The sequence below is a fragment of the Urocitellus parryii genome, chromosome 1 (genome assembly GCF_045843805.1).
Source record: "Urocitellus parryii isolate mUroPar1 chromosome 1, mUroPar1.hap1, whole genome shotgun sequence".
Lineage (NCBI taxonomy): Eukaryota > Metazoa > Chordata > Mammalia > Rodentia > Sciuridae > Urocitellus > Urocitellus parryii.
The window spans coordinates 96,466,489-96,610,667 of NC_135531.1; the positions used below are offsets into that span (position 1 = coordinate 96,466,489).

The 144,179-nt window shown below is 40.6% G+C and overlaps 1 protein-coding gene, 1 non-coding gene and 2 pseudogenes across 2 annotated transcripts; 3 read left to right on the forward strand and 1 right to left on the reverse strand.

Annotated features, from left to right (window-relative positions):
- The first annotated feature begins 45,905 nt into the window (after nt 1-45,905).
- Nucleotides 45,906-96,700, forward strand: Ndfip1 (Nedd4 family interacting protein 1). The gene is made up of 8 exons (XM_026384391.2): nt 45,906-46,159; nt 68,630-68,717; nt 75,030-75,160; nt 79,294-79,381; nt 80,311-80,435; nt 84,708-84,774; nt 88,028-88,133; nt 95,716-96,700. The coding sequence occupies exons 1-7, from the start codon at nt 46,097-46,099 to the stop codon at nt 88,129-88,131; spliced, it is 666 nt and encodes a 221-aa protein (XP_026240176.1). The 5' UTR covers nt 45,906-46,096; the 3' UTR covers nt 88,132-88,133; nt 95,716-96,700.
- On the reverse strand, nt 84,498-84,570 carry Trnaa-ugc (transfer RNA alanine (anticodon UGC)). The gene has a single exon. It is a non-coding gene; the product is annotated as a tRNA-Ala (tRNA).
- On the forward strand, nt 91,752-92,083 carry LOC113179670 (10 kDa heat shock protein, mitochondrial pseudogene; annotated as a pseudogene).
- Nucleotides 96,701-143,115: 46,415 nt separating the features above from the next.
- On the forward strand, nt 143,116-143,310 carry LOC113179638 (H/ACA ribonucleoprotein complex subunit 3 pseudogene; annotated as a pseudogene).
- Nucleotides 143,311-144,179: the final 869 nt, after the last annotated feature.

The window sequence follows — 144,179 nt, forward strand, 5'->3', positions numbered from 1 at the left end:
GCCTGGTGAATTATTCATAATCCAATATTGATTTTAAACCCTCCCCCTTTTTGATACCGGGAATTGAACCCAACTGAATTGAACCCAATTTAAAAAGTATGCTTTTGGGGTGCTTTACCACTGAGCTACATCCCCAGCATTGCATCCCTTTTATTTTTAATTTTGAGACATAGTCTCCTAAAATTCTCAGACCAGACTAGCCTCAAAGTTGCTATCCTCCTGCCTCAGCCTTCCAAGTTTCTGGGATGACAGATGTGCACCACTGCACCCAAAAGTTTTGCTTGTTCCTGAACATGTGTCAATGGAATCATACAAGATCACGTTTGTGTGACTTGTCTCTTTTGCTTCTTATGATGTTTTTAAGATTCATCCATGTTGAGGGCTGGGGTTGTGGCTCAGTGGTAGAGCACTTGCCTAGCATCCACAGGGTTTGATTTGCAGCACCGCGTATAAATAAATAAATAGAATGAAGGTCCATCAACAACTAAAATATATACATTTTAAGGGAAAAAAAAAAAGATTCATCCATGTTGGTTATAATATTTCAACCCTTTTTATTGCTCAGAAGTATTCCACCATTTGGCTATACCTCAATTTGTTTGCATATGTGAGTCTTAGAGGGTTGTTTTTGGCTAATATAAACAAAGCTGCTATAAACATGTTTTTATTTATTGTGAGTAAATATCTAGGAATGGAATTACCGGGTAATACCATGGGGTTTGTTAACTTTATTTTAAAAACCTTTCAAATGACCCAAATGATCAGCCAGCTTTGGGGATTTGTGAGATAGTAAAAGAGCAACGTTGGCAATGCCAGAGATGATTTTTGGCTCACTATTTGGCTGTGCAAGTGTCAGAGACAAGTTCTCTCACTAGGACGGTACCTTCTGCTCTTTCCCTCCCCAGCTGAGCTGAGGACTCCAATTCCGCTCTCTTGCTAGCCTATTCTTAGCAGAGAAGAGAGTTCCCAAAGATTCCCATGAGTCTCTTGGGTTATGTTATCTGAGTAGGCCAGGAATCAGTGGGGAGGCAAGAAGGACCCAAAGAGGCTGCCAACCTGAGGAAGGCTTGCTCTAACCTTGGTGTTATGGTTGAGTGTAAAGTGCTCCCCAAAAGCTCACACATGAGACAGTGCAAGAAGGTTCAGAGAAGTGATTGGGTTAGGAGAGCCTTAACCCAATCAGTGAATTAATCACCTGATGGAATTAATAGAGTGGTAACTGAAGGCAGGTGGGGTGTGGCTGGAGGAGGCGGGGCATTGGGGGCGTGGCTTTGGAATATATATTTTGTATCTGGAGAGTGGTGTCTCTCTTTCTGCTCTCTGATCACCATGTGAGCTGCTTCCCTCTGCCACACTCTTCCACCATGATGCGCTGCCTCATCTCAAGTCCGGAGGAATGGAGCCCGCTGTCTATATAACCTCTGAAACCGTGAGCCCTCAATTAAACTTTCTTTCTCTAAAGTTGCTCTGACTGGGTCTTTTAGTCACAGCAGTAAAAACACTGACCAAAACACTTGGTATTGGTTAGTAGGATGAAGGAGGCCAACCCTGCAGTCAGTGGGTAGGGTGGAGGTCAGCCCTTTTCCCCTGGGCCATAGAAACCCTACTATGGGTTGGGCCCTAGGTATTCCATGGGTAAGGGCACAGGGGTCAAGGCCCACTTCAGTCTCAGGACATGGCAGTCGGAGTCGAGTTCTGTGTAGAGAGTGGAAGGAAAAAACTGACAGAATACAACCATTTTGTTCCATAGGTTATGTTGGCTGTTGACTTAGGAATAAACTTTTTTTTTTCTTTTTGAAATGGTTTTTCCTTTTTGGCATTAATAGAATCCACAGTAGGAGCAAAGACGTTGAGAAGTGAAGTGATCCTCTAATTTAGTGTTTCCCAAAGAGAAACAAAGTGCTTTGTGTGCACTGTACTCAGCTTGGTTTCAGGGGTCATGTGGATGAATATGATCAAAAATATTATGTTTTAGTGCACAGTAGAAAAAATGCAATAAGTATGTGATTTCCTGGAAACATTGTTTAGCAAGAAGCCAAGTTAAAAAGGTAATACAATTTTCAGAAAATAATTGTATAATATACAGGAGCACTGCAGGTATAGTTCGGAGGTAGAGCACTTGCCTAGCATGTGTGAGCCTCTGATTTCTATCCCAAGCACCAAAAAAAAAAAAAAAAAAGAAAAGAAAAGAAAAAGAAAAAGTATGAAGGTGGCTGGGTGCAGTGGTGCATAATCCCAGAGGCTCAGGAGACTGAGAAAGGAGACTCACAAGTTTGAGGCCAGCCTGGGCAACTTAGTAAGATCCTGTCTCAAAATAAAAATTAAAAAGGGCTTGGTATATAGTTCAGTGGTAAAACACCCCTGAGTTCTATCCCCAGTATAAATAAAATAAAAATAATAAAAATAGAAACAGGCTGGAGATGTTGCTCAGGGGTAGAATGCCCTGGGGTTCAATCCCTAGTATTCCTTAAAATAAATAAATAAATGACTGGGGTTTTACACAACTGCTTCAGTCAAACCATACATTTAACTGAAGAGAAAACTAAGCCCCAGGGCTGGGGATATGGCTCAAGTGGTAGCGCGCTCGCCTGGCATGCGTGCGGCCTGGGTTTGATCCTTAGCACCACATACAAACAAAGATGTTGTGTCTGCCAAATACTAAAAAAATAAATAAATATTAAAAAAAAAAAAAGAAAACTAAGCCCTGAAATGCAAGTGACTTGTTCAAAGTCAAACCTCATCAAAGATAAGAACCAGATTCCTAAATTTACCTGGTTCCTGGTCCAGGACTTATTCCAGTCTGTTTCTTCACTCTTGTAAAAGGCGGAGAGTTCTCAACAGTCATACAGCCTAGACCCCAGATTCAAAGTCAACAGCATTCACAGAAAGAGCCTACAGTTCACTCAGACTAAATCACAAAGTCAGAAAGAGTCCATAGTAGGTATGAGCTGGGCTGTGCCATCAAAACATCTCAGCGAACTTTGGTGCAGCTCAATTGCTGCAGAAACATCTCAGTGCCAGACACCGAGTCCAGGATGTTTGAAGTTTGTGTGTCCAGGTTGTCTGCTTTCTGGGGTGCATGGTTTTTGCTAAATGCAAGAAAAGCTGAGTTAATAAGGAAGTAGGGGCTGGGATGTAGCTCAGTTGTACAGTAATTGTCTAGCATGTATAAAGCCCTGGGTTTGATTCCCCCCCCCCCAGCACAGCAGCAATAATAATAATAATAATAATAATAATAACAACAACAACAACAATTAAAAGAAGATGAAGAGAAGGAACTGTTTCTAGAATATGAACCTCCAACATCTTGCTAGTTCTCATCATATAAAGCTAGAAGGAGCTGGGTAGGGTGGTGCATGCCAGTAATTTCAGGGGCTTGGGAGGCTGAGGCAGGAGGATAGCAAGTTCAAAGCCAGCCTCAGCAATTTAGTGAGGTCCCAAGTAACTCAGCAAGATCCTGTCTCTAAATAAAAAAACAAAATAGGGCTGGGGGGCGGGGCTGGGTTGTGGCTCATCTACTGGTAGAATGCTCACCTAGCATGTCGCCTAGCATAGTTCCATCCTCAGCACCACATAAAAATAAATAAAATAAAGATATTGTGTTCAACTACAACTAAAAAATAAATATATAAAAAACCCCAATAGGACTGGGGATGTGGCTCAGTGGTTGAGTGCCCCTGAGTTCAATCCCCAGTATTAAAAAAAAAAAAAAAAAAAACTGGGAGGGAGAAGAGGACAGAAGCAGAATTGCAGCAGGTTTCCTCACTCCTAGTTCCCCTCCCTCCAGAAGATTACAAATGGCCTCTCTGCCAAAGCTGCAGACCTGTGCAGGAGTGCCCATGTGGGCCATCTAATCCTGCACAGACTTTTCAAGGCCACAAACAGGGCCATGATTATTCACAGAAATTGCTTCAGACAGCTGGAAACAGGTAAGAGCATAGCTTCTTGGATGACTGTCATCTTTGAATCTTCACAAATCCACCAGGGAGTGGAGGCAGTAACTCTGTCAGAATGTAAGCATTTGCTGATCCCCACAGCACTGAGAGTGTGAAGGGCAGGGATTGGAAATACAAACATGGACTTGAACCTCTTCAGCAGGAAAATATATCCAACAGGGAGTTGTCTTCCTCTGCCCCCTGTAACTCTTTCTCTTCCCTGAGCGGGATCAGTGCTTCTCTTGCTGAGGCAGTCCCAACCTCCACAGTCTGGGAGCCATTCATTTTTCCACTGTGTTTTACCATCAGGACATTTGGCTAGTGTGTGACTGGCTGAACGTTGCCTCAAAGGAAGTCTCCAGGATCTGAGCATGGGGCCCCAATCTAACCTCAAAGAAGACATAGTAGCTATGCCACGTGTAAATATCCCCCATCAAATTTACAAGATTTCAGCATTGAAGAAGACAGCACCTTATTTATCCTGGGCCCAAACCAAAGTCTATGAATGAATACCTCCTCCTGTCCCCACACTGGTGACTGAGAATGGGACCCCAAAAAATGGGAGGGGGGCGTCCCAGGGATTGAACTCAGGAGTACTCAATCACTAAGCCACATTCCCAGCCCTATTTTGTATTTTATTTAGAGTTACTTAGCGCCTTGCTTTTGCTGAGGCTGGCTTTGAACTCGTGATCCTCCCGCCTCAGCCTTCTGAGCCACTGGGATTATAGGCATCTGTGTCATGTCCAGCTCTGAGAATTTAATAGTAGGTAAGTTAAACAAGTCACTACAGTTCCAAAGCCTCTCCGGTCTGTTGTGGCCTCAAAATGAAGAGTCACTCGTTTAGCAAAGCACCATGATGTGTTTTTAGAAGATGCCAGCTTAGGCTCAGGAACTTGACTTGGGTGTTGGCTAAAAGCTGGATACCTCTGCGTTAGAAAGTAACAAGGAATCTGGGGATGCATGCTGGGAGATCCAGAGAAGGAGCCTAGGAGAACACAAGGCAGCATCCCGAGTCTGAGGACTAAGGATAGAAGCCAGTGAGAAGTTATTCTGTAGGTGGAACCTAAATTGGTCTTATGAGCTGTGGGGTGTTCCCCATCTGTCACCCCCAGACCTTTAGTAAAATCTGCTGTAAAATCTGGTGGGGATGGGAGTTATACATGAAGTTGACGGGGCTGCACAGGAGGGAGACAGGTGATGTAGGCAAGGGAGCCTCTGCAGCAGAGGGACCCTCAGAGTGGGGCCTGAGCTGGAGCACAGGCCACAAACTTGCCTCTCAGGATCAGAAGGGAGTCTGTAAAAATAAAGTGGGAGTAGGAAGGAGTGAGGTGAGGGAGAGGGAGCTCACACTAAACTGGGGTCATTTTGTAAGGGCGTTCTGAGCTCTTGGGACTGCCAGCCTTCCCCAACCACAGACAGCTAACTGGGAACCAGGGAACCTGCTTGTCTGCATCCTGTGACCCCATCCTTAGGCATTGCTGATTAGTCCAGGGAGGGGGACCTCTGGCTCAGGCCAATCCATCTCTTCCATTAGGGTTTTGGTGTTGGAGTGGAGAAATCTTGAGGTCAGGCTGTCTCCCATGACGGAAAAATAAAACTCACAGGCTGAAAGGAAAGTGAGAAAGCAAGAGACGGGTAAATGAGAAATAATGGACGGAGACCAGGCAGAGATCCACACGAAAGTTTATTTGTCAAAGCTGACAAACAAAGACCATCTCTCTATAGAGAGGAGAGAGGCCCTAGATGTTGGGGTGTTCAGCTTTTGTGGGGTGGGGGTTTGGAGCTGTAGGTATGGCACCATGGGGCTTTCCCTCCCTGAGCAAAGGGATCCTGTCCTTCTGGGATGGGCTTAGGGTTATGGTGCCATGGGATAGGTCATTAATGGGGGTAAGAGGAAGTACAGGAAAGCGAGAAACTTATCTCATAAAATGACGGTTAACATTAAGATGGCTGCTGGAATGTTAAATCAACACCCTCAACAGGCTCTATCAGAACCACGATGTTTTGTGAGGAGGGCCACCACAGGAGAAGGAAGGAAGCTGGAATTAGAAGAGACCATGACAAAGTTCCAGTGACTTCAGGCCTCAGAGCTGCAGCTGCCTTGGTCCCTAGAGCAGCAAAAACAAGCTGAAGCTTGGTCTCTGCCATTTGGATCTAAGACACTGAGTAGCTACTGAGTGCCTCCTCCTCACCCTCTTTATTGGGGGGGGGGTGCCCCACTGGACGGAAGTGGGGAGCAGAGACAAGCCTCTGTCCTAAAATCAGAGCTCCTCAGTCCCTTCCCCCTTTCCATACTTACCATGATCCCCAAGTTAATTTTTTTTTTTTTTTAATGGTGCTGGGGATTGAACCCAGGGCCTTGTGCATGTGAGGCAAGCACTCAACCAACTGAGCTATATCCCCAGCCCCCGAATTAAATTTTTTAATTATTTGTTACCTGTTTACTTTCATCTCCCCTTTATCTCCAGGAAAATGTAAAGTTCTGTTGTGGCTTGTTTAACCTGGCATCCCCAGTGCCCACGACATAATGCGTGCTCATGAGTCATCAAATGAATAAATGAATGTTCAAAGAAGCCGACTGGAAATCAGGCCACTGCAGACCCAGACCCCCTGCGAGTCTCAGTTGCTGCAGAAACATCTCAGCGCCAGACACTGAGTCTGGGATATTTGAAGTTTGTGTGTCTAAGCTGTCTGCCCATTGGGGCGTGTGGGTGTGCTGAGTGCAAGGCTGGATGCACAATCAGTGCTTCATAAACCACAGATAAAGAGCCAGACGCCCGTGTGGCAAATTGGCTGCTGGGAGAAGTTCAATGCAGATCACAAAGGTTTCAGAAAGGACCAGGGAACTGAAAGGCAGCTGAAATTAGAAAATGTAGGCATTCAAAGCTGCCCCGAGGTCAGAGGGGCTGGGCTAAAGGGCTGGGGAGGCCGGGCAGGAAATGGGCACGGAGGTCCTGCAGTTCAGGGCTGACATAATTGGACAGAAATCGGCAGCCAGTTGCTATGGCAACAGCCAATCCAAGGGGCTGCTCGTGTGGCCAGGAGTCAAGGTTTCTAAAGAAGGGGCTAAAAATGCTGCCTTTGTTCCTACTTTGAGCGGGTGTGGGGGTGATGCAGCATGGGGACAGAGCCAACAACTGCTGGCTACTGTGGCCGGGAGGAGCCACGTGAGGGCCCTTGGGACTGGCTGGGGCTGGAGATGGGGAAGCTAAATATGTCATTCCATGTGGCTATTTGTGCCTCCCCATATGCAGCAGTGGCCAGTAGCTTGGGTTTCAGAGTCTGGGCTTCCAGGGCTCAGATCACAGCAGGGCCTCCTAGCAACTGTGCGACCTGAGGAACGATCAAGCCTCAGTTTCCTCACCTGCAATGAGAGATTACTAATATATATATATATATATATATATATATATTTTTTTTTTTTTTTTTTTTTTGCAGGACAGTTGTAAGGATTTAGGGAAGTGATGCTTATTATACATTCACTCAATGAGTGGTAGATGCGATTGTCATTACTTTGACAAAGGACAGCAGATTTCCTAAAAGGCTCTTGGCTTCTGGGGAGTGAAACCCTGGTTTGGCTTCTTTTATGTTACCAAAAAGCCTATCAACAGAGACTTGAAAACTCCAAGAGGTGACTAGTTAGAATAACAAAGTGGTATTTAGAAAGAACATCTTCTCAAGGCAGTCTTGAGAACTTGAGTGATCAGAGACTCCTGTGCCTTTGTTCTTCTGCCCAATTTGTGAGCCTGGATAGGATTCAGAGATGAGGCCATCCCTCCCCTCTCCTTCCACAGTGGGAGAGGGAATACAGAGGATAAGACCCTGAAGTGAATGCTTCCTCAGACTTTCAAGGGAGGAAGTGAGGAGAGGGTGGATGGCCAGAGGAGGGAACTTTGCTCAGTGACCAGATCAGGCCAGGCCAGAGGCAGACAGGGCAAGGGCACAGCTGTGGACTGACCACCCCTTCCCTTCCCAGCCAATGGTACTAGGAGATGCAGACATCCCCATTTGGACTCTGGTGCAGTCCTCTGTTGCTATGGTAACTTGGTGGGCTCACTGGAGGTGGGGAGAAGGCAGCAACAGCAGCATGGAAATCAGCATGGGAGGCAGTAGCTGTGCCCTTTTGCAGCAGTCGAGGCATTTCTGACGGGGTGGGAACAGAGGGAGATGTAGCCTTTGCCATCTCAGGAAGGCCCTGGGGCTCGGATCTACACCTGCCTCACAGTGTGAGGAACCAGGCTCCTACGTGGAGAAGCAGCTCCTTTGGGACCCTTACCTTGGAATATTTCCTCAGACAACATGTTCACCTGGGGGTGTCCTCTTCATTGTCCTCATTGATTCTTTCGTTTATTCATCAACAGGTGTGGAGAGCGATTGGGGAAGAGCAAGCCCAAGACCAGAGCAGTCTCGTGATTTTAAGAAAAAGAAAAAAAGGTGTATTAGGCAGGTGTGGTGGTGTACACCTGTGATCCCAGCTACCCTGGAGCCGGAGGCAGGAGGATCACAAGTTCAACAGGGCCAGCCTGGGCAACTGGGCAAGAGCCTACCTTGAAATAAAAGAAAAAGGGATGGAACTTGTTAAATGGTTCAACGAAATGAAGCAACAGGAATTTAGGAACTGTTCTCTGGACAGTTGAATGGGAAGTGATGTGGGAGATGGTAGAGAGCTCTTGGGAGACAGGTGGTAACCCAGCAAGTTGCCATAGGACAGGCTTGGGAAGTTCATCCACCACTTCAATCCAGTTTAATGGCTGAGGAGTTTTCCAGAAGAGTGTTACCAAACATTTGTTGTAATGTTTCCTGTGGGGGACAATGCCATAATCCCTTTCCTTTACCCTTAAGCCTCAATTAAATCATTGGTATTTGAACAATAAAGAATGGGATAGTGACTATGGTGAGCATAGAGAGAGAGAACGAAGAAGCCAACAGCAGATTCAAGAGTAGGAAGTAGCCAGGTCACAGTGTTGCATGCCTGTAATCTCAGCTACTTGGGAGGCTGAGGCAGGAGGATCATGAATTTTAGACCAGCCTCAGCAATTTATCGAGGCCCTAAGCATCTTTGCCAGAGCTTGTCTCAAAATAAAAAATAAAAAGGGCTGAGAATGTGACTCAGTGGTTAAGCATTCCTGGGTTCAATTCCCAGTACCCCCCCACCAAAAAAAAGTGAGAAATAGAGGCAGAAAGTGACCAGGAATACATCAGCAACCCTGGAATCCACAGTTATCATGGGGAATGAGCTGGCCTTGCTGACAGCTGTAAAATGTGGAAAGAAGCCCATTTATTTGGATGTGGAAGGAAAGGGTAGTTCATGAAGGCTGGAGGACTTGGGAAAATCAGACCATGGCTTTTTTTAAATTACATCACAAATCAAGAAGCAAAGCTCATTTCAGAAACAGGCTCAGTCTGAGTCAGTGCAATTCAGCATTAGCAGTTTGCTCAAATAGGGACAATGGGGGCTCCTGACATCTGAGGTGGAGCAAACATTCATTTTTGCACAGCACTGCTTCTCCTCAAACCCCTGGTCTCTGCCATGTGCAAGCAAGGCTTTATCCAAACACAGATGGGGTGGGGAGTGGCAGGGGGGCCAGCCAGGAGGAGGCCCAACCAAGGAGGAGCCTTCTCTCTGCACAAGTCCTCTGTGTGTTCTTCTCTGCCTCTATCCCTAATGATAGCAAAGATGGCACTTATTGCTTAGGGTTTGCATTAACCAGGAGATCTGCAGGTCTTTTTTTGCTTGTGAACATTAATATCAGTTCTTGAGCACAATCTCCAAAGGCAAACAAAATCACAGTCCTATATAACTTACTATGCACCTGCCTAATGGAGACTCCGAAGCTGTCCTTGTGGAGGGTAATTTAAGATCATCTCTTAAAAATTTAAATGAGCATACCCTACACCTCAGAAATTCCTCTTCTCATCTGACCACAATGGCACACACCTGTAATCCCGCCACTCAGGAGGCTGATGAGGCAGGAGAACAAAGGTTTGAAGCCAGCCTAGGCAACTTAGCCAGGCCCTGTCTCAAATGAAATTTTTGAAAAAGGGCTGGGAATTTTTGAAAAGATAGTTCAGTGGTAGAGCACACCTCAGTTCAATGCCCAGTACCAAAAAACAACAACAAAAAACTCCTGTATTTTATAGAAATTATTTTACTTCTATGTCTTTTTTAAATATATTTTTAGTTGTAGATGGACACATTGTCTTTATTTTATTTGTTTAAATTTTTATATAGTGCCAAGATTGAACCCAGTGCCTCATGCATGCTAGGCAAGTGCTCTACTATTGAGCTATAACCCCAGCCCCCTCAATGTTGTTTTTATACACAGCATAGTATGTAATAACAAAAAATTAGAAACAACTCAAATATTCATTAAGAGGAAAATCCTTCAACTAAAGAACATATATAAAATAGAATATTAATGTATAGTTACAAAGAACTTATGTAGATCTACATACATTGAATGAAAAAGGCAAATCAATGTCATTGAAAAAAGTAACTTGTAGCCAGATGTGGTAGCACATGCCTGTAACCCCAGAGACTTGGGAAGCTGAGGCAAGAAGATCAAAAGTTTGAAGATAGTCTAGGCAATGTAGCAAGACCCTGTCTCAAAAAAAAAAAAAAATGGGCTTGGGATGTTGCTGAGTGGTAGAGCACCCAAGTTTAAACCCTAGTAACAGAGGGTGGGGTAGGGAGAAAGTTGTAGAATACAGAATATGGTTTCAGGTGGGACAGGTGTGGTGGTGCACATCTCTAAACCCAGCTACTTGGGAGACTGAGGCAGGAGAATTGGAAGTTTGAAGCCAGACTGGGCAATTTAGTGAGACCTTGTTTCAAAAGAAAACAATAATAAGAGCTGGTGATATAGCTCAGTGGTAGAGTGCCTCTGGATTCAATCCCCAGTACCAAAAATTTAAGGAAAAAAAAATTTTTTTTTAAATGAGCAAGTGTCCCTGAGTGATGTATAGAAGGCTAGAGCTGATTGACCCCAGATTTGCCCGCTATACAGATGATGCACTTGTGGGTCAGCCTGAGTAGATGTGGACCCTTCTCTGTAGCCCCAAGTCAGTTTCAGTTTAGCTGGAACCAAATCCCCCATGTCCTTTAAGAGTCCCAAGCACACAGCCCTGTCATGGTACATAACAGGCACGTATGATGAAGCCGAGCCTCAAGATAAACTGTTGAGTGAAAAAAGGTGGGGGAGAAAAGCCAGATACAGGAAATGTGAATAGAATTCCACTATTTGAATGAAAATATAAATATAGGCCTGTGTATGCACAGACTATTTCTAGAAACTAGTAACTGCCACTACTTCTGGAGAAGACCACAGGGTGGCAAGGATCCTTTGTTATAGGCATTCTATACCTTTAGAATTTCAACATGTTTTGCTACCTAATTTAAAACAGGTAAATTATTTTTCCTATTTTGTTATTTTAAAAATAAGTAACTTTAAAAATTAAATACATGTGTCCACCAAGGAGAAACTATCAGAAAGGGCCCTTAAAATTGTAGAGACATGGTTGGTGAAAGGCCCCGATGACTTGGGGACAATGGAACACTGCTAGGATGATATTGATATCTGAAGCTGCTTTGTTAGGTAGTGACTCAGTTTCCCCTAATGCACTTGGAATGCCCATTTGGTGACCCAGAACTCATACTTAAGATGTGAACCAACATCTCTGCAGGTATCTCATCTTTGTTTCCTTTCAGGACTTTTAGGATAATGGAACACTAATTTATTATTATTTTGCTCTGCAGTTATTTCATACCACAGGACTGACATTTCCAAAATGTAGCTGAGAAAGCTTCCTGGTGTTGACTGCTCAGAAAACAGAATATTATAAACCCATCCACTCCAATTCCTTTGTGGATGAGTCAGGACTTAAATAAATATACATGAATAAATAAATACATCATGCTGTGTAGCAAGTGGAGCCCATCCTAATGTAGAATTCCATTTTAAATATTGCAACCCAGCCTCTTTCTTAAGAGAGTATATGTGTATGTGCGCGCGCGCGCGCACACACACACACACACACACACATTTTCACAAGTAAGTACTCTTCTATGGTACTAAAAACAATGAGAACCCTCTTGAAAGGTTTTTAGTGAAGGAGTGCCCCACTGAGATTTGCATTATTAAAAGGTCTCTCTGCCTGCAGTGTGGGAAATAGAAGAAATCTTTCTGAGGCTAGAGTGAGTAAGAAGAAGGGGGAGGCTGCCACAGAGGTCCTGGCTAGACATGGTGGTGGTGATGATAAACAGGGTGGGTTTGGTGGATAATAAATATGCTTTGAGCTGGGCATGGTGACACATGCCTTTAATCCCAGAAGCTCAGGAGGCTGAGGCAGGAGGATCACTAATTCAAAGCCAATTTCAGCAAAAGCAAGACACTGGGCAACTCAGTGAGACCCTGTCTCTAAAAAAAATACAACATAGGGCTGGGGATGTGGCTTAGTGGTTGAGTGCCCCTGAATTCAATCCCCGGTACTAAAAAAGAAAAAAGAAAAATGAAAAAACATGTGTTTTGACATTTTAAAATGCGTTACTTGTGGACTTACTGTGACCTCCCTCTGCCCTGAGTCAGCCCTGTGCAGTTCCTCCCTGTGAACTGGTCCAGGCAGAGATGACAGGTTCTCCTTAGTAATAGAGGAGGAAAAAGAAGAAGAGGATCATGTTCAGGTTGCCACAGCTTCTGCAAGTGGCATGAAGTGACAAAGAAACTTAAACCTTTGCTGGAGCCCTACCCTGCTCTGGATTGCAGACCTCTAATGTGTCAGGGACAAAGGAGCTTGTTGGAAATGATATGTAGGTGAAGGCAGAGTGAGGCAGAATTTCAGACAGAGAGGTAGGACTATCTCCTTTCCCCTTGCATTTATTTCAAACCAAATTCAGCTTTCTTCTTCTGAAGCCTCTGGTTGCCCAATAATAAGCTCTGTAAAGCTGCAGAGCCAGAGACCAGTGGCATCCTAGCCCAAGTAAGAAGGGGGTACTTGGCTCCTAGTTCTTCTTTTTTTATTTTTTTGGTACCAGGAATTGAACCTAGGGCACTTAACCACTGAGCCACATCCCCAGTCTGTTTTTATTTTTTATTCTGAGACAGAGTCTTGCTGAGTTGCTTAGGGCCTCACTAAGTTGCTGAGTCTGGCTTTGAACTCGCCATCCTCCTGCCTCAGCCTCCTGAGCTGCTGGGATGACAAGCATATGCCACTAGGCCTGTCTGGCTCCTATTTCTTGATTTCATGACTACCATCTGTCATGATGAACCTGGGACTTATCACTTCACCTCTTTAGGTCTCAGTTTCTGCATCTGTAAAATGGAGATTAACATCCCTCTTAAAAAATTTAATATGAAAAATATATCACATGTTGACCCTCTTATCACATGGAAAGCAACAATCCCATAAAGCAGTGATTTTTTAGGCAGTGCTGAGTGCCCTGTGGTGAGAGAGGAGAGTGCGTAGGTGGGATGCTAGATCCCTCAATTCCCTGCTTCGACAAGAACAGCTCCGCTCTTTAATAGATTGAATTCTGAGTAAGATTTCATGTGAACAAATGGTTCTGCTGCTGAAACAGTCTGGAAAACTTTGTTACAGAGCATTTCTCACTGGGCAATTCAGCTATCTGATCCTAACCCACGGATGGCACACAGATCAACGGTCACATCCTGTGCCTGTGAGAGACATCACTAATCCATCACAGGCTGCACCTTAATAATCTCAGCATTATTAGCAACACAATACTTCCAGTAGCTAGATCGACAGTGGGCATGTGAGATAAAACCAATTTTCTACTCTTTTGATTTTCATTGTAGGTTGACCTTGAGCATTCAGGAGAATTGAGGACAATAGCAGATTTAAACCTTCATTTGGATAAACGAAATTTGTTTGAAGTCTGAATTCACAAACTTGTCTTATTTAACCTGTATGTATTAGAAAATGATATTGGTTCTTTTTGGTCAGTTACAGACTGTCCTTCGTCCTAATGTGCCCTGCCCTGCTCCCATTTGACATATGCAAATCGTTCTCATCCTTCAAATGCCAACTTGAGCACCATCTCGTTTACTGCTTCCAAGAAGCTGAATTTTTTTCTCTGAATTCACAGCATTTTATCTGCTTTGCCCATGGCATTTAATAACTTCTATTATTGTGGGGTTTTGTTTGTTGTTTGTTTTCTATAAATGCTTTATATTTTGGAAGGGTAGCAAAATGTACTACCCCAAAATATACCACTCTGACATAAGGATTATTTGGGGCTGAAGGTAACTGAGAAGTAGACACAAGAAAAGCTCTCTGCCCTCCCCTATTTACCTAAAAGCAGGACATAAATTTGTAAAGATGTTCCTAGTCCCTCTCTACTAGGAAGGACAGAAGCTCATCACCAGAAAGCTCTAGACTCTTAGCCCAGAAAGACCCTAGAGGAATCTACTTAACAAACTTTATTAACTAGCCCTTCCCTTCCTTTATTTCCCTCAAAATTGACCTCCCTTCATTATGGGTGGGGGTAGGGGCAGGTACTCAGAATTGCACCCAGGGGCACTTCATCACTGAGCTACATCCCCAGACATCTTTATGTTTTATTTCAATACAGGATCTCACTAAGTTGCTGAAGCTGGTGTGGAATTTGTGACCCTCCTGCCTCAGCCTCCAAAGTCACTGGGATCACAGGCGTATGCTACTATGCCTGACATATCCTTTCAATTTGCTGCCCAAGAAACTCAAATCCTTTCCCTTTCCCTTGTTACTTTACCAAAAATGTATTATTACGTTTTTGTTAACGTGCTCTATAAACCAGCTTCTTCTTCTTTTTTTTTTTTTTTTTTTGGTACCATGGATTGAACCCAGGGACGCTTAACCACTGAGCCAATCCCCAGCCCATTTTATTTTTTATTTTGAGACAGAGTCTCTTGCTGAGTTGCGTAGGGCTTGCCCAGTAGCTGAGGCTGGCTTTGAACTTGCAATCCTCCTCCTTAGCCTCTCCAGTCACTGGTATTACAGGCATGCACCAGTGTACCTGGCAAATCCCAGGTTTTTAACCCCTCTCCACCTCTTTGAGGCCCTCATCACCAAGTGCTCCCATGGGTATGCACATGTTATTAAACTTGTATTTATTTTTCTCTTTTAGTCTTTTTAAATTTTTTAAAGTTGTTGATGGACCTTTATTTTATTCATTTATTTGTATGCAGTGCTGAGGATCAAACCTAGTTCCTCATACATGCTAGGCAGGCACTCTGCCACTGAACCATAACCGCAGTCCTTAATCTGTTTTTTTTTCAGGGGTCCTAGACAGTGACCCCAGGAGGGTGAAGAGAAGACTCTTTTCCTCTCCTACATTTCTATCTGCCCAGAGAAGACATGATATCCAATATATTTGATTGCTCCAAAGTAGCCCAGTAGTTTCGTAGTAAATATTTGCTGAAAGAATGAATCAACATAATCAAATGTACAAATGCAGAAGGCTATTTCATTTTGTTAAGCTACAAACCTAAGGGCACTCAGCTCTGTTGGTTTTATTGACTAATTAAAAGGGGTTGTTAATATGTAAGTTCTAGGAGAGCAGGTGATCTTTGATTTTCTGATGCCTAGAACAATCCCTGGCATATGCAAGGCCCTCAATTTTATTTATCTGTTTGTTTATCATGCAATATTGGGGATTGAACCCAGGACCTTGTGCATGTTAGGCAAATACTATAGCTCTGAGCTATATCCCCAGCCATTTTTATTTTATTTTGAGACAGGTTATGGCTAAATTGCCCAGGCTTGCCTCAACTTGAGAATCTCCTCCCTCAACTTCTCAAGTTGCTGGGGTTACAGGCCTATGCCACCACACCCAGCAGCCTGGTGATTTCTATGAAAACCTGCACATGTTACGTTTTTCTAGTTAAGGGTTAGGGATGAGGTAAGATAAAATAAAGATAGGTAGAAAGGAGACAAAAGAAAAGGAAAAAAAAAAGACTGGCTATAAATCTAAAAGCCCCACAATCAGACTCAATTCCGAGGCCTGCTTTTCTTCCAGGCCCATCAATCTCAAAATTTTTGAAGAATCCTCGAATCTTAGTTACTGTAAGTTCACTCATTTATGAAAGTTGCCTAATTTAGATTAAAGCTCACATGCACTATTTGCCTACACAATGTATTTTCAGATTAGATAAAACAAAGGAGATATATTTTAAGAAACATGTAATATTGACACAACCCAAACATTATCTAGATGGAGGAGACAATGTCAACATGAGATCATGGAGAGGAGCAGACCATCCTAATGTTTGGTGATCCATGATCAAAGAACTAAGTTCACCAGACTAACAACACGCCCACATCCCTTCTCATGCCCACTCCTCCCAAAATTTCCTTTAAAAGAAGAGCCCAAGGATTGGGGTCGTAGCTCAGTGGCAGAGTGCTTGCCTAGCACATTTGAGGCACTGGCTTAGATCCTCAGCATCATATAAAAATAAATAAATAAAATGAAGGTAGTGTGACTATCTAAACTCAAAAAAAAAAAAAAAAAAGCCCAAGACCCAGAAAATGCTTCTTACTCTCAAGATAGCTTATATCTGCTGAGAATTCGCAGCTAACTTTACCTGTCATTCTTTAATAAAGCTTATCCTCTTTGCTAAAACCTGATATGTCCTTAAATAATTCTCTCTTTCTCTCTCTCCCTCTCTCTCTCTTTTTTTTCCTGGTACTGGGGACTGAACCCAGCGGTCTTAAACCCCTGAGCCACATCCCCAGCCCTTTTTTATATTTTTATTTAGAGACAGGGTCTCACTGAGTTGCTTAGGGCCTCCCTAAGTTGCTGAGGCTGATTTTAAACTCTGTTCCTCCTGCTTCAGCCTCCCAAGCTGCTGGGATTACAGGTGTGTGCCACTACACTTGACTCTTAAATTCTTTTCTATGGCCCATCAAGAGTCTGGAAGGTTGGAGTCGGTGTTTTCTCCTGTCTCTGGAGAGACCTCCTCCAACCCCCTTATGTTGATAGGGAGGGTGCAGGGATGTGATTTTGATCCCTAACTGGGAATTTACTTAGTTTTGCCTTGTGAAAACTTGAGTAGATATGGTCCTTTAAAGGCGAAAATATTCTGCATACTTTTTCTACTTACATCTGTTATCAAAATAACTCCTGAGGGCTGGGGATATAGCTCAGTTGGTAGAGTGCTTGCCTCACATGCACAAGGCTCTGAGTTCATGACCCAGCACCATGGAAAAAACAAAACAAAAAAATCTCCTACATTTCTGTTATTTATGCTACATTTGACAAATGAAGATGTCTGTCTTCTAGGGTCATCCTGTCAGGGGAGGGGTTGGGAGAGTTTTAATTCCTCTTTGTATGAGGAATAGTTTGAAACTTTGCTATCAAGCAGGATTGTTTGTTAATATGATACTTCTGCACTTGCTGTTGGGAGAAATCCACAGTTAGAGTATGTGATAACATTTTCAACCTCCAGGACAAATATTGACATCAGAGAGGTGGCTTTTGAACACTTGAGATTTGAAATCCACTGATATGTAATAGGTGCTTGAGCAAATATTAAATTCTTGCATTTGATCATTCAACAAACACTTATTTAATGCCTACCCATTGCCTGAGGTTACCAAAATTAAATTAGGTTCTAAGAACATTACTGGTATTTTCTCTCAAAGACAAGTTGACTAATCAACGTTGGCATGCTACTATTTTCTTATCTGGTCTAGTACTACCAAATGGCTCAATTAAGACAATAAAATTGAAGAGGGCTTGATCTTCCTTCATCATTTATAATCACAGGGGTTCAGTTCCCTGCTTAAAAGGCCTGGGTAGAAATTTTATTGGGCCCTTTGCCTTTTCATACTAGTATATAACCATTAACTAGTTAATCCAAATAGGCCCTCGGGGAGGCCTGGCAGAGCCATTATCTCTGACAAGCTGGAAGACAGGTGGCTTGCTCAGGGCCGCTGAGCTAGATCAGAGCTGGTTTGCAATGAACTAGAGTCCAGCCCTTCTGTGCCAGGATTGGTCAATTGCCTTCTCCCACTCACTTAAACATCTGTCTTTATTTTTTCTGATGTTAAAAGGAGCCCCATTATGCCACCTTATAGCCTTGCTCACTGGTGATCTCATTCCCACTATCTTTTCTTCTCAGACACCCTGCCCCCCCACCCCAAGAAGTCCTCTAGTAGAAGTTCTGGCCCTGTGAAGCAAGGTTCAATGGCCTTATATTTTAGAAAGTATCCCAGATTTCACACGGACCTCAGCAAGTAAGACTTTGGAGTCATGCAAATCTTGGGTTCTTAGCTTCATTGTTTAGTAATCATGTGACTTTAAGCAAATCACTTAATCTTTCTCAAACCTCAGTTTCCTTCCCTGTAAAATGGGGGTGTTAATAATACTTACCTATGGCATTATTGCAACAGTTAAGTGATTTAATATCTGTAATTGCTTGGCACAATGCGGGGACATAATAATCACTTAATGTATACCAGCTATCAAATTATTTTTACAAATTGCTTCCAGAAGGAAAAACAAGAGACTTCTAAACCAGTTACATTTGGTTTTTGCAATAAACTCACCTTAGAAATCTGTAGACACAGAATGTTGATCAGTTTCTCAAACTAAGATGGGCCCGTATAAATTCATGTTGTCTAACTTGAGGTGTGTGTATATACTCTTTTCTCCATATAAGAAAGGAGAATGCCTTTTAGGATCTATTTACCTGAATATAAAAAATGGAAAAGAAAGCTGACATACTTTGGAGAAGTGTATTTATTACCTTTGGGAGGCTGAGCTCAAGTGCAACTGAGCAACTAATATTTTGACATTTATCTGTTTTCCCGATGCTTTATGGGCTCCATATAAAACCAGTCTAATGACCTTCTCTCTGAACCTGAACAATTTGCTGATGGAGCTGCAGATTTCTATGGGCCTTGTGTGTGTGTGGCTTTAATTTCATTTCTAGAATAAAGGAAGTACAAAGACATTAACTCTGAGTCCATCAAAGACAGAACTCTATAATTGCAATTTGGCAGCAAATGTGCTTCTGCTGTGTGCACTATGAAAGCCAAAGATGATTAATCCTGCATATTTATCTGAGCCCAAAAGGAGACACACAATAATGACAACTGCATTAGGCAGGACAGTTCTTTTATTTGATTACTGCAGACTGGAACTACTAGGATGTGTACATGTAGCAGCATTACCCAGATCTTAGTCAAGAAATTTAGACCTGCAGGTCCACTATATGTACCTACAGAGCATTTGAAATGTGACTAATGTAAATTGAAACATGCTATAAGACACATACTGAATTTTTAAAGATCATTATTGTTTTTCAGTGCTAGGGGACAAAATCCAGGTCCTTGAACATACTAGGAAAGCACTCTACCACTGAACTACATCTTCAGCCCTGCACAATGCATTTTAAAGACAGTATGCAAAAAAGAATATAAACTATCTTGTTTTTGTATTGATTTCATGTTAAAGTAAAGATATTTTGGATGTGGTGGGAATATTTAAATATATCATTAAAATTAATCTCACCAGTTTCTTTGTATTTCTTTAATGTGTTTGTCAGAAAATTTAAAATGACATCTGCAGCTTGCTCTGTATTTCTTTTTGACAGAGCTGAGTGATTTCTCATTTTCAGGTGACTGCTTTTGTCCTGATCCCAGGGTTGATCGGTCTTCTGGTTGCCATGGTGCAGGTATCTGACCGGAGAATGGACAGTGACTCAAGCCTGTCAATCAGATGCTTCCCTGGGAATTTGCACCTGAAATTGGTGGTTGAATCTGCAATGTCAAACTGCAGCGCTTCAGGTTGTTGTAGTTTTCTGCCCCACGGCTCAGAAAAGCAGATGGAGCTGATCTGCAATGAGAAAGGTAAAAACGGAGCACATGTATGAGTTTAGAGAGGTTGAGATGGAAGTTGGGGTATTTAAGTCTGTGGTGCTATATGTATTTGATCCAGCTAAATTCTCTTCCTTCAATTTCGTGACCCTTTGTGGATCCTTGTTATAAATGTCAAGTTTTTTCCCCTTTCTTATAGCATGTCTCAGTTTAGATTAAGCACATTTCAAATGCTCCATAGGTACATATAGTGAACCTGCAGGTCTAAATTTTTTGACTAAGATCTGGTTAATGCTGCTACATGTACATGTCGTAGTGGTTCCAGTCTCAAACTACCCAAAGAGTCTGAGTAATTCGTATTTCAAATCTCCTTGTCTTTATCACCTCAGATCTAAACAAGAATAGATTTTCTATGAAGTTCCTGAAACTTAAACCTCAAGGCCTCTCACTTGCAAAGACCTCTTTCAAAGCTCCATTTTGTATTTATAATTTTGCATTCTTTTTCTTAAAGAGGGTCACCCAAATTGTATAGTTCTAGGACACACAAAATGTGGATTTCCTTGCCTCTGAATTCCTTTGGAGATAACAGGGAAATAACATTAAATGCATAGTCATTTTAAAGCCTTGATGAGCCTTCCTCTGTCTGTAATGTTTTGCCCCCAGATCTTTGCACAGTTGATACTTTCTTAGGAATACACACACACACACACACACACACACACACACACTTGCTTATTTAAATAAACAAATTAAATTTAAATTGTCTATTTGTTTACTTATATATATAATGTTTCTATTTTAAGACAGGGCCTCTCTAAATTGCTTAGGACCTCTCTAAATTGCTGAGGCAGTCTTTGAACTCATGATCCTCCTGCCTCAGCCTTCCCAGTTGCTGGATTAAAGGCATGCACCACTATACCCAGCTTCTATCTGTCTTATTCAATTCAGTAGTCCCATCTAGAACAATGTCTGGTACACTATAGGTACTCAAGAAACATTTGTTAGGATTATATTTACAAATATTTTTATATGTTGGGCATAATTCTCTAAGACCCTGATGAATAAATAGAGTTCAAGTTCCCAAGGTACTATGATAGCCTGTACTCTGACAAAATTTCAATTCCTAGTTGGAACTCATCTATAAACATTTATTAATCTCTCTCTGAATTCAAGTATTGGAATAAGTGTTTGCCAAACATTGAAATTGTGACCAGGGATATAACTCAATGGTAGTGTACATGCTTAGCATTTGAGAGGCCCTGGGTTCAATCCTTAGCAACAAAAACTGAAACTGAAACCAAACACATAACCATTATTACAAGTGAATCCTCCTAGCAACATCTTTTTTTTTTTTTTTTTTTAAAGAGAAAGCGAGAGGGGGGGGACAGAGAGAGAGAATTTTAATATTTATTTTTTCTTAGTTCTCGGCAGACACAACATCTTTCTTTGTATGTGGTACTGAGGATCAAACCCGGGGCCGCATGCACGCTAGGCGAGCGCGCTCCCGCTTGAGCCACATCCCCAGCCCCAACAGCAACATCTTAAGGCAGTGTTTCCATTTGGGTCTGTGTTCAGCTGCATGGAATTGAGTCCTAGCATAATAGCTTGACCCACTAAGGATTTATTTTTGTCAGGTAGCAAGAAGTCTAGGGTCTTGGATTTGTAAACGCTCTTATGAAGCCATCAAAGACCTGGTTTCTTCTGTGTTTCTGCTCTGTCATTCTTAGTGTGGAGATCTTATATTCTCAGTTGCTAAGACACTACTGTGACTCTAGGTGTCATTTCCTTTCTTTAGACAGGAACAGGGAAAAGAGTGGAGGGTAAAGAGTATCAGCTGAATAGCTCCCTTCTGTTCAGGGATGCAGCTGTTTTCCTGGAAGTCTATTATATAAGAATATGGCTATAGTTCCTTGATCCAACTGGGCCATATGGTCACTCCTAGCTGCAAAGAAGTCTGGGAGGTGATTATTTTTAAATAGACATATTGCTGCCCTGCATGGAATCCAAGTTCTTTTGGTACAAAGAAAGGGAAGATAGATATTGCATGTGGAAATAGTTGTGTTGGCCACGAGGAGGTTTTGTTTTTACATCCAGGGTTCTGCACTTGATTTTAGCCAAAAGGCTGAAAAGTGATACATACAGGGTTCTGAAGAATGACCAAGACTGTCAGTACCCTAGGAATACCATGTGTTCAGGGCAGATAGAAATATGAAAAATTCTGAAGGTTGTATAAGATTTAGGCAATTGAATAGAGGGGAAAACATTATAGTTTATAGAGGAGGGACTCAGATTACAAGTGGTTAAGTGTTTTCCTTAAGGTATAGCATTTTTGAAGATGAAGGGATGAAAAATACAGAAAAAACTGTAATTCAAACCCAGGATTGTCTAATTCCAAAGCCCATATTCCTAAGCATTGGGTTTTGGTGGGTCTTAAATATAGTTAGATGGTAATTTTGGGGGGATCAAATGAGTCATCCTTTCCTCATAGCTTTTCACAGTGATTACATTTACCACCGCATTTACTGTGTGAGATTTTCTTCATATTCATACATTAACTCATCTTGAAAATGGCTTTGTATTTTTTATAAGTATCATGCCTAATCATTGTATAAACAAAAACAAAACAAATACAAGCCATATGGAAATTAACTAGGAAAAAAAATAAGTAAAAATCCTAATAGTATCACCTCTAGGGGGAAAAAAACCACAAAGTTAATATTTTGGTAAACATCTTTTCAAATATCTCTTTATACATAAACACATAGATACATGTTTAACTATAGAGGTGAGAGAATACCATATACAGGGTTTTTTTGCCGCAGTCCAGCTGCAGCAAAATGGGGGGGGGTGACGAATAACTTCTGTACTTTGATACAGCAGGAGTAGGAGCCCTTTATTGTAGGACAACAGAGCTATTTATACATTTTGCACAGCTTATCTTAATTAGCATAAACTAGATACATCAGTCAACCAATAAGGAATCTCCACACTTAATGGCTCGCTTTTTGTTACTTTTCAAACCACTCCCTCTGGCATTTTGCCAGGCACCATCCAGACTTGTTTACGAACTCTAACATTCCCCTGGCAAAATACCAGGTGTTATTTTGACTTGTTTACAGACTCTAACATTTTTTAAAGACATAAGCTGTCCTAGCCAATCACCCCAACAACACTGAGGAGTAGGTATTGTTATCTTCATTTTATGGGCTTGGAATGGTTTGGTGACAGGCCCCAGGATACACAGCTAACAGAGGGGTCAAATGAGGCTAGTTTCCACTTGATCTGAACTGACCACCCCAATTCCCCTGCAGAATTAGTGAAGATTTCTTTCCTTAGAGAATTTTTTAAAACACAGGTATTAAGATGGCCCGCCTATTAAGGCATCTTGGAAATAGAAAAGCAGTAAACTCAGCAGCTGTAGTGGAATACCCATCATGAATAAAATAAAGCATCTTCAGGGTTGCACGTCTTCTGGGAAATATTGTGAGTCTGAAGCTTCTGTGTGAAGCAATGCTGCATTGATTTTTCCCAGGACAAGGCCACTTGGCCCCCTCATATGATGAGTCTTCAAGGACTGTCAGTGGTCACTCCTCAGGATACTTGCAAGAGTTCTGCATTCTAGTGCATTACAAATGACTTTGTTCAAATGGCCCCCGCCCTACCCCAGCTCTGCTGATGGTTTGCTTTATAGTTGATTTGCTAGATATTGAGGATTGAGCTGACTGATCTTCAGAGAGGCAGGATTTTGAACAAATGAAAAAAATAGGATCCCTTCTCCCATATTGATGAGTAGCATTTCAAATGGGTCAAGGGGCCCACTGAAGTTTTGAAAAGAGGTTTTACTATTAATAAGACACTAATTAAATAAATTATGGTGCATCCATATTTTGGAAAATCATGTGAATGAATGAATGAGGTGGATCAGGAAGGAATGCCAAAACCTATTATTTAGTAAGAAGAGAAAATGCCAAGGTACAGAACAAATTGTAGAGCATGTTTCTCCCTTCCCCTCCTTTTTGGTACATTTAAAAAAATATATGTATGGTCTGTCAAAGGACAAAATTACAACAATTTATTTTGATCTTAATTGCTTTATTTTTATTCTAGAATAGTGTAGCACTTCATTATATTACATATAATAGAATAAGTGTTCCCACCAGCTGAGCAGTGGAGGTTGGTTTTGTAGACAAGAAAGCCTGAAAGGCAGTAACTGAGAACACAGGACACACTGGTCATTTCAGTTACTTTTCCTTATAAGGAAAAAAAAATGAGAAACAACTGGTTGGTTAACAATTGAGAAATAACTGATTGGTTAACATCAGGTTACTTCAGGTTACCTTTGTGTGTGTGTGTGTGTGTGTGTGTGTGTGTGTGTGTGTGTGTAAGGATTAAGGCAGAGGAAATTTCATTATTATGCCAGTTGAAGTGAGCCTATTTAGGAAATTTGGTGGTTTTCTCTCATTTGTCCTGGTTTCTTGAAAGGCTGGCCAGCTGATTTAGTTCAGTGATGAGGAATCTAAAAAGAATGACTATTTTTTTTTTGGTGGTCCTAGGGATTGAACCCAGGGCCTGGCTCATACTAGGCAAGTTCTCTACCACTAAGCTATATCCCATTCCTGGGTGACTTCATTTGGACTGATCTGTTGGAGCTCAGTAAAAGAGACTGATCCAAAACTCCTATAAGTTTTATTTAATAATACATATACTTTTCTAGAACAATCCATAAAAAACTATTAATAATTAATATTATTACTATAGGAAGGGCAAGAATAGAAGATATCAGTTGTTATTTTTCATGCTTTAAATTTTAACTGTATTTATTATTTCTGTGATGTCAAAATTATCTGGCACTGACAGGAATAATCTGAGCAATGAGAATGTAGCCATTAATTATTTTCTTCTTTGTAATTATCCATGCTTAAAAAACATTAAATATCAGGGCTGGGGTTGTGGCTCAGTGGTAGGGTGCTATCCTAGCATGTGTGAGGCTCTGGGTTCGATCCTCAGCACCATATAAAAATAAATAAATAAAAGTATTGTGTCCAACTACAACTAAAAAAAATATTAAAAATCCCACTAAATATCATTTGTTATCTTATTTTAATTTTGGGAGGGGCATTGCTAAGCACATGCTAAGCATATGCTCTACCACTGAGTTACATTCCCAGGCTTTTTATTTTTTTATTTTGAGACAAGGTCTTGTTAAGTTGCTGAAGCTGGCCTGAAACTTTCGATCCTTTTGCCTTAGCGTCCAGAGCTGCTGGGATTACAGGCAGGTGGCACCACACCTGACTTAAAATTTGCTTTTTAAAGATAATTTTGGAAAGATTTTTTTTTTCCTTACAGAAACAAGGAGACCTTTCATCTTACAGACTTTTGGTGTTAGGAGAAATTTATAAAACTGCACTATACATACAGGGTTCTGAATGATACAAAGGCTCTGAGCAATAGCACAACCAAATCCAGTTCAGGAAACAGATTTATCTTTTCTTTTTCCATTATTATAATAAATCAGGTAGGACTGTCAACTACTGCAGTTAAGTTCCATTGGTGGCAGCTGCCTGGAGTGGCTGTGTAAAGAACCCAGAGGCCATCTTGCGCTTAGCTATGATGGGTGAGCCAGGCTGCCATGGGCCTGATGGTGAGGATGGAGTGAGTCGATTTCTCCAGTCTGCAGAGCAAGCTTTCTGTGGGTGGGAGTCACCAAGGGACACGGTCTCCCCAGGCAATTACAGCCTCTCCCACCCCAGCATGCTGCCACATCACACTGTGCTTTCCACTCCGTTCCAGCTTCCCAGAGGGGAAGCAAAGTCTGATGGAAGCAGGAAAGAACAGGAAACCTAACAGTGTGTGAAATTGGCAGTGAACACCGTGGTACCAGAGTCACAGTTCCATCAGACTAGAAGCTAAAAACAGGGAAAAACTGAGTACCAACTAATGGATACCTTTCAGATGGTATCGCTACCACTGGTCACCTGTAGTGTCCTCCTGTGTCACCAACAGGAAGACAGTGGATCAAGGGGCCCATTGAATTTATAATCCTACTGCCTCCATGTTAGGCCAAGCTGGCTTGGTCATTTAACCTAGGCATCTCAAGATGTTTTGAGGTTCCAGGGAAGGTACTTCTTGGGTGGGGGGGGGTAACATCTGAAGTGATTACCAAGGGTTACAAAGAAGCCAGCACAGCAGATCCCCAAATAACACTTCCAGTGGGGGTGGGTCTTTGGAACACTGTGGGATTCTTCAGGCACTTGGCGACCAACTATATCTTCTCTGACCTGATGTGTCCACCAAGGCTGAACTAACTAAGGGAAAAGAGGCCTTTTCCAGTAAAGAGTTTTTGGAACCTGCGGGCAGTTTGTCTTCAGTGTGTCTGCCGGAGTACAAGGCTGCCTGGTAGGAAAGGTGCTTCTTGCGCCAAGCCTAATGCTATCTGCACTGACTAAGCAGACGGGTTGCCAGAAATGGTGGCATTGACCTGTCTGCTTATTCTCTTTCTCCTTGGAGCTGAAAACAGCTGCAATTACATGGTCCCGAGGGGTCAGGGAGCCTTGGGTGGAGGGCGGGATCCTTCATGGCCACCTTTGAACAGGTAAATCATTTGGATTCAGTATTAAAGTGCATGTTTTCCTTGCTCTCCCCTGCTCTCTTGCTTCTTAGTACAAATTTCAAAGTATGAAGAAATTACTCTTCTTCCAAAATTGGCAGATGAGGTAGAATGACTGACAGGAGCGTTAGGTTTTCTATTGTTGATGCTACGCCCCTCCCTTCCCCATACTGATAAATACACGGGTAAATTGAGACTTTGGAATATGCCCCTGCCCTTTTTTCTTTCTGAGATAGAAGTCTCGTTATGCTAGCCTCTAATTCCCAGACTCAAGTGATCCTCTTGCTTTAGCCTCCTGAGTACTGGGATTACAGGGGCACAGCCTCAGAACTCGATGTGGCTGGGGGTTGGGAGGAGTAAACAGTAGGGGAAGAGGAAAAGATAAAGGTTAGAAAATCTGATTTTGAACCTGAACATATACTTCTTTCCTTCCCCTTCTTCCTCTCCCTCTCCCACTTCCCTCCTCCCCCCCTCTTCCCTTCCCCCTCTTTTCCTCTCTCCCTATCTCCCTCCCCCTCGCTCATACTCCCCGCTTCCTGTCCCCCTCTCCCTCTCCCATACTCCCCCTCTCCCTGTCCCCCTCCCCTTCTCCCATACTCCCCCTCTCCCTTTCCCCCTCCCCTATAATCTCCCTTTCCCCCTCTCTCCCTCTTCCCTCCTCCTCCTCCTCCTCCTCCTTCTTTTTGATACTGGGTATTGAACCCACACTTCACCACTGAGCTACATCCCCAATCCTTTTTTTGATGAAGAGGGTACTAGGGAATGAACTCAGGGGCACTCAACAACTGAACCACATCCCTAGCCTTATTTTGAATTTTATTTAGAGACAGGGTCTCACTGAGTTGCTTAGCACTTTGCTTTTGCTGAGGCTGGCTTTGAACTCACGATCCTCTTGCCTCAGCCTCTAGAATTGCTGGGATTACAGGTGTGTGCCACTGTGTGGTCCTTCATTCTTTTTTTAGTGAGTACAGTATATTTATGGTGCACCACCCACCTTATCACAAACAACAGACAGTCTTTGTTTTCAAGAACTCAAGAGTCCAATGAATCAGTCATAACTTTCCTATGTTCATAATGAGTATACCACCAGTGAAACTCCACATCAGGTACAATCCCAGGAATGGGAAGGTATACTATGTATGATATGTCAAAATACATTCTACTGTCAAGTATAACTAAAAAGAACAAATAAAAAATTTTAAAAATGTAATTTGAAGGAGTAAACTCTGAAATAACAATAAAGCTAGTATAGTAAATTTTTTAAAGTACTAGGTCTAATGAGGAAATCAAGTTCTTTAAAAACTGTATGTCCGGGCTGGGGATGTGGCTCAAGCGGTAGCGCACTCGCCTGGCATGCGTGCGGCCCGGGTTCGGTTCTCAGCACCACATACAAACAAAGATGTTGTGTCCGCCAATAACTAAAAAATAAATATTAAAATTCTCTCTCTCTCCCTCTCTCTTTAAAAAAAATAAATAAATAAAATAAAAACTGTCTGTCCTATGTTTTGCTTCTTTGGTTTTTATTGAACCTTATCTGTAGCAATCTTGTCAATGGCAGAATTCATAGGAAAAACCCATCAAGTGTTTATGCCAATTTAAACATTAAACCTCGGGCTGCGGATGTGGCTCAAGAGGTAGTGCGCTTGCCTGGCATGCCTGCGGCCCAGGTTCGATCCTCAGCACCACACACCACACATAGATGTTGTGTCCGCCAAAAACTAAAAAATAAATATTAAAATTCTTTCTCTCTCTCTCAAAAAAAAAAGTCTTAAAAAAAACATTAAACCTCAAAAGTATATAAACAGATGAATGGAGTTACTTTAGCACCACTGCCAATGTTGGGGCTCAGAATGCACTTGGACATGCTGAGCTGGAAAAATAGTCTCAGATCCCTGCCTTTCAATTTTTTCTTTCTTTCTTTCTTTTTTTTGGATATCAATATTGCTATTTATTGAGTACTTCTTTTTTCTTTTTACAGTACTGGGGATTGAACCCAGGGCCTGGCACATGCTAGGCGAGCACTCTACCAATGGCTCCAACCCAGTACTTTATTTTATTCTATTTTGAGATAGGATGTCTATCTTGCCTTTTTTTTTTTTTTTTTTTTTTGGTACCGGGATTGAACTCAGGGCACTCAACCACTGAGTCACATCCCCAGCCCTATTTTATATTTTATTTAGAGACAGGGTCTTGCTGAGTTGCTTAGGACCTTACTAAATTGCAGAGGCTAGCTTTGAACTCTTGATCTTCCTGCCTTCAGCCACTGTGGAGGCTTGCATTCTATTTTGAGACAGGGTCTTGCTAAATTGTCAAGGCCGGCCTTGAATTTTCAATCCTCCTGCCTCAGCCTCCTTAGTACTTGTGATTATGGGCTTGCATTTCCATGCCCAGGTTTTCAATTATCTTTGACTCCTTTTCTCTCTTGAAGTATAGAAAAGGGCTTTCTCTGAATTTCCCTTATCTACCAAAAGATGGGATCTGCCAAGGAGTACGATTTTCTCCAACTCTTCTTACTGAAATTTCATTAATCAAGGAAGATTAAATTCATATCACAGAGGAAGAGACTTAAAGTCAAACATTACACCTAGAACCCAGAGGAACTTTGTCTCAGCCCATTATCTGTCCACTAGGCTCATTCATTTCTCCTAAATATTTTTAAAATATTGCTATTTATTGAGTACTTCTTTTTTCTTTTTACAGTACTGGGGATTGAACCCAGGGCCTGGCACATGCTAGGCAAGCACTCTACCAATGAGCTCCAACTCAGTATATATACATATATATATATTTTACTTGTAGATGGACACAATATCTTTATTTAATTTTATGTGGTGCTAAGGATTGAACTCAGTGCCTCACACGTGCAAGGCAAGTGCTCTACTACTGAGCCACAATCCCAGCCCTCTCCTAAAAATCTTTTAGTACCCCTCTAAAATACTTACCCCACATTTGCCTTTCTCTTTTCCACTGTAGAGAGGGTATTTAAGATTCAACATCTAACTTTTTTCCTCCCTTCCTCCCTCTTCTCCTCTTCCTCCTCCTCCTCCCCCTCCTTTTTGTGGTGCTGGGATTGAATCCAGGACTCACACAGCATGTGTCCTACCACTGAGCCATACCCCTAGCTAACCCCGCCTTTGAGTTTTATATTTTGCATGGCTCTCATGCACATGCGCATGTTAATAAATTTGTATACCTTTTTTTTTCCTTTTAATCTATCTTCTGTGAGGTTATTTCATCAGGCTCAATCACAGAACTTTCAGAGGGAAAATTTAAACTTCCCTTCACCTTCATTATCACTGGATCCTTTTGAATGCCCACCTAGTCATAACCCTCACCAGATTGCTGTTTTCTTAAGTAATTTCTTCATTTAATTTTCGTATTGGTGATTTGAATAGCATAGACTAAAGGATTAAAGAACTTACAAATGCAATTGCATTTGGCTTTAAAGAGACAAGGCTGTGAGCAAATAAACTTCTTAATCATTTTGAAGAGCTGGTTCTTACATAAGGATATAACTGGTATTTGCATAAAGTATATAACTACATGCAAAAGTTAATGCTTTTGTTTATTTGTTTTGGGTGGTCCTGGGGATATAAAGGCAAGTGTTCTACCACTGACCTACATCCTCAGCTCTGATAAAGTTCCTTTTGAAACAAAGTATATAGTACACTCAAGAACTTATATACAAACTTTGTAGCAGCATTATTCATAATAGCAAAAAGTGGAAATGACCAAAATGTCCAGCAACTGATGAATGGATACACAAAGTGTGGCATATCCATACAAGGGAATATTTGACAATAAAAGGAAATTAAGTGTAGATACATGCAATGAAATTATGGAACCATTTTGAAAACATTATGCTGAGTAAATGAAGCCAGTCACAAAAGGTCACATATTGTATGATTCCATTTACATGAAATGTGCATAACAGGAAAATCCATAGAGACAGAGAATTGACTAGTGGTGGCCAGGGGCTGGCAGAGAGGAGTGGGGAGGGACCGCTAGGTGAGTAGATAGAGGTGATGGCTGGAAAACATAACATAGTATGCTTTAAAATGGTTAATTTCATGCCATATGAATTTTACTCCAATAAAAAAATACTATGGATGAACTTTGAAAATATGCTCAGTGAAAGAATCCAGATACAAAAAGACCACATAGTCTCTCTCTATAACAGGCAAATCTATAGAGGCAGAAAGGAGTTTTATGGTTGCCTCCAGCTAGAAGGGTCAGGAGGAAATGGAGAATGATTGTTTATTGGTACAGACTGTCTTGTGAGGTCATGGAAATGTTCTGTTAAAGAGCAAATTTCAGGGACTGGGAATGTGGCTCAAGTGGTAGCGCGCTCGCCTGGCATGGGTGAGGCCCGGGTTCGATCCTCAGCACCACATACAAACAAAGATGTTGTGTCCGCCAAGAAGTAAAAAATAAATATTGAAATTCTCTCTCTTAAAGAAAATTTTTAAAAAAAAAGCAAATTTCAAAAAATTTGGTTTCAAAGGTCATGTGAGTTTGTGCACGTGTGTGTGTGTGTGTGTGTGTGTGTGTGTGTGTGTGTTGCTGGGAATCAAATTCAGGGTTGTACAAATGCTAGGCAAGGGCCCTACCACTGAGTTACATTCCCAGCCCTAGTTTCAAAGATCAAATTGTTTTTATTAGTGATTCATAAACAGGGCAGCATTTAAAGATACAGAGGAGCTCTGATGAGCTAGGAAGAGTTGGCGAGTTTTACTAGTAGAGTAATATAGAGGAGCTGGCACCGTGGCCCTCACTCTAATCCCAGCGATTTAGAAGCCTGAGGCAGGAAGATTGCAAGTTTATGGCCAGCCTCAGCAATTTAGCGAGGCTCTAAACAATTTACTGAGACCCTGTCTCAAAATAAAAAATAAAAAGGGATGGGGATGTGGCTCAGTGATAGAGCACCCCTGGATTCAATTCCCAGCACTATTAAAAAAATGAGGTGGAGGAAAGCAATGAGGGAATAGAGAAAACACCCCCCCCCAAAGACCCCCCCAAACCATGCTTGCTTTCATGTGCTTATTACATTAAATTGAGGACTTTTGGGGAAGAGGAGTACAGGCTTTCTCTGCCTAAAGATACATCCTCCAAAAGGAACTCAGGTGCCATGAATCCCCTTCCCAGGAATCTCATCAACCAGGAAAGACTAACTCAATCACAGGAGAGAGACTGGTGGTTGACTCCATATCCATCATCCTCTGTGGGCTGCTCTGAGACAACTTTAATTACCTGAGAGATTTTTCTGCAGAACAAGACAACTGTTACTCACCATGCTTCCCTCTCCTCACCATCCCATAATTTTTGTCACCATCCCCATACATGAACATAAATAAACTCTAACCATCTGACCTTCTTTAAAAGTCTCACGTTTTGGGGAAAATATATATACACATACATACATATATATATGAAATTAGATTTTTTTTTCTCCTGTTAATTTGTCTCATTCCATTTAATTTGTAGACCAAAGAACCTAGAAGGCTGGGGGTATAACTCAGTGGTAGAGTGTGTAATTTGCACAAAGCTCTGGGTTTAATCCCCAGCACAAAATAAATAAACAAAAACCTAGAAAGGTAGAAGGATGCTTCCCCACCCCCCTACAGCAGGAACAATGAACAACTGGGTTTGTTTCAAGAATATTTTCCTTATAGTAGTGTGAAAAAAAATCTGTTGGCTCAATGGGATTTGGTAATCATCTCTCTCCTGCGTTTTTGGAAGGTCAGATTTCACAAATAAACAATTCAGGTTTGGGTTTGGTGACAAGAAACATAAATGATACCATGTTGCACCTGCTGTCTTTTCTATCAAGGTTCTAAAATTGATTGTAGTAAATGTTGCACAATGGAGAATATATTGAAAGCCATCAAATCAAACATTTTAAATGGGTGAATTATATGGTGTGGAAATTCTGTCAATAAAGCTGTAATAATAGAAAGAATATGAAAACATGCTGAGAGCCACAGCCGAGTCTGTATGGCCCCTGGCATTTTGCCAACAGTATTGATTGACAGGCAAGGCGTTAATATCCGCCTCTGCCGCTACTTTTGAGTTCTAGCGCTAATTTTGAGTTCTCGCGCTATTTTTAGTTCTCACGGGGATTCCCCGGGAGTTCCCATTGGTTGGCGAAGGGCAGGAGGAGGGTTTTCCCGGGGAGATATTTCCGGCTGGGGGTTGCTGGAGGAGCCTCGTGGCTTTTCGGGAGGATTCCCCAGGAGCGTGTGTGAGGTTTTTTCTTGCAGTAGAAAAAATAAAATTTGTTCCTGCTTTAGTGGCTCGTGATTTGTGCCCAGCCAGACTGCGGCATTTGGTGGCCCGTACGGGGATGTCTGAAGCTTGGGGGTAAGTGAATTTGCTCGCTCCTGAAGGAGAGAAAAAAAAATGGGTGACCATTTCAAAAAACAATGTGTTCTTGTTGTGATTTATTTTGTTTTTATTTCAAGTTGCCTGTTCTTAGAACTTTCTCAGGCAAACTGGGGAAAATGGTTGACTCAAGGTTTGAATTTGTTCGCCTCTGAGGAAGACAAATTGTTAGAGAAAGGAGGCACCCCAGTAAGACCAAGAACAGCTAGGGCATATGTTGATACAATACAAAAATGTAGCCCATGGCTTTTTACAGACGAGTTATTAAGTCTATCAATGGGACCATCATGGTATCCTGTAGAAGGATTTTTCTTCAACAAGAAAGAGATGGCTAGTTCTGTTTACTACATTTGTCTAAGATCTTGGTTTTTACAGACATCTGATTAATTACCAAGCTAAAGTGTTAAAATATCAACCACTAAATATAAAATCAAGTACTCTTTACTTATTAAGTTCCATAAGGTAATATATTTAAACATTATGTGTGTTTTCATAAATTGGTAAATGGGAAAAAAAAAAGGTTTAATATTGCTTGTTCTGTGTCTTTGCTAAAACAATACTAAGAGTTAAGATTCTATCATGTGTAATTTATATACAGAGAGTATAAGAAGTTTCAGTTGGGTTTCAATTACAGTATAATAGTACCTTAGAAAACATGAAAATATTTCATCTTATTAAAGTGGAGTAATTTGTCTAAATCAGAAATTTTATAAGGGTTGTTTTAGAATGTGAATTTATAAAAAGGGTTAATGGTTAAAAAAGAGATAAAAAGATTCAAGATGTGGAAATATATTTTAATATAAAAGGTTAAAGGAAAAAGAAATGTTTCTAGATGAGATAATCTCTGTGTGGTAAAGTAAAAAGTTGTAAAATGCCATTTAAAAAGATTTTGAGGAAACTAGACTTACTTTAAAAGCTTAAGAAAGGAAGAAAGAAGAAAAAAAGGTATTTGTACATGGCAGATTGAGACAAAGCTTCTTAATGGAGTAAAAAAAAAGAGCCTTTGGTTGAAGGGCAGCCATGTAAACTAACATTTAGCGATTTAAACAGAATATAAGCCTCATTTAAAAGAGTAAAGCTGTAGGTGGTGAAAAAGTACATTTAAAAGTACAGTATACATGATAAATGAAAGGCTTTAAAAGGTTAAATTGAAGGTGGTCGAGATACCTTCTTGGCGGAAAAAAAGATTGCTTTGCTCATCAAACTATTAAAACGTACTTATTAAAGCAAAAAGAGGGAATTGGAAAGGGGTATATATCCCCCAAAGATAAACTTAAAATAACCCTTTTTACTCTAAACTTTCTAAATTTGGATTCATCAGGACTTAGTGCTGCGGAAAGACATATGTATCCGAAAAATGTACATAAACCTAAGGTACTTTGGAAAGATATTCTAACAGGACAATGGAAAGGTCCCGACCCAGTTATTGTCTGGAGTCGGGGTTCCGTTTGTGTGTTCCCACAGGGAGAACAGCAGCCAATTTGGATTCCAGAGAGGTTAACCAAAACAATTTCTACAGAAAAAGAAGATGATTTGACTGAAATCCATAACAGCTGATATCCAGAGCTCCAGCTTGGCTATTCTTACATCTGCGACAGTGATTAACCACGGTGCCTTTTTTCAATATCTATTTTATTATTGCATTTTTCCCACATCATAAAGTTCTATTTTATTTTTTGAGCTCATACAAACCTAGGTTAATGTTTTTCTGATCAGTTTTGTTTTTTGACTGTGTTTTATTTTTTGACTGTGGAGTTTTTAAACATTGCAATGGAGATTTCACCTAGGTAAAGCTACAAGGCCTTTATTATTGTCTTATATGTTGTATGTTATGTGCGCACACTTCTGTTTTGTGTTGTATGTCTGTATGTGTGTATGTCCATATATCTTATATGAGGAGCGCTCATGAATAAATGGATCCGAATTTTTTTTTTTTTATTCACGTGATTTTAATGGTTTAATTTAGATTGGGTAAACAGCTGTTGAAAATTGTTTTAATATGTGAACAAATAAGGAGGTTAACAGATCTGTTTGTTTGCTTTCACCTTTCCTTCTCATTATATTTAATAATTCTGTTCAGGATAATGTAAATTGTTCAAAAAATTGTTTTCTTAATGCCTGTTGGAATGTTACATAATTTTTTTCCTAGCATCATTGCCAGAATTCCTATCTTCATCCCAGTGCCGGTGAAGACAAAGATAAAACCAAACTACAGCTTCTTCGGTAGCTATCAACAAACTGTATAAACTGATGCATCAGTGAATAATAACTCAACAAGTAATGCTCAATCAAGGAGTAGATTTACTTTGGGAGGAAATGGACATATTGACAGATTCCTCTACTTTGAACTGCTTGCACAACTTGCCTGGACTATGTATCACTTGTATGCATTGTGAACTATCTGTTGGTGCAGCGAATTGTGGTAATGCTGGCATCTTTGCTGATGGTGTCACCGGTGGTACAATTTTTCAAAGGAGCCATCAATTGGCTTAGTGTCGTGGCATTTATTATATCCTCCTCCCTTCAGCTAGTGATGGTCTAAAATTTGGGGGCCAACAGAGGTGAGGCAAAGAACCTCACCCCCCCATTGGCACCAAGGACAAGTTTGGGGGCCAACAGAGGTGAGGCAAAGAACCTCACCCCCCCCCACTGGTGCAAAGGCCTATCCACAAGTATGGCTGTATGCTGGACCGGTAGTCAGTGACGGGTATGATCCGATTGCAGTGGTACCAACCTAAGACAGGAGGCTGACGCCTAGAGGTCAGTTCATCCAATGACGGGTAAGGACCATATGTTGAATTGGACTACCTAACAGGCACGGTCCCTAAGCCACATTACTTGTTGTTTATTTAAACAGAAGGGGGGAGATGCTGAGAGCCACAGCCGAGTCTGTATGGCCCCTGGCATTTTGCCAACAGTATTGATTGACAGGCAAGGCGTTAATATCCGCCTCTGCCGCTACTTTTGAGTTCTAGCGCTAATTTTGAGTTCTCGCGCTATTTTTAGTTCTCACGGGGATTCCCCGGGAGTTCCCATTGGTTGGCGAAGGGCAGGAGGAGGGTTTTCCCGGGGAGATATTTCCGGCTGGGGGTTGCTGGAGGAGCCTCGTGGCTTTTCGGGAGGATTCCCCAGGAGCGTGTGTGAGGTTTTTTCTTGCAGTAGAAAAAATAAAATTTGTTCCTGCTTTAGTGGCTCGTGATTTGTGCCCAGCCAGACTGCGGCAAAAACATTAAAGTTTTTAAAAAATTGAACTGGCCAGGCATGGTGGTGCAAGCCTGCAATCCCAGCAGCTCGAGAGACTGAGGCAGGAGGATGGTGAGTTCAAAGCCAACCTCAGCAATTTAGCCAGGCCCTATGCAATCCAGAGAGACTCTGCCTCTAAATATTTTGAAAAGGGCTGGGGATGTGTCTCAATAGTTATGTGCTCCTGGGTTCAATCCCCAATACCAAATAAATACATAAATTGAAACTGGGCTGGGGGTGAAGTGCTTACCTAGCATGTGCAAGGCCCTGGGTTTGATCTGCAGCACCATCACCACCACAACCAAAAAAATGTGTGTATATGCATAAAAAAAAAACATCTGGACATAAAAAAATCTTGGAAATATTAAAAGTGTTTATATTTTAATAGTGGAATTTCAGGTTGGTTTTATTTTCTTTTTCATTACAACCAGCTGTGTTTTCTAATTTTTCTACAATCAGTATTGGTTACTTGGAGGCCTACTGCTAGCTCCTGTGGAGACTGCACAGAATAGGAATGGGTGTCTCTCTTGCTAAGGGTGCAGCACTATACCAGGGGAAATGTCTGGCCATTGGGGTGCCAGCTGGAATTCTTCCACTTGCCCCTTCAGGTGGATACCTTTGTACCAGAACAATATGCACAGTGTTCATGATGACCCCAAAGCTTGTGTAATAAGTATTTAGAATGGAATAAGATAAAAATAAAGAAAAATCAAAAATAGTATAAATAAATAAAAATAAATTTTGAAACAATGATAGAAAAGTGCATGGCTCCCCCTCATTCCCCAGTATTGGGGATTGAACCCAGGATTGTTCTACCTCTGAATTACATTTCCAGCCCTTTTTCATTCTTTTGATTTTGAATCAGAGTCTTGCCCTGTTGCCCAGGTGGCCTTGAGCTTAGGGTCATATTGCCTTAGCTTCCCAGGTGGGATTACATGTGTGCAGCACCGTCCCTAGCCATGAGATAGCCTTTTATTATTATTATTAATTTTACTTTTTACACACATGGAGCACAACTTTTCATTTCTCTGGTTGTACATGAGGTAGAGTCCCACCATTTGTGCAGTCTTACCCATCTATAGGGGTAATAATGTCCATCTCATTCTATCATCTTCTCCCCCCATTTTGAGGTTCTGCTCCATTCAAAGTTCCTCCATTCTTCCCTTGCCCCCCGACCCATTATGGATCAGTATCCACTTATCAGAGAAAACATTTGGCCTTTGTTTTTGGGGGATTGGCTTACATCGCTTAGCATGATATTCTCCACCTCTGTCGTTGACCTGTAAATGTCATAATTTCATTCTTCTTGAAGGCTGAGTAGTATTTTATTGTGTATAATATCGCAGTTTCTTTATCCATTCATAATATGGCCTTTTAAAGCATCCACTCTGCCAGATGTGGTAGTGCATGCCTGTAATCCCAGTGACTCAGAAGGCTGATACAGGAGGATCACAAGTTTGAGGCCAGCCTCAGCAATTTAGCAAGAACCTGTCTCAAAATAAAAAAATAAGAAAATGTCTAGGGATGTAGCTCAGTGGTAGAGCACCCCTGAGTAGTAGTCCTCACTACCAAAACAAAAACAGAAACATCCATTCAGGGGTAGGTTACTCTCCTTTTTTGACTCTGTTGGGTCATATCAGGACACTGAGCTCATTCTTCCTCCCTTTTCTTCCCTATTTACTCATTCTACCCAAATATGATCAAAGCCTATGGGGCTGGGCTAAAATTGCCCTCCCCTATGGCTTCTTTTGTAGCCGCTTCAGCACATAGGGCCATATTTTTCCTTTCCTGAATTTCTGTTGGTGGTTGGGTTGATTGTAGTTTACCTGCCCACTCCAGATGACTGGCAGTGGCCACTCAGAGCACAGTGATGAGCAGGTTCTTGTCTGCATCTGACCTCATCGAGAGCATCATGATTGATTACTGATGTCTGTTGCGAGTGTGGGAACTAGGAATCACTTGCATTTTCCCTGCCAGGATTGTGCATTGACATTTCATGTACCCACCCTCACTTGAGTGAGATGACAAGACGTCTTATATGGCTTGTTCATTTTTTGGTTTGGTTGTTTGTTTTTGTCAACCAAGCAAGAAGCACTGATCATGTTCTTCTTAATGATATATATTATTCCTTTCACGTTCCTTCATATTCTGGCATAAGCTAGGCATAGAAGTACTCAATAAATATTGTAAAAATGCCATACAAAAAATTATAAACTGTAGGATGGCCTTGTGAAAATAGTACTTTCTAGAGCATGATGGTTTCCAGAAATAGAAAATATCCCCAAAGGGACCTCTGGTTTATAGTCAGGGTAACAAAAATGGTAAGGAGTGGACGCAGTGGTAATAGGCATATTTTTACCTTTTGTGTGTAAACTGCTTATCTTCAAACTATACTCCCTGTATGTGGGCAGCAAGTGGAGGCGTTTTTTTTTTTTAAACAGAGAAAGCTGCCTGTGGTGTAAGAATTAAATATCTGTTAGAAGAGTGAATGCGTGAATAAAAGAACTGAAAACATTTCTAACAGGACAAGGTTCCACAGAAATCAAGTAGCTTGATTTCTACTTGGCTCTGGCAAGTAGCCAGCAGACCAGTCTTTGTATGAAGACCAACTCCAAGCTGATGTGGTGACCGAATCCATTGCCAGATCATCCCAGACGGAGCAAAAAGCTTTCCCTGTCTGCCCAACTCTGTTGGCTTGCCCAAAACTCGATTTTATCTGGCATAAACCCAGTCTCATGCCTGCTTTCTGAAGTGGTTCTAATCTCAGCACAGCACACAAAATGTTACCCTTAAACAGCCTGGGACAGGAAGTCTCCCAGGGTTGTTTGGCTGGAAAGCCTGGAGGTATCCACTAGTGAAGTCCCTCCCAACCACCAAGATTTTGAAGAGGCAGGAAATGTGAGCAGAGTGTGTGCTAGGTTCTGGTATTTGCAGATTACAAAGCACTTTTACATACATTGTCCCATTTAGAAGCTCTTCAGGAGGTGTAAGAGGAGGCCAGAGACTCACACCTCTCCTCCTCCTTGAAGTCATCCTGCTTTAGAGAAAGCCATTTTTGCCAAAGTTCCTAGAAAAAGTCTTTTCTCCCTGGCAGGAGACATTCTTCTCCCTTCCACAGGAAGGTAACCCAGTCTCCAGGTAGAGGAAAGCAAGCTCCCTGGAGTGGGAAGGAGAACACACACATAAGACTGTGTCTTGCATCTTTTTTTTTTTTTTTTTTTTTAAAGTACTGGGGATTGAACCCAAGGGAATTCTACCCCCTAGCTATATTCCCAGGCCCCCTTTTTTACATTTGATTTCTGAGACAGGGTCTTGCTAAATTGCTGAGGATGGTCTTGAACTTGCAATCCTCTTGTCTCAGTCTCCGGAGTCTGCTGGGGTTACAGGTGTGTGCTACCACGCCTGGCGCAAAGGCTATGTTTTGGAAGGAGTGACATTTTTAGGTTACAAGCCTCTTCTGGGAAAGCTGGAGACCCACATATTTTTAGATATGTTTCCTGACGCTGGTGAGGAATTCAAAAGATAACCAAGCACCAGGCAGGTCCTGAGGGGAGGGGATTAAGGGGAAGAGTTGCCTATTTTGATTTTACTCCAAGTTACCAATCTGATACAGAGAAAACACACCACCATTTTTTTTTTTTTAATCATAGCTTGGTTGTACCAACACACCTGAGGATGGTACAAATCCCCAAATCATGACACACTGGGGCACAGACTCACAGAGAACAGGAGGCCATGGTGATCTATGTTAACCCAAAGCCAGTTCTTCGCTGTGTGATCATGAGCTTAACCTCTCTGAGCTCGGTTTCCTCATCAACAAAATTAAATCTCAAGCTAAATGATTTATGAATTTCTTTTAGTCCTAATCTCTCTTTCTTTTACACACGTACACACATACACACAGTAATTAGCCTCCATATTACTTGTTCCCTCATCTATAAAATGAGATATTGACTCTACCTCTTGTGTGTATTGTGAGTGTTGAAAAAGATAATAAATTTAAATTGCCTGGCAGCCTGTGGTGTAAAGAAAGTGCGCCTTGCACATGTTGTTTTTAAAGCAGTGTTCTTGGGGCCAGCGACATCACCTTTGGTTAGGACATTGGACAATTAGAAATATGTCATAAACTTTATGGTGGAATAAAGGAGGAATTTGGCATCAAAAGGAGCGTGTCCTTATCTGTGGGCTTTGTTATTAAAGACGCGGGATGAAGGATAGTCCCTCCCGTTAAAAAAGAAGTCCTGGGGCTGGGGTTGTGGCTCAACGGTTGAAAGCTCGCCTAGCATGTTCGAGACCCTGGGTTTGATGCTCAGCACCACATAGAAATAAATAAATAAATAAAATAAAAGGTATTGTGTTCAACTACAACTAAAAAATAAATACTATATATATATTAAAATATATATATATATTTTAATACATATATATATTTAAAAAAAAGTCCTGAATAATTTGGCCAGGATTTCAATCTTCCTTTAAAACTATGGTCTTGTCCCCTGGCTCTAGGGTAATCTTATTTAGACTGGAGATCTGCTTTTACATGTTGCCTGAGACCTGCTCTAAGTCACCTGGGCAGAGTTGGCTACAGACCTGTGTGAACCAACCTGCATGCCCACAGGCTCTGCTGTTTCCACCAGCCAGCACCAGCTTCTTCCAGTGGGAGCCCCTGCAGGTGACTTCTCTTGTGTGTCATAATTAGCACATATTGCTTCTCCCTTGCCACACCCCAGACAGTACAGAGCTCCAAGTTTAGCATTTCCCTTGTGTAATTTTGTTTCTTATGATGCTCCCTAAACAGTGAAAAAAACTATCACCTTGGGAAATGCGAGAAGCCCTTGATTCACCTCATGGATGAGCTGGAGGGTTGGAGGAGTTGAGCATTTTCCCTACTCCTCTTTACTTTATTCAAAGAGCTTAGTTAACTGATTGGAACATTGCATCCAAAGATGAGGCTGAGAGACTTGATTTCCTTGTGGATGGACATTTTTTGCTGTTCCTCATTTCTTGGCCACCCATAGCACCTTGGAGGGAAGGGAAAAACAATTTCCCCTTCACTCTTCTAAATTTTTGGCTAAGCACCTGTCACAAAAGACAGATTAACAAGAGAAAAACAAACAGAAACTTGCTGACATATAATTCATATATGGTTAGACACCGAGGGAAATCAGTAACTCTCAAAGAGGTAGTTTAGGACTTGGGCTTAACTACCATCTTCAGCTGTAGAAAGAGAGGATTAGGGAGATAAATTATGGAAAGGGAACCAGAAAAAGTAAAGTCAGCATGCAGATGTGTGTGTGTGTAGGTGTGTGTGTGTGTGTGTGTGTGTGTGTGTTATTGAAGATAGAATCCATTATGGCTCTACCTCTGAGCTCCATCCCCACCCAGCTCCTCCCACTTATTAAAAAATTTGAGGCGTGGTGGTCTTTTTTGATCTCCCTTCACAGTGGTGCTAACTAATATTTGTTGAATGAATGAATCAGTTGGATTCTAGTGGCAGAAAGGTAAGTCAAAGAATTCAGAGTTCCATGTTGGATTTCTATTTGATTTCTTTCATGTTTTTTTTCCCCCAGAAACCATTTATCTACCTGTATTTTAGGATCTTTTATTCATTCTTACTCTCCTCTCTTATCCCCTTCCCTTTCCAATAGATCTTCTACATTACTCTCTGGCTTAAACTTCCTTCTCAAACTCTTAGCAAATAATTTCCTTTGTCTTGCTACTAAGCCAGGGGTTGGCAAACTATGGGGGCGGGGGTGGGCAGATGTACCTCATGGCCTAATTTTGTGTGGCCTAAGAGTTAAGAAGGGTTTTACATTTTTATATAGTTGAAAAAAAATGGAAAGAATAACATTTCATAATTTGTGAAAATCATGTGGCATTCACATTTCAATGTCCCTAAGATAAAATTTCCCTGAAACACATCTGTCTTCGTCCATTTTGTGCTGCTGTGACAGAATAATAGAGTCTGGGTAACTTATATAGAAGAGAAATTTATCACAGTTCTGGAGGCTGAAAAGTCCTATATTAAGGTGCCGGCATCCTCTCTTCTTGCTGCGTCATTCCATGGCAGAATAGAGAGGGCAAGAGAGGACAAGCAAGCAAGAGTGGGCAATTTTCTTTTATAACAACTTGCTCTTGCAATAACTAACTGGCTCCTGAGATAACGTTAATCCATTCATGACTTAATCACCTCTTATTCGGCTCCACCTTCCAACTCTGTTGCTTTGGGAATGAAGTTTGGGTGAACAATTCCACAGCAACAGCCTTGCCCAATTTGTTTGCTGTTGTCTGTGACTGTGTTTGTGAGACAATGGCAATGCCGAGTAGCTGTGACAACTTACAGCCTAAAATATTTACTATCTAACCCTCTCTGTGAACTTTTGGTATAGCTTTTATACAAGCAGTACTCACAACTTGGTAGACCTTCTCATCTTCCCATCAAAATAAAACCTTTTTCTAATATTAAATCCTCTCTTCCCAATCCTTACCTGATTACCCCACCTGACATGTCATTCTCTCCATATCTCTCAGTATTTGTTAATATAGCTCAACACAGCTGCAGTTGACTTGCTTTTTGCAAACACAAAACCAAGCACCTCATCCATGTAGGCAAGAACTCTGCAATTGCTATATTCCAGCTCCAACCCACAATTTTTGTTTTTTGGTTTTGTTTTGTAATTTTTATACTAGGGATTGAAACCAGAGTGCTTTACCACTGAACTACATCCCCAGTGCGCGCGCGCGCGCGCGCGCACACACACACACACACACACACACACACACACACACAGTACATCCTGCTTTTTGAGACAGGTCTTGCTTAGTTGCTTAGGGTCTCTCTTAGTTATTGATACTGTCCTCAAACTTATGATCCTCCTGTCCCAGCCTCTGGAATCACTGGGATTTTAGGCATGTGCCACTGCTCCAAGCTCCCATATGCAATTATTATATTTCAAGATATCTTGAATACCTGATTACTATTTTCTCTATTTCATTGTGAAGACCCAAAGGGTGGGAGTGGCCCTTCCATGTCCTCTATTTCTTTCTAAGAACAGAGCAGTTCTCACATTTTGGAGTCAGGCAGATTTGCATTTCCACCACTCCCTAGCTGAGCAAGTGTTGTCAATTTCCTCAATCACTTTATCTGCAAATGGTTTGTTATGAGGATTATGGAGATGGTGATAGAGTACAAGCCCCAGGAGGTGTTCCACACAGCAGTAATTATCAGTGGAAAAGTTTTTTTATTGGTAATATGAAGAAATTACCTATTGCTCTTAATGAAGCTCCTGGTAGTGCAATGAGAATTGAAAGAAGTGGTTAAGTGAGTAGAAATGAAACTGCATGGTTCCACTGGAGCCCTGTAAAGATTAGCTGGAAAAGTTCAAGGGCTCAGATGAGAAGTTACACTAGTGAGGCTTTGAACAAATTGAACAAACACTTCTTGTTTAATACTGAACTGAGCATTGCCTAGGTCAAGCCTTGTGTGGATGTGAAAGAAAGAAGGCCACATCTATTCTGGAGATTTTTATCTAAACTTGCAGAAAAAAAGCAATACAGACATGGGCTGTGCTCTTACTTGTCCATAATGTTTCCTCTCTCTCAGGATGGATGATTCAGAATCAGCAATTCACTTAAAAATACTGCACATGGAAAGTATTACTGTTATTCTGTGGGGAAATAAGTTTCTAAGTGCAGCAATCTGAAATTAATAACTTTCTCTGTGGAAACTCTCTTGACAACATCTAGAGATGAAGCCAGGGTGCAATTTTTACAGCCTTGGATTATCTTCTCTGTCTGCTTCGAATGTACCAGGCATGGATCCCGGGTATAAGAAATTCAGTTTTCCCCTTCATTTTACAGTTTGCTTGCCAACTGGAGGCCTTATGCAGTGGTGATTTAATTTCTCAATTCTCCAGTTTTTCCACCCATTGAATCAAGGCAAAAAAATATCAACTTATTTATTATTACAAACTTTGGGGAATTCACAGGAAAAAGACGGGGAGAGCACACCCAAGGTCTTTATTGTTACTGCAAAAGATTTTAATTTGAGGACATCAGAAAAGGAGCAGGAAAGGGAAATTGGAAGTTAGAAATCAACTTTCTTTTTGCTTTTGGGAGAAAATATTCCCATGAGAAAGCCTATTATTTATACTGTGGTAAAGACTTGGGTCCACATGCAAGAAGTTTATAGATACTGAGGAAGAAAGTAATTTAGGAAAGAAATAGATGGAAGGGCAGCAATTCTTTTTCCAGAAAAAGCCACAGCACTGCAGACAAGCATAAAGATGGCAGTTGTTGCTCCAATAGCCATATGTAGCAAGACAGACATATTCTTTTTTATCCCTTCTTGTATATAAATTTAGACAATCTGGACAAAGAAGCCTGGATTTCTATTTTCTACTGATGATTTTTTTTTTAATTTCAAGTTAGACTTTCCCCCCTTATATAAGACCAGGGGAAAAACATTATCTTTGTTCAATTCACTGTACCTCATTACATTTAAATGTTGTTTCTCTGAGTTAAAAATACAAAAATAAAAAAGGAGTGAGGAGCCTCTGAAATAAGGAGACCTTACCATTTAGCATGTTTTTGAATTTGTTACTCTCCCAGTGTACACACACACACACACACACACACACACACACACACATATACATGTAAGGCTAACACTTGGAAATAGGGACAAATAGGTAGGAGTGTGGATGCTAACAGTAACTTCGAAGTAAGGAAGGTAAGTGTCTAGAACTTTTAATAATGTGATTTGCTGCTACATAAACCTCAGGGCCATCCAAATCACAGTTATGTTTTATGTGATTAACTAAACTTGAAAATTAGAAGTTAAGATAATCATATTAATATCAACTCTAGACTTGCAACTTGGAAAGGCAATCAAGAAGAAATGGGAAGTGCAACAAGCTTCAAAGACTGAGGGTGGTTTTTGTTTTTGATATTCCCCTCTGTGTTGGACATGTGGTTAGAAGCAATTCCAGATGGCTGGATGTGATAAGAGGAAACAGACCCTGAATGCCTGCATAACTGTAGTGTACTAGATGTTGTAGACCATTAAAGACTGGAAAGAAAAATATTCTTTCTTCACAAAGCTTATAATTTAGTTGCTTGATTATGGCTAAGAGAGCTGGCTTAATGGGCTTGCATTCCAACTTTATCCTTTACTAGCTCTGTGTCACTGGGTAAAATATTTAATCTCTTCAGGCATAATTTCTTCATCTGTGCACCACTGATAATTTATCTCCTATTTGGCAGCTATGCCAGACTCCTTTCAGTTCTCCCACGATGCAAGCTCTCTCCTTACTGGCCTTGCACATGTTCCTGTTCCTTGGAAAACTCCTAGCGAGGCTAAATCCTTCAAGTTCTGACTTTCATGTTCTGAGATCTTTGTTTCAGAAAATATGATTTCTGTATCCACAGGTAAAGGACTGCATTGACATTAGGCTGCCCTTATAAGTAACCCACTCTCAAGTAGGGTTTAGGATCAGCAAACTTTTTCTGTAAAAGCAGATGGTAAGTATTTTAGGATTTGCAGGGCTATACCAATCAAAAGAGAGCTGCAGTGTTCCAATAAAACTTTATTTATGGACAGAGACATTTTAATATCATGTACTTTTCATCAGGGTCACAAAGACTTGATTTGGCGGCCGCCCTGTGGCTGGCTGCCCCCGGACCTAAGAGGATAAGCACCGGGAGTGGATAAGAAATGCTGCTGCTCGATACCGGGCACCGGACCACCGCTGTGTAAGACGGTCAGCCTCGGCTGGGGCCAACGGCCTCTAGGACCGGGCTGTGGCCTCTTCGCCCCCGGTGGCGATGAGGCAGCGGCGGCGCAGGGCGAGGCCCGGCCGGGCAGGGCGGCGCGAGTCGGGGGCGGGGCGGCGGCGCCGCGTCGTCGTCTTGGTCCCCGCCTCCTCCCCAGGGGCCGCGGCGGAGCCTTGGCGGCGGCGGCGCTCACAACCTGAGAGGAGCGTCTCTGCGGGAGCGGCGACCATCGAGACCCACACGAGGCGCGTCCCCCTCGGCCTCGCAGCGCTCCCAGGCCGCAGCGCCCGCGCCCTTTCAGCTCGCTTGCTTGCCTTCCTTCCCTGCGGCCGGCTGCGCCATGGCGTTGGCGTTGGCGGCGCTGGCGGCGGTGGAGCCGGCCTGCGGCAGCCGATACCAGCAGGTGAGCAGCACCCGAGTCCAGCTCCAGATCCTGGACCCCAGACCCCGGATCCGGGATCCCGGTCCGGCCCTACCCGCCGGTTGCTTCAGGCCTTTCCCGGCCATGGTCTACTCGACGCCGGGGCTTGGCAGGCCGCGCTGGGCCTGGGGCGGGTCCGCGGGCCCTGGTCTCGGTTCGAGGCCGCCGCGGGCCGGGGCGGAACCTGGCGGTGAAAAACCCGACGCCTGTCTTGTTGCCCGCATTTTCCCTGGCGGGCGGATCTCAGAGTCAGAACTCGGGACTTTGAGGAGGTATCGATCTGGGGACATTTTCCCCCTTTTCACCTTTTGGTTTGATGTCATTGGAAAAAAAAAAAGAAAGAAAGGGGTGGGGGAAGAAGTGAAGTGGAAAGGGAAACGGGGTGAAAAGAAAGATAAAATCGCTGGTGCTGCCGCCGACTGCTCCCCACAGCGAGATGCGATTACTCAGGGTTTCAGAGCCTCGTCTGTTGGTCGAAACCCATCCCCCTCGCCTCGGTTTTAAGACAAAAGTGAAAAACGCAGCGAGAGACAGCCCCGCAGTTTGCAGTAGATTTGGCAGAGGCGATGCTTTACTGGGGTGATGCGCCCAAGGTAGAGCTACAGTGGAGCCACAGGGCGTGTGCCTGGGTGTATTTTAAACGCTTGGAAGTGACGTTTAAAGAAATTTAATAGCATAGCTAGGGAGGACGTGTATAAGAGATGATTGGATTATTATCTCGCGGGTGTGATTTGTAAATTGAGGCCCCAGGGAAAAGAGCTGCTAGTCTTACACACGGTCTGCATTGGCTTTCCCTCGGAAATTTAGAGACCTTCTACGAGGTATGAATCTAACACCTCGTAATTTTGGGAATTGAGCCAGGTAGTGACTGATGTTGATTGGAACCCCAAATAATTCCTCGTGTTTTGTCTCGGTTCAAACGCTTTCGGTTACAATTCGCATACGATGTTCTGGTTTTATGAAATAGAAGCTTCTGTCTTAGATGATTTGCAATTTTATGTTTTAGAACTAAGGAAAGCAGGCATGATTAAAACGTGTAGATTAACATTGGTGCAGCCAGTTACTGTTCTGTTTTGCTGTCTTCAGCCCAGTGTTGTAATCCGCCTCCCCCAATCCCCCCCCCCGCCCCTCCCACCTCGCTGCCGCCTTCCGTCCCCGCCTCCAGCTCGGACTCCTGAAATGACTGGTTAAGAATTTAGCCTCTTGGTTCCATAAACACACCCCAGATTGTGGCAGTGCAGTCTAATTCTCGTATCTCTTAACAGCCTGGGGTGTAGCACATGTTTTTCTGTATGACCTTGGACAAGACTCTGAGATCTTACCTGCTTTAATAAAATTCGAATCACAGATGTCACTTAACTGTCACGAAGGTGTTTGCAAATCACTTGTACCATGTAGGGTCATCTGATTCATTTTTTTTTTTCATCCTGTCTTGGCTAAGGCAAACAAGCAAAAGAGCTGTTTTCTTTGTACTGCCATCTTCTGATCTATTGGTTAATGCTGAAGTACTGCTAGAATAGAGAATTTGTTGGAGTGTCACAATTATGGATTCTGTGGTGAAGTATTTAATAGCTTTCAATTCTGCAGAATTGAGCTATGTCAGGGGTAGGCTACCTTTATTTCATTCTTTTGAAAATAATTATTTTCAAGAAATAATCTTTAAAAAAAATGAAAACATAATCTAGAAAATTTATAAAAAATGAAAGCCAAAAATACCTCCCCAAACACTAATCTATCACTCACAGATAACCAGAGCTATTACTTTACTGTGTATTTTTGTGGACTTATAGTCATGTAAATATACATAAGTATAGATCAGAATACATGTGTACAGATAAGGAAAGCTAATATTGATTTACTCTGCACCAATCAGAGCACTAAGTGGTTTACATCCATTTTTTCATTTAATTCTTACAAAATCCTTATGAGTCAGGGGTTGTTCTCATTGGATAGATAAAAAAGTCTCAGAGAGGCTCAGTAACTTTTTCAAGGTCACAAAGCTGCTAAATTATGATTACAAGAATAAACACATACCTACTTAAAACACAGGGCTTGTTGGGTGTGGCAGTGCATGCCTATAATCTCAGTCTATAATCCTGCTAACTGGAAGACTGAGACTGGAGGATAGGCCAGTTTAAGCAATTTAGGAAGACTCTGTCTCAAAAAAGAGAAAGGGGCTAGTTGTGGTGGTGCTTGCCTGTAATCCCAGTGATGCGAGAGGTTGAGTCAGGATGATTGAAAGTTTGAGGCCTGCCTCAGTAACTTTTGACACCCTGTCTCAAAATAAAAACTAGAGCTTACCGGGGATGTAGCTCAGCAGTAAAGCATCCCAGGGTTCAATCCCAGTATCATAAAATAAATATATAAAACTAAAAAACAAAACAGACTATGATTCAATGATAGGCACAGGAATTAGCAGATAATTGTATACATGTGTACTCTTTTATATTCATACGTATATATACAAGCACGTCCTCTTATGTTAATGTTTAATTCTGTCCACTTCTGATAGTATTTGTGCTCATTTTTGCATGTGTCCATGTTTATCATGTTTTCAGGCATATACATTTATAAATTTGCATGTGTGTACAAAGAATATATTAAAATGGGTTCATATTTTAGTACTATTTGGTAATGTGCCTTTTCACATAATTGCATAGTATGAATACATTCCTGCATCAAAATTTTTTTTTTTTTTTCGTACTGGGAATTTAACCCAGAAGCACTTAACCACTGAGCCACATCCCTAGCCCTTTTCTATATTTTATGTAGAGACCAGGTCTCACTGAGTTGCTTAGGGCCTTGCTAAATTGCTCAGGCTGGCTTTGAACTCTTGATCCTCCTGTCTCAGTCTTTTGAGCTGTTGGGATTACAGGTTTGCACCATTGTGTCTGGCTGTATTAAATGTTTTTAATGTCTGCATGACATGTAATTATATGCTGACCATAATGTAATCAATTGCCCATTGGTAGCCACTGAGAATTTATAAATTTTTTCATCCACTGAAGCTTCCATACATATATCTTCAACTATTTCCTATGTAAATTTCTAGGTGTCATGATGCTTGATCAAAGAATATACATACTTAAAAAGGCTTTTGAATTATAGAATGTTGGTGAATTGTCCCAGCAACTTGATAGGAACATGCCCTGGGTTGTCACAGAGGTGTTCTCACTTCTATTTGATTGGGTTAATCAAAATGAGGTGGTCTCAAGCAAAGTAAATGTAACAGGAAATGATGTGATATTCGTAATCGCAAACTGTTTTATTTGCCTTTATGGTGTTTGTTTGTTTGCAGGGCTGGGAATCAAATTCTGGTCTCACACAAGCTAGGCAAGTATTCTACCATTGAGCTACACTGCCAGCCCCTTTATGGTTGTTTTAGGATCAGTCTTTTTTTCCCCCCCCCTTGATACTGGGGATTGAATCCAGCGCTTTACATATGGTAGGCAGGCACTCTTCCACTGAGCTACATCCTCAGACCTCCTTTGTCTTTTTTTTTTTTAAATCAGTATTTTAATATGTGCACAACTGGAATTTAGCATAGTGACAGACCATAAAGAAACGCTCGGCTTATAGGTTTCCTGTGACATAATTTATTTTATTTTTTTTCCTTTTTACATTTTGAAACTGCAGCTATGCGTCCAACCATGTGAATGCATTATTTTGAAAAGTTCTAAGTAGACCCATACATAGTGTTGAGAAACTTGCTGTATGTAGCTTTCTGAGATCGTTAACTCCTGTTCATCTATTCCAAACCCTCTGCTTTACAGTAGTAGGTCTTTGCTTATGACGTGAATTTTACTCTTCATGCCACATGTTTTGAGAATCCAGTGGGTGATGATGATACTGTCATATAGGTTCAAAAATAAACTGCAGAATGTTCGATTTCGTACTTAACTCTTGGCCTACTAGTGAACGTGTGCATTGAGAGCATCACCGGTAAGTTTATATTGTAGTCTGATAAGAATGTAGAGCAGCTTCGGGAATGACACCTTTTGAGGTAAGTTCTCTTAAGATTTTGGAGGAACAGTTTGATAGGTCAGGAAATGAGTCATACATGTGCACATACACACATATTTTTTGGCACCTGAGATTGAATTCAGGGGCAATTAACCACTGAGCCACATCCCCAGCCCCTTTTTAAATATTTTATTTAGAGATAGGGTCTTGCTGAGTTGCTTAGGGCCTTTCTCAGTTGCTGAGGCTGGTTTTGAGCTCATGATCCTCTTGCTTCAGCTTTCCAAGCTTCTGGGATTGTAGGCATCCACCACTGTACCCAGGGAGTCTCATATTTTAACAGGTTGAATCATTTGCATTAAAGTATTAGATGAAGTCATGATCTTGGAGGATGGACTGAATAGTGCCCATGTGATTTGTTTTATTTTTTATTTTTTTATTTTTATAAGTCATAACTGTATCATGGAATACCCTATACAATGTTTTATCAAGATTTTTAAGGTTACTTCTATATAAGTGGCCTACAGTTGTCAGTGATCAAAGAAAACTTTTTCAAAAAACTTTTGTAAAATATTTTTTGCAAAAGATTGAGAAGATGAATAAATTGTTTCTTTGAAAACTTTAAAAAATTGTGGTAAAATACATACAAAATACACTGTTAACTTATTATTCTTGATGCTGCTATTGATTGAACCCAGGGCCTCATACATGCTCAGCACGTGCTCTACCCTGAACCATAAGTATATAGTTCAGTGGCATAAAGTACCTTCACATTTGTGCAACCAGTCTCTATCTTTACAAAACTGAAAATCTGTACTCATTAAACAATAACTTTCCATTATTCCTGCCCTAGCTCCTTTCAACTACCATTCTACTCTAGGTATCTCTTATAAATACAATCAATATTTGTACTTTTGTTGAGTGGCTTATTTCATTTACCATAATGTCTTAAAGTTTCATCCATATTGCAGCAGGTGTCAGAATTTCTTCTTTAAAGCTGAATGATTTCCTGTTGTATGTGTATACTAAATTTGCTTTTATCTAGATATCTGTTGATGGACCAGGGTTTACCTTCACCTTTTGGCTGTTATGCATAATGCTGCTATGAACATGGGTGTACTCTGAGTTTAAGCTTTTAATTCTTTTGAGTTTATACCCAGTAGTGCAATTCCTGGGTGATATGATAATTCTATTTTAAATTTTTTGAGGAATTGCCATACTGTTTTTCATAGTGCTGCACCATTTTACATTCCCATCGATATAGTGCACAAGGGTTGCAGTTTCTGCATATCCTTGGCAACTCTTGTTCCTGTTCTGTTTTTTTTTTTTTTTGATAGTGATCATTTAATGGGTGTGAAGTAATATCTCCTTGCAGTACTGATTTCCCTTTTCCTAATGATTAGTGATGTTGAACATGTTTTCATTGCATTGACCGTTGTATATCTTCTCTGAAGAAATGTCTATTCAAGTCCTTAGCTCAGTTTTGAATTGGGTTTTTGTTTTGTTAAGTTGTAGGGATAGAGTTATTTCTTAATGATATTTATATTTTCAACTTTTTACTATCAGGATTTCAGACATACAAAAATAGATTAGGGGGAGGGGAATAGAAAAGACAGTAGAATTAATTGATCATAACTTTTCTAGCCTTGTATTTGTAAATACGACTACATCATGTACAATCACAAGAGTGGGATCCTAAATAGAATAAGTTATATTCTGTTATGTATATTCTGCCAAAATACATTCTAGTGTCATGTGTAAGTAAAAATAAAAAGAAGTTAAAAAACAAAGTGTAGTAAACATTATGAACCCATCACCCCAAGATCAGTAATTATCATGACAGTCAATCTTGTTTCATTTATGCTGTTCCTTGTATTTTGAAGCAAATCCTAGAAATAATATCATTTTATTTGTAAATATTTCTGGGTTAACTATCTAAAAATAACAAATGGTATGTTACTTAAAGCAGATATTACCACTGATGAATGTATCATGAAAGCTCTTTTGTAATGTTAGGGATATGGAAGCAGGATTTGTCAATGTCAGGAGCTGCAGATCTGTAACTGTTGTTTGTATTTGATTTGACTCACTCTTGGTAAACCTTGTTCCTCATGTTGTTTTGTAGCAGTGGTGGATTCTTATCGATCCATCTTTATTTTCTTGCCTGATCTCACTGATGACTCTTTGTTAGAGGAAATTTGTTTGGCTTACTCATTTTGTCTGTCCCTTGGAAACAGGGCAGGATTTCCTGCTTTGGGCTGAAACCAAGATCCAAGTGAGCTGCTCTAGGGAATCCTGCTCTTAAGGATGTGCCACCCACTTATTCTCTACATAACTCCAAATTACTTTATCCTAGACATCAATTATAGTACATTATAGTAAATTATATTATTTAAAAATCCTATCATGAGGATGACTTTGAATTTTTTATGGAAAAAAAAGGGCTTGAAGAGATTCAAGTTACATCCTCTGATTTATTTGTTCTTAAGGCTTCAAAATAAATACTTTGGTTCCTTAATTTATTTTTATGTTACTTTTGAATAAGTACAACTGATTAGCAGAACCATATTCTTGTAATGGTGAACAGTGCCCATTTAGATAAAGATTCTTATCTTACAGATTTATGTTGAAAATCATGTTGATAGTCCTTTTTTCTCAAGTTACTGTTGCCGGTAATCTAAGCAGTTGGTAAACATCATATTAAATTTATTGGGCTTTACGTACTTTCCATTTGTAATTGCTTGGAGGGACTGGCTAGGTGGAAGTATAGTATGTATTGTTAACTTTACCAAGTGTAGTAATACAAAGCCAAGTATTGTCAGACACCACTTAACACATAATGCTGTTACAATTAGGCTCTTATTGTTCTGAATAACATAGTTTATATTAAAAGTCCCAAGTTTAATAATATTTGTAATGAAGCATTATCTTAGTGCTTATAGCAGTTCCCTTCATATGTAATTTTAATAGTAATATTAATTTCTTATCTCCCTTGGCAATTTAGCATATTCTTTTGACAATTTTTCTACTTTGCCTTTAATGTATGAGAATGATTAAGTAGTAGTTACCATAAGTAGAGGCTTGAATGCAATTTGGAGGTGATTCTGAAGATTGGACAGTTTATGAATAGAAATAGAAGTGTTTAGGGACGCCTCTAATTCCAGTGGCTCAGGAGGCTGAGGCAGAAGGATTGTGGGTTCAAAGCCAGCTTCAGCATCTTGGTAAAGGTGCTAAGCAACTCAGTGAGACCCAGTCTCTAAATAGAATACAAAAAGGTCTGGGGACGTGGCTCAGTGGTTGAGTGCCCCTGAGTTTAATCCCTGATACCCACCCCCCCCCAAAAAAAAAGAAGTGTTCAGAGATTGGCTTTTCTTTAATAATGATTTTACTTAACATTCAGTGTTTAAATGTGACATTTAAATTTAAACATGTCACCAGAGTGGGTTATGATTTTAATCCAGCTACTTGGAAGAATGAGGCAGGAGGATTGTAAGTTTGAACCCAGCCTGTAATCAAAATAGAAAATTTTTAAAAAGGGCTGGGGATGTAGCTTGGAGGTAGGTCTCCCTGTGTTCAATCCCAAGTACTGCAAATAATAGTAATAATAAAAGTAAGAAATTAAAATTTTCAATTTATACAATAATACATAGATAAATTCAAGTGCTAGATTCAAGCAGTAAATTTCTAAAGGAAAATTTGATTTTCCTTTTTCTTTCAGTCCCTCTCCAGAAGTATTAACTTCTCAAGTTTGGTATGTATTCTTTAGACTTTCTTACCTTTCCTTTGTTGTTGAAAAATTTTTATTTTTTTATTCATGTGTACGCGTGCAAATGTGAGCGTGTATGCACACATGTTGGATATTGGACCCAAGGCTTTGGGGTGCTAAACATTCATTTTACCATTGAGTTACACACCTACCCCTTTTTCTTTTGTTTTTGTTTTTCTTTCTTTTTTTTTTTTTTTTTTTTTGGTGGCACTGAGACTTGAACCTGGGGCCTCACACATACTCTTGACACTGAACTGCAACATCCTTAGTCCTTTCATTTAATTTTGAGACAAAGTCTTGCGAAGTTGCTGAGGTTGTTCTTTGAACATTGTGATTTTCCTGCATTAGCTTCCTGAATACCTGGAATTACAGCTGTGCATTATCACGTGCAGTTCTAGTTAGTATTTTTTTTCTTTTTTAGTTGTAGATGGACACAATAACTTTATTTGATTTTTTAATTTTTATGTGGGGCTGAGGATCGAACCCAGTGCCTCAAGCATGCTAGGCAAGTGTTCTACCACTGAGCTATAACTGCAGCCCCTCCATTTCATACTTTTAAATGTGCTTTTTAGAACATTTTTATGTTTATGGAAACACTAAGAAGACAATACTCAGTTTCCATATACCCACACCTACTTTCTTCTGTTAATATTTTACATTAGTATGATAAAACTTTCATAATTAATGATAAAATATTGATAACACTATTTGCAGTACCAGGGGTTGAACCCAGGGGCCATCTACCATTGAACTACATTCCCTTCCCCCCACCCTTTTTTACTTTTTATTTTGAAACAAAGTGGCACCAAGTTGCACAGGCTACCCTTGAATTTGTAGTCCTTCTGTCTCAGCCCTGTGAGATGCTGGGATCACAGATGTGCACCACTGTGCCTAGCTCAGATTTTCTAAGTTTTGTTCCCCCCACCCCAGGATCCCCTCTCATATACTACATTACATGTAGTCCTCATGATTCTTGTCTGTGGTAGCCCAACTTCCCTTGTTTTTGATAATCTAGACAGTTTAAATTAGTACAGGTTAGATATTTGTAGAGTATTCCTAAATTTAGATTCTTTTAATGTTTTTCTTAGTGTTAGACTTGAGTTGTGGATTTTGATGAGTAAGATCACAGAGGTAAAGTGCCATTCTCATTACATTCTATCAAGAATACCTGCTGTTATTGTTTAGATTTTAGGTGTCCCCCAAAAGCTCATGTGTGAGACAGTGCAAGAAGGTTTAAAGGTGAAATGATTGGATTGTGAGAACCTTAACTCAATCAGTGAATTAATTCCTTGACAAGGATTAACTGAGTGGTGAATGCAGGATGGGAGGGTGTAGCTGGAGGTGAGTCACATTGGGGGTGCTTTTGGAGTATATATTTGGTGAGCTGAGCTTAGTCTGTCTCTGCTTGCTGATCATCCTATGAGCCCTTTCTTTCCACCACACTCTTCTGCCATGATGTTTTGCCTCATCTTGAGTCCTGAAGAATGGAGCTAGTGGAGCTAGCTTTCTGTGGACTGAGAACTCTGAAACCATGAGCCCCAAGTAAACTTTTCCTTCTCTAAAATTATCCTTGTCAGTCTTTTAGTCTCAGCAGCAAAATGCTGACTAAAACACATGTTATCAATATGACTTATTGCTGTCGTAATGTTTGGCAGGTTTCTTTCTCATAAAAATACTCTTTTACCCTCTTCCCATACTATACTGTTTGTGAGGAAGTCAGTATGCAACATCCCATACATAAGGAGTGGGGACTTAACACAAAAGGCAGGGTTTTGCATAAATAATGCAGAATTTATCTGTATGAGATGTCTTTTCTCTATTAATTTCTAAGTTTTGGTTTATATCTGAATAGATTTATAAAAATTTATATCTGTATGTACTCAGATACTTATAATTAATTATTTGGGGTCATAATTCAATAGCAATTTATTTTGTCACTAAAATTATTCCAGCTTTGGCTAGTGGGAACTCTTGAGGTAGTGCCTGTGCCCCCTTGACCATCATTGTGCTTTTGTTTCTTTCTTTTTTTTTTTCTTTTTAACGCACTCATTTGCTTTTTGGTACCAGACTCATCATATGTATTTCCTCAATTCCTAGAATTGGGCATTTCTCCAGGGAAAATTCCTTTTATTGGAGAATAATACTACAAGCCATGTCTACATTCATTTCTACTGGGCTGTTGTTCTTCCAGGCCTTGTAAGCTGACAAAGCAAGGAAATATATGTGTATATATTACCCTGTGGTTATATCCATCTATAAATATTTTTTTGCTTTTTTATTGTTAAAAAAATTAAGTATGTTAAGTATGCACACTACCATTTAACTATACCCCCAGCCCTATAAATATTTCTGTATGTTACTATCTGTCTATATGAAGCTAAACATAAGTTCATACTAATATCTCTACTCTATTCATTACCACATGAATCAATCTAGCCTATTTCCCTTATCTGTAAACTCCCTTTCCAACAGTGATAAATTTGGCTCCCCCCATCTGGCATTCATTTACTTAATTCTTCAGTTCTGATATGCAGGTAGAGTATCATTAGACTTGTTAACCCATGCCTGTGTGGGAAACAGTCTTATTCACTAGAGGACAGGATATATATTTGGTTGCAGACTGCTCATTTCCAGAGTTACTTTGGTCAGCACCTTTCTCCTATACTCTTTTTAAAAAAATTCTAGTTTGTTATATATGACAGCAGAATGCATTACAATCCACATTACACATATAGAGCACAATTTTTCATATCTTTGGTTGTATACAAAGTATATTCACACCATTTGTGTCTTCATACATGTACTTAGGGTAATGATGTCTATCTTATTCCACTGTCATTTCTACTCCCATACCCTCTCCCTTCCCCTTCACCCTACCTTTTCCCCATACTCTTTTTTTTTAAGATGTTGATGGATCTTTATTTTATTTATGTATTAAATTCGGTGCTGAGAATCGAACCCAGGGCCTCACACATGCTAGGCAAGTGTTCTACCACTGAGCCACAACTCCAGCCCCTCTCCCATACTCTTGATTAGATTCTTCCATACATTTATATAGTTTTCTCACATTCTGCATACTATCCTGGGTCTTCCTGGTCACCTAAATGAATTTATAACATTTGCATACATTAAATTCACTCTCCTGCAAAGTTCTATAAGTTTTGACTTTATCCTTATTTTCCCCTGCTTTTTAACCAAACAATACATCTTAAGGAAAACAGTATGCTTTTCTTTTTTTTTTTTTTTTTTTTTTTGGTACTGTGGATTGAACTCAGGGGCACTGAACCACTGAGCCACATCCCCAGACCTATTTTGTGTTTTATTTAGAGACAGGGTCTCACCAAGTTGCTAAAACATTTTAGGAATTTTAGTGTGATCAAAATAACATTTTTTCTTTAATTAAGCCACAAAGACTATTTGAACACAATATGCTAATTGTTATAGGTTAAATACTGAATGTTATAGTATTCTATAACATTGCTGAGGCTGGTTTTGAACTTATGGACCTCATGCACCACTGATTACAGGCATTTTTTGGGGATATATATATATATACATTTATATATACTTATATATTTATATGTAATATATATGTATATAATTTATATATTTTTTTCACAAAACTTTTTTACTTTGCCCTTACCTTTTTTATTTTTTATTTTTTTTGTGGTGCCAGGGATTGAACCAAGGACTTCATGCCTACTAGCACTATACCACTTAGCTACATCCCCAGCCCTACCCTTCTGAAATTTTGATGAAATTTTGTGGACTAGGGAATGAGCAATAGTAGTCTTAGTATTTTGAAGCTTTGGTTTTAGGCACTGTATGTTATAGGATTCAGACTTTTGTATTTTTGCCTTAATAAGCAATTCTTCCTTTTTTCCTTCTCTTTCCCTTCTTTTGCTTCCTTTTCACCTTCTTCTTCCTCTTCCCTATCCATATCTTTTTCCCTTTTGGTGCTGGGCTTTGAACCCAGGACATTGTACCTGCTAATAAGCACATGCTCTACCAGGGAGCTACACTCCTAGCTCCTTTTCCCCCTTAAGTTTCCATTTGCCTGTGTGGTTGTTTGCTCCTCATTGCTTTTGTCTCCCTGGTTGGTCTTTTATGAACCCTTTGTGTTAGAAGCTTTCTGTGGTAATCCTTTTTTTTTTTTTTTTTAAAGGTCTTTTTTTTTATCCTTTTTTTTTTTTTTAAGAGAGAGTGAGAGAGGAGAGAGAGAGAGAGAGAGAGAGAGAGAGAGAGAGAGAGAATTTTTTTAATATTTTTTTATTTTTTTAGTTCTCGGCGGACACAACATCTTTGTTGGTATGTGGTGCTGAGGATGGAACCCGGGCCGCACGCATGCCAGGCGAGCGCGCTACCGCTTGAGCCACATCCCCAGCCCATGTGGTAATCCTTTGACTGCACCGTTAACAGAGTGCTCCACCAGGAAAGCAGTTTGGAAGCTCAGTATGTTTGATGGAGCTTCTCACTGTGGCCTGTACCTTATATAGTGTGACCCTCTAGGCTGTTCTTTGTGTCATTGTCTTTGGGTCTTTTCTCATGGATTGGTCAGTTTCCTCAAGAATAGGTCTGGCTGCTAGGAGTTTGGGAGTGACTAGAAAAAGAAGGCAGGGAGCTCTCAACATTTAGTGTAGAAATCTCTCACTCTTTTCCGTATGTTATCCTTTCCCTTAAACTCCAGTGTCTTAGGTCAAGAGCTCTCAGCTTTACAGTCTCCTGAGAATAAATCTGTATTCTTCTAATGGAAATCCTGAGAGCTGTATATGTTTAATTGCTCCTCCAAACTTCCTGTTTTTAAAGCCCATTTTCACTCCTACTTAACTGCTGCCACAGATTTCTGACCTTATTTGGGTGCAAACAGGCTGTTTTTCTGCTTTCTTGTTCTAGGATTCTGCTTTCTTGGGTCTTATGAGTCAATTACCACTTGTCATCCAACTTTTGGCTTTCAGGATTTTATTGCTTCCTCTCCTCTTGCTTATCTTTGTAGATATTTGCCTTTAAATGAACAACATTTTACTAATGTCTACATTTAAGAGGGCTTTGGAAGGATTAGTGGCAAATGTGTGTGTTTAACCTTTATTATTATTAGTGGCAAATGTGTGTGCAACTACTTCTTTGTCTTTTTTTATTCACTAAACTGTAGGGTTGATGAGGTAAAAAACATCAGCCACATTCACCTTGGCCAAACCAACATCAGTCAAGGCCTGGCACTTTTTTTTTTTTTTTGCCTCGATAATCTTTATTCAATTACTGTAGCAACTTCTGAACTGGTCTCTAGCTCCATATTTTTTTTCCTTTTTAAATTTTTTTCTATGTACTTATACAGTAGAGTTAAATTAATCTAGTAATAAGCATGGAAAAATGAAATGTTATTTGATAATAGGGGTTGTGGAAATGTCTGCATCCATTTCTTTGCTCTTAGTGTTCTTGCCAGAGAAGAGGACCTCATGTGCAGTGTATTAAGGTTCCACTTTTTCCACATAGGCAGCAACATCCTTATAGTCTTTTTTATTTGAGCTGTCTTGTGAAATGCTATGAACCCAATACGTAAATGAACCTTGAAAACACTGTACTAAGAGAAAGAAGTCACTAGTAAAAAAGACCATATGCTGTACTCTTCCATTTATATAACATTTTCAAAAAATGCAAAAATCCATAGAGAAAGATCAGATGTTGCCAAGTTCTGACAAAGTGGAATAGAAAGAAAGCATCTAACTGCTAAGATCTGAGTTTCTTTGAGGGTCATCCCAGTTCTTTTTTTTTTTATTTTGAATTTTTTTTTTTTTTTAAATTTTGAAACAGAGTCTTGCTAAATTGCTGAAGCTGGCCTCAAACTTCTGATCCTCCTGCCTGAGCTTTCCTAGTCACTGGGATTACAGATATTTGTAATTACAACACTCAGTTGGGGTGATAAAAAATGTTTTGAGAGCTGGGTGCTATGGCCCACACCTATAATCTCAGTTTCTGAGGAGCCTGAGGTGGAAGAATTGAGATTCCTATGCAACATAGTGAGACCCTGATAAAAAAGAAAAAAGTTTTAAAATTAGACAACTGTAATAACTGTACAACCTTGTGGATACAACAAAAATTACTAAACTGAACCGTACATGCTTTTTTCTGTTGTTTATTTATTGGAACCAGAGATTGAACCCAGATCCTCCCACATAGTAGGCAAGTACTCTTTACTACTGAGCTACATGCCCTTTCTATTTTACTTTGAGACAAGATCTCCCTAAATCACCCAGGCTGGCTTTAAAATTGTGATCTGCCTCAGCCTCCTGAGTAGCTGGGATTATAAGCATGCAACACCAAATCTGGCTAACTTTATGCTTCTCTTTTGGTGGTATTGAGGATAAACCCAGGGGCACTTTACCACTGAGCTATATTCCCAGCCTGTTTTATTTTTTATTTTGAGCCAGGGTCTCACTAAGTTGTTTGGGACCTCACTAAATTGCTAAACTTAAATTTCCTGCCTCAGCCTCCCAAATTGCTGGAATTACAGGCACATGCCACTACACCAGGCCCAGTTAACTTTACACTTTTAAAAGATTATTTCAGGGGGCTGGGGTTGTAGCTCAGTGGTAGAACACACGCCTCACATGTGTGAGGTACTGGGTTCAATCCTCTGCACCACATAAACCACATGCAACTAAAAAAAATATTAAAAAACAAAAGAATATTTCAGGGTTGGGGATGTAGCTAAGTGGTAGAATACTTTCATGGTATGTGAATTTTATGCCCCCCCAAAACAGGTAAGAGTATTTCTTAATTTTGAAAAAGGAAAACTATATTATATAAATTTTACTTAAAACAAAATCCAAAATTAACTACTCCAAATTATGATATCTTGCTAAGTTAATGACTATGCCCCTCAACAAAAAGGAAAGGATTTTGATCCCATTAACATCCCAGTGGCTAAGGCAGAAGGATAACAAGTTCAAGGGCAGCCTGTCTCAAAATAAAAGATAAAAAGGGCTGTGGATGTAGCTCAGTGAGCACCCTGGGTTCAATTCCCGTACTAGGGGGAAAAAATACACTGAATTTAGACAATCCCTAATAGTATCACTCATGTTAGAAAGAAAAGATAAATACAAATTTTCTTAATGCCAAAATGAAAATAATTAAATATTAAAATTCACCCAAACAGAGGAAAATCAAGTAATTAGAATGATTTTAAAATCAACACAACATATGCAAAAACAATATTGCAGTAAATCCTCTTAGAAAACCTATTAGTTTGTAAAGCTTTCTATTTAAAGATTTTTGTGGTTGTCACTGTTAATATAAATACAACTGATGAACACTTGGTTTGGCAGGAGAGAAAATATTCTCAGTATTTATATAAATCCTTAGAGATGAGAAAGCAAATCCTGTGAACTATGATCATCATTCTGATTGTCTTCCTTAACTTTCTATTCCTTATTTTAGGTTCAAATTAACAAGAAAGAAAAGAAGGTAACAACATAGTAGGCATGCATCTCCTCCAACCTCAACTTTCCTTAGCCAAGGGATTTGGAGAAATGACTCCATATCCATGAAAATAATAAATTAGCCAACTATGGCTATGGTATTAGCACTGTGAGATGTTTGAGCAGCATTAGAAATTTGTTAACCTGCCAACCTTTGGGATCTGTACCTTACATCCAAATATCTCTACCACTGATAGCTCTACCAAAATACCTTCAAGGAAATGGTCCCCATTGTTTCCTGGCACCCAGCTTCAGTAAAACCTGCAATCAAGAGTCTTCCAGGTTAATGGTTTGACCTCAGTGGGTCATGATTTTACAAAAACTGAGGAAATAAAGAGACACTTGCCCGAATGTTTTAAATAGGAAATAGCAGATCTCACTGCCACTGAACATAGCATCTTTTAATAGCATTCAAGCTAATAACCAGACTGTGTCCTTGAGTCCATCCTTTTCTAATTGGTTCCATTAAAAAAAAAAAAATCAGGCTTACTTCAGACTTCAAGGGCTACCTGGAAAAAAAAAAAATTAAAAGTCCTAAAGCAAGAAAGGTTGAAATGGAGACTCGTCACTGGTTTGTTCCTCTGAATTTGACAAGATAGCAGAAACTGTACATCTATTAACTACTCCAAATTATGATATCTTGCTAAGTTAATGACTATGCCCCTCAATAAAAAGGATTTTTGCATTTTTTGAAAATGTTATATAAATGGAAGAGTACAGCATATGGTCTTTTTTACTAGTGACTTCTTTCTCTTAGTACAGTGTTTTCAAGGTTCATTTATGTACTGGGTTCATAGCATGTATTAGTAGTTTGTACTTTTTTGGGCTAAAAAAATGAAATATACCACATATTATTTATCCTTTGACGTTTTGGCTACTATGAATAATGCTGCTATAAATTTTCATGTGCAAGATTTTGTGTGAACATGTTTTCATTTCTCTTGAGTGTGTGTGTATGTGTGTGTGTGTGTGTGTGTACCTAGGAGTAGATTTGCTGGGTCTTATTGTAACTCTGTTTTAACTTTTTTGAGAAACTGCCAAACTTTTCTATAGCAGCTGCACTATTTACATCTCACCAGTAGTGTATTAAGGTTCCACTTTTTCCACATAGGCAGCAACATCCTTATAGTCTTTTTTATTTGAGCTGTCTTGTGAAATGATAAGGTTTTGACTTGAATTTCCCTGATTACTTAATGATTTTGAGCATTTTGTGTCTATTGACCATTTGTGTATTCTCTTTGGAGAAATATCCATTCTGATTCTTTGTCCATTTTTAAATAGGGTTGCCTTTTTATTGCTGAGTGTAACTTACTTTGTCAAAATAAAATAAAATATAATCCCCTAATTTATAGCAATTTAGTAGAAAACGGGCTGGAACTCAGTGGTAGAGCACTTGCTGGGCACATGCAAGGCCCTGGGTTTCATCCAGAGTGGGGAAAAGCATTTAACAGAGAACTGTTTTTGAATGGGAAGAATTTGGGGATGTTGGGGTGACACAATTTATAGTTACATTATATGCAATAAAGAATTTATAGTCTTCACAAACATTATGGTTCTTTTTGAATAACAGTAAAATTGCATACTCAGTTGTTTATCTAAAGGAATGTGCTTGTTACTTCCTGGTAATTATACCGTCTCCTTTGGTAGGATTTAGAGTATACAGAAATAGTGGGTTGGTAATGAAAGGTTTAAAAATTACATTTTAAGGTGAAAGTTTTACAAATTGTAGAATTTAAAATGGTAATTAACTTTTAAAACTAGAGTTTAGGCATTGACCCAGGTTTTTATGAGATTTATTTAAGTTGGCAACTTAAAGAAGGGACTTGAAATTGCAAGAATTATTTATTTACTTATTTTGTAGTACTGAGGATTGAAGTGTTGTACCACTAAGCCATTAGGGATTGATCATTGATAGCTGAGTGAACTGCAGAGAGGCGGGACTTCAACTGAAGGAAATAGTTCAGTGGTAGTGTAGTCTGGAAGGTTTATCTTTTCCTTGTACCACCCATCCCCCTTCCTGGTCGACATGACCTCAGCAGCTTTTCTCTGCCTCACCCTTCTGCTGTGCTATTTCTGTCTTGGAGCCAGCCAACCATGGACTGAACCTGTGAAACCATGAGCCAAAAGAAATGTTTTCTCCTCTAAGTTGTTCTTGTCAGATGTTTTGGTCACAGCAATGAAAAACTGACTAACATGTGTTAGTACCTATCTTGGAGCATATTATTTATGGGATTGTTTGTTTGATTTTCAGTAGTGGGATTTGAACCCAGGGCCCTGCACATGCAAAGCAGGTACTCTACCACCAAGCTCCATCCCCAGCTCTTTTTATTTTATTTTTTATTTTGAGACAGAGTCTTCTCATGTTGCCCAGGCTGGCCTCAAACTTGAGATTTTCCTGCCTCAGCCTACTGAGTTGCTGGGATTACAGGTATGCACTGCTGTGCCCAGCTTTTATTTAGTAGGGTTTTTTTTTGTTGTTTTCCCATTCTTAGTAAATATAGAGAATTGAAGAATGACTTTTTAGTGCCTATAGGTACTGACATTTGATGCAGTTATAAATTGTTGCCCCTTATTGAGCACTAATCCTAGGCTTGGCTCTGCTGTTGCTCAAAAACAGCTTGTTTCTAAACGGAAGATTATCTTTAAAACTTCTTAGGAGAGGGTGGTAGTGAAACCTTCTTGCTGGGGTGGGAACTCAAGTACAAATTAAAGCCTGTGGTATAAATGTCTTTAAACTTGTTAAATTCAGATTTATTTCTTTGAGAACTAGAACTACACACTGGAGATTTTTTCCTTTTGAGAAAGGATCTCACTATATTAATCAAAATTGCCTGTATCTCTTGGGCTCAAATGATTCTCTAGCCTCAGCCTCCTGAGTTGTTGAGAATACAGGCATGTACCACTGTACCCTGGCTCTTGGGGGGTCTTTAAAAGGTCATATTTATTTATAATAGTAGTAGTAGTTGGATGCAGAGGAAATGAGAAGGGTGAGAATCCTTTATTTTATTTGCAGGCTTAATCTTGAGTAGCATTTGTTGGTAAATAAATATTTTTTTTAAATTTAGAGTAAAGCTGGGCATGGTAGTGCATCCTATAATCCCAGAGACTGTGGCTGAGGCAAGAGCATCCCAAGTTCAAGGCCAACCTGGGCAACTTAATGAGACTTCCTCTTAAAATAAAAATAAAAAGGGTTGAGAATGAAGCTCAGTGTTAGAGTGCACCTGGGTTCAACCTCAGTACTGTTTGGGTTTGGGTATGTGGGGTGGGATTTGAAGGTGATAAGGCCAAGAGGTACAATTATAGATTATGATATATCTAAAGTGGGAACATAGAAAAGAAAGTAAAGTAATAATGTAGAGTGCAGTAAAATGAAAGGCCACCTGAATTTTAAGATGATTATTGTTCTTATTTCAGTGGTAGAGATAAAGGTAGTTACAGACAATTTTGTATCAGTATTTTCTATTATGTGTAAGCAGTTGAATAATTCTGTTTGGAAAAAGAAGTGCCATAATCATAGTACAGGGGCTGAGGTTTAGCTTAGTGGTAAAGCTAAGTGTTTGGCTTAGTGCCTAGCATGCTCTAGGCCATGGATCAATTTCAAGCCCCAGAACCACAATAAATAATTAATGAAATTAATTAATTAATTAAAAGTAGAGTTAAGTAAAATTGGTCAAATTTTAACAAAAATATGATGAAAAGAATCCAGTCCCCAACAGCTAGTATCACAGTTACCCCGTAGCACTTTGCACTAACAGAAATTCCTATTGCTTTTAGACCTGCCTCTTAGAGGATCACCTACAATTCAACTTCTGTGACAGTTAAGATGGACTGGGGTAGGCTCCTACTGATCTAATTGATATGAGACTGTGAGCCTTTCCAACTGCAACCCCAAGTGACAATGATATACTTATTCTCAGAGCTCTGAAGAGAGGCTGAAGAGATCGTTGACCTCTGGAAGTGTTCCCAGACACAGAAAAAGAAAATCTTAAATAAATTTTTGAGTTGTGTTTAGGTGGTGTACACATGTAATTCCAATTGCTTGAGAGGCTGAGGCATGTGGATGGTAAGTTCAAGGCCAACCTCAGCAAATTAGCAAGACTGTTTCAAAAATTAAAAAGGGCTCGGGGTATAGCTTAGAGCTAGAGTGGCCTTGGGTTCAATCTCCAGTAGCATTAAAAAAAAAAAAAGGAACCAGGTAAATAATTCATTGCTCGATCTAGTTTTACTATACACATTCCCTCTTTTTTATTAGTGAGTACCTGACCTGGTTCCCAAAGTGTAAAAATGTGTATGTTTAAGATTTTAGGGGATGGGTGCTGTGGTGCACTTCTCATCCCAGTAGCTCAGGAAGCTGAGGCATGAGGATCCTGAGTTCAAAGCCAGCCTCAGCAAAAGTGAGACCCCTAAGTAACTCAGCAAGACCCTATCTCTAAATAAAATACAAAATAGGGCTGGGGATGTGGCTCAGTGGTTGAGTGCCCCTGAATTAAATTTCTGATACAAAAACAAACCAATTTTATTGTCCAGCAAGTTATCATTGAACATAATAGGGATCACTAAGTATCTTTTTTAAAAAGGTGATTGCTCCTCCCCCCTACACATTATAGTTTTATTTTTAAAAATAGCACCAACATTATAGAAGTAAGCCAGAGTGGGAAGGTGAGGTGAGATCTTGGGATCACCCCAGTGGTATAGAGCCTCTGCTATACCATAGAGTCATAATGTTTTATTTTTTGTGCTGGGGATTATTGAACCCAGGGGTGCTCTTCCACTGGGTTACATCTACGCCAGTCCCCCCACCCCCCTGCCCCCAGTCCTTTTAACTTTTTATTTTGAGATAGGCTCTCACTAAAGTGTTGAGGGTCTTGCCAAAGTTGCTAAAGCTGGCCTTGAACTTGGAATCCTTCTCCCTCAGTCTCCCAAGTCATTGGAATTACAGGCATGTGCTACTGTACCCAGCTTGTTTTTCCTTTTTAAAAGATGGAAATATTATTACATGATTTTAAAGTAATGATTTTTAATGGAGCAATCTTTCTTTTTTCCTCACCAAAGAGAAAATTGGGGTTTCTGAGAATGTTGGAATTCCTTCGATCTGTTATCTGTTACTGTGATGGCCAATGATCAAATTTCACATTACCAGGTTGCTAGGAGACTGGCAGCATATCTTATAGACACAGGCATGTAAAACCTCTTTAGTCTTTGAACATCTGTATTTCTTAGAATTGGCATGTTTCCTTTCTGAAACCTAAATTATACAGAGGAAATATGATTACTTTTTCCAAGATCAGGAAATATAAAACAGGTCAGAAATCAGACAGTCTTAAATAAGGGACATTCCTGGCTGCCTTACAGTAAGGTAACATTTTTGGAAAGCTGTTTTTGCTTCTGTTCTTGTGGCTGGTACTTTTGTTGCTGAGTTTTGTGACCTTCCCTTGGCACAAGAGTGGTTATTGGGGGAGCTGAGAATTCCCTTTCAAGGGCTTCAGATTATATTAAAGTCACTAATACAGATAAATCATGGTTCAGGAACTTAATCAAATAATCATTGATTTGGCATCCCAAGAATGTTTGACTTTCCTATAGCTATTTTGCCCTTACACTTTCATTTATAAGAAAAAATTATCTTAGGTTATAACACAATTATTTGGGGAGTGCCTTTGATTTAGATTACTAGGACTCAAAAAATATGCCCAGATGATATATGCTGAGGAGAACAAAGTTGAATGCTTTGCAGTAGTAATTGGAAAAGTTTGTTGGGAATCTGGTTTTTAATAGCATGGGACGTAGAGATTGAGATGGCTAATTGGAATTTAATGGATTAGGGAGCTCTGCTTCATGTTATGACACCTTAGGTCTTGTTCTGTCTCAGTCTGTGATAGAGTTAGTAACAGTATTGATTCGAGGTGGTGTGTGTTTTGTAAGTATCTCAGTTGACTCTATACATTATGATACTGAAGCCAGGGCCAGACCCCTAAATTGGTTACATCAATGAATATTTGTTAGTACTTTACAGATTGGCTCCCAGTTCCAGCAAATTCATCTTTTAAATAAATATGGGCTGCAAATCACACTGGAAAATTAAGAGAAGTCTTTTTTCTATGATGGTAACTTGGGTAGACACCAGCAACAGCAGGCAGATACTTTCAGTATGTTATTTAAAATAACTGAAGAAGAACTGGGGGATTTACTTAGTGGTAGAACATGTGCTTGGCATGCCCAAGGCCCAGAGTTCGATCCCCAACACTAAAAATATAAATAACATTAAAATAGCGTACCAGAAGATTTGGCTATTAAGAAAGTTGCTGAGATGGAGAAAAGGGAGATGTCTAAACAGAGGTTAGGATTTTGTGTTTTTGTAACTATCTCAGTTATTTAAGATTTGATTTCTATGTGTAAACCGAATAAAATGATAATTGTTGGTTTTCCTTGATTTGTGTTTGTCGTAACAAATTATTTTTGTAACTATAAAATTATATAAGTGATAAATGTTCATCAGAAAAATAGAACATACATATAAACAACAAAAAGGAAAAAATGCTATACTTCCATTGCTTAGAGATAATAGTGTTGAATTGTAGATGTCCAGCATTCTAGATATTCTTTGCATTATGAATCGGTCTTCTGTGTGTGTGTGTGTGTAGCACTGAGGATTGAACCCAGGGCCTTGCACATATTAAGCAAGCACTCTTAAGCTACACCTACAGACCTTTAACATTTCTTTTTAAATTTTTTTATTTTGAGACAGTGTCTCACTGAGTTGCCCAAACTGGCCTCAAACTTGAGATTCCCCTGCCTCAGCCTTTCAAAGCTGAGATTACAGGCATGCACCACATACCCAATTTATATCTGTCTTTTAAAAAATAAATTATTTGATATACCCTCTTTGGTAAATTTAGCTTTTTTCTTTTTTTTTTTTTTTCATGCAACGGTTTGAATATCTGTCTTAGTTGTCAAATCTTTATTTTTCATGACTGCCTAATAGTCCTTTGTGAAAAGTGCTATAGTAAATTCTCTAAGATTGGAATTTAGATTGCTTCAAATTTTTTGCTGCAATAATGTTTTTATCTAACATTTTCTCTTTGATTAATTCCATAAAACAATTTCCTGGGAGTAGAATATATTTTTTAAAGGATCTTCACATTTTAAGGCTTTGAAACATACCACCAGCTTTCCAGAAAGGCTATTCCCATCTTCAGGTTCTCTTTTCTCTAATTATTTTTATATGTGCATTAATATCTGAAATTTTTATAGTTGCAGAATGAAGAAGAGCCTGGGGAACCTGAACAGGCTGCAGGTGATGCTCCACCGCCTTATAGCAGCATCTCTGCAGAGAGTGCAGGTAGGTAATGGGGCAAGGTGGTTACTGAATTCTTAAATAAAATACACTTAGACCTTGTCTAGTATATGTTTATTGCTATTTGCCTTTGCATCAGCTTTTCTTAAGTTATCCTTGGCTTTATTTTTAGTTTGTAGTCAAAGATGAAAAAAATTCACTTTACTAAACTGAAAAACAGATAAAAGCCCATTTCATTGTGGCTTTTGTGTAGAGCTTAATTTTATTCCAGCTGACTCTTAAAATTTAAAAAAGTAGAAAATGAGGAACTGGGTGATCACTTTCAGTTTTAGGATTGAATTCTTCATTAGCTGTTTTGCCCTTTGTGATCCTGGTACTTATAGCCAGTAATACCAGTGATACAGTAATATACTGTATTAAATGTATTTTATGCTAGTAAATACTTAATGAAGAAAACTAGAAATCTTCCAACCCTTTCATTCCAATTTGTTTCTCATAGCTTAAACTTTCTTTGCTTAGTCTTCTCATGCCAGATTATCTGTTATGTATGTGTGGACAAGTTGGGGAAGGAGAAAGAAAATGTCAGTAATTGACGTCTTTTGGTAACTAGTTTCTGAATACCAGTTCTGCTCTAATTTCTCAAAGTTGACCAGTTTTGATAGAAACTCTTCCATATTCTCTAAAACAGAACTATGGTAGAGTGGCATACACATGACCCATGTGCCATGACTGAACTCAGCCTGCTTCCAAGATAAATACTATAGGTGAATTGAGACATCATTCAACCTGCAGAGCTCAGACACAGCCTCATTTCAATACAGCAGTTTAGACAGTTATTGTCAGTTGATACAAGATTGATAATCTCTGTGTCTCTGAGGTTGCCGTTATAGTTACAAGAAACAGGTCAGTCAGTATTTCTCTATTTTGTCTTCAGTCTCTGAACTCTTTGTAGTTCTATTGCCTTGTACTAGTTATGATTCTTTCATTTGTAAATACCTGGAAACCAATCCTGCTAATATAAGGTTTTGGAAAATTTCTAGATTATCTTCTAGAACCAAGTTAAGCCTGGAACATCAAGACTTGGAAAAGAAATCATAATGCCGTCATCCTTTTTTCTCTCTAGACCATAAATTCTGGTCTTCCATTAAATGCACCCAGTAAAAATCACAGCTCATTAAATTAATAAGAATTTTTTATTAATGATAAAAGTCCGTTATGTTTAGCTAGCCCAAATCATCAGAATGTGATTTTTTTTTTTTTTCCTGAATAGTATCTGAGTTTCTGTCTTCTGTGTTGTAAAACTTTAGATCATTTTAGACAGAACTCTCTCAAACACTTCTCGGTCTTACTTACATCTTATATTCTTTGTTTAAATTTTTCTGTATGGTTTAGGGATTACAGTTAGAAACAGTCTCTGGTAGATGTCCTAGTATTGTGATGGCTTCATTGAGGTTTTTTTTTTTTTTTTTATAGAGGGAGATTCATTATATAAAATAGTGGGGTTCATTGTAAGATATTCATACAGGTACTTCATTGAGATTTATAGAACTTTGTGATTAAAGAATAGGTTCTCCATATTTGTCTCCCCCCCCCCCCATTGTTAGATGATATGCCTTGTTGCCACCAGCTTGAGGTCCTTTCACCTCTTTCTCATGTGTTTGTTTATCTGACTGTGGGCCTGAACAGTAAATATCAAAGCTTCTTAAGACTGGGTATAAAGTCAAGGTAGACTGTTTCTGGAATACAGGCCTGATGAACTCTCTCTTAAATATATAGTCTTTGGGGTTTGTGGTATTTCATCTTAATACTTGGGCCTTGAAGCTAAGCATGGTAGTGCACACCTGTAATCCTAGCAACTCAGTGCGCTGAGGCAGGAGGACCACAAGTTTTGAGGCCAGCCTCAGTAACTTATCAAGGCCCTAAACAACTTAGTGAGACCTTGTCTCAAAATTTAAATAAAATAAAGGACTGGAGATGTGGCTCAGTGATAAAGTGCCCCTGGGTTCATCCCAACTACCAAAAAAGAGAGGGGTGTGGTAGGGAGGGAGTGAGCTAGCTTAATATTCAGGCCTTGAAAATAAAGAGAAAGAAGGAAGCAGGGAGGGAGGAACTTACTTCGTACATCTCTAGATCTTTTTAGTTCCTATTAAATGAAGTGTCAAGAAAATGTGTTTATTTGTAGATTGTGAATTATACAAGAATATCAATTTTTTTAATGATTTTTGAGCAAGAGTTTTCCTTTTTGAAAAAAGGAGACCTTTAACATAGCCTTTCTCTCCTTGTTGAAGGGGCCTTTCTTTTTTTGAGATGAATGTTGACTATTTATACCTATTAGTCCATTTATGAAAAAAATGATTAAAGACTGGAGAGCATATGTACTTGTTGATGGGGGGAAAATCACAAGTCATTATTAGGTATACTCACTTAATCTATTGTTACTTTATTTTGTAGTATATAGATTGGAGTATTTAATAAGTATTAGACAATGTTTGTTTTGAATATACTAAGTAAACATGGAAAGATTGCCATTAAGCTTTTCATAAAAACTTAACATTATAGGAGATACCCATATTGATGGATTACAATTTTTTAAAAAAAAAATTTGAAATAGAGAAATAAAAATGTTCTTTAAGTGGGCTGGGGCTATAGCTTAGTGGTAGATCACTTGCCTACCACGTGTGAGGCACAGGTTGATCCTTAGCACCACATATAAATAAATAAAAGATTTAAAAAAATGTTCTTTGAGGGCTGGGATTGTGGCTCAGGAAGAGCGCTTGCCTAGCATGCGTGAGGCACTGGGTTTGATCCTTAGCCCCACATAATAAAATAAAGGTATTGTGTCCACCTACAACTAAAAAATAAATGTTTAAAAAATGTTATTTGATTGTTTTCATTTCAGGTAGTAAGTAGGTATCAGTTGTATTAATGTATTCAAAATGACTATGCCAGGGGCTGGGATTGTGACTTAGTGGCAGAGCGCTTGTCTTGCATGTATGAGCCACTGGGTTCAATCCTCAGCACCATGTAAAAACAAATAAATAAAATAAAGGTATTGTGTCCATTTATAATTTTAAAAAATATTTTTTAAAAAATGACATTTAAAAAAAATGACTATGCCAGCAGATTAATTTGTAATGTCTTCATATAACTAGGTTAAAAGAAAAATAAATTATACATGGAGTATTTATAATAAATGATGTACATACATGTGTTTTTTATATTTTGTTATGTGTGTATATACATGAATAGTTATTTTAATGTGGAAAAGTGAGCTTTTTTTTTAAGTAAACTCTTTAAACTGGATTACATGGCAGTTTCAATTTAATTTTCATGACCTTTTTTTTGGTACTGGGTATTAAGCCCAGGGTACTGAGCTATATCCCTAATCTTTTCTGTTTCTTATTTTGAGACAGGGTCTTGTTAGGTTGCTGAGGTTGGCCTTGAACTTGTTATCCTCCTGCCTCAGCCTCCCTAGTTGCTGGGATTACAGACATGTGCCACCACAACCAGCCTACATTTTCTTTTAAAAGTTTTATTATTTTGCTTTTCACATTAAGATCTGTATTCCATCTGCAGTTGATTTTTCTATATAATATAAAGTAATGTGCAAGATTAATTTTGTTCTAGTTTGGACATCTATTTGGCTCCAGCACTGTTATTGAAAAGACCATCTTTCTCCACTCTTCTGTATTACCATTATTCTAATTCAGGTGACCATATTTGTGTAGATCTCTTTATGCCTCACTATTGTGTTCTTTGATTTATTTATCCTTGTGTACCCTGCTGTTTTATAAATTTGATGTCTGATTATGGGTCCTTCAGCTTTAAAATTTTTTTTAATTTTTTTAAATTTTTGTGTTACTGGGGGATTGAACCCAGGGTCTTGTGCATGCTTAGCAAGTGTTCTGAGCCACAGTGTCAGCCCTTTGCACCCATTAAATTATTATAATTATTATTTTTTAATGCCAACTCCTTTAATGTTTTACTTTAGAGATGGGGTTTGCTAAGTTGACCAGACCAGCCTTGATCTTGATGATCCTCTTGCCTCAGCCTCCAGAGTAGCTTGGCTTACAGGTTTGAGCCACTGTACTGGGTTCCTTCAGTTTTTTAGCTTTTCATAATTGCTTTGCCTATTCTTGACCTTTTATATTTCCATGTATATATATTTTTTAAATTTTTATTTATTTATTTATTTTTTGGGGGGGTAGGTACAATATCTTTATTTTTTTTATGTGATATTGGGGATCGAACCCAGTGCTCCACGCATGCCAGGCGAGCATGCTACTGCTTGAGCCACATCCCCAGCCTCCATTTATATTTTAGAATCAGGTTGTCAGTTTCCATAAAATGGACAAAACAAAAGCTCTGCTAGAATTTTAGTTCATATTACACTGTATTTGTGGGTCAGTTTGAAGAGAATTAACATTTTTATATATAATGTTGTCTTCGAGTTTATGAACATGATTTATTTATTAAGGCCTTTAACTTCTTTCCATATTTTGTAGGTTTCATTGTAGAAGGTCCTGCACACTTTTTATTCCATTTCTTTTTAGGTGTTTGATATCTATTGGTGCTATTGTAAATGATCCTTTATGATTTCATTTTCCATTTGTTGCTGGTATATACAAATATGATTCATGGTTTTTTAAATTTTTTTTTATTTTTTAAAGAGAGAGTGAGAGAGGAGAGACAGAGAGAGAGAAATTTTAATATTTATTTTTTAGTTCTCGGCGGACACAACATCTTTGTTGGTATGTGGTGCTGAGGATCGAACCCGGGCCGCACGCATGCCAGGCAAGCGCGCTACCGCTGAGCCACATCTCCAGCCCATGATTCATGGTTTATATTAACTGTATATCCAGAGACTTTGCTCAATTCTCATATTTTAATAGTTTATAGATAATTTTGGATATTCTACATATGCAGTAATGTCATCTGTAATTGACAGGTTTGTTTTTTTTTTTTTTAAATCTTTTTTTTTTTTTCTTGTCATATTGTACCAGCCTAGGACTTTTAAGAAATGTTTAGTTAGAAGAGGTAATAGTGTATATTTTTATTGCATTCTCTAATCTTAGGAAAGAAAACTTTTAATAATTTATCATTAACTATGTTTTTCACCTTTTTTTTTTTAGTAGAGATTTGTGACCAGATTAATGAAGTTTTTTTTTCTTGTTTTACTAAGTGTTTTATGGGTATGAATTCTATCAAATATTTTTTATGCCTATGTCATGATAGTAGAATATTTTTCCTTTTTTATTAATGATGTGCATTATGTTGGTTGACCATTTTAGTAATAGGTTACAGTAAAAATTTTGGAAGTTAATTATAATTAAATTAAAAATGTTTAAAACTTGATGAGAATGGGAATATTTTTTCAAATTTTAAAATTTTTTGGAAGAATTATGTAGAAATTTAATCCACTTACAGCTCTATATTTTCTGCTTGTATTGGATCTTTCATAAGAGAGGTCAATGAGAATGGAGGTGCAGTGTTAAAAAGAGGAAATGAAAATTTTAATAGAGATAAGTAATTGTTCTGTTACTGAATTAATTAGCTTAATTAAGCATACCAAAGGAAATAATATGTGGTAAAAAATCATGTGAAAGAGTTAAAGTACCAAAATAAGAAATGAATTTTAAGCTTTGGCTTTTTTTTCTTTCCAGTTGATTTACGCGTTGTTAATAGGAGGAAACCACAATACAGATTTACATATACACATGTGAAGTATTTTTTGCTGAACTGTTTTCCTTATTCTACTATTAAACTTACGTGCCTTTTGAGAACCTACACGATGGCGTTCTCAAATAGTGTTTGAAAAGCAGTTGGAAATAAGGGTCCAAAGTGAGTCTAGATTTCAAATAACTGAGAATTGAATAAATTTAAAAATCATCCATAGTCTCTTACATTCTTTTTTTTTTTTTTTTTTTTTGGTACTGGGGATTAAACTCAGGGGCACTCTACCACAGAGCCACATCCCCAGCCCTTTTTATATTTTATTTAAAGATAGGGTCTTGCTAAGTTTCTTAGAACCTCACTAAGTTGCTGAGGCTGGCTTTGAACTCTCCATCCTCCAGCCTCCTGAGCTGCTGGGATTACAGCATCACTGCACCCAGCTTTTACATTCATTTCTAAAAGTCTTGGTTTTTTTTTTTTTTTTCTGTACTGGAGATTGAACCCAGGGCCTCAGGCTTACTGGTCAAGCGCTCTACCACCCAGCCTTACATGTATGTCTTGGTTCAGTTATTCTATATGTATCTTAGGAAAAGAATGGATTTTATTTGCCACAATTAATGGAAATCCTTTTATTCCTTTACTTCAGCGACTCATCAGACAATGGTGACTTTTTTTTTCCTGCAGCCTATTTTGACTACAAAGATGAATCTGGGTTTCCAAAGCCCCCATCTTATAACGTGGCTACAACGCTGCCCAGTTATGATGAGGCTGAAAGAACCAAGGCTGAAGCTACCATCCCTTTGGTCCCTGGAAGAGTAAGTATAGTTTGCCATTCTGATACATGATGGACTGTTTTATGGGAATTGTTATTTTCATTATCCAATTTTGTTATTCCTTGGGATAGTATTGATTAGTAAAAGTACAGCTAATTTTAAACAAGTACGTTTTCTTTTGGGATAATAAATATTTCTTCCTGAAAAGTAATAAGTTATAGAAGTATGAATGAGTAGATAATCGATCACTACAAAAGTCATCTCATTTTTTCTGTCTCTAAAACTGCTGCCACAGCTTTCTTAAGTCTCTTAGGGTGATTGAAACATCTTGGAGCAGGGACTGATTTAGGAAACACTCCGACTGCCTTGATTCTGCACAATTAATAGATTGGTGTTAGGTAGGTAGTTGCTAGGTAGGTCTATAGAAAGAACAAATATGTGCAAGTTCATAGAATTGAACTTCCTCCAGCAGTCCAGATAATATCATTTGTGAGGGTATAATGAGTTCAGATCTCATCTAGCCTGATGTTGATTCATGAGAATGAGATGAGATAAGCCCGCAGAGATTTTGGGGTACTCTTGGCTCTTGATGTTTTTGTAAGCAGTATACATATAGTTTCATAAATATTCATGCAGGTCAAGATCGATGCATGTAGAACCTTGAGCCTCATATTGGAAAGTTGGGGCAATCAGGGTTTCAGGGTCTAGGCCTGGCAAGAAACTGGAGGGAGTGGTAAAATAAGAAGAGAAGTCCTGCTAGGCATAGTGGTGCACACTTTTAACACTAGCTACTTGGGAAGTGAGGCAGGAGGACTGTAAGTTAGAGGCCAGCCTCAACAACTTAGCAAAACTCTGGCTGGGGTTGGGGGTGGGGTGGGGTGGACACCTGGAACAGCTGGAGGTTGAAGCTCAGTGGTAGAGCACCCAGTGTGTTCAATCTCTAGTAGTGGGGGAGGGCAGAGAAAGAAGTTCCCCTGACTTTAGGATAGTGGGCTGTTTATAGGCTGTGCCTACTATAAGGAGTGGAGCTTCTAAAACCACTGCTTGAAAGAAATAGTTTATAAGCCCAGTAAAAGCTGATCCTACATGATAACATCCATTCAGATCTTGTTGGTACTAAGGAAAAACTTAAGAACCCTTGTGGAGTTTATTGTCTAAACACAAAACAGTCCTGACCTGCTGTATTTACTAGAAGCAAAAAATGTGCTTGGTACTGTGCTTGATGCTTTTATATATTTTGTATATTGTTTTCAACCCTCAAATAACCTCTCAAAGTAGATAGTATATTATCTTCATTGTATTGATGTAAAAATTTAGGTCCAAAGAGATGAACTAACTTGCCTGAAGTCATTTGGCTAATAAGTAGCAGAAGTGAAAGTCAACCCTAGGTATTCTAGACTCTAGAGTCCTTCCTAGTATGTTCAGTGTACTCTATAAACCTGTTGGAATAGATGGTAACTAGAGTACTCTGGAGATGATTAATACCATTTGTGGGGGTATAATGCTAGACTGAGGCATTTAAAATTTGTATCTGGCTCATCTTTTATTTGAAAAGTATGCATAGTTATGAGCTTTTTTGGGGGGTGGGGTATAATATTGGGGATTGAACCAAGGGCCTCACATATGCTAGGAAAGCACTCTATCACTGAATTACACCCCCACCCCCTTTTTGGAGACAGGATATCTCTCCCAGGCTGTCCTTGAACTTGGAATCCTCTTGCCATATTCTTCCTAGTAGCTGGTATTATAGGCATGTACCTAAGAGTTTCTTAATGCTGTCTTATTCAGGAGATATGCATAGATCACTTTTTTTGTATAAGGTGCTACATATTCTGTAGTGGATGAGTAAAGAGCTTTGTATATATTAGGATACAGAGCTTAAAATCCATCTAGGTTAAAAGGCCCACAGATATTCATATCTACTCTGAGATGAGCAATGAGCATTAAGAACTGACTTTTTACTAGGTGATCATGGGGAAAGTTGGGATTTGTAGTAGGCCCAGAGTTTTGATGAATTAAGAGCATTCCAGAGGGAAAAAGCCCAGAAAGCAGATGTAAATTTAACCCAGTATAAGGCAGTTTTGTGGATGTAATCATTGTTTTTTTTCATGAGAAAGGACCTTCTAAAGGGAAATAGAAAGATGTGACCAGAGCTCTCATTTGTATGATCCTTGGGATACTAGACTGAGGCATTTAAATTTTGTATCTGGTTCATGTGGAGTCCTTTCAAATCAGGAGTATTGAAGGGATAGTCTAATATTTTGGAAACATTAATCTGGCAACTATTTATGGGAGAAATCATGATAGAAAAGATCCCAAGGACAGGAAGAACATTTAGAAAGCGTATACAGAATAAGTTGCTTCATGTATTTTTGGTGTGTAACTTTGAGTAGCTATGCAAAAAACAGTTTGTTTCTGCCTGTCTTGCACACCTGTAATTCCAGCTACTCAGGAGTCTTCGGCAGGAGGATCATGAGTTCTAAGTCAGCCTGGATTTAGTGAGATCGTGTCTCAAAATAAAATTTAAAAGGCTGGGGACGAGCTGGGTGCAATGATGCAAATCCGAGTGACTCTGGAGGCTGGAGCAGGAGGAATGCAAGTTTGAGGCCAGTCCCAGCAATTTACTGACCCTCAGTAACTTTATGAAACTGTTTCAAAATAAAAAGAGCTAAGGAAGTAGCTCAGTGGTAAAGTGCCCCTGGGTTTAATTCCCAATACCCTTCCACTCTCCTTTAAAAAAAAAAAAAAAAAAAGACAAGATTTTATTCTGCTAATATTAACTTAGATTTTTAATATTTTTGAAAAATTTGTTTTAAGCTAGGCATTGTGGTACATGTCTATAATCATAGTGACTAGGAAGCCTGAGGCAGGAGTATCTCAAATTCAAGGCCAATCTAGGCAACTAGGTGCAAGACCCTGTTTCAAAATAAAAAATTAATAAGGGTTGGGGGTGTAGCTTAGTGATAGAGTGCCTCTGGGTTCAGTTCATGGCACCACCAAAAAAACAAAACACAACTGTAAAACAAAACATTCTTATAAAGATTTAAAATGATAGGGGAAGTGTGTTCAGTTAGAAAAAACAACTGCCACTGCCACTTCCCTTTCTTTAGTTCCCTTCTCCAGGGTAACCACCAGTAACAGTTTGGTATATATGTTCCTCTCCAGACCCTTTTCTGTGTAGGACAAGTTTTGATTTTTTTTTTTTTAATTTTAGTGCCTTTCTTGAGCTATATAGAGCTTGTTACTTTCAGTTTTAAGTTATGCTCAATTACCTTTAAATATCTCAGTACATACCTACATCAGTTGAAAAGATAAGCCACATATGTTGGTTTTGGTCAAGATTATGTTCCTTTTAAATCTGCAATATTGTGTTTTCAAGTTAGGATAGAAAAGATCCTGTATGCAAGTAAGACTGTAGGTGAATTTGTTTCAGACTTATATACCAACACAAACAAATGCTTATGGACAAGTTGAGCAGTGGGCAGCTCTAGAGATTCCTTATGTATCATGCTGTCTTCCTCCTATCTCCTTAGTACAGTCCTAAATTACTGTTATATTATAGGCCCTAAACAGGCCCTTGATTACTGATTTTCTAGAATTTAAGTTAAATGTGTAAACATTTTTTAAGATAATTTTGAAAAAGAAAATAGTTCTTTGTGAACTTTAAAAAATATTTTTCCCCACTTTACCACTGAACTACATTCCCAGCCTTTTATATTTTTTATTTGAGACAGGGTTGCATTAAGTTGGTGAGGGTCTTATTAAATTGCTGAGGCTGACCTTGAACTTTCAAACCTTCTTCCTCAGCCTTCCAAATTGCTGGGATTACAGGTAGGCATCACTGCGCCTGCCTGTGAATTATTATTATTATTATTTTTTACATTTGAATTAGATGGGATATCATTTCTCATTTTGAACTTTTAAATTATTGAAATGTATTGTTAAAAGACTTTCCACTGGGGCTGGGTGTGCAGCTAAGTGATATAGTGTGTCCTTAGGAGGTAGGAGGTCCTGGTTTCATTCCCAGCACCAGTGGGGGAAAAAAAGAATTTGGGTTATAAAGTGAAAAATTTATTTAGAAAACCATGGAGATTAAAAAGAAAGATTTATTTCAACTCTAATTATATCTTTTATTTTATGATGCAAAATGAAATTTACCTTTTTCTTTCAATTAGGATGAAGATTTTGTGGGCCGGGATGATTTTGATGATGCTGACCAGCTGAGGATAGGAAATGATGGGATTTTCATGTTAACTTTTTTCAGTAAGTATATACACACAGCAGAGTCACTTCTTACAAACCAGGGTGCTTTGGATTAATATGTGGAAAATATAATTAAAGCAGTTATGGGAGGGCTGCATTTTTACATGAGCTAAGCTTCATTTTCCAAGTCCACAGAGTCTCTTTACATTATTCCTACTCACACCTAATCTGTAGAATAGGAATTAAATGCCCTTGTCTGATAAATTGTCTTCTATAAGCATCTATTTTTTGATAAGTCAAAATCAGCCTGATTTTTTCCCTTTGATATTATTGTTCATTTATCTTTTCATGAGTCTCATTTAGAATGAGCAACTATTTTTTTTTCCTCTCTCTATTAAAAGAAAGAAAATGCAATGTTTTTAGAGGTAATGTTTATAAACTGTTAGAATTCACAGCAGGATGAGTAACATGAATCAGATTATTTGGGGGCACCAATTTAATGGCCAAGGTATTTATTTATTTATTTAAATATTTATATGTATCTTTAGATTTTTAGGTGGATACATTAGTTTGTTTTTATATGGTGCCGAGGATCGAACCCAGTGCCTCATGCATACTAGGCGAGCACTATACCACTGGGCCACCACCCCAGCCCCAGGCATTTATGTTGTTTGCTGAAGTATATAACATACAGTGAAGAGCACAGGTCATGAGTATACAGTTTTGGTGACTGTTAAGGCATTTTGGGCATGAATAGAAATAAACATAATAGTATAAAATGATATTCAAAGAGGATTTTTTTTTTTTTATTGCTTTTAGGAGAAGACAAGAGGATGGATGTTTGGGAGAGGTGGGGTAAGGGTTGTGAAGGACAGGCTGTCTTTTATCCTTGGGAAAGTCACCGAAGCAGAGGCAGATGTAAAGGACATTCCTGCTTCTTCTTTAATAAGACCTGGCTGGCATTTTTTTTTCCCCTTCTGCTTTTTCAGTGGCATTCCTCTTCAACTGGATTGGGTTTTTCCTGTCTTTTTGCCTGACCACCTCAGCTGCAGGAAGGTATGGGGCCATCTCAGGATTTGGTCTCTCTCTAATTAAGTGGATCCTGATTGTCAGGGTAAGTTGTACAACAGGAAAGATAGATCCTCCAGAGAGACAATAATCAGAATGATTTTGAATGTTTGACTTTTTTCATTTGCATTTTCGAAGTTATCTCAACATTTAAAATTATACTAATCTTTGTTTCTGGTTTTATAATGTAGTTGAACCAAAATCAGTTGCAAGTGGTTCCTGCATCCAATTTTTGTAGTTAAATCTAATGAATATTGGTTTATTCTACAGGTTGTTCACCAGCTGCTTTCTTTGTTTTTATTTATTTATTTTTCATGGTGCTGAAGATTGAATGTAGGCTTCATGCATGCTAGGCAAGCATTTTACCACTGAGCTACACCCCAGCTCTGCCTTCTTGTTTTTAATACTTAAGATAATGTGTATGTACAATCCAAATTAGTTATTTGTATAATAAAAAGGATATCACTTCTTTGGTGTTTCATCAAAAACAGGCATTCCTCTCATTAATTCTTCTGAATTGTTAATCTTAATTTCTTCTTCTTTTCTTCTCTCTGTTTTCCTTCCTTCTATGATTGGTTAGGGCAAAATATTTGTGGAGACAACAATATTTAACAAATATTGCTCCATTAGGGATCAGATTAGAGAGATGTGTGTTCCTTCAGTGATTTGGGAGTTGCCAGTTAAAATCATACGAAGTTATTTAAAGTTATAAAACATCCCAACTTTTAAAATATTCTCTGATTTCCGTTAAGTTTATTATTGCTATTGTCTTCCTTATAGAGCAAATCAATTTACTCATTGTAAGTTGGCATACTTAAATACTCAGTTCTTCAAAGTAGTTCCATTTTATTTATTCTGGAACACTTTTAACATTTTTAGGTTTCCAGAATCCTTTAAGAATCTGATAAAAACCAGGAGTTTTCCCCCTAGGTAGCTAATGTACATTCATCTAAAACTTGGGCTTTAAGTTAAGAACTTAGGCCACAAAGAAGTTTTCATTCCTTCTCTAAATCTTGTTATACTTTATTAAGAAATAAAATACTATATCATGGGCCTCTCTTATTTTCAGTTCAGTTCCCTGTGATCAATCCAAGTCTGAAAATATTAAATGGAAAATTTTAGAAATAAACAATTTGTTCATTCTGAATTGCATGCCATCCTGAACAGTGTGATGAAATGAAACATCCCACTCAAAACCTGAAGGATTGTTCTGCTAGTGTACTCATGCGGAATAAACTTCCCACTGTAGTCACTTAATAGCCATCTCAGTTATCAGATTATCAGTTATCAAAACCCTTGGGTTCAGGTCATCCTTATTTTACTTAATAATGGCCCCAAAGTATAATTCATAATTTGGATATGTCAAAAAGAAGCCATAAAGTGCTTTCTTTTTGTTAAAAGGTCAGTTCTTGATAATAAGTGGGCAAGAATCATAGACTGGGGTTCCTCTTCCTTTCTCCCTTCCTCCCTTCTTCCTCTTCCTCTTCTTCCTTTTTCTTCCTTTCTTTTTGGCAGTACTGAGGATTGAACCCAGGGCCTTTTAATGTTAGGCAAGTTCTCTACCACTGAGCTATATCCCCAACACTTTTTTATTTTATTTTTGAGACAGGATCTCATTAAGATGCCCAGCCTGGCCTCAGACTTGCAATCTTCCTGTCTCTCTGGGGTTACAGGAGTATACCCCCACACCCTATTTACTGAAGTTTCTAAGGTTTATAATACAATATGATATTTTGAGAGCAAAACCATGCTCACATAACTTTTTTCACAGTATATTGTTAAAATTGTTTTAATATTAGTTATTGTTAATCTCTTCCTGTGCCTAATTTATAAATTAAACCTTATTGGAGGTAGGTACGTATAGGAAAAAAACATTTTATATGTAGGGTTTGGCACTATCTGCAGTTTCAAGCATACACTGGGGGTCTTGAAAGTCATTCTGTATGGACGGGTGGGGAACTGCTGTATATGAATTCTCAAACTACAGTAAATTCTTTGATATCAAAACCTCCAAACAAAACAGATAGAATTAGTTACTCATCTTTCTTTGAAACTAAATTTTTGACTGATTTTTAACTGATTCAAATGATGAGCTTAAATCAGTTAGGATGCTTTTTGAATGTGAATAACTGAAAACCCAGCTCCAAGTGGCTTAGAAAATCAGAAAAACAATGGAGAAAGTTTATTCTCCATGAAAACGAGTCCTGACATGGAGGTTAGTTAAATCAATAGTTCATGAACATCATGAGGGAGAGCTGATATTTAGCATGTTGCTATCATTCTCACTAAAGGTGGCAGTTTCAGATACTACGTTGAAACACAATGGCACTCAATAGGAGAAAGGGAGTTACAGGTGGTTTCTCCATTTGTAATGGAGTCATGTCCTGATAAACTTATTTTGTAAGTTGAAAATATTATTAAGTCAAAAATGCATTTGATAACACCTAACCTACCAAATGTAGAGTAGCATCAGAGTATACAGTAGAGTGCCAGTTTCCCCTCACGATTACATTGCTGACTGAGAGCTGTGGTTCACTGCTGCTGCCCAGCAGAGAACGTTGCATGTGACTAGTGCAGGAAAAGAGCAGTACTTTGAAGTATGGTTTCTACTGAATTCTTATTGCTTTCACACATCTTAAAATTGAAATTTTTTAAGTTGAAAAATCTTGTTGGCCTATCTGTATTTTTTGTTGTTGGTAGTTTTTTCCCCATTTCTCTGTAAGAGCAAGGAAGCGTTCTCAGAAATCCTGAATTTCTGTTGGCCAGAATGACACCCTGTGTTCATTTCTAAACCAGTTACTAGCAAAAGCATAGGATTAACCAAGGTGAAGGCAAGGCTAGAGGAGTAGGAACAAAACTGGGCTTTGTAGAAAAGAGGCAATATTAGGAAAACCATTAGTTTTAGCACTGCATAAATCAAGTAAAACTCTCATTGAAGCATGTTTTAAAAAGGGCAAATACTGTGTTAGGGGGGAGTATTTTTTTTTTTTTTTGAGAGAGAGAGAGAGAGAGAGAGAATTTTTTTAATATTTATTTTTTACAACATCTTTGTTGGTATGTGGTGCTGAGGATCGAACCCGGGCCGCACGCATGCCAGGCGAGCGCGCTACCGCTTGAGCCACGTCCCCAGCCCTGGGGGGGGGGGAAGTATTTTTTAAAAATCAAATTTTTATATACTTTAAAAATTTTTATATACTTTAAAATTATAGGCGTGGTCGGGCGGGTTGGCGGGGGCACACACCTGTAATCCCAGCAGCTTGGGAGGTTCGCAAGTTCAAAGCCAGCCCCTCAGAGAAAGTGAGGCACTAAGCAACTCATTGAAACCCTGTCTAAATAAAATACAAAATAGGGTTGGGGATGTAGCTTAGTGGTCCATTGCCCCTGAGTTCAATCCCTGGTACTGTTAAAATGATACCAAGACCCTCAAATAACTCTCAGACCACACATTGCCATTCCAATTAAGCCCTTATTGCTGGCCAGTGGCAGACACTCTACTCTCTAAAAGGAAGATGGTCAGAGTAACGTGCCCACCTTCAGTTGGCCTCATATTTAAGCCAAAAAACCACAAAAGGGATGTTTGGAGGTTTAGCCAATGTAAACAAGCAAGTACAGAAGCTGAATTGGATAGTTAATGAGACAATGCAATGGGTACATTGGTATTTCCCACAGGACTTTCCAGATTGGCATAGCAGCAAGCAAGCAGAAAGGAAGTGGGTCAAAATGACCTTAGTTGAGTACAAGAGAATGATTACTAACGTCTAGATAATCAATCTCTGACAAGGGACATTGCCCAAGAAAGATGGAAAGCAAAGAGAACAATTTTATATTGTATAAGAATTGCTAGGTAACTATTAATGGGTACAGAGGTGGGGCTTTCCCACAGGAGAAGCATTTCTTACATGATATGGAGTCTCAGGATAAAATGGAGTCTGTTTGGTCATTGCACTTCCTGGCCCATAATAGCACCAAACAAAAAAAAAAAACAAGGAGGCCATAAAACTAAAGCTATAAAAGGACTGCTTTTCATGAAAGGAAATAGATTTGCATTTATCAGATCATTTCAAATCAGTAACACATTAACATACTTCAACTTGCCTTTTTTTGTGTGGGGGAGTGCTAGGGATTGAACCCAGGTCTTTGTGCATGCAAGGCAAACACTCTACCAACTGAGCTACATCCCCTCATCCACTTTCTAAACTTTTCTAAGGGCTAAATGTCAGCAGTGGTTTAACAAATGCCTTGTATATTATGCGCCATTAAATTACTGTGTAAAATTGTATTTGTTAAGCTGATATAAAGTGTTTTCCTTGTTTTTTAGTTTTCCACCTATTTCCCTGGATACTTTGATGGTCAGTACTGGCTCTGGTGGGTGTTCCTGGTTTTAGGTAAGCACTTCTAATATAAGAAAAGGAGAGAAAAATTTATGTTAAATTTTACAAGTAAAATTACTTTTAGTAAACCATCATCTCACTTATTACATAGCAATATAATAATTATCCATTAAAAGTATAATTTTGAAAATGTTTCTTTCTTAAAGATTAGGCTGTTGTCACCATCAGAATAATGTGCATGAGTCTGTAGTGGTTTTTCTTAACCCATTTATGGATACTTCATCCCCATTTGATCAGTAGGGCATTACTCATGAGAAGACTGGTTAATCTGTGGAGTTTCCTCCCTATTATTGCCACAAAGTGTTGTTCACAAACTCGGCCTCAAATTGCTCATAGGTGTATTAAACTCATGAGTATATATAGTTCATTTTTGGTTAGATCTCAGTAGACAACAGAAATGGATAGCCTTATTAGACATAACTTCTGAAATGACTGTTATTGGTTTTCTAGAATTCTTTAGTTTACCATTTAAGAATTATTTTATAGTGGGGAGGAAGCTTCAAAAAAAAAAAATCCAGGTAGTTCAGACTATTACTTTTTGTTGTTGTTGTTGGTGGTGGTGGTGGTGGTGTTGGTGTGTGTGTGTGTGTGTGTGTGTGTGTTTTGTGTGTATAGTGCTGGGGATTAAACCCAGGACCTTGTGCATGTAAGGCAAGCACTCCACAGAAAATGTGTATGATACAATAAGAGAGGCCATCATCACTGTTGTTACATCTTAGAAGCAAGAGATGGGCTGTTTGCAGCTGTTTGATGTGATTGCCACGTTCCCCATTGGTGACACTATTTTCTCCTACCTCCTGGTTTGGGCCCTCTTGTTGCCTCTGTATTAAAGATTCTTGGTGGTATTCTGCTCATGGACCTGGCACAACCTAGTGACCATACCCAGTAGGTGCTTAATAGGTTTAATAGATTCAGGACCTGCTTTGCTTAGTTTGACAGAGTCATGTGTTGCTGACCCTAAATTTTACATAGAAAATACAAGTCATTTATCACTTTATTCCCTGTCCTTTTCTGCAGGCAGCATCATTCACTGTGCTGTTGGTCATTGGAATTCCAGTAATTGAAGAGAGAGAAAGTGATTTTCTTTTTCCCCCTCCATTGATTACTGAGAAGTTTAATAATAAAAATTACCAACAAGACAATAACTTAGGGAGAATAATTCTTTGATTTGCTTATTCTCTAAATTGTATTTTCAAGAGAAAGCCTGACTACCCCTCTTTCCTGAAGTCTAAAGTTAAATCAAATCCTGAATGAACCAAAGCAGAGTTATTAAGTATGTGTGCAGACTGGTTGATTGCAGCATAAATTATTTAAAGAAATTTAATGGATAGATTTTCTTTTTATTTAAAAGTTTCATGGAAGATGGATTTATGATACTTTATCATTGATCATTCCTGCTGTGTACTGTTTTCTTATATGCAAAAACATGTTAAGACATTGGTTATACTTATATGCTTTTGCACCCAATGTTTGGGTCATTTTTGGAACTTTTCTCGAGAAGAACTTGTTTTATGGAGTTTCTTCTGCAAGGGACTTGGCATGGGTCTCAGACTAGAAGCTCATGAACTACATCTAGCCTGTGGTTGTGGTTTGTTTCAACTCTTTGTTTTGTTTGTTTATATTTGCAATACTGGGAAATAAACCCAGGGGGCACTCTACCACTGAAATATATCCTCAGCTCTTTTAAAAATTTTTTGAGACAGGGACTCACTGAGTTACTCAGGCTGGCCTTGAATTTGCAGTCTTTCTGCCTCAGCCTCCTGAGTTGCTGGGATTATGTTACTATGTCTAGCTGTACCACAGTTTTTTTTTTTTTTTCCTTGTAGTTGTCAACATTTAAAAATCAAAATTTTTTCATAGAAATCATCCATGGGGTTTTTGTTTGTTTGTTTTATGTTACTTTTCTTAAAAGTTGGAGTATCCAGCAAAACTGATCTATATTCTCATCCCACACAGCACTCTTTGGTTGGATCTGAGCTGATTCATAGCTATCCCTTTCATATACAGGTCACATGCTCTCCCTTTTAGAAGGACTCTGCCTCCCCCCACGCCCATCCCAGTATTTGGAAGGGTAACCCTTAATTTACTGTTGTGTGCTTTTTTTAAAGAAAATATTTTTTTAGATGTTGGACCTTTATTCATTTATATGCAGTGCTGAGAATCAAACCCAGTACCTCATACATGCTAGGCAAGTGCTCTACCACTGAGCCACAACTCCAGCCCTACTGTGTGCTTTTGATGCCAAAACAGAATCGGATTCACTGAGCCCAGCCACAACAACTCTTGCTTATTGCCCAAATCATTTCTCCTGAGTACAAAGTTTTCCACCTCTGAGTATACTTAAACATGTGTCCAAAAGAAAGTGATGGACTAAAAAAGAGGGAGGAGGGAACAGGTGAAAGGGTAGTGACTGCTAATGGGCACAGGGTTTGGGGGAGTAAGAAACATGTTTTAAAATTAGACTGTGGTTATGTTGTACAAGTCAGTAAGTAAACTGGAGCCCAGCTTACTATATACAGTAAACTTTATGTATCTTTCAATAGCAGTGTTTAAAATGTACTCAAAACTCAAGGACCATCTCTGAAGGAGAGTCAGGAGTGTGTGGTTTCCATTGGAGGGGTAGCATCACCTCCCCACAAACCATTTCAAGAAGGGCAGACTTCTGTAAATGGGTAGACTCTGGTATAGTCATTAAAACAAACAAACAAAAACAGCATTAATGAGAGTAGAGAAAGAAGAGCTTAATAGCAGAGAATATGAGAAATGCTATAATAGGTGGAGGTATCCTGACATCTAGTGGACAGCTTTATGTACTGTCATCAACAACAAAAAAAATCTCAAGAAAGTTTAGAATATTTTTTACCTGAGAAAAACTCTGTTCTAACTTCTCCCTGTTTTGGAACTTATTATCTTGGATTACTTACTTACTTTCTTCCTTTTTATTTTTTAAACTCAGTAGATAGTGTGGCCTTCAAATATAAATGTCTGGCCTCATCTTTTCTTTTTCCTTTTTAGACCTATTAGATTCTCAATATGCAAAATAGACTTTTGGCTCATGAGATTATGCCTTCTCATTGATAAATGGATAATTTGGTATAAAAAATCTTTTGGAAATTCTGGAAATTGCTCATGCTTTAATATCCTTTAGCAGAAAAATGACAAAGAATTGTTATCAAGAGGGATATTTCTGGGGTGGGGACTTAACATGGAAATTATAAATTCACTTGACTTTTCTTTTTTAAATTAGGCTTTCTCCTGTTTCTCAGAGGATTTATTAATTATGCAAAAGTCCGGAAGATGCCAGAAACTTTCTCAAATCTCCCCAGGACCAGAGTTCTCTTTATTTATTAAAGGTATGAGGGTGGGGTGGGGTGGGGGTGGGGGTGGTGTGGGGGAGGTTGTGTTCTTATCCCAGTGTAATCATGCTACACTGAAGATTTCTATTCAGTTTTAGAGTAAGTGTTTGTGATAGAGGGTAAATAGAAGGTAAGGAAGGCACAGTCCCTGTCTTTTTGTAGTTTCTACATTATTAAGGGGTGGTCTACAAAAAAACATTGATAAGGGCAAGTGAGCAAACTGCCATAGGAGAAAACATCATCTCATGCTTTAATTATACCAAGGAAGGAACGGTCTTAAAGCTGTCATCAGGAAGCTTCATTGCTTGATTAAATCTCACATCCTCTTAGTGTTGTTCCAGTTCCAGAGGACAGTATTCAGAAGGAACCCTTCATGCCTAATCACTCTTATCTAATCATGTAGAGTCCCTAAGGCCAGAGTGAGGAGGAGAGACTATAAGAGTACTTTAGGAATTCCATTTGTCTGGGCTACTAATAAGCTCAACAAGGCTTCTCTCGCTCGCTTGCTCTCTCTCTCTCTCTCTCTCTCTCTCTCTCTCTCTCTCTCTCTCTCTCCCCCTCCCCACTGGGGATTAGACCCAGGGGTGTTTTACCACTGAGATATGTCCCCAGCCCTTTTAATTTTTTTTATTTTGAAACAGGCTCTCTGTTAAGTTGCTGAGGGTCTCATTAAGTTGCTGAAGCTGGCTTTGTTCTTGTGATCTTTCTGCCTCGGCCTCTGTAGTCGTTGGGATTACAAGCATGTGCCACTATGCCCAACAGGCTTATATCTTACATCTTACAACTTCCCTGGTGACTTCTTTCGCATCACACCCATATATTATTACTCTTGTGGTGAGGGGAGTCAAACCCCACAGAAGGAAGGGGAGAAAGGACCTTTCTCCTTGCTTAGAACAGGAGGACTAAGCCCTGCCAAAGCTCTTTGATTCACACATGGTTTTCCCAAGAGGCTGACTCCATCTTACAGTGGTAGACAGAAATAGCTACCTAAAGGAAGAGATAGGGAACCTTGGGAAAAGAATATGCCAGATAAAGCTCTCTGGTAAGACAATCTAGGCCCTCGTGACTCTATTCCTTGGGTTTTTGGGAGCTGTGTGGATGATAAGAGTGGAATGTTGAGTACCACTCAGAGGTCAGTACACAAGGTTTACAACAACATGTGTGTAGCAGTAGTGACAAATGTTAAATGACAGAGTTTTAGCAAGTGGAAATTTGGATAGCGTGGGAACAAATTTCAGAGTCACTTAAGGCAGAGTACAGAACAGAAATAGAGGCAGTGACCCAGAGGCTTGGGAGGCTGAGGCAGGAGGATCGAGAGTTCAAAGCCAGCCTCCGTGAAAAAGCAAGGCACTAAGCAATTCAGTGAGATCCTGTCTCTAAATAAAATACACAATAGGGCTGGGGATGTGGCTCAGTGATCCAGTGCCCCTGAGTTCAATCCCCAATGCCATACCTCCCCCCCCCCAAAAAAAAAAGAAAAGAAATAGAGGCAGGGAAATACAAATGACAACAACTCAATGGGAACATAAAAGAATATAAAGAGTTGAGACTAGAAAACAGGTTCAATCAGTGTTCTTAACGATCTTGAGTATTAAGCCCATTTTCAGTGGAAGCATCAAGTTCATAGAGCTGCCCTTTAACCCACTGACATGTTAACTGGGTGCAAGCTAAGCCCATGAGAACATGAGTTTGTATTTGCTGTCTGGTATCATAGTTTATGTAGGTAATGATGTACTAAAAGTGGGTTTCTCAGTTTTGAAGGCTTATGGTGGTCTCAGGTATATGGTGTATGCTTCAAGAAAATTAAGTACTGTATTTAATTTGCCATGTTATGAGGCAGTGTTAAAAACTTTTAAGCAAGAGAATAATATGATTATACCTTCTTGAATATAACAAAATTTTTTTTCAAGTATGATATAATCTTACCATTATAAAGTTTTCCATGTGTCAGATACTGTATTAAACATTTTACATGTAGAATTAAATGTATGTATGTAAGTAACAGATGGCTTAAACTGTGTTAAAGTTATTTCTCCAAGGGATTATGTACTTTGTGGTTTTTTTTTTAAAGGGAGAATCTTAATATTACATATTTAAAAATGTGTGGCACGTTATGAATTTGATTATGGTCACAAAATCTGGACATGGATTAACACTGGCTTGGGCCCTAAGGCCTGTGGTGTGTCTTTGTGTCTAGGACATTCTAACTTTAAGAGGCCTATCAGATGTTCTGTGCTGTTTTATTCAATTACTGTTGTCATCTTTCATCTACATATCTGATTATAATATACAGTTAGCCTTGGATTAATTCTCACATAGCAAAGATCAAAAGTTAATGCTTTTTACAGGGTTCTTTACAAACAGGGCTGAAATCACCACAAATCTCCCCTAAAACATTGCTGTGCAAAAGATCCAGAGGGGATAGATTTCTCTCTTCTTGTAAATAATGAATTCTATAGGCAGCAGTGAATTTCTCAGAGAACTGACATCATCCCTCTGTTCTCTACGTTCTTCAGCTGGATAAAAATTTGAATCTTTAATAGGGAAATGCATTTAATCTTGCTTTTTATCTATAACAGATAGCATAGAAAGCCTGAAATAGTCAGATTTCCTAGATTGTTAGGGACTTTAATGAAAATTTTTTTATTTTCTAAAAATTTGAAATGTTTTATGAGTGTTCTGAATTTAAAACAATACATCTAGCTAGGCATGGTGAACACATCTGTAATCCCAGCAACTCCAGAGGCTGAGGAAGTTAAGATAGGAGGATAGCAAGTTCGAGGCCAGCCTCAGAAATTTAGTAAGGCCCTATCTCAAAATTTTAAAAAGTAAAAAGAGCTGGGGAGGGGCTGAGGATATAGCTCAGTTGGTAGAATGCTTGCCTCACATGCACAAGGCCCTGGGTTCAATCCCCAGCACCATTAAAAAAAGAGCTGGGGATATAGCCCCTTGGGGCTGCAAAATAAATAAATAAATAATAAGTGAATGAATGAATAAAAATAAAAGTATTTAGGGTTATGATATAAAGCAGGCAGTCCTTGATAATAATGCTGTGAGAACTGTTGAGGAGCTTGTTTGAAATCAGGACTGTTGACAGTGCTTCAGCTCTGGGGAAATAGGTCAGTGGTACAGCACACTTGCCTAGCATATACAAGGCCCTGAGTTCAATGCCCAGCACTGCAAGAAAAAAAAATTTATGTATAGTAAATTCATATCCCCCAGTAGAGGGCATGATAGCATTTGTTTACTTTTTCTGCCCAGCATTGACATCCTAGTTGATTTGAAAATCATTCTTAAAATACTTAGAGGATTCAAAACTTCAAAGTAAGAGTTTTGGAGACTTAAAGTAGCGTTTAGAATTCTAATGACATTCTTATTAATTCTCAGAATCTCCAGAGGGAGCCTGAAAAGCCATAACATACCATGGGATTGAATGTGCTTTGTCCATTGAAGGGGATAAGAACTTTCCATTCAGATCCAAATGCATATAGCTTTCTTTCTCTAGTTCAGAGTAAATTTAGTTAGAAGATGTACTGGAAACCCATCAAGTGAGAAAGCTTTTCTTTTATTGACTCCTGCTTTCGTTGATGGTACTGTCACTTGTTAAAAGCTAACCAAGAGTGAAGTCCGAGCTGCGGTGGTGCAGAGTCATGGCTGGACAAGTATTTAGAAAGTTTATTCCACTTTTTGACAGAGTATTGGTTGAAAGGAGTGCAGCCAAAACTGTAACCAAAGAAGGCATTATGCTTCCAGAAAAATTTCAAGGAAAAGTTTTGCAAGCACCAGTAGTAGCTGTGGGATCAGGCTCTAAAGGAAAGGGTGGAGAGATTCAGCCAGTTAGCGTAAAGGTTGGAGGTAAAGTTCTCCCAAAGTATGAAGGCACCAAAGTAATTCTAGATGACAAGGATTATTTCTTATTTAGAGATGGAGACATTCTTGGAAAGTAGGTAGACTGAAACGAATCTCTGTTGAAATGGCGTCCTATGAAGCTGCCCACTCCACTCAAGCTCTGAAATCTTTCATCATGTAAATAATTTCCATGTCTGTTTTATAATAAACTGATAATCTAATAGTATCCACTATCTCAAAAATTTAGTTTCCCTGTACTTGTGTAAACATTTCCAAATAAAACGTGTAAATGGGAAAAAAAAGCTAACTATAGCCAGGCGCTATGGCACATGCTATAATCCCAGTGACTAGGGAAGCTGAGATAGGAGGATCACAAGTTCAAAGACAGCTTCAGCCATTTAGTGAGGCTCTAAGCAATTTAGTGAGAACCTGTATCAAAATATAAAGGGCTGGGGATGTGGCTCAGTGGTTAAGCACCTCTAGCTTCAATCCCTGGTATCCCCGCCCCTCAAGAAAAGAAAAGAAAAAAAAAAAAAAAAAGCTAACCTATAGGCTTTCTTTTTGTCAGAAAGACCACAGAAAGGAAATTTAAAATTTTAAAAATAACCATAGCAGAAAAATAACACACCTTTCGTGCTGTATTAAGATTCAGCATTTTACTAGAGGAGAGTGTAGAATAGTGACTTTTCAGTTTTGGCTACCCAAAATAAAAAACCAACCTGGAAATGATCCCCCAAAGACCAAAGCAGATGTTACAAAAGCCTATTGACACTCATGTAGTCCTGTCAAGTACCCCATTAGAGCCCATGGAGGCTCTGGAAGGCCAACAGGGAAGGTACATTAATTACCTCAGTTTAACTGGTTTCCTACTTGATAACAAAAACCAGAAGAAACTGCTAAAGGTGGACACAGTGTCATCTATTGTGTGACTGAGAGGAAGTAAATGTTCCTTATTATTGTTCAAAAAGAAGCATACCTTTTAGAAACATCTTTACTTGATATGGTAAAAAGTAAAAATTACACTTATTTACTCTGTTCAGGGCTGGGGATGTAGCTCAGTGGTAGAGCTCTTACCTAGGATGCAGAGACCTCCCTGAGTTTGATCCCTAGCACTGTTTAAAAAATAAAAAATAAATGTACTATGTTCACTGAAAAGTACATTTTTATGGACCACTACCTTCTCTGATGCTGCCAGGTAAATGAGGCATACGCTACAGTAACTATAAGGTAGTAACTTAGTTGATTATATCTAACACTATTTGTGTTGTACCAAAAGCACTTGTACATATGAAGTATAATGTATTTAGAAGTCTTTTGAAATAGAAGGAAAATTATCCTAAAGCCCTGGCATTAATGAGCTAGGGCCCTTTTGTAAGTGATTCCTTTATCTTGGTAAGCTATACGTGAGGAAACAAATATTTTAATTTTTTCTATATGATAGCACACACTTCACCTCTTCCAGTTCCTTTAATACCTCTCATTTTATTAAAGGAATTTCTTCTCAAGGTAAAGTTTGATTTAATGGACTTTTGTTTTGAGTGGTAAGACAGTACAAATGGTATTTACAGTGGATTTTCTATTTTTAAAAATTCACAAAACATACATAAGAACTGGTTTGGTTGTCTTCCTTCTTCATTTAAATGATATATAGGCTTTTGGATCCCTTTTGTTTCCAAAGTGGTCAGATCATAATTTAGTATAATGATATCCACAGTCTTCAAAATCTGTTTGTCCTTCAGCTCATATAGTCCACCAGTGTTTATGTGATATTGCTAGTCAAGTGGATGTGAACATGCCTCTGGGTCTTAGACAGCAGTGCCTTTTAGAAGAATCTTTCATTTGGAGTTTGTATGGTCATTGAGATTACCTATGGTAACCTATCTAGTTCCTCTTTAGGGATGTTTTTGTTTATTTTGGTGTGTGGTGTTGGGGATAAATTTAAGTACTTGAACTTGCTAGGAAGGTAGGTATTCTACCACTGAGCCACAACCCCAACACTTTATTAATTTTTTTAAAAACAGGGTCTCACTAAATTGCCCAAACTGGCCTTGAGCTTGTGATCCTCTTGCCTTGGCCTCCCCAGTAGCTGGATTATAGGCATGAGCCACTACTCCCAGCCTCTTAGGGATTTTAAATGATTGTTGAGTGTCAGGCTTTGTCTTTGCATGAGTTAAAGTGGTTTAACATTTAAGGCTATTGATGAAGTAGTATGAACTAACAAATGTTGCCTGTACTGTATCATAATGTTCTTGCAAACTAGTGTTTTGACCTAAGAGGCATTGTTTCATTAGTTTCATCATTAATCAAAACAGATAAAACAGAAATCACTTTGGTTTGTAATGAGTCTGGCCTAGTTACAAAAGCCTCCATTTGGCAACAGTCTGCCAATTTTCTTTTTTCTTCTTGGTTTTTATAGTTCCTTATAATTCCTTGTCTCTCTGATGTCTCTGTATATTCTGAGATCTTCAAATCTTTTATGTCTCTTAATCTAAATAACAGTTGCTCTTGTAGTCAGTATCATTGGTTTACTGAATATTAACTGAATTTGGAGTTTGCGAAAATGTTGATGGTTTTTAAAAGCTATGTTAATTTCCTCCAGTATTGTACCTTGTCTGCATTTGGACAGCCTTTTAAAGATGTATCCAGTAATCTAAGCACAATATTTTAAAAAGTGCCTGGGGTGGAGTTCCTGTGGCTTTTATAGTAACTGGAGAGAGAAAGGTAAACTAAAGGCCTGTGTATGAGCCCATCCAATTGTCAGTTGATCCCATTAAGTTGTCACTTGGTTCTGGGTACTAGAAGTGGTTTCTCAATAAATGTTTACTACAGTAATCAATGTTATCTCTTTAGTGTTTTGTCTTTTAGCATTAAAATAGGGAGTAACTGGTAGTTTTTCCCAAGTTATTTCCATGAGAATCAGAACAATTTACTATGCCAGTATGGAATTGCCTCAAAGTATTAAATTAAAACGTGCATTTAACAAGATGTATGAACAGGATGGGGATATTGCTCAATGGTAGAGTGCTTGCCCAGCATGAGCAAAGCCCTGAGTTCAAACCCCAATACCACCAAAAAAGGTGAGAGGGGCACTATTGACTTTATTCTGATAGCCTATATTTCAATCATATATAACTTTCTTAAAATATTTCAGGATTACATATATTTATTATTTTCAGAGAAACCCCCAGAATGCTTTGGCTTTTTATAAAATTTATTTTTAAAAAGTATTTATGGAAATTGTGAGTTTACAGTGTGTTTTTAAAATTTTGCCTTGGTCTGTTTAAATATAGCATGATATCATCAACATCCTCAATGGAAGTGAGATTGACAGAACTGTCTGGGTAAACAGTAGCTTCAGGTGTGTTAGGAAGATTACTTGAGCATGTGAATTCTGTTCTAAGTTTTAGTCATTCCTGACAGGGTTAAAGGTAGGGTGAATTGTTACTTCATTCTGTTCTTTTGTTAGAACAGAAGAGAGAAACCCCTACCCTCAAAGGTTTTTAGAGAAACAGACCAGTTCTTTCTAGTTTTTGAGGCCTTGATAATGTTAAGGACTAAAAATTGAATGTTTATTGAATACCATGATGTCATTATATAGTAATCTGAAAACTATGTTAAAATGCACTTCTCGTGTCTCCAAACATCCTGCTTTCTTTTGTGACTACATCCTTCTCTCAGCCAAAATAACAAGCTAACTAGAGTTTCAATATTCAATATCCTTCTCTGGCAGATGTTTTCTGGCAAAGGCCTTCCTGCATTTATGAATTCTCTCTCAAGAAGCAAGAGAACACCTGCAGGAAGTGAATCAAGATGCAGAACACAGAGGAATAATCACCTGCTTTAAAAAATAAAGTACTGTTGAAAAGATCATTTCTCTCTATTTGTTCCTAGGTGTAAAATTTTAATAGTTAATGCAGAATTCTGTAATCATTGAATCATTAGTGGTTAATGTTTGAAAAAGCTCTTGCAATCAAGTCTGTGATGTATTAATAATGCCTTATGTATTGTTTGTAGTCATTTTAAATAGCATGGAGCCATGTCCCTTTAGTCAGTAGGGGGCAGTCTTGCTTTAGTCATCCTCCATCTCAAAGCAAATTTGGAATTAAAAGATTTTAGTGTAAGATATGTTTAAGGCTGGCTATTTTAAAGGGGTTTTCTCAAAAGTTAAAAATTTTGTTATGACTGCATTTCTGCACATAATCCATATTTGCTGTTAAAATTAATCTAGAAATTTATTGTACTGTGTGTGAACACCTGGAAGCAAAATTATAGTACAAAAATACATTTAAGGTGTGGTCAAAAAAGTATGTTCTTAATTGATAAATAAATATTAATTTTTATGGTCTGTATTTGAAATTTTGCAGTACCTTATTGTTATGTGGTGTGTACCTAAGGAATTCTAAAGGTGTTGTCACTGTATAAAATAGAAAGTGTAAGGAGAAATGCAACTTAATTACTAAAATGTAATTCTTGACACTGTATAATTAGAGTCCCAGAGGATTAGGTACTAAGAGCAAAGAAAGTATTAGCTTGGAACTTTTGAGATGATCCCTAACATACTGTACTACTTGCTTTTACAATGTGTTAGCAGAAACTGATGCGTTATAAATGTAGAATGATGTGCTTTCTGCCCAAGTGGTAATTCACCTTGGTTTGCTATATTAAAACTGTAAATACAACAGAACATTAATAAATGTCTCTTGTGTAGCACCTTTTACTGTAGATTAGTGTTTAATTTTTTTGGCTTGCATTTGTTGATTGCTAAAACAAATTTTTCTAATCTTAACAGACTCATTCTGTAAATATTAAAAAAAAAAAAAAACTGGTCATGGGTCAGTTTTCAGCACATGAAATCTCTTTCTTTCATATCCTACTCAGTATATTCCTAAAAATATATGTGAGCATTTTATGGACAAAAATGGGGAAAAGTTCTAGAGATCATACATAAATCATTCTGGAATTTCTAATTATGTTTCATTTTTTAGATGTACTCTTAGGTTACTTACTTTCAACCAGTGTTTTTTCGGCATGTTCCCTGTATTTGCTTCTTTTCTCAGTTGAACACAGCCTGTGTTTTAAATCCTGTGTGCACTCAGTTAAGGCTAAAGCTTTCTCATTCCTGCTAGTACATCAGCCATTGAGTTTTGCATTTTCCACGTACTCAAATGAAATATTTAAGAGTCAAATTATTAACAAACCAACACTCGCACAGTAAAATAACTGTAAATTCATTCATCTGCCTCCCACGAACATCCAGAATCAGCATAGGAAGTCTATTAGGGGTGTCAGTATATAATGCACAGAAATGTAGGTTGTTATGCCAGCCAAACAGGAAGATCAAGTGTCTCCTGGACTGACATTTCAGTGATTATTTCAGTCAGTTTTATTGATAACTACAAGTGTTAGTATGGTACATTCTTGTTTAAAAGTTATATTTTGCAATAGACAAGGGACTTTTATGAAAGCTGTGGATCTATTTTTAAATGTTTGAATCAGATTATACCAACATTAGAGTTTGAAACTTTTTATGGCCTATAATATTCTGAGTTCCAGAATAAAAAAATCTTTATCTGAATGACTGTGGACACACAAAACAGAACTATTCAAAATTATCTTGCAGAACAAAATAGAAGGGTCTTAAATCCCATTAACTCAAACACTGTAGACCGACTTTGTGTTTATTCTGTAGGTCCTTGCACCTTATTTGGTTTGGATATTCAGTGAACTGAAATGCTTGCAATTCCTATTTGTACATATTTGGTGGTCCATAATACTTTGTCATATGTAAACCTGCAGTTTGACATGCCTTGAAACACTTAGTCAAGAAGATGATTTTTTTTATTCTTTTAAATATTGTTAAAATTTTATGTACTTTGAGGTACATAAAATTATTACCACATGTTATCTAAAGTCCTTGCTATTCAGGGTAAAAATATTTATGCTATACTGTTATTTTTTATTTTTCTCTCTCATTTTCTTTCTTCCATAGGGTTCTCCTCTGTCATGTTTTGTTGTTGAGAACAGGGTTTTATTGTATTCAGGCTGGCCTTGAATTCATGGGCTCAAGTGATCTTCCTCCTCCGAATGATCCCTGTGTTTCAACCTCCCAAGTAGCTGGGAGTACAGGTGTGTGCTACTGAGCCTGGCATGGTTCATTAGTAAGAATGACCCTTTGGGATGAAGGATGGGTCTTTATAATAAAGTTTTTTGGGGAAAAGATACAGAAGAACCACTGTTATTTGCTTAAAGTTTTGGAATAAACCGGCTCACCAGTGATGACAAAGGCCCTGTCTCTTGTTGCTATTTGAACCATGCATGTTTATGTTTAAAGGGTTCTCTGTAGTTTCTCTGTAGCCATTTTTTTTCTTTTTTCTTCAGAAAGCTCTGGATTGTTTTGTATAGAAACAAAAAGATTATTAAAATGTGCTTGTTAAATTATAAAAATAAATATATTTACTAATTTTGTTTAGAATTTTTCTAAATAAACAATTTTTTTTTTCGTTGTGGTACTGGAAATTGAACCCAGGGCCTTGTGCATGCTAGGCAAGTGTTACTGAGCTACAGCCTCAGTCAAGATATTTAGTGAATTAAAAGATAACATCCTTCCTTCCTTCCCTCCCTTCCTCCCTCCCTCCTTTTGCTTTCTTGTTAAGACTAAGTATATGATTTGAGCTCTGGCTTATCAAGAGTCTGTAGCAGCACACATGAAGCTTCTTTTGGCCTTAACTGTTTTCTTACACTCAGCTTAGCTATAAATTGTTTATATTTACTGAGGGGAATAAGGCAAGAAATAACTGTTGACATGGAGCGTCAGGGCCAGTGGAAGTGATAATTCAATTTTGAATGATTGCCTAAAATGACAAGATTCTGGGTGAGACTCAGCAAAAGTAGGCCCCCAGGAATGAAGCCCTGGCCTCAGCTCTGGATCCACATTTACCCCTCTTCCCACTTTCACACCATCTTGAGGATTGGCATAGATTAAATAGAGACAAAATGAGAAAAACACTTGGACCTGATTTTTGTAAATATCAATAATCACTTTTAAATTATGCCAAGATTAGATGTATATGTACATTTATATAAAGTAGAAGAATATTGTTTATGACAAAATAATTCTGGTATTTTAACTGGTCCCTATCAGCTACAAGATTTTAATTTTTCTGGCTTTCTGAAGATGATTTGAGGAATGAAAAGGGATAACATTTCTATAGATTATATTAAAAATTATTTTGTAGCTCAGTGGTAAAGTGCTTACCTGGCCATATGTGAAGCCCTGAGTTTAATCCCCGGCACCAAAAAAAGCCAAAATGTAGAATTTTGTTTTGTATATTTTTAAGCCTAAATACTATTTATAGTCTGTAAGGTAGATAAGAGAGCATTTATTAAGCCAGTATTAAAGTACTTTTATGGCTGATGGTACAGCTAGGCATAGAGTACTTGCCTAGCATGCATAAGGCTAGGGTTTAAGTGCCAGCAAGTGCCCCCTGCTCCCCACCTAAAATTAAAAGTGCTCTTGGTTTAACTTTCTCTTTGGCATATACCTGTATACTTTTGCATATGTATATAGTTGTACTCATGTAGATCACAAAAGGTGTTGTTAACATGTGGCCTCTAGAAGACATAAAGAAATACACTGGGAAGTCCCCAGGAGTAGAGGTAGGTTTAGGTTGAGAATAAAAGGTTTTCAGGAATAAAAAGGCAGTTACAGAAATCGATCTTGTATCATCCCCATTCTAAAAAAATCCTTTTTTTCTAGCCCATTTTATCGCATCACCTACAACTTTATGACCTATAGAAAGAACTGCTTTCATGTAAATTATATGAATGAAGAGCTGTCCTCTTGAGGCCAGTTTCCCTGTCTATAAAATATGAAATATTCCATTATTAATGGTTTCCTTTGAGTCTTTCAAACATCAGTGCAGTAGATCTGGGGAAAAGGCAGCATACAAGTGTATACTATTACTCCCCAGTTGTCTAGAAAGGTTCAGGTGTATACACAGCCTAGAAAACAAGAAAATGGGACAAAAACGTAAAAGAAATCTCAAATAGAGAAGGTGATTGCCTAACAAAGCATTATTACAAAAAGTAGAGTTGAGGATTCCTTGCCTTTGACTGAAACCCAGCCCAGGCCTCTGGAGTTCCTCCAGAATGCCAGCGAGCTGCCTCAGTCTCACCTTGCAGGGTGTGCATTCATGCCCTGACGAGGGCCACTTCCCCTCTCAAGCCAGCCACGTGAGCCAAGTAGAGAGGCTTGGAGCAGTTATTATGGTGACTAGCTTCAGTTACCCTTGATGAAACATCTCTTTTTATTTTCGAGAACAGTCAGCAGTGCCTAAAATGTTCCTTAAGGTTTAGAAAGAATTTTGCCATCTGCTTCCTGGTTTCACATCTTTATTTTGACAGAACATTTCCTAGTCTATATTTGCCAGACACTGTGTTTAGATGTCATTGTGGTCATTTGGGATGTTGCTTTTTTCTCGGATTATCAGCACTGATGATTTTTACATATAAACCTTATTTCTGGTTTGGGACTGCAGGTCAATTGAGCCACTAGTTAGAGCACAAAGCTTTTATTACTAGCATAGTTTGGCCCTATGTGATTATTAGAAATAGTGAACACTTGTGTCCAGAAGAAGTAAAATCAGCAATCCATTTTTTCCCAGGTTTGAGTCAGTGCCTTTCAAGCCTAGATCTGTGTACCCATGGTCATGTGCCTGACAAAAATAATATTTTCATTTGTTTGATTAGTCATATATTTCATTTCTGGGGCTATATGTTATAAAATTGGGCTTAATCTGTACATAGGTCTCCAACCTATTTTTGGCCTTAGGCTCTTGTGATTGAGAAGTTCCTAGATTTAGGTATTAAAAAAAAAATTTTTTTTTAAAGGTACTGGAGATTGAATTCAGGTGCACTCTACCACCTTAGCTACATCCCCAGCCCTTTTTTTTAAATTTTATTTTGAGACAGGATTTTTGTAAGTTGCCCAGGCTGACCTCAAATGCATTAATGTTTTCTAATATCAGTTCCATTGAATTCTAAATGGTCATAGTTCCTGTAGCAGTTCTATAGTTCTTCCAGATCAGGATAGGGGTAATGGTTAAGCTCTTCTTTAACTTTCAGTTTCCATAAAAGGTTGAATAGAACACACTTGCAGAATGTGTATACCTATACTTTATAAATTTTCAGTTAATTTTTTATCAGAAAATTTTCATGACATTGATTGTTGGGTAAGATTAAGAATTATTGCTGGGTGCCTTGGTGCTGGTCTGTAATCCCAGTGACTCAGGAGGCTGAGACAGGAGGGTTACAAATTCAAAGCCAGCCATAGCAACTTAATGAGCTCCTGTTGCAAAATAAAAAAATAAAACGGGCTGAGGGGATGTATCTCAAGAGGTAAAGCTTCTCTGGGTTCAATCCCCAGTATCAAGAAAAAAGAAATTATTTTGTTTGGGGGGATGGGAGTATAGAGGCCCTGAGTTTACTCCCTAGCACCACAAAAAAAAAAAAAAAAAAAAAAAAAAAGTCATTTATGTAGGTCTTATCAAGCTCCTGGCTACAATATTTTTATTTCCTTTATGGAAGGGCTATGGGAAGTATAAGTGTATCCAGAGCAATGGGGAAAGGCCATAGGGAAATTATTTATAAATGTTTGGCTACAAGTGATTGTGGACTCTTGCTTGGAGGTCTTTAAGAACAGGATAGATCATCCTGTGTTTGGAATGGTCTAAGGGCAAAGGAGAAGGAATGGATTAGCAAGCCCCTTAGAGACCCCAAGAGTTCTGGAGATGCGTACGTGGCCTGTGTCAGTGACAGATGGAAAAGTAAGTTCAACAGATGTCACGTCTGCTGTTCCCAGGCTGTGCTTCCTTTAATGTGGTGACCTTCTGGGAGCATTGTCCTAAATGGTCTGCAAAAAGGAAAGGAGTGTATCTAAGTTTCTGGTAAACCTAATTTGGGTGGTTTTATTACGTCCTGCTGCTTTATTTTAAACACCTAGGGATCCAGAAAAGTTGTGCTTTGCCCAGAATTCCAAAACAAGGAAACAAAACACTATTCTCTAGTTTCTGAAGCCATTTTCAAACTCTGCTGCTCCTGAAGGGATTTTGTTTAGGTGGGATTCCCTGATGTTGCCTAAAGAATCCTTCCCTTGAGGGATGATGGGAAAAGATGAGGTGGGCAAGGAGGATGTCTGAGACCAAGCAGGACTTGTTGAGAAAGAGGACCAACAGAGGAGGGCATCACGTGGGTGCCCTTGGCTCCTGCCTTACTCTTTCAGACCCACAGAATGAAGTGGCCAGCTAATTGTGGGGACTGAAGAAGTCCTCCTTTTTTCAGGTCACTTTACTTATGTCTCCGAGAAATGGTTGAATCACCCTCTTGAGAAGTTCTCTTTATAAAAAAGAAGGAAAAGAAAGACTCTGAAATTCCAAAGACTCTTTCTCTGCCATTGTTGTGCTTATATGAGCATGTGATGAACTGAACTCACCAGACTGTAGTTAAAACTTAAAAAACAAAACAAAACCCCAGAAAGACTAATGTGTTTATGGTGGTGTTTTTATACAAGTGACTCATTGCTAGAAGTATATCGACCACTTTAATATGCAATCTGATCTTTCAGGGGAGACATTTAAATTCTCAGTACAGACACTTTACTTGGGACAAATAATTGTGTTTGTACCTTGGTGCTAATCTCAGTCATGTCCTCACTGGATGCTTGTTTCCAAATAATGCCTGATCTGTCCAAAAACAGTATACTAAAACTTGTCATTAAAAATATATCAAGTTTAATAGCAAACCATGGATATTTTTACTGCCTTTTATTTATTGCTGGGTGTATTTTATTAGAAAGAAAGGTAAATAAATGTGTTTTGCAGAAAATATGTAGAGTAAGCACCAGTAGCAGTTATTATTTTTTTAAAACTGGATTGTAGAGCATTTACACACTTAGTTTATTAGTGACCTTCCCATAAAAATGTTGAGGAACCCAGGGCCAAACAGAGGTCATAAGTTTATCCAAGCCTTCCCTCTGGAGCACTTCTTTGGTGACATCACACAGCTGAAGAGAGGCCAAGAAACATTCCCTTCATCTTTGGATTCCAAGTGGCCTTGGCTTGGCCCATCTATGGTATTTATTCTTTGCAGAAAGAATTATAGGTGAAATTTGTATAGTCAATTGTGTTAGCAGTGATCCAGTTCTACTTTTGAAAAATGTACTTTATACATATTATAAATACTTGTACTCTGGCTTCTTGAATATAGTTGTTTGGGGGCCTTCATTTGTTTTTTTTTTTTGTTTGTTTGTTTTTTTTTAGCCAATTAGGATGATCTTTTGCTGAATACAGTATACAAAGTTTGTATAAGCTGGCCACTGGCCACAAGGAGGTTCTAAACTAGGGAGAGAGTGGGCAGGACAGAGTACTTTCCTGTCTAGGAAATCTTGTACACTTGTCATGCTATGATTACTTGCTTCTAATTTAGTTTTTGCTAGAAGGCTAGTAAAGATCTCCATAATACCAAATACCCTCAAAAGAGGAAAGGTCATTGCCATGGAGAAGCCACCCCAGAAAGGTCCTAGAAGGATGGAAGGGGCAACATCTCAGGGCTGTGAGGCTGGACCACAGCTGCTAAGGGAAGGCCAGCTGCTAAGGGAAGATGTGAGTGGTAACCCGTCAGTGGAGCCTGAGCCCTCACCTGACCCACCTCCTGCCAGTTATGGAATCTCGGGTCGTTCACTCGCCATGTGCAACCTTTGTTTCCAATCTGAGTGCCAGGATATTTTCACATAGGGCCGTTTTTAGTTCTAAATAGTATAAAGTAGGTAAAAGTGCCTGCACACAGAGGACAGCTTTTTGTAGCATTCTAGCCAACTACAGCATTAAATCCAAAGGTAGGCCATTAAAAGCTTGAACCTGCCAGGTGGGGTATTGTACGCCTGTAATCCCATCGGCTCCAGAGGCTGAGGCAGGAGGATCGTGAGTTCAAAGCCAGCCTCAGGAAAATTGAGGCATTAAGCAACTCAGTGAGATCCTGTCTCTAAATAAAATACAAAATAGGGCTGGGGATGTGACTCAGTGGTCGAGTACCTCTGAGTTCAATCCCCTGTACCAAAAAAAAAAAAAAAAAAAAAAAAAAAAAAAAAAAAAAAAAAAAAAAAAAAAAAAGCTAGAACCTGTATTTCAAACCCAGGGCATTCATTTCCTTCTCGGGACCAGGAAGCTTTCATAAGCCTTGCCTATCCTCATTCTTTCCTAAAGGCTGTCATTAGAGTGTCCCTGATGAAGAAGACTATTCTTTCCCTCCTAAATTCCTGCAGTCCTGATGAGAGTACAAGTTACTCTTGCTTTCTGGTACTGCTGTCACATGTTGATGTGGGAACTCACATACATGTTCATTGATCAGATTACTATAAAAGGGCTTATTTCAAGTTCTTTACTATCAAGCAGCCCCCCCTCCAATAAGTTGTCAACACTCCGTCACATCAAACACTGTCAATTCAATAAGCTCTGATTCTCATTTCCTTTCCTGAGTTCCTTCTTTTTTTTTTCTTAAGCCATTTGTGTTACTTTACAAGATTTGTCATATACTATCCGTGTGGATTTAGATCTTCAAAGCAGCCTTTGAACTTCTTACCCTTCGCTTGTTTCTTTCTGCACTTGCCTTAAATTCTTTATTCTTTCCCTACTTCCCACAGGTCTTCCTCAACAACCTGCCTCCTCTCCCTCCCCTCTGCCTCCCCCTCTTCCTCCTCCTCTTCCTCCAGTACTTCTTAAGCCACTCAGTTTCTTCTTTCTGGCTCTTCCTTCCCAGATTCTCACACAGCTTTAGCCATGACCATTTTCAGTGACCACTTGCCCTTTCTCCAAAACTCCCTGGGTCGTGGGCACCCCAGTCACTTCCTTCACCATCCCGCTGAACCCCCCACCCCCCAACAAGAGAGCCACATGCTTTGCGTTTCTTCTGGAGGCCTCCAGGTAGCTTTCCTGAAGGTCCCCAGGTAGATGGGCCCAGCCTGTGGGTCTGTGCTCTCCATCCCTGCAAAGCCAGGGCGTGACCTGCCGATTCCCTTTGTTTGTGGTCTGGGACCTTTGAACAGATGTGCCTTCACCGCTGTATTCACAGACTCCCTGCTTCATGACCCTCCAGTTTTTATTTTGTATTTGTAACTAAACAGAAGACATCGGGGCCTCCTCGGCTTGCTGTTCTTCCTAACCGTATTTGAACCCAAGCATCTATGACAACCCTCAGGCCTCTGTGGGAACCACCTGATAGTGGGCTAGCCTAAAGTTTCAGAATCCACCTGAGCTTCTGAAATATTTCCCACAAAACACTAGGATTCTGCAGGCTTTGAACTGATTTATTTTTTGTGGGGAGCAGGGGGTGCTGGATATTGAGACCAGGAGTGCTCTACCACATCCCCAGCCTGTTCTATTTTTTGAGACAAGGTCTCACTAAATTGTTGAGGCTGGACTTGAACTTTGGATCCTCCTGCCTCAGCCTCCTGAGTAGCTGAGATCACAGGTATGCACCACTGCACCGGGCTAAAATTTTTTCTCAAAAAACATCTTTAACCATGAAAATGTAAACAATGTCTATTCAAATGTGTATCCAATCTGTATTATAGATAGTTGTGCTCTCATTTATAGATCTAAGTGAAGCAAATATTATAATTGAATATAAATGATTTATACTCGATAACAAGTATTTTATTTGCTTTATATATTGGGGTTTCAGTAACATTTTATTCTTCAGCTAAAAAAAATAGCATAAAAACTACCTCCTTAGGTGAACACTCCACTCATCTCTCACATTACCTGGAACTAACTATTAGGTCATCAGACATTTCTTCCCCCTTGATCTTTCAGGGGTCTCAAAAATACCCTGATTTTGGGGAAAAAAATCCAAACCAATCTAAAAAGTCACCTCTAAACCCACTACCTCCAAAAAATAAACTATTTGTTGTTTTTCAGCCTTGATTTTGTGACCTTAGCCATTTTTATGTAATGTAGTAAAGTCTTACTCTAGTAAAGTCCAGTGAGATGAGGTCTTTCATTCAGCATCTGTCAGACATTATTTCCATTTATAGTCCATTTGCTGTCCAGGAGATTATCTTGTCTTTTTCTGCTTTTCAACTAGTTCTAACAACTCCTAAATGATAGTGTTATTTAAGCCGACTTCTAATACCTCTTCTTTTCATTGTTTCATTGCTAAAGAAAATGACTAGACCTTTTTAACAATTATGACAGAGTTGCCTAGCATGTGCCAGGACCGGAGTTCCTACCCCGGGCACAGAATGAATGAATGAATGAATAAAACAGGTATGTCTGGTGCAGTGGCACACACCTGTAATTCCAGCTTCTTGGGAGGCTGAGGCAGGAGTATCACAAGTTCAAGGCCAGCCTCAGCAATTTAGCAAGATCATGTCTCAAAAAATATAAGGGCGTGGGGATGTAGCTCAGTGTCAGAGCACTTCTAGATTCAATCCCAGTACTGCAAAACAAACCAACCAACAAAAAAAGTGTCACCACAAAACCTTCGTATACATATAATTTTGTTTTAATCTATATGGTGTTCAATAGAATCCCAGTTTTTCTGTTGATCTGAAATTCACCAAATTACTTGATGCCAGGCATTAAATTCATAGTAAGTATATAATTATTGTGTTACAGATGCTTGACATAAATAGTGATGAATACCCATTATTGACCATTTACCATGTGCCAAGTGCCCTGCTTTGTTGTGTGTGTGTGTGTGTGTGTGTGTGTGTGTGTGTGTGTGTGTGTTACGGGGGTAAGCTACATTCCAGTGCTTTTAATTTTTTATTTTGAGATAGGGTCTTGTTAAATTGCTGAGGCTGGTCTCAATTTGTGATCATTTGTGATCCTCCTGCTTCAACCTCCTGAGCCCCTGGGATTATAGGAATGCCCCAGGGCACCTGGCTCTACTTTGTCCTTCATGGGTATTATCTCATTACTTCAGTGTCCTTTTTTTATAGACCTAAAAATACATATAGGCTCAGAGAGGTTGCCTGAGTTGCACCTTTGGAGCATGAACTCTGAACAATGACGCAACACTTGGCCCTCCCAAGAGCGACCTGCGTCTTCTCCTTCTTCGTTCTCTTGCTCCTTCTTGGTCCACTCTTCACACTTTTTCCTTTCTCTTCCCTCACAGGTCCTTCTGTTGACAGTGGGCAGAGGGGATTCTGGCCTGGAGGCCAGCGCCCTCTCCCTGCACAGCTGCTGAGATGTGCTCTTGGCCTTGCAAACCCTCTCCTGAGGGGCCCTGGCTCCTTCCTTGGGAGCCTGCTTCCCCAGCTTGTGCCACAGGGTTTTACTTTTTTAGGTGTTTGATTTTTAATCCTCCCCCTAAGCCAAAGAGGCAGGCACAGCTGATAATCTGCACCTTCTTTCTAGCTAGATCAAATGAAGTGATTTCTGCAGGTTCCTAGAACTAGTACTGGACAAAGACAGGGCAAGCCCTAGGTATCTCTCGGTTAAGCAAAATGGGCATCTGGCTCTTTCCTCGCTCTTTTTCTGTTAAGCAGAATGATGCCTTGAATGCCAGTTTCATAGCAACAGCTGACATTCCTTCAGCATTTATTGCATGCAAATGCTGGTATAGTTTTTTCCACACAGAATCTCTTAATCCACCATGATTCAACAGTAACAGGGCTGTTCGCCCACTTTCCCCTAAGAAGCTGGCTCTCAGAGTCCAGGAGCCTGGGTAAGGTCACTCAGCATGTAGGGCCCAGGCACAATCCACCCCTAATAATATTTCTATTGCCCTACAACTTTTATTTTTTTAAAACATAATTTTCATTATGAAAATATTTAGATTCTGATTTTTAAAAATATGTCAATAATGCTAAGTCTAGAGTACTTTTTTTATTGTCTCAAAAGGCCATTGTCTCTAATGTATCCAGAAGTGATTCTTCATGGGAACAGCGTGCAATCTTTGTCCTGCTGAGACACTCCTGTCTTTACGTCAGAGAAGAGTGTTGGAAGCTGCCCAATTGGTTTATATCTATTAAGCTCTTCTTAGGAAAAAACTCAGGTTTAGAGAATTCACAGATATTGTTATTCGACTCATCTTTTCAAATTGAACTTTAGAAAAAAAAAAAAAAAACAGCTCTATATTTAGGTCACGATCTATTGCAAACCTGAAAGGAGACAATTCCCAGCAGCTGGCTCAGGACCCTAATCCAGAGCTTCTCCAACTTTAACCCGCACCCCAATGAGCTGGGCATTTTGTGAGAAGCAGATGAGGTTTAGGAGGTAGATTAGCCTGCAGCTTTTGGAATGAGCTCCCAGGAATGCTCTCCGCTTGGCAGCAGAACCACGCGCAGACGCAAGGCCGGAGTCCACTCTGACACTCCAGGAAGAAATTCAGACTCGAATGTACAACTTGACAAAAGCGATTTACTGAATAACCCCAAACTCACAGGTCTTGAAAAACTCACCCCAGTCCTAGGCTCTGAAGTCGTCTGATTTTCTGGAAGTTGACCTCCTTTCTGCTGACACTGTGCATGCAGGTGAGCTCGCCAGCTCCCCCTTCCTGCTGTGTGGCAGGTTGACATCCCTCTCTTTCTAGTGTGATGCGAGTCGGTCGGGACTTGAGCAGGCCCACTTGTCCTGCTTGATAATCTGCAGTGAATTTTCTGAATCGCCATTGTGAAGAGAGATCTGTGAGATGGGGTAGGGGGTAGGGAAGAAAATACAGAGCCTAAGAATTAAAGATCAGCATGGTGCTGCCTATATACAGTTATCTGATAAAGCGCAGGAGAGCTTGCCTCTCTCTCTTCACCACTTCCACCACCGTGAGCTGTGGCCACATCCAAATTGGACCCCAGACGGCAGTTGTGGATGCTCAGAGCACAAAAGGTCACTTGTTTACCCAAGGGTCTATCAGTGTTTAAACAGAAATGGCGGAAGCTCAGGCACACGCTATCAGCAGCTTATCGGGCCCAGCGTTTTCCGTGTCCACTTGCTAGTCACTTGAGTTTTCCCAGCTCCCTTAGCAGCAGGGCCAGTCTGTGCTGCATCGAGATAGGGCAGGGAGAACAAGCAGTTCTGAGTGTCGCTAAGTGTACGGGTCCTCAAGACCTTTTTTCTGCCCTACCTGTTTGGGTAGACAGTAATCAGTGATGGCATGTATATTATCAGGCACCCAGACTTAGGCACCATAGCACACCCCTATAATCCCAGCAACTTGGGAGGCTGAGGCAAGAGGATCATAATTTAGAGGCCAGCCTGGGCAACATAGTGAGACCCTGTTTCAAAATTTAAAAAGAAAAAAATAAGAAGGACTGAGATGTAGCTCAGTGGTAGAGCACCCATGAGTTCAATCTCTACTACCCCCCCCCCAAAAAAAAAAAGAAACACAGAGTCTGGTTTAGGAATGCACCCACAAGGTAAGATTACTCCAGTTCTCATGAAACAGAAGTAGATGAACATCTCTCTTATTCCCCTGGTTCTCCATCTTAGTTAACCAGATCTGTAGTTAACATAGGATGTGTTGGTGTCAACAGGAGGTGTCAACTGGGGGTCTGGGAGTCTGTGAACACCTTAAAAGTGTATGCAATTTGGTATTTGGTCTTTCTGCTTATTTCTCTAGGAGCAGATCTGTGAGCCATAGATGTTCCTGTACTGTGAGTTCTTTACATTTATAATCACCCCTACTTTCTAAACTCTTGCTGTATGCCAGGGGCTATGCTAAAGTATAAATATTATCTAATTTAATTCTCAGGAAAATTTCCTTGTTTTGAAGCTAGGTCTTGCTGTGTTGCCCAGCCTGGTATCAAAGTCCTGGACCAAAGTGACCTTTCTGCCTCAGCTTCCTCAGTACTCCTACAGGCATGCCCCACCCCATTTGGTCTCAGACAATTTTCTGAGATAGGAATTTTTGTTTCTAACTCACAGATGAAGAAACTGAGGCTTAAAGAGTTGTGATTTGCCCAAGGTCACGGTTAGGTAAATGACAGTGTTGGGATCTGACCCTGGGCTTTCTGTACCCATGCTCTTAGCACTGTAGAAGGCTCTCTCTAGGGTTTCCATGTACATTAATCAGATTATCTACCTGGCGCAGAATAGGGTGGATGTCTCTTTTTCCTGAACTTGACCTATCTAAAAACCAGCTTCATGAACCCTGCCCTATTTATACATCATTTACACCATTAAGTTATTATTTGACACTTTAAATTAAATTGGTTATTACTTAGCCTCATCCTAAATGATATCCACAAAATAGCCATTGGTGTGATGATTTTATCATTCTTGAGTTCACACTAAAATAAATATACCACCGATTCATTAAATGTACTACCTACCATCATTTAACCTGACATCAGTATACTGGTATCACGCTTTGAAAACCCAGTGTAAAATCTTAAGGCTGCATCTGTATTGCAGCAGAATTGTGGGTAAAGTCACCTTCCTCCCACCTATCCCAGGTAGCACCCATTTGCAGGTCCAGAAGCAGGCCAGGGGCATGGTGGCTGGTGCCAAGAACCTCCAAGGTGGCAGAACTGTCCCCAGGGAGGGCACTCTTCCATTGGAGACCATCACCTACATCCTGTAGGGTTTGCATAAATTGCTCTCATGAGGCAGAGGGGCCAAGAGAAAGGGTACTGAGTGTACCTCAAGGGGGTTGAAGGATTCCAGGAACCAGGGCAAGAATTGTGTGCATTATTAGCCCAGGGACTATTGCTCGGATACTGGGGGTTATGGAAGGCCAGCCTTGCAGGGGTCCCAGCCTAGTATGAAGAAGCCTCTAACTAAACTTTGTTGCCATTTCCATTCTAACCAAGTGTTCTTTCTAAATCTCATCCCCTCTGGGGCATAAGTTGAAGAAGAAATTTAGAGTCCTATTGTTTGAAATTATGTGTACATTTGACCTACATTGCTAACACAAACAGCTAAAGAATAATTCCTAATTTCCTAACTTCATTGTTATTCCAAAATGGGCTAAGACTCTGCGTAACCAAGGGCCCTCAGGCCCCGCCTCCCAAAAAATAAAGTATCATTTTACATGTTAAACTTTCCAGTCTTAGACCTTAAGCAACTCTATAATTTGGCAAGTTTAAGGACGGCAACATTCTTGTGCTCTGGGGAATGGATCCCAGGAATCTGTCCTCTTTTACTTGCCTGGAGAAATCAGAGTGGAAAAGGTTTTCCTGAGCTCAGCTGGTAGTCTGAGCTCTCTGCTGAGGCCCACCAGAGAAGTGACATTTGTAGGTTCTGCAGCTGAGTCCGCATCCTGATCACCCCAGAGACACAATTGCCTACCCATGGGGATTGGGCTGTTCCTATTTCACTGCTAACATATTAAATTAATCTGCAAAGAAAGAAGGACGGATTGACAGGGAGGGAGATAGTATGTGGTGGTGAGGATCGAAGCCAGTGCCTCACACATAGGAGGCGTGCACTCTACCACTGACCTATAGCCCCAGCCCAGCATTTAGTATTTTGATGGTGCTCATTCTTGTGGTTCAGTAGGAACTGACCTGTGATGCTCTTCTGGGGACTGAAATAATGCTTCCTGGCCCTGAAAACAAAACCCCAGGTTTCTGTAGGTGCAGTTCCTAGGTGCTTCTCCTATTTCTTTCTCTTCCTCCTCTCCCTTCCCCTCCTTTGATTTTTTTTTTTAAATTCTTATTTTTGGTACTGGGAATTGACTCAAGGAAATTTTACCATTGAGCTACATCTCCAGCCCTTTTTTTAAATTTAGAAACAGGGTCTCACTCAGTTGTTTAGAGCCTAAGTAGCTGAGGCTGGCCTCAAACTTGCAATCCTCCTGCCTCAGCCTCCCTAGTCGCTGGGATTACAGGTGTGCACCACTACACCCAGCTTCCTCTACTGTTTCTACCCCCAAATGGCTAAGAACTCCCAGAGATGGTGCTTTTGAAAATGCCTCTCAACAGCCTTCAGCATCATGTCCCAATCTCCACGGCTGTCTGTCCCTCCTCCCCACCAGAAGCTCCCAGCTTGTGGCTACAGGAACACCAGGCACAAATGGAATGCTGCCAGTCGCAAGAGATCCCGAGGGAGATAAAAAGCACATCTTTGACCACTTCTTTACCAAACAGACCCAAGATGTGTAATTAAAGGCCTTGGGACTCCGCTGGAAATAGGTTTAAACTTGAGGTAATCCCTTCTGGCACTTCCTCTTCCTAATAACCATCAACAAAAATCAAACAAATCCACCTGGCTCCAGTCAGTAAGTCTGTAACCAGCAAAGGTCACGGGAGGAGCGATAAGAGAAGAAAGCGGCCACAAACCGCGTTACTGGAAACACATGTTGGGACGTGTTGGAAAGCGACTCTCGCCAGGCGCATGTGGCTCTGGGATGGGCCCACTGTGTCGTGCAGAGAGCCAGCACGGCATGGGAGGGCAAGGGCGCGGGGAGGCTCAGTGGTACCGCATGCCTTTGCCTTCATCTCTTCTCTCTGTGAGATTGACTCAGGTCACGGAGGAGACAGGTGAGGCAATTGGGGGGGGGGCGGGGAGGGTACTGGGGATGGAACCCAGGAGCCCTTTACCACTGAGCTACATTTTCAGCCCTTTTTTTTTTTTTTTTTGAGACAGGTTCTGGATAGGTTTCTAAGGGGTTTGTTAAATTGCCGAGGCTGGCCTTGAACTTGTGATCCTCCTGTCTCAGCCTCCAAAGTTGCTGGGATTACATCATGCACCACCTTGCCTGGCCAGAGGTGAGGCAATTCTTAACATTCTTTGAGAGTTAATTCCTCCTTTTCCCAAAAGTAATGCATATGATGAAACACTGATGAGGACCACAAAAGCTAAAATAATCACCTCTAGCTCCACCGTGCAGCAATTACTCTGCATTCTATGTACCTGCTTCCAGTCTGTCTTCAGTGTGTGACGTGTATGTAAGTATGACATATATAAACATCATGTGTGGGAAAGCCTTGTTTTTAAACTTTCAAATTGCATTACATTGTTTTACTAGTCCCCTTGGGCTGCCATAACAAAATATGTACCTTGGGTGGTTTAAGCAATAGAAAGTAATTTTCTCATAGCTCTGAAGGTTGCAGAGTTCAAAATCAAGGTGCTGATTTAGTTCCCGGTGAGGATTGTCCTCTGGCTTATAGATGGCATAGGGATCATCATATCCTCATAGACAGAGGGGGAGCTCTGGTGTCTCTTCCTCTTCTTGTAAGGACACTAGCCCTGTGTGGTTAGGATCCCACCTGGGTGACCCCATTTAACCTCCTCACAGGCCTTGTCCCCAAATACAGTCACACCAGGGGATTAGGGCTTCAACATATACAATTTGAGAGGACACAATTCAGTCAATAGCAACTGCTTTTTGTTTCATTGGCTCTAACTTGAACATCTTTTATATATAATCGTGTCACATCGTCTCAAGTGACCGAGCCACACTCTGTCATCTGACAGTACTATAATTTATCTGCTACCAAATACTTAAGGTATGCCTCTCTCTATTAGACATCCTGATTGGGAGGGCACAAGGGGTTTTGGCTGAAAGGGCTCAGCCACTCTAAGATCATTTTCCACAGTAGAAAAGCTATTTCCATAGGGAAAGGTGAGTCCTCCCTGGGTGGCCCATCTCTGAGACCCTGAGGAAACCACAGACACCAGTCCAGAGGTGGATGAAGGCTCAGTAGGTCTCTCCCTACCTACTGAGGAGAAGAGACTTTGGAAACCACGGAGGTCTGCCCAGGGGAGTATGGACTGTGGGACGGGGGTTTGCTGCAGGTGGTGAGGTGTAGTGCTGATGGACAGCTGCAGCACAGAAAGTCTGTGGTCCCCTGGGCACTAGTGGTGGGGCCATGCCAGAGGTCAAGATCTAGTGGATCACTGGTGAACCTGGCTCCTAAGGAGGGGCAGGCCAACAACCTATTTTTGCCCATGTGTTCTCTCTCTGCAATCTTAGCACAGGGGCTTGTAATTAGAGAGAAGTGCAAACTAAAGAAAAGCAGGACAAAGGCACATGTAAGCACGTGGTGAGGACCTACTGTGTGTCAGGTTGGGCCTTGTTACTATCTCCATTTCCCAGGGGAGGAATGTTGAGTTGCTGGCCCAAGGTCATCTATCTGATGAAGACAGAGCCGGGGTTCCATCCCAGGCCCCATGTCAGAACCTGCCCTAAATCCTTGTGCCACTCTGCCTCTTATAGAGCTTTATAGTCAGGCAGGTCTTGTGTATAAGAATTATTGTCTACATACATGTAGAGAATGCCGTTCTTCCGTGGGATTTAGATGACTAGTTTTGTCAAAACCTTGATGGGGAGGAGAGTGTGAGGGCGGGTTCTGGAAGCGTACTTGTCAGGACGTCTTTTAGGAATCTGTCATGGTAGGAAGTAGGATTATTGGGAATACGTTGAAGCTGGTATCTTGGGGTAAGGCACAGCTTCAGATGTTTGTTATTTTGAACTAACTTTCTTGGTTCAGATATCTTGAAAGAATATTGTAGGGAAAGCAAAACCAATTCAAGGTTCATGGTTGTGTCAGAGCCTTTGTCTGGCATGCATGAGGTCCTGCGTTCAGTCCTCATTACCACGAAAACCAAACAAATCAAGATTCATAGCTGATGCTCTGTTAATGAAAGATTAAAGAGAGAAAGCCATACAAATTTATGTCACCAAGGTTTATGTAAAAATGGAAGCCTCCAGAAACAAAGACCCAGGGAAACTATAGTTTTATGGCCAGTCAGGGGACCAATGAATACAATCTAATGTCATAAGCTGGGGGACTTAGCAAGGCCTGTCTGTTGGTATTCTTCTTGGCTTCTCTGGGTCATGTTCCTTCCCCCAGGGTATAGAGCAGGACACTTGTCATATGAGGGTTTTCAGGAGACAGGAGGGAGAAGGTCAGTCCCTGACTCTTCCAGCTCTGTGGTTTCTCACTTTCTTCAGCTCCAAACACTCATCATGCCAAGGTGCCAGGTTTTGGAGTGGCACACCCCCCCCCCACTTCCCATCAACACAGATGTGTACCTGAGAGTCACTGAATGCAGAATCTTAGCATGCATCCCCCCAAATTGAAGGATCATCTAAAAACAATCAGTGAACAAATAAGGATAGAATTCAAGTGTTGTAGTTTGCAAGATTTTTTTTTCAGCCTTTGATATTAATAATTTGGACTTGATTGACCAAAAATTTAAAAGGCTTTGGAAAGCAAGAGGTGTTTTTGTTTTAGTAACAAGTGTGGGTTATAGGATACAAATGGTGTCAGAGTACACAGTGGAGAAAACCAGGATGGAATCATCGAAGCCACTTGGGAACCTGGAAGCTAAGTTCTTCCAACACGGAGCTGCCTGAGAATGGGAAGAGCCGGGAGTGGCTGCTTCAGACTGAAGGGGTCTGTCTTTCTATCAGGTTCTGGCTGTTTCTAGATCCAACCTTCTCCATTCTGCTCTGAACCAGATTATGAAAATCCAGGAAAGATATTAGTCCTTGATGTTTACTTTTTTTTTTTTTAATAAAGAGAGAGTGAGAGAGGATAGAGAGAGAGAGAGAGAGAGAGAGAGAGAGAGAGAGAGAGAGAGAGAGAGAGAGAATTTTTGATATTTATTTCTTAGTTCTCGGCGGACACAACATCTTTGTTTGTATGTGGTACTGAGGATCGAACCAGGGCCGCACGCATGCCAGGCGAGCGCGCTACCGCTTGAGCCACATCCCCAGCCCCCTTGATGTTTACTTTTAAGAAAAAATAATTTTTTAAAAATGCCTTGACCTCCCATTAGCTTTTTTAAAGACTTTGGCACAACTAGGAATAGAGGACTGGGATATAGCTCAGTGGCGAGGCCCTTGCTTAGCACTTGTGAGGCCCTAGGTTCAATTCCCAGTACTAAACAAACAAACTAGGATTAGAGAAAAGGCTAAGTGACTGGGTATGACCAGAGAGATGGTTAGTCTTCTAAGAAATATTTATTATGGCTGGGTGCAGTGGTGTACACTTATAATCCTAGCAGCTTGGCAGGTTGAGGCCAGCCTCAGCAACTTAATGAGACTTTGTGTCAAAATTAAAAATAAAAAGGGCTAGGGATATAGCCCAGTTTTAAAGCATCTCTGGGTTCAACAGTCCCCAGTTTTAAAATACACACACACACACACACACACACACACACACACACGTATATATACATACATATTATGAAAAGTTTCAAACAGAAAATAGAGTAGTAGTAATGTAATGAGTACCATGGTCTGCATAAATGTTTATATGCTTTATTTTAAACATAAAATTCACCATTTTGAGTGTATACCTTGATGTTAAGCATACACACACAGCAAGGGCATGGTCACACCATTCATCAACAGCTCTTTTTCATTACCCCATACTGTGATTCTCCACCCATTCAGCAGTACCCCTTATTGCCTTCTCCAACCCCTGGTAACACCTTTCTACTTTCAGTCTCTATGAATTTGAGTATATCCTAGGTACCTTATATAAATTCATCATCTAAATTTAACAATCATCAATATGTGGTCATATTTGCCATATCTTTTTACCCAAATATCTTAAAGTATTTACAAATATGACATTTCCCTAAATATTTCCATATATACATCTCTAAGAAATAAGGATCTATTCGTAAATAACCCCAATACTGCATATCACAACTTATAAAATTAATTTCTTAATATCGACTAATGCCAAATTCACACTCAAATTCCTGTAATTGTCCTAAAAAATCTCTTCTACCTGGTTTATTTAAATCAGGACCTCATTTTGCTTCTTGATTTTATGGCTTTAAAGACTTTTGGGGGGTTCTGGAGCATAAATGCAGGGCTAGGCATATGCCAGACAAGTGTTCTGCCACTGAGCTATATCCCTACCTTTTGTTTTGCTTTGTATTGTTCTGATAGGGGTCCCACTAAATTGCTCAAGACTGGCTTCTACCTAGAAATCCTCCTGCCTCAGCCTCCTGAGTAGCTGGGATCACAGGTGTGCACCACCATGCCCTGTATAAAACGCTTTTATTTCAGAACATTTTGCCCCTCCCTTCCCTCTTTCCCCATGACATCACCTTTTTGAAGAAACCCTGCAGTAGCCTGTAGAACACCCACCTACCTGGCTGGTCTGCTTTCTGGGACTGTTAAACATGTTCTCCATCACTTGCTTTCCTGGATGCTGGAAGTTAGAGCTGGAGGCTTGGTTACATTCCCCTGCAGTCACACCATGCCCTTCCTGTTGTATTGCATCAGGAGAAATATTTTGACTGTGGTCCCACTGCACCTGGGGCAGAGGTTGGTCTGGGTGGTAGGTTTTGCTTCCAGTGTCAAATTACCTTTTTATTTTCCACCTCACAAACAGCATGTCATTTGCTAGGGTGACACTTTGGCCCTGTTCCCCAAAGATCAATTTTACCCAATAGCTTTAGCATCCATTCATGATTCCTGCCAGAATTGCCTGTTTTATTGGGGCTGCAAAAATGTGATTTCCTAATCATTGTTCCTTCTGTATTTGCCATTTAGAATTTGTCACTGAGTAAGAGCTCTCTCCCTTGTCTTCAACCAATTACCCTGAAATATAGTTCTACCTGGTGAGTTGGGATAAATGGTAAATTCTGTCCTTTTAGTAACTAATTTTCAGGGTTAGGAGTTGGGGAAATGTGTCCAGTCTCTTGGAGGCTAAAGAAAGAGGTTTTCTTTTCTTTGATCTCTTCCACTTTCTCCTGCGACTCCCAACTCTTTGGGAACCTTGGGCCTGTATGTGCATGTGTGCAGGGGTGGAGTTTCCTTCCACCTGGAAGATTCATCCCAGGCTGACGCCCTGGGTGGACTGGGGAGAGGAAGGATAATGAGAACAGTGAGCTCCAAGCCTCACACACTCTGTTTTCTCTACTTTTAGAATGAGCTGGGAGGGCCATTGGAGGATGCTGTCATCCCCAGGGTCCTTCACCCTAGTGTCCTCTCTTCCTTCTTTTTACCAGGGATTAAACCCAGGGGCACTTAACCACATCCCCAGCCTTTTTTTTTTATGTGTGTGTGTGTGTGTGTGTGTGTGTGTGTGTGTATATATATATATATATATATTTTTTTTTTTTTTTTTTTTTTTTTTAGAGACAGGATCCCACTGAGTTGCTTAGGGCCTCACTAAGTTGCTGATGCTGGCTTTGAAATTACGATCCTCCTGTCTCAGTCTCCTGAGCTGCTGGGATTACAGGTGTGCCCCACCGTGCCCAGCTCTGGTGATCTGCTTATGACAGGGTCACTGGTTTCACCAGTTTCTGCCTGAGTGGTCAGCTGTTTCTAGTCTTTATTTTTACACTTTTTCATATGAATAATAATGGGCCAAAGGGCTATCAATCTGCCATTCATCTAATAGTTCTGGGTATCATCTGTGGGATTTGTCATCGGGCTCTCTCCAGAGGAGATGACCTTAAGAAGTCCACTGTCTCCTTTGGGTGGAATAACATGTACACATAAGGAAGCAGAGCAGAGAACAGTGTTAGCCCAAATATCAAGTAAAACTAAACTCCAATGTATAGTCTGGTTTGATAATAATCATTTATTAATCCCTCATATTGTTATCTTTAAAATCTCCAAAGATGGATAGATACAATCATTGTATATTTCAGATGAGGAAACTGAAGTTCAGATAAGTTGTATAGTTACCCAAACTCACACAGTTTTTAAATCCAGTGCTTGGGCTCTCTCTGTATCAAAACCCATGCTCCATTCACCCACCAAGCTGTTTTCTTATCAGATGTTAAAAGAGACAGGAATTTAGAGAAAGTTGCACACTTATGTAGTTACTATACATACATAAGGCATTTGTTACTTGGGAAATTCAAACTTTTCCCTTTTACATGTAATTACCAAAATCATATTGTGAGATGTACATGGCGGCACACACCTGGAGTCCCATCCACATGGAAGTCTGAGGCAGAAGGATTGTAAATCTGTGCCCAGCCTAGGGAACTTAGCAAGACTCTGTCTCAAAATAAAAAGTTAAAAAGGACTAGGGATCTAGCTCAGTGGTGAAGTGCCCCTGGATTCAATCCCCAGTGCTAAAAACAACAACAACAAAAAACCCAAAACACAATATTGTGTTAATAATGTATTAAATATATTGCACACTAAAGAAAGTCTTCATAGAAAAAATATGCCTATAACTGTAACACTTTAATTTAATAAGTAATTTTTTAAACATATCCTTCCAACCTTTGCCAATAGGCATTGGTATTTCCACATACTATTAATCATAGTACATATACTATTTCATGTTTTCTAGTTTGACTTTATGTGCATCATAAATATTTTTATGAAGTCTTTATATTTACACCTTTAAAGACTGGATACTAGTCCATTGAGTGGACCACATTATTTACTTAATTTATTCTTTTGGGTCTTACTTGTACAATTTCTAATTCTTGTTACCTGGAAAAAAAAAAAAAGGAGTTTCTCTACATTTTTCTTTTTATCCTCTTGTGAATTATTTCTTTAAGAAAATTCCAAGGAGTGGGTTAAGTTGTTCAAAGATCTGAAGGTTATTATGGCGCCTGACTTGTTCTGCTGACTTACTCTCCAAGGCCATGCACCCTTCATGGCTACCAGAAGTGCATGAGGGGCCCATTTCCTGCAGGCCTGTCAGCACTGCGTGGTCTCTGGGCCTGTGTTTTGCTTTCTGCTGCTTTAATAGGTGGACCATGTCCCTTAGAGTTGTTAGTGTATGTATATTTGAGTCTCAGGAAGCTTGACTATTGCCACATCTTTTGTTTACTACCTGTTTTTCTTCTATATGAATTGTCTTTCTTTCCTTTCCCTCCTTCCTTTCTTCCCTCCTTCCCTCCCTCCCTTCCTTCCTTTTTGGTACTGGGGATTGAACCCAGGAGTACTGAACCACTGAGCCACATCCCCAGCCTTTTCATTTTTTATTTTGAGACAGGGTCTCACTAAGTTACTAAGACTGGCTTTGAGCTTGCCAGCCTCCTGAGTCACTGGGATTACAGGCATGCGCCCCTGTGCCCAGCTGAATTGTCTTTCTTAAGCTGCCCATTCATTCCTTGGGGCCTTAGCAATCGTGTGTTTTGTACAAGATATGCATATCTACGGCACAGTCCACTGGACAGTTCAAAGAGTTTGATCAAGGGGTAGCCAATAAAGGCATGGGCAGGGTACAGGGAGCCAACTGAGGACAGAGCAACCCCTCTACAAGAGTCCAGCTTGCCCAGTGAGGGAGCAGGCAGCAAGCCCCATAAGGGATGCTGTGTGGAGAGGAACCCTGGCAGGAGCTGTGGCCTTTGACAGGGACGTGGCCAGGCCAGGATGACTTGTGGGAAAGGAACGGGGGAAATCCTCCACCTTCATTCTGCTCCTGCCTCGCACACCTACTGATGCCTGAGCTCAGGCCCCGTCCCTGGCTGTTTCCCAGTTGTGAGGTGATTCTCGGTGTGTGGATAACAATTCTTCATAGTTTAGTAGTCAGGTATTAAGGCACACACACACCTATGTATTTAATGTGTTTCTCATGTAATAAAATATTGATAAAATAGATTATTTCAGGCTGGGGATGTAGTTCCGTGTGGTAGAGTACAGTCTCGTGTAGGCATGGCTCTGGGTTCAATCCCCAGTGCTTGAAGAAAAAAAGAGCTTGATGAGTACTGGTCTCCCTGGCCAGTTCAGGGAGCTGCACTCCCTATGGACTCCACAACCAGCTGATCCTTTGATCTCTGATTTATTATTATTATTATTATTATTTATATTGGGGATTGAACCTGGGGCACTTAATCACTGAGCCACATCCCCAGTTTTTTGTTGTTGTTGTTGTTGAGACAGGGTTTTGCTAAATCACTTAGGACCTCACCAAGTTGCTGAGGCTGGCTTTGAACTTGCAATCCTCCTGCCTCAGCCTCCCAGTTCACTGGGATTATAGGTGTGAGTCACCATGCCTGGCCACCTCTGATACTTCTGCCTCTCTGTGTCTTCTGAGGTAACCTTTGAGGCAAGGATCAGTGGTCACCCAGAGGTGACTCAAGAATGCAATGAAAGATTCTAAGGACCTACCCCAGACAGTCCCTCACCTCACACAGGGGAGCATCCACTCAGGCCCACTGGCTGCCCCAGAACCAGCCCATGGGCTAAAGATTAATCCCATGATAAAGCCAAGAGGAGGGAGAAAGGGGTCCAGGAGCCCTGACCCACATTGTGGTTCAGGGGAAGTACAGTAAGTACCATCTTCTCCTCAAGCCCCATATCTGCCCAAAGAATGCTACATTAAAAAAAAAAAAAGGATTCTACCCAGAGGTTTGAGGCCAGTGGCCAGGCCTTCCCTTTCCTAACTGGCAAGAGTTGGTGAAAGGCCTTGCTGGCTTCTTTGGAGGAATGGCACTGCAGGGAGCATCCCATAGACCAGGCCATTTAGAACCATCTCTGTCCACTCCTCTGTGAGCAGCTCCTTCCCCATAAGGTTCTCTGGGGGCAATTATGCTGTGAGAACACACAGGAGAAACCGGAGAACATTAGGCAAAAATACCTGACATATGACTTATCATGTATCTCCTGAGGTCATCAAGCAGGTGGGTTACCAAACTCTTTGTAAAGTGGCCATTTCTTCTGGAAAAAGTTTGAATCCAGCAGTTCCATGTGTGAATCTCAGATGTATACAAATTTGACCTTTGACCTATGGTATTAAGGATGTGTCCCTCTGCTTGACACCATAGATCAAAAACTGGACTGCTGGTGGGCATGGGGCAGGCCCGGTTTATGCCTGTGACCACATTCATTTTGGGGAGTATTTTGGTTTGGACAAAGAATTATGGTTACCTCACCCACAGGCACATGTGGCCAATTACCAGAAAAATCATGGAATTTGGGAGCTGGAAGGGATTTCCAGAGGTCTTTGGTCCATTCTGTTACTGGAAGGTGTCAAACAGATCCCTACCCTCCAGGGAGGCTCCTCCATGCCGGCCTTAATCAAACCCCCGGGTTCCGCCCTGTATGGGTGGCTCAGAGGTAGAATTTCTCCTTGGTCCACTCCTTCTTTCCTCTGCTCAGAACTCTCTAATGAGCCACGAGAGAACAGGAACACTGGGACTGCTGGGGAAATGACTTCCGCTCCAAAGAGAGACGGCTCTTGGATTTGCAGTCAAGCCCAGAAGGCTTCCTTAGATAAAAGTGACAGCATTCTGAGATGGAATAGTGGGAAACTCAAAGAGAAGAAGGCCAGCAAAGACACTACCAGGTGGGCAGGGCTGGTGCTGCAGGCTTTGTCTGTGGGATTGAGGCCCAGAGGCAAATGGCTTTGAACTCTCCTGCTTGACAGAACCTCACCACCTCAAAGCCTGCTATCAGGCCACCATTGGCTTTCCCTGAGCCCGTTCCCAGCCCCAGGGCTGTCTGAAACCTCAGCCTGATCCTAATCTTTCTGCTTCTATCTTCACCCGGGGATGGTCAACCACTTCCTATGGCGTAGCCAGGGCCAGCATGAGCATGTCCCTGGTTGAGGGTTTATGTCTCTGTTTTTCTGGGAACAATGTGCTTAATTTACTTAATTAAAGGACATTTATTGACTTCCTGCTGAGTGGCAGGCCGAGGGGGTGGGGTGGGGTGCTGAAAGTATGATGGTGCAGGGATCCTGACTTCTCCTGGGAAGCCCTGAACTGAGGAACCCAGAGGGGAGCCATGGCTCTCCTTGTACAGCGAGGCCGCCCTGGGAAGGCTTCAGAAAGCATCTGAGCACAGCCTCAAGGAGGAGGAGGCCTATACATGGTGGGCAAAGATAGGAAGCACTTTCTGTGCCTAGGAAAATGTCCAGGCAGGCGTCGGGTGGTTCTGGAGCACTGGTGATGTTGGGTGGAACTGGAAAGCCCGGTGGGGTGGCAGAGCATCTCTGGAATCCCGCAGACTAGCCGTGCAGCCATGGGCGCCTCACTTCACTTCGCCAAGCCACAATTTGCTTATCTGTAGAATGGGGATAAGATAGTGTATTTCTTGAGTTTATACTGAAGCCGAGATTGCCTATAGCCCCAGCTATTCAGGAAGCTGAAGAGGGAGGGGATCACTTGAGCCCATGAGTTTGGGGCTAGCCTTGGCAACATGACAAAATCGTTTCTCTCTCATACACAAACACACATATATACACACAGAGAACACACAACAGATATACTGAATGTAAGTCAAACATCACAGGGTGTCAGGCATGTGAATTCTCACAAAATGTTAATTATTGGCACTGTTTCTGTTACTGTGATTATGACTTAAAGGTGGCTGCTGTTCTTTCCTGAAACACAGGCTTGAGTCACTGGAGTGAGCTGGGAAGGCAGCACTCCCAGACCAGCTCTGCTCTTGTGATTCCATTTCGGAAGATCCTATCTGGGGCAGGAAGCTAATGGAAGGAAGCTCATGTGGCGGCTGGCTCCAGGCTCTGCTGCCATGTTTTTTCAGACAATTGCATCAGGACAGCAGTGTGCCCCTGGCATGGCTAAATGTGATTATTAGTTACTTTTTATCCACACCTGTTTATTATAACTTGCTCTGTGTCAGGTCCTGGGTCCAAGGTCATGGTAAGAATTCATAGGTGGGCTGGGGATGTGGCTCAAGCGGTAGCGTGCTCGCCTGGCATGCATGCGGCCCAGGTTCCATCCTCAGCACCACATACAAACAAAGATGTTGTGTCTGCTAAAAACTAAAAAAATAAATATTAAAAAAAAAAAAGAATGTGTAGGTAAGGGTGATGGGGAGGAGAGAAAAAAAATCTTCTAAAACAAATTTTGTAATATCAGAGATGTATTTGGAGACCATGATCTCAGTGCTCTTTGTGACCCTATACCTGGAAACTTCATGGAGAGGGAAAAAGAGTTCTTTCTGTGTCTCTTTCATCTCAGGGTGAGTGCCTGGAGAGGAGCCACTGTGGGGAACCGATCACATTTGTCCATTTGGGTACTCAACAGGTATTTATTGCTACCTACTATGGGCCTAGCACTATGCTATGCCCTAGCTGTTTAATTAAGATATGAAGAGCGCTTGCAGGATTATAAGAGTTATCTCTAAAATGATTGATTTTTGTTTTAGAAACTGTCGAGCCCACTTTTTGCTGTCTGTTCCTTTTTACACAGACTTGGAAAGAGAAAGGTGGAAAATACATGTACCTGTATTGCTATAGTGTCCAAGAAACAAGTTAAATCCAACCAGAGGAGTGATGGGCAGGGAAAAGTTTGGCAGAGGGAAGGTATTTTCTGTTTTACAGCTTATTCCCCACCCAGGCCACATACATCCCCAACCCTGGGGTGGTGGTAGGGAACCTTATTTCCCTGTAGAACAACTGCTGGGCTCTCCCATCCAGGATGTCACACTTGAATCTGAGCTGACTGGGTGATGGTGGGGTGAGACGATTTCAATTTTTTTATTTTTTTTTTTTAATATTTATTTTTTAATTCTCGGTGGACACAACATCTTTGTTGGTATGTGGTGCTGAGGATCGAACCCGGGCCACACGCATGCCAGGCGAGCGCGCTACCGCTTGAGCCACATCCCCAGCCCAATTTCAATTTTTTTAAGGAAGAAACAATTACTACTTACTCCTGCATCCCCACACTTTGAAATCCACAGACAGGAGATAGTTTATTTCTGTAAGTTTTTTTTGTCACAGTGATAAAGGACCTGAGAAAAACAACTTAAATGGGAAAAAGATTTATTTTGGCTCACACTTTCAGAGGGTTCAGCCCAGGTTGGCTGGGTCTGAAATGAGGCTATACATCACCGTGGAAGGGTATAGAAGGGTATGGAAGAGAAAAGACACTTACTTACCTTATGACAGAAAGCAGACAGGGTGGGGGGTGGGGAGAGAGGTTAGAGACAAGATATAGTCCCCAAGGGCATACACCCCAAAGGATCTACTCCCTTTAACTAGGTTCCACCTCTTACAGTTGCCACCACCTCACAATAACGCCACTCAAATTATAAATTCATGAATGGATTAGTCTATCGATGAGGTCAGAAGCCACATGATCCAATCACTTCCCAAGAGTCCTACCTCTGAATATTGCTGTCTTGGGGACCAAGCTGTTAATATACAAGTCTTTGGGGGACATTCCAGAACTAGACCATAAAAATCCTCTTAGGTTTCATTCAAGGAAATTTCTGCCTCAGAAATGTTAAGGAGGAAACTAAAGAGTAATGAATTACTTTAACAGCAGCTGCCGTGATTTTTGAGAACTTATGATGGTCCAAGCAAACAAATATTTTTTCATGCATCGTCTCATTTAATCCTAATCATGCTGCAAGTTCATACTATTGTCCCCATTTCACATACAAGAAAAACTGAGACCGAAGGAAGGGGTGAGTTCACAGTCACACAGCTGGGAAATAGAAGAGCTGGGGTCGAACCATCTCTAAATCAGGCTTCAGAGGGTATGGCCCCCACCCCCACCTATTCTGGTAGATGGTAGCCTCCACTTTGAGTCCTCTTTCCCTTTTGCCCAACGTTAACGATTCTTCAATAACCAAGCAAGGCTTGGAGAGCCTCTCAGGCCTTCTCTGGCAGTGAGGCACTTACAGAGTGAGCCCCACCCTGGAGCTGCAAGGGTTAACTGGGGCCTGGTGCTTCCTGAGTGAATGCCTTGGCCTTGGGAGGCAGCTATTAGTCCTCCTTTCTAATTAAAAATCGCCACCACTGGCTTTCTTCCCCACTAACTAGAAGAGTGTGTGTGCGTCCCTCCGTGTGCAGAGTTCTTTATCTCTACTTCCTGTTTCATATTTAATTTGACATTTTTTCCAGTTTGTGGATGTGGAACACGTGTAAGGTTGGGGCCGTGTCTGTTAGTAATCATTCCACATTTCGGGGCTGGCTTGCTCCCATCCAGCCTGACTAAAGGCTTGTGGATACTAATCTTCCTGCCTCACAGAAGTTACTTTGTGCTGATGGCCCTGGTTTCTGAGGGGACTGCCTTCTGGGCCGCTGTTAGGTCTTGCACATTGCTTTCAGGAGGGTCTGGAATGGTTCTTGCGTAGCAGGACCCTGATTTGGTGGATAAAGAACTGAAGGCCCGGGAGGAACAGCCCTCTCACTCCCACCCCATCCATGGTCGTTGGGATTGGGGCGATGCATGACTTAAAGTCTTTGGGTTGTCCTTCATCAAGACAGGCTGAGGACCTGATGAATATGTGTTCACACTCCGTCTTTTTTTTTTTTTTTTTTTGGTACTGGAAATTGAACCCAGAGGTACTTAACCACTGAGCCACATCTGCAGCCTTTTTTAAAAAAATACATTTTATTTAGAGAGAGAGTCTTGCTGAGTTGCTTAGGGCCTTGCTAAATTGCTGAGGCTGGCTTTGAACATGGTCATTCTCCTGCCTCAGCCTCCCAAGCTGCTGGGATTACAGGCATGCATCATGGCACCCAGCACACACTCCATCTTTTCTCTGAGGTCTAAGGGCTCAAACCAGTTTGCACTGGATTCAGTCCTGGCTTAGCTCTGTGCAGCAGCATAGCCTTGAGGACCCCCTGGTGGAGTCTAGGAGCTGAACCTCCTCGGGTTGAGACCCTGTGAGAGGATGATGGCAGTGAGGAAGCTTAGCCTTTCCTATCGGTGGGTGTGATAAGGTAAGGGAAGTCTGTTGAGACTTAAGGTCCTAGGGACCCATCTATATGTCTCCACCAGAGTTGGGACTCAGAGCAGCAACCAGGTGCCTGCTGCAAATGCCTGGGCTCTTCCCACAGGGTGAGCCATTCTCCTCCTGCTGACTGTTGAGCCTGTCCCTCTCAGGGTGTTTCGGACAAGGCAAGCGCTCCACCGCTGCACTCTGCGCTTCACTGAGAGTTTTGTAATCAGACTCTGATTGCTTGAGATTATCTCATGTATAGAATGGGATCAAATCAGCCATCTAGTGAAAGCTGGAAGAAACACCAGTGAGTCTGATCTGGGAAGAACACCCCTGGAGTCTGGGATCCCCTGAAATAGTGTCCAGTGTTATCTTTCCAGGGACAGGCTCGGCCTCCATGAGCATCACAGAGTATCTGAGACTTCTTCAAAAAGTTAAGCCTGGATGTGGGAGGTGTGGGAGGCCAGGAGGGGCAGCAGACAAGTGGGGTCCTCTACAGGGGTCAAGGTCTCCCACTTTCAGGTCCCTTTTGGTGATGAGAATGGGTGGGGAGGGGGAGGAATGACACTCTTGGAAGGATGGGGTAGAAATAGTTTGTACTTCTCTGCAGGAAAAGAGGAATCCATTTCTGTTTGTTTTTAGCTCTGTGGACTTCCAGAAGGAATCTTGAGTATAAAGAATTATAACCAGCCCCAACTCCCTGACTCTGAATAATCCATTATAAAAGTACTGTTCCTTTTATCACAATATTCTTATCTCTGTTTGTTTCTGGGCTGCAAAGAAATGCCCTAAGCTACACCCCAGCTGTGGAGCTTCTAGACCAAAGGCTACTGTTTTCTTCCTGCAGGAACCCTGGGGTGTTCCAGGGTTAAAAGGCCTGGGCCAGCCATGTGTGTTTAAAAAACAAGGCTGACTCTGAAGCCAGCGGCTCCAGCCTGACTCCATCCTGCTGTTAATGGAGGACAGAGGACCACTTACGGCTTCCTCTTCACCCCATAACAAACAGCCCCGCACCCCCAGGCCTTCCTGCGCGGCCCCCACTGCCCTCCCGCTGGTGGCAGCAGCAGGCCTGTTCCCAGTCTGCCTTCTCTGCCGGCCGGCCCTGCAGTCAGCCCAACAAGGCGTCTGAGGCCCAGCTCCTCTGAGATAAGGCCCAGACTAACCGAATTAGCAGAGAGCTTGGCGGCTTGGCCTGCCTCTGTCTGGTGTTTGGACACCGAGAGCCTCCTGGGCAGGGTGGAGGCCTTTGCCCTGCCAACAACATGTGGTCCAGCTCTGAGCACAGGCTCCTCTGGCCCATGTGGTCCCCCACATCCAGCCCATGCGTTTGTTTTGCTTGCATTTGTCACACACCCTTAAGAAAGCCTTTATCACAGCTTCTACATGACAGTTCAGGACGTCACCATCTTCACTGTCATTCCCATTTATTGGAACACACTGGGCACTCAGCTTGGCACGAAAGCATCTTACCTGAAATAGTTTATTGACTCCAACCCAGAGGTTCTCTGAAGTTGGCACCATTGGTATCCCATTTTACAGAGAAGGACACTGAGAAATTCCTATTTTCTTAGACTTTATCACTCTCTGTGATCACGTCGTGTGATAATCTGCTTATTTCATATCTGGCTCTAGTATTACATCATGAGCTCCATGTGGCCAGAGATTTCCCTCCTGAGGGACTGGGGACCTAGCACGAGCTACATCAATAGCTCTTTTTATATTTTTATTTTATTTATTTGGTACTAGAGATTGAACCCAGGGGGTTAGACTGAGCTGAATTCCCAATCCTTTTTATTTTTTTATTTTGAGACAGGGTCTTGCTAATTTGCCCAGGTTGACCTTGAGCGTTCGATTCTCTTGCCTCAGCCTCCCAAGTCACTGGGATTACAAGTGTGCACCAGCACGCCTAGCTGTGTTTTGTTATCCTTTATACCAAGAGTTCAGTATGGGAGTAAGGCCATGCACATACTATATCATCAAAGAAACAAGAAAATGGTTTTGAGGGGTTGGAGAGGCAGAAAATATCCCATATGAGGTCTGTGATTCAGGGCCTCATCAGACAGTTCTGCTGCCCATGACCTGCCTTTGAAGAGAGGGTTCAAAGTGTTGATGAGCAAATTATTAACCCTGTACTATCGTCAAGATCATCACTTGCGTAGATGGGTGTGGGCTTTCAGAGGGCCCTGTCATTCCCAGTGAGAGAATGTTCTATGCTTTCTTGGAATCAAGGCAGCTCTGAACTTCGAGCCCAGGGGCTGACTGACAAAGCCCATATAGGAAGAGAGCGTGGGATGCTGGGAGTAAGATTTTTTTTGGTGGAAAAAAAGTCTCCATTTGATGCCCTTTTCAGTCCTTTTGGGGGTTTTCTCCTCTTCTGTTCCCACTTTCCCAAGAGAGGAGAGATGGAAGATAGAGACCATGATGAGTTGGATGGAATAGTCCAAGGGGTTTTGTGTGTGTGTGTGTTTTAGTACTGGGGGTTGAACCCAGGGGCACATTATCACTGAGTTACATCCCCAGTCTCTCTCTCTCTCTCTCTCTCTCTCTCTCTCTGAGACAGAGTCTCTCCAAATTGCCATGGCTGGCCTCAAACTTGCCATCCTCATGCTTCAGCCTCCCCAAGTTGCTGATATTACAGGGGTGTGCCAAAGTTTAATTCAAAGTTATTCACCAGTCAAGGTCAAGTTCTGCTAGTTTCGCAGTTTTGGATCTGTTTTAGTCCCTTAGTCTTCACACACTAGTATCAAACAGGACCATTTGGGTCACAAGGGATGGAAAAGACAATACATATTTTGGGAGAAATGGAATTTATTGGGTCACCTGTGAGGTTGTCTGGGAGTGGAGATGGAAATGGAATGGAGAGCCCTTGTAGGCAAGGGGCTCCTCTCTGGCCTCTCCTCACCTTGCACTCCTGTGAAGGTGAGAGGGTGGCCACACCTGCAGCCCCTCGCCCTCCAGGGCTGAGGCCAGCAGGACAGAGGGAGTGTCTGTCTCCAGCTCTGTGTTCCTGTCACTCACGGGCCTCTGTGGCTCATTGGCTCCCCTAGGGCCATTTTTCCTTCCCTGATCTTGATTCCTTCCCCTGTGGCCTGGGGAATCTGGTGTGGGGGTTGGCTTAAGCTGGACTGTGTGTCCCTCCGTGCAGCCTGTTTTAGAGCCTCCTCTTGAGAGGAGAGCTAGGGTGGGCCTCAAAACCACACTGGGAGCCATTTCCTGAAGGCAGAGATAGGACTCTGGGGATGTCATGGACAAAAGTCACTGGTCCTGGTTCCTCCCTGGCGCAGATCACGTGGTCATTCACTTAGCAGGCAGCCTCTACAAAGCCGGAGTCATTGGGGATCCGACACTTCCTGGCTAAGGCTAATCCATTTCACCCTGGGACCAGCAGTGACTATCAAAACCCTGTGGAAAGTCTCAGGACAAGCACAAATGATCCCAAGCCTTGCTGAGGTCAGGGGTTATGACCTGTTTATCAGCCTTCATGCAGCAGGTGATGAAAAGGCCTGATTTTTAACCCCTCTCCATCCCTCTTGCTGTTAAAGAAAGGCTACCTGAGGAGAGGAAAAGCAGCCCAGGGAGGAAGGAGGGCAGGAGCCGGTAGAGATGGAGGGCTTCCCATCAGAATTTAATTTCCGGGATTTATTTGTAAAATTGATTACTGCAAATTATCTACGGGGTTTAGGCCAAGGGGATATATTTTCTTCAACGGCAAACCTATACGGTTGGAGAAGCAAAGCCTACTTCTTTGCTAGGCTGGGGAAAACAACCCTGGGATGTGCTAACAGGCCCAATGGGATCATTAGCCTCCTGTTAATCCTTTAATGGTTTACTCTTTTTATTTTTTTTTTAAGTGAAAACTCAGGTTAAATATTTATTATACAGGGAAGGAATGCTGCTGCTTCCTCCTGCTTTTCCTGTGTTGTTGTTAATTATTTAATAGGTCATGGCGTGCAAATAGTATAAAACCTATAAGGTACCAAAGACTCTATGGGAAAGGTATGATGTCCTGGGACTTCTGCCCCAGTCTCACCCTCCCCCAAACCAACCGCCACTCCAGAGACAGCTTCTATTACCAGGTTCATTGTGTCTTTGCTGAAAGTTGTACACATGTACATCAATTAATGACTTTTTTTTTCTCTTTGAAAGTAAAGGATTAGACTTTTCTACTATAGTGACTTAAAGGCTCCAGAGTTAAGGACACAGAGTTAAAGAAACAAACCAGGCCTACTTCCGCCCGTGGATCTAATGTCAGCTGATGAATGGTCACTGGTTCCAGAGGTTTATACACACTTGTGTCCTCTTCCCCACCCGGATCCCCCAGGGACAGGGCCTGAACTGCTTCCTACCACTGTGACCAAAAATGGTTTCGCTCAGCATTATTTGTCCAGCATCCCCTCGCCTTATTTGCCGTCTGGGCTCCAAATGCCCTTCAGTTTTCCAAAAATAAAGTTGAAGACTTGTCACCACGGATGCTGTGCCAGAGCTGATGGCTCGGAATCTGAAGGCACTTCTGAAAGAAAAAGCCAAAAAACGCTTGTGAGCAAAAGTGGTGTCCCTGGGGAGGCATTCATGGAGCTCCAACTGTGTTCCGTGCTTAGTGCTGGCCCCAGGGTTTCAGTGACCAACAATGCACAGTCCCCTTCCTGGACAGCTCAGTGCAGTCCCGAGTGGGCACAGCACCAATGTAACATCACTGGTGCCTCCCCAGAGCCCTGGGAGTGGGGTGGAGCGTTATCCTCATTTTACAGCCCAGCATTTGCCTCAGGCAGAGGAAGTTCACAGCTCTAGGTCACAAAGTTGGGACATGGTGGGAGCAGCATTACACCTAGGGCCTTCTGCTTCCAATGCCAAAGAGTTAGGCCGCACAAAACCACTGCCTGCCCACTTGGCCTGGCACTGGGAAGCCATTGACCCATCCTTTGACCATTTGTTCCAAAATAAAAGTATTCTATTGAAGTGAGCAATTTACTACTTAGAGATGAATTTTGTATTCTCAGGGGACATGTAGACAGAGTTCTATGTGGGTCAGCTCACTGTACTCCATCATGGGGTAACATCATTGATAGAAAGAAGCTCCTGTTAGTTTGCCGTAGGTCAAGAGTTTTGTTCATGTACCTCTCAGATATGCAGAGAAAGTGTGACTTCTGTGTTTAATTGAGGCTCCTATTTACTAGTGGCAGGAGGGGCAAATGCAGTCAGATGCAACAGGTACTGAAACCCTTTTTTTTTTTTTTTTTGGTACTGGATATTAAACCCAGAGGCTCTCTACCTCCAAGACACACTCCCAGTTATTTTAATTTTATTCTGAGACAGCGTCTCACTAACTTGCTGGGGCTAGCCTTGAATTTGCAATCTCCTTGCCTCAGCCTCTGGAGTTGCTGGGATTACAGACATGTACCACTACTCTCAGCTCTCAGGCCTGATCTTTAAACAGTCACCTGAGGTTTCACTCAGTCTCTTCTACCAAGTATGAGAAGGTGTGGGAGGAGGCCCTGGTGAGAATTCATGGACAGGGGAAGGCTCCCTCTGTCCTTGTGTTTGCCCTTGGGTGTGAAGTGACTAGTGTCCCAGGACTGTCCTAGCCAGTCCCGGGGCCACCCAGGGACTACTACACCTTTTACAATTATGGGGCCTACTCCTACTCGGCTCAGACAGCGTGTGGTAGGATGCCCTACTGCCTTGTGTTCCTCTGCGTTGTCCTCCTGTGTCTTAGCCGAGTCTGCCAGGTGGGCCCTGGGCAAGAGTTGCACAGAACCTCCAGCTCACGTGTACAATGTAAGAACTGAAGAAGGCACCAGATCCTCTTCCCTGACCACAGTGTGTGGCCTCGTGCTGTGCTGGTATCCCTCTGGAGGCCAATCCAGAAGTGGGGTAAGAATCGAGTCTGCTCATTGTGTTCTCCTCACATATCCCTCTGCCCCTCTCTGAGCAAAGATTGGCCTTACATATCTACATGTCTAGTTCTAGATGGTTCTGCTTCTGTCCTTTCCCCATAATCTTTTGGGGAGGAAAAAGTGGCTTCTCTTTTCCTTCTTCTACATCTTACTTAAAAGCTATCTTTTCTTTAATTAATTAATTAATTAATTAATTTTTTGCAGTAGGGAGGAAGACAGGGTCTCACTGTGTTGCCCAAACTGGCCTCAAACTCATGAACTCAAGCAGTCTTCCTCCAGAGTAGCTGGGACCACAGGCCCGCACCACCATATGCTGCTCATAGCTGTCCATAGCTAAGAGTGATGCCACAACTTACCCATGACTGTTCTCCAGAGAAATGATCATTTCTAACTTCTTCAACCTTTTGTTTCTATGTCCTGAAGGTCAATTTTGCCAAAGGGTCTGAAATCAAGCAGGGCACAGTGGTGCCCGCCTGTAATCCGAGCTACTTTGAAAGCTGAGGCAGGAGGATCGCAAGTTCAAAGCCAGCCTCGGCAACTTAGTGAGGCCTTGAGCAACTTAGCAAGACCCTGTCTCAAAATAAAAAGTAAAATGGCTGGAGATGTGGCTCAGTGGTAAAGTGTCCTTGAGTTCAAGCTCCAGAAAAAAAAAAAAAACACCAGGAAGAAAAGTTCTGAAATCATTTTCCACAACTTCCTTCTCAAATTTCGTGGTGGTAGGTGAGTGCTTTTCTTTAACACATGGAGTCTTGTCATCGAAAGTTTTGGTTTTGACCACTGGAACCTCAGTGAAAACCAGGACATAAAGAGCTTCTCATCCTTTTCACATCTTTAAAGTTAGGGTCTGTGACACTTGCCACAATGTGCTCACACACTCCTGAGCCTCTCTGGGTGACAAGCCTGGAGGGCGGGCAGGAAAACTAAAGCTGAAAGGACTAAAGTTACTGAATAGATATGCCACATTTTTTTTTTATCCATTCTTCCACTGAAGGACAAAGTTACTGAATAGATCCAAATGAGTGAGGCTAATAAAAGAAGTTCAAGGAAGTCACTGTGGCAGTTGGGGTAATTCTTCCATTTTTAGATATTTTTCTTGTCATGTGTTTGGTGTCGTTTAGCCAGTCAAGTTCAACTTTCATTTTGGTTAGGTAAGTGTATGTTGATTTAAAAATATTTTGTAATCATTTCATTTCTTAATTTTTTTTTTGAAATGCATAGGCCACATTCATATAAGAGAACCCTATTTTTAGGAGCCGAATGTGCCTGTTTGATGAATGGAATTAAACATGTCAATTGGTGTGTGTCCCACATGGTGGCCCCCAATCAGCGCCAACTGCAGACATCCATCAGGAGTGAAATTTTCTACAGTCTATTCCTTAGAGCACTAATTCCAGAGATAAAGAACCCATGTTACAAGAGAAGGGGAGTGGCAGGAGGTATGCTCCATGGTCCACTAGGCTTGGGAAACAAGTTAAACCAAGTTAACCAGGCTTCTTACCTTTTGGACTTCTCATCCTTTTCACAGAAAAAAACATTATATTAATCCAGTTTGGGACCACCATAGGTATTATTGCCCAAACTTTTTTTCTTTTTTTTTTTTTTCCTTTTAAAATGTATTTTATTTTGGCTGTGCTGGAGATCAAAATCAGGGCCTCACACCTGTTAAGCAAGTGCACCACCCCGAGCTTTACACTCCCAGACTCTAAACTTACTTTTCAATGGGCATTTCAAAGGACTGATAATGTTGCATAGAACCCACTCTGGGAAGTGCTGATCTGGAGGGAACCATGCAGAAGGAAATAAGGGATTAATATTCTCTTAGTATTTCCTCGTGAACAACATCCATGCTCCCTGAATCAAAGGAGGAGCCTGCAGGACAGTTGGTTCCCATGGTCAGCAGAGAGCCCCAAGGCACCACAGCCTCACTGCATGCACCCAACAAACCTTGTCATAAACCAGCCAGCCCAGCATAGGCTTCCTTCTGCTCTGAACTGAAGCAGGTTGTCTTGAGGAAGGATGGGGCTTGTGCTGCTTGGCTTGGCCCTGGGAGGTGCTCAAGGCTCTGTGTTCAGTCACAAGAAGTAAATCTCCTTCAGTCTCACCCCTCTCCATCAAAATTACAGCATTGGGGCTGGGGTTGTGGCTCAGTGGTAGAGCGCTCACCTAGCATGTGTGAGGCACTGGGTTCGATCCTCAGCACCACATAAAAATAAAATGAATAAAGGTATTGTGTTCACCTATAATTAAAAAATATATTTAAAACAAAACTATAGCTTTCCTCTAGCCTAAACAACATCCACAAAGGAAGAGGGGAAAAAAATGAACAGGAATTTCAAGAATGTGCCTGATATTTCTTCTTTGCCCCAGAAACATATTTCTTTGGACTACAAATATGATTCTAGCCGTGTAGGATTTTAATGACAACTGGAATAAGTTGTAACAGGATTCTACTTTTGTTTCATCTTTATGAAGCCCCTTTGACTAGAGCCATACAGATACTAGAATTAAGTAGAGCAGGTGGATCTTTACAAGATTTCTTGGTAGATGGCCAACATAACCCCTGTCCCAAGACTTGTGGGCAGTTGGGGGGCTCCACGAACATTAAAGGGCTGCAGGCAGGAGACAGACCTCATCTCTCAACTCCGCAGCTCCCAGTCAGTCATATGATCACAAGGGGATACAGCCAATGCTCTACAGTGTACTGTGTTGTTAAGCAAGGAAGTTCAGTCAGCTAGGTGTATTCAATGCATTCTCAACTTGTGATATTTTCCATGTATAATGGGTTTATTTAGAACGTAACCCTAATACAAATTGAGGAGCATCAGTATTTGACATCACAGTGAGGTTGTAACGCATTGGTTTTGCTTTCTAGAGGTAGATACACCCCAGGTCTCTGCCTACAGCCCTTTTCATAACCTATCCTGAGCAGGAATCAAGAGTAATGATGATGTCCAATTGGAATGTCAGGACTTCTTGCAGGGAGCTAAGGGGCAAGGCCTTCTCCATTCCCCCAACCCCTGTGGTGGTGTTACCTATTAGATGTTCCCCCTCAGAAACTTTGCTAGTGCTGTGGGTTCCACCTCTACACTTCTAGGAGCCATCTGAGGACAGTGCTATGTCTATGGGGTTGACTCAGTCATAACTATTTTTCAAGAGAGAGAAACAAATAGACCAGGTACAGTGGTATACACTTGTAATCTCAGAGACTTAAGACTCTGAGACAGGAAGATCACAAGTTCAAGGCCAGCCTGGACAACTTAGCAAGACCTTGAGTCAAAATAAAAAATTAAAGGGATGGGGAAGTAGCTCAGTGGTAGAGTGTCCCTGGGTTCAATCCCCAGTACCACATTTTTTTAAAGAAAGAAAAATAAATAGATGGTGAGTGTCAAGAAGCTTCTAGCCTACTGCAGGTGACTGAGCAGGGACCTCCCAGACCATGTCTCCAGGTCGAGGTCCAGGTCCCTAGGAGCTGCCCCTTTTCCTGTGGCACACTTCACTCTCCTGTCTCCTGGGAGGGCTCCAGATGCTTTCTCCCTTCTTTTTCTCTCCTTTTTTTTTTTTTTTTTCTGTTGAAAGTCAAACCATACTTCAAATCTTTCAGAAAGAATTTTCTCATCAACCAGCGGGGATTTGAGTTTCCTTCATCAACAGGCTCTCCCTTCAGGCAAGTCTTGCTGCCCAGCTGAGGGGTGTCAGCTCCCACAAGGTCTGCCTCAGTCACCAGGAGCCACCCTGGTCATCATGCCCTGCTCAGGACAGCCCATTCCTGGTGGCCAGGTGAGGGAAGGGGATCAAGGCCTGAATTTCTCAGTGACCAGTGACATTTACTTCAGGCTTAAAGAATGGCCATGGATGTAACAGGTCTTCATTGCTGCTGGACTTTTCCCTCTGCTCAAATCTGTTCCCTCATCTCCTTCTTTTCACAGGTATTGCTCTCCAGTAACCATGCACCCCAAAGTCCATTTCAGCCTCTGCTTCTGAAGAACACAGCCTCTGGTACTTAGTACAGGCCCAAGGAAGCAGCTGATGAGGAGAGGTTTGGAACTTGATCACACATCACAGGGCTGACAGTGAGTGGGGTGGAACATAGCAGCCTGGGACACAACTGTCACCCGCCTGGTGGTGGCTTGGGGAAATGCACTGGGAGGCCTGGTGCGTGGTGTTTGAGAGGTGTGCAGGCCATAGAAACTGCTTGGATAAAGGTGTAGGATGACTAACTGATACTCTCACTTGGTGCCGAGGACCAGTGACAAGAAACTGAAAGGCGGGTGTGGTGCCAGGGGACCTCTTGGTTGCACGTAAAGAAGTTCTAATCTCTTCCAGCAGAGAACAGAGATCCAATCCTGGGATTGAGTAGTTCAAGTGGTTGAACTTCAAAGAAAGATAAATGCCCAACTAAACAGTTCTGCTAAGCCCAGGTCAAGACCCTAGTGGGGAAAGTCCTACTGACATAGGGGATCCAGGCATCTACCTGGATGCGCCAGAAGTCTATGTTGACTGAGCATGCAGAAATGGCCACCCCTCCTGGTGAGAGCTAGAAGTCTCCCTGTGCTGGGCAATGCACAGACTTCTCCCCTGGGGACAGCAGGTACCTTTTGTTATCTGTCCCCACCATCTCTCCTGGCCACTGGGTCTAAAACTCAGGTTAAACCACAGCATGATCCTGTTGGGGAGGTGATGGGCCTGATATAGGAGGAGAGGGACCAATGTCAGAATCTTTACAATTGAACCAGACAGTGCCCGCAGGGGCCAGGGGATGCACCTTGGCCTGCATTTGAGGCTGTTGATCACAGCATTGGATAGGGCAGGCTGATTTTGTCATGCTTTCCTGATGCCAGAAAGCATCATGCCTAACTCCCTTCTAGGAGGCTGCTGGAGGCATGGAGAAAGTGAAGCCCATGCTGAGCAATGCTGAAATGCCAAACTGCCATGGTGGAGGATGGAGGAAGGGCCCGAGAGGCTCAGAGAGGTGGGCCTGATGTTCAGCCAGAACATCTGACTATGGTATGTTCCAAGGACGGGCTCAGAGGACACACATCCACCGGTGGGATAAGGAATGGGCTCTTGGTATCACTAAGCATTTCAGTGGTGGCTCTCCTCTGCAGACCAGGGCTGACGGAAGGGGACCTTTGTAGAACCTGGCTCCATGTTGGTGATGATGATGCTGAAACCCCAAAATAATAGAGAGAAGGGGGCACCGATTCAACTTCCAGAAGCCAGGGGACTACAGTGGTCATAATGGCTGGCAAAACTGAAGTGGGAGCCAAGGGTGTCAAAAGAAAATGGTTAAGGTACTGCTTTGTCTCTAGGGCCGGATATATTCATGTGTCACTTAACAGTGGGGAAATGTTCTTAGACACGTGTTGTTAGGTGATGCTAGAGTGTGAGTAGGGCATAAGTGTCACCCCCAAAGGGGCATATGCTGGAAGCTTGGTTCTTGCTTTGGCAAATGGGAGTGCTGGAACTTTAAGCAATGGAACCTAGTACGAAATATTAGGCCACTGGGGCATTGCACTTGGAAGGAATTAATGTAGCTCTTGTGGAACCCTGGATAGCTCTCACAAGAAGGTTGTTATTAAAGAGCAATACTGGCCCCTCTCTGCTCTCTGGCTTCCTGGCTTGCCCTGTGATCTTTCCTTCTTACACATGATGCTGTCTACCATGAGGCTCTCACCAGACACCAAGTCAATGGGCCACCCAATCTTGGATTTTTAGCCTCGAAATGGTAAGTTAAGTAAATCCATTTAAAACACATTACCCAGCCTCAGGTATTTTGTTATAGCAACAGAAAATGGATGAATAGTGGATATTTTGCCACTGGACAAATATAAAATATAGTTAAAAAACTAAGATGGCTACATCACTAGGCGATAGAATCTTCTGGGACCAGCATCATGTATGCAGTCCATTGTTGACTGAAATGTCATTGTGCAGCACATGATTGTAGATGGATAGTACAAGCTACTACTTAGTTTGTGGCAGCAGAAGAAATCCAGGAGAGAGAAACAGGGGAACAAGACCCAGTGAAAATATACAATCCCTTGCCCCAGTGAACAGTTTTTAGAACTAGAAACCACTGACAGAAGAACTGGTTTTGTCTCCAGAAAGAACCCTGTGATACCATAGCACATAATATCTCTGTTCTTGGCATGCCCTATCCCTATATCTCCCCCACAAAGTGTACCATGGCCATTCATTCAGGTCAATCTGTATTGGGGAACAGGGAATCCTTAGATATTAGAGGACTGTTGGACACAAGGTCTGAGTCAACCTTGGTACTCAAAGACTAAACTGTCATCATAGCTCCCCAGTTAGGTGGGGCACAGGGGTCTAGGTAATAAGTGAAATGCTGGCCAAGATCCAGCTTACAGTGGGTCTACTGGTCCCAGACCCAATCAATGGTCACCTCTCCTCATCCCTATGCCACCTCTCTACCCTCTTAATTTCTTTCTTTTCTTTTTCTTTTTTGGTACTGGGGATTGAACTCAGGGGCACTTGACCATCCCCAGCCCTATTTTGTATTTTATTTAGAGACAGGGTCTCACTGAGTTGCTGAACACCTCATCATTGTTGAGGGTGACTTTGAACTCTCGATCCTCCTGTCTCAGCCTCCCAAGCCACTGGGATTATAGGCATGCACCACCGTGCCCAGCCCTATACCCTCTGAATTTCTTAAGAATAAGACCATGTCTTTGAATTTCCCTTGAGTGCATGGCAGGCCACAAGGGCTCACTACCTAATAAACACCAGTGGAATTAAAGCTTTTCTTGACCACTCCCAACTGAATGTATTTTAGTCTTCTTTGCAATGCTGTGACCAAAATACCTGACAAAAGCAACTTAGAGGATGGAAAGTTTATTTGGGGCTCATGGTTTCGGGGGTTTCAGTCCCAGATGGCTGAGTCCATTACTCTGAGCCCAAGGTGAGGCAGCACATCATGGCTGAAGGGCAGGGAAGAGGAGAACAGCTCACCTCATAATGGCCAGGAAACAGAGAGGGAGAGGGAGGAGGAGGTAGGGCCACAGGGAAGAACAACCTTTTCAGGGCAAGCAGCCAGTGACCCAGCTCCTCCAGCCACGCCCCAGCTACCTACAGTTACTGAGTCAGTCTAGGCAAACTAGGATTAGGCTACGGCTCTCATAACCCGGTCATTTTCCTCTGAACACTCCTGCATGAACACAGGAGCTTTCAGGGGGACCCCCCATACCCAAGCCATAATGATGCTTTTCTTTTCCTGGATGTTTACAGCTTCTAACACTTATTCACACATCCGCAGCTGCCTATACTGCTCTTATTATCTTTTAACTTCCTATTTTAAAGTGATCATATATTTACAAGAAATTGCAAAAGTTGCCTGGAGATGTCCTGTCCATCCTTTGTACCCTTTAATGAATTTCCCAGTGGTGACATCTTATATAATGATAGCACAATAGCCAACCAGGAAATTGACATTCACATGTTTCTGTGAGCCAGAGTTTTATTTTTACTAGTTTTTATATGCACTGTGCATATGTGTGTGTGTGTGTGTGTGTTTCTGTGAAATTTCATCACCTGTACAGATTTGTCTGACTACCACTGTAATCCAGATACAAAACTATTCCATTGCCACCAAGAGAGTGCCTCTCTCCATCCCTAACCTCAGATATCCACTGATCTTTACCTCTATAATTTTGTCATTTTGAGAATGTCATTGTGCAGCACATGTCATGCAGCATGTCATCTTTTAAACTTAGGCAATGCCTTTGAGATCTACCCAGATTGTGGCATGTGTCCATTTTTATGGATGAGTAAGTAGTACTTCACTGGGGGAGGTACCACTCACCCACTGAAAGACACTTGGGTCATTGTCGTATTCTGGCTATTACAAATGAAGTTAGTTTGAACATTCCTGTGCAGATTTGTGGATGAACATGTTTCCATTTTTCTAGCATAAAATGCCCAGGCGTGTAATTTTCTAAGAAACCGCTTAGCTACCTTCCAGAACACCTTGCCATTTCATATCCCCACCAGCACCAGGTAAGAGCTCCAGTTTCTCCACATCCCCTCCAGCATGTGGTCTACTCAGTATTTGTTTTCTGGCTGTTCTGAAAGATGTGTTGTGGCATGCCATCTGGTTTTAGGATGCATTTCCTGGTTGGCTAATGAAGGTGAACATATTTTCTTGGGTTTATTTCCAATTTTTATATCCTCCTTGAATGAAATGTTGAAGTTTTGTGCCTTTTTTTTTTTTTTTTTTTTGGAGGGGCACTAGGAATTGAACTCAGGGTTCTCTACCACTGAGCTACATTCCCAGCCCTTTGTATATTTTATTTTGAGACAGAGTTGCACTAAGTTGCTCAGGGCCTCACTAAATTACTGAAGCTTGAAAGGAAAGTGACCACAACACTCAGAGCGACCAAGAGATCTTTATTGCAACAGTGCAACAGAGGAGAAAAGAGAGAAAGAGAAGGAGGGAGGGAGGGAGAGAGAGAGAGAGAGAGAGAGAGAGAGAGAGAATGTGCAAGAGAGACAGAGCAAGAGAGAGAGCAAGAGAGAGAGGGGCCCGGCAGGAGGGAGTTTTTATAGCCCAAATCTAATGAGATCTCTGGGTCTGCAAGCTGCCTTGTTGGCACACAAGGGGGTTAAGTGTTTAGCCTTGAGCGGGGGCTTGGGCTTGAAGCAAACAGGTGATAAAGAACCAGACAGAGGGTTTGAGTGTCCAGGTCACCCTGCAGCTAACTTTGTTTGGCATGCCCTGCAGACAACTTATTCAGCCTGTCCTGCACCTAACAAAGCTGACCTCCAACTTGAGACCCTCCTGCCTCAGCCTCCTGAGTCACTGGGATTACAAACTGTGCACCAATGCACCCATCTCCTTTATTTTTCTTTCTAAAAGAAAGATTAATTTTGGTTAATAATTTTGGTTAATAATTTTGGTTAATAATTGCTTGGCTGCATTGCTTTGGACCTGTCATGAGGTAGAACATCAGGGCAGGGAACACATGTGGAACAAAGTGGCTCATCTCTTGGAGGCCAAAAAGCAAAGATCTGCCCATTTTCTGATTGGGTTGTTTATCTTCCTACTGTTGAGTTTGAAGAGTCTTCTTATATTCTGGATACAAGCCCTTTGTCAGAAATGTGATTTGCAAGTATTTTCTCTCTGTGGCTTAACAGGGTGTTCATAGGATAAAAGTTTTTAATTTTGGTGAAGTCTGATTGCCATGTCCACAGCCTAGTCATCCAGCATCCAGTGTGGTGGAATAGGTTGCTGAGACACACACACAAAAAAAAAAAAAAAAAAAAGAAAGAAAGAAAAAAGAAAAAAAGAAAGAAAGAAAAGCCCACACAGAGAGCCAGTGCACAAAGCTTAAGATTTTATCCAGAAGTGCTTACAGGGAAGGTCCAGGGGCAATAGGCTGAACAGAGAGCACCTCCATCCTTCACTGGCTTTTCCTCTCCATCATGGCGTTTTGTCCAGTGGCAGCTGGCTGGACAAGTGATATGTATCCTTTCCACAGTGCCTTGTTACCTCTGAAAGAGGATTTTCTATGTTCGTCTGCAGGAGCAGTGACAGTGGCATCAACTGGCTTTACTTATATGGCCAGCACCCCACGGAGGAACTGTCCTGGCACACGTGCAAGAAAGTAGCTTTCTACGATGACACTAGCTCGCCCTAGTCCCCAGTGTGCATGGGGGAAAGCCAGAGTCCTTCAGGATAGTCTGTATCTGGACATTCCACTCCAGGCTGGCTCTCATTGCTCCCTTAACTTGGCTAGGTTTTGGGGAACAGCAAGAGACGTGGTATTTACTGCCCTCCTTCTCTTTAAGGATGATACATCAAATTTTATTTTCTTTTATGAATTGTGATGTTGGTATCAGATCTAAGAACTCATCAGTATTATGAAGATTTTCTTCTAAAAGTTTTATATTTTACATTTAGATCAATGATCCATTTGGAGTCAATTTTGGTAGGAGAAGTTGTGGAATTTAAACTCAAGTTTCAGATTTTTTTTACCTATCAATGACTTCAATAATTACTCCAAGACCATATGCTTGGGTTGGGGTTATGGCTGGATGGTAGAGTGCTTCCCTAGCATGCATGAGTCACTGGGTTTGATCCCCAACACCACATTTAAAAAAAAAAAACAACTAAATAAACAAAATAAAGGTATAGTGTTCATCAATAACTAAAAAAAAAAAAAAAAAAGACCATATGCTCAATGCTCATTTATTGGTGACTTTTCTCTACCTGTCCATCTTCTCACTACCTAAATAGTAACACTAGACCACATCTTATGCTTCTTGGCGTCTCCCACTTAATTTAGCTTTCATTCATTCAACAAATATTTTTTTAAATTTTTTTAAATTTTGTTTTATTATTGTCATTGTTGAGTTGCAGAAGTTATTTATATATTCTGATTATCACTCCCTTATCAGGCATATGGTTTGCAAATTGTTTATCCCATTCTACAGATTTTTTTTCATTCAAGAAATATTAATTGGACATTTGTTACGTGCTAGGAATTATGCTAGGCACTTAGGATATGCATATTCTTATAAAGTTTATAACAGTAGAGCAGATGACAATAAGCAAGCAACAAATATCTAGTTGCCATTGTGATGAAGTGCTCTGAAAGAAATGAAAACCTTCAAAGATAAAGAATAATGGAAAAGGAAATTGACGGACATGAGGTGCAGACGGACTTGGAGCCTCAGGTTTAAACATGATCATGTTTCTCCAGTATTATCTCAATGAGCAAGGAGATCGGGTCGACACACTGAAGAAATTTGACCCTATGGGACAGCAGACCTGCTCAGCCCATCCTGCTAGGTTCTCGCTGGATGGCAAGTACTCCCGACACTGAATCACCACCAAGAAACATTTCAAGGTGCTCATGACCCAGCCACCGCGCCCTGTTCTCTGAGGGTCCCTTAAATTTCGTATCTCATCTGTCGCCTGCTCTGTTTCAGAGAAATCATAACCAAACACGTCAGTCAATCTGTGAGCCGTGAAACCCTCTTACCACCCATGCCCTTTGGAATCCAGTCTCCTCCTTGCCTTTGATCATGCTTGTATGAGGCTATCATGGTGGCATCCTCTTTAAAGGGAACACGTTTTTCATATTTTGAATTATTGCTACATTATTAAAGATTAAATTATTTGGGGAAAAAAAAAAAAAGAACAATGGAGCTGGGTGCAGTGGCACATGCCTGTAATTCTAGCGGCTTGGAGGCTGAGGCAGGAAGACGTCAAGTTCAAAGCCAGCCTCAGCAAAAGAGAGAAACTAAGAAATTCAGTGAGACCCTGTCTCTAAATAAAATATATCATAAGGCTGGGGATGTGGCTCAGTGGGTTCAATCCCTGGGTTCAATTCAAAAAAGAATAATGGCAGTTGGACATGGTGGAGCAAGCCGGTAATCCCAGCAACTCAGGAGGTTGAGACAGCAGGAAGGCCAAGTTTAAGGCCAGTCTTGGCAACTTAATGAGACCTCATCAGAAAATAAAATCTAAAAAGGGATAGGGATGTAGATCAGTGGTAAAGTGCCTCTGAGTTCAATTCCCAGTTCAATGTTGAAGAAGAAAAAAAAAAAAGAAAAGGAACAATAGGGAGCCTTATGCAGTGGAACTTGCCTATACCCAGCTACTCAGGAGGCTGACACAGGAGAACCAAATTCAAGACCATCCTGGTCAACACAGTGAGATCCTATGTCAATAATAATAATAGGGGCTGGGGATGTGGCTCAAGCGGTAGTGCGCTTGCCTGGCATGCGTGTGGCCTGGGTTCGATCCTAA

Excerpts from the sequence above, each read along its gene's own strand:
- Ndfip1 (XM_026384391.2), top strand. The coding sequence starts at position 46,097 with ATGGCGTTGGCGTTGGCGGCGCTGGCGGCGGTGGAGCCGGCCTGCGGC. Across the intron at positions 75,161-79,293 it reads TCCCTTTGGTCCCTGGAAGA|GATGAAGATTTTGTGGGCCG; the intron begins GTAAGTATAGTT and ends TCTTTCAATTAG. Across the intron at positions 84,775-88,027 it reads GTGGGTGTTCCTGGTTTTAG|GCTTTCTCCTGTTTCTCAGA; the intron begins GTAAGCACTTCT and ends TTTTTAAATTAG.